This window comes from Eleginops maclovinus, chromosome 15 (assembly GCF_036324505.1).
Source record: "Eleginops maclovinus isolate JMC-PN-2008 ecotype Puerto Natales chromosome 15, JC_Emac_rtc_rv5, whole genome shotgun sequence".
Lineage (NCBI taxonomy): Eukaryota > Metazoa > Chordata > Actinopteri > Perciformes > Eleginopidae > Eleginops > Eleginops maclovinus.
The window spans coordinates 20,097,051-20,241,229 of NC_086363.1; the positions used below are offsets into that span (position 1 = coordinate 20,097,051).

The following is a 144,179-nucleotide window of genomic DNA, read 5'->3' on the forward strand; positions in this document are numbered from 1 at the left end:
GTAGACATGCGTGGTACAAATTGGGCAGGAAAACGTTGAGTTTCCGCGTACGTCATTACGCGCATGTGCAGCCCAGGGGGAAAGGATCGGGCACTGACAACAACGTCCCTTTCGCTTGTCTGCCAGAAAAACATGGCCGCTGACCTTTCAACTCAATCATGTGACAATGTAATCTTACCTCTACTGGCCAATGAAAACACATACAGCTAAAATAGACTGAATATGCTGCAATCAAGCCAATTGCTTCTTGGATGTGCTATCACGACACATGTAAACTAACATGTAACATAACAGTTATTGTGCGGTCCTACATATTTAAATATCTTCATAAATGTAATCAGCCGATATCTGACAGCAAAGCATCAGGATTAAAGTTTGAGAATATATTCCTTCCATGATCTGTTGAACATTGAATGAAAACATGTTTTGTATTTATACACACCACACACAATTATAAACTGAACTTTAGGTCTTGTCAGGTGCTCACAAATTCAAAACCCTGCAGGTACACCGAGGTATCCCCCCCTCTCCATTAGTAGGAGTCCGTCCCAGTGTGCAGACCTCCTTAGAGCCCCAGCAGGATAATGAGCGCGCTCCTCAGAGGAGCAGGTTAATGTGTTTTTATTGCTGGGTGAAGCTAATAGAGTTGTGATGACTCCACACCTGCCACAGGCAGACGTGAGGGAAGGAGCATAAAAGCCACCATGAAGTCTCCCACAAGGCCCAAGGCTGTCTGTGGGCCGGAGTGCAGCTGACAGATAAAGCATTTGACAGTGACAGATAGCTGTGGGATGGCAACAAATATGACTAGAATTTTAAAACACACATTGTCTCTTCCAACTAGCCTCTCTCCCTCTCCCCTCCATGTTAGCCTTTTCTAGCTGTTTGCGCCCCTTCTTGCAACAAAATCAAGATGAGAAGAGAGGAAGACATGCTCTGTCTGTGTGAACTTTCCTTATTTCCTCTTACAGACATAATTTGGCTGATTTTCTTTCACGGAGGACTGCTTTTCACTCATCCACCCTCCATAAATTCTCCAATTATTGATCATCACATTACCCTATAATGCTTCTCATCAAGGTAATATCCTATTGTTAAAAACAATTAAACAACCAACAAAGTAATACCACAAATTGAAGACTCGCATTAGCTGTATGGCATCATTCTGTCACAATGAGGTGAGGTACCTTCAGTGTCTTCTGCTACACAACACTGCACACCTGCTGCAAAATGATTCTTAGTAATGGGATGGATTTCGGGAATTACAACTTCATTGTAGTCTCATTACTTTCTGTTGGTTCACTTTTGTACCAAATACATGGACAGGGACATAAAGAAACATTTAAGTCTAATTTACAGGCCTTATTATTGAGCCTTTTAACAAACTCTACAACCACCAACTATAAGCCTATATTTCCAGATGGCGCACTGGCAAACATTTATTTTAATTACATTACTAACTGTGTTCATACTGCTAACAATGGACAGCAGGAAGTTACTCTTCAACCAAAAAAACACCACATGCCTCAGTTACAAGGAGATGTTAATTAATACTCAGTACTGCATTATACTGTACATCTTTTTAAACTTGCACCTACGGGACCGGCACAAAATACATTTTATTGTGCCTAAACAATGACAACAAAGTTCTTGAATCTTAAACTTTAATTAATAACCATTACTCTTTCTAAGTATAGTTACAACAAGTACAATTGAAAGAAACAAAACAGTACACATGCAGGCTTCCGTTCCGTAGCTGGTTAGCATGCTAGCTTAACAAGAACATCCCAGTGGTAGGCTTACATGCTAACAGTAGAATGGAACATCTGTTTGTTCACTGGCAGTTGATTTGCATGATGCTAATAAGATCAAAGTTGATTTAAGATGAACTGTTGTCCTCCTGTCTGTAAACCTGGCCTCTTTAGTGTTTACGTCTGTTTTGGTCTCTGTTTTTTAAGCTCATTTTACTATTCTGTAAGTGAGCGGTGAATAAAAGCAAAACTGAGTCAAAACATACTATACATATACATAACAGAAAAAATGATATAACCATTGGTGATTACATTTATGATACCAGAACGAGAAAGACAGAAACTCTTAATTCCTTTGTCATTTAACATCATAAAAAGATTATACACACGGAAACGTTGACTTTAATTAAATGTATTATGTCAACAGATTTCCCATAATTGTACTAGGATAGTTGAAAGCAATAATATTAAGTCTAAATAAAAAAATATTAGGTTTAACTTAACAGTATTGCTTTCAACTAACGTAATACGTAATAAAAGTGAAATCTGTTGACAAAATACATTTATGGGGTTCTCTCTTAACCCTCCATAAACATTGGCGTAGTCAAAAAATTGAAATTATGTATTTACAAGGTCAAAAAACATAAACCGGTTTGAAAAACAATGTTGACAAATAATAAATCTGAGTTGTCTAATAATGTCCATAACCTGGAGCTGTTGCCTTCTTTGCAACCAAAATCAGAGTCCCATTCAGTCCCAAGACAGTCCCTTATAAACACACATAGCCCCTCCCAGTAGGCTTGTCATTCAATTAGTCAATCATTTCTACACAACAGTGCATTATTGTTTGTTCTTGTTGACTTTCTTATAGAACATAAAATATAGGCCATATTTTCCTACTGTAACCTCCTAAATAAACAGGGTAGTTGTCACTGAGATTCAAATCAAACATCATTATTCAGCTTCAAAGAAAGGATGATTGCATGCATCGTTAAATCATATTTAAACAACGGAAGTGATGCGCCTCCGTCTTTTCAAAATACTCCCTCGTTGGGGAGACGGCGAAGACTGCCGCTCGCCACCTGTCCTTGTAAGTAGCGAATCATAGTGTGAATGTATGTTTATATAAGTGTAGACGAACAAGCGTGCACTCATGGTCGCGCTACAGAAACGGAAAAAAGGGATGTTTAGTGGAGTTGCAGCCATGATTTACTGACTAACGAAAGGGAGCAGGAAATGTGTGTGTGTGTGTGTGTGTGTGTGTGTGTGTGTGTGTGTGTGTGTGTGTGTGTGTGTGTGTGTGTGTGTGTGTGTGTGTGTGTGTGTGTGTGTGTGTGTGTGTGTGTGCAGCCCACTGTCATTATTACAGCTGTTCTTATCATCATAATTCACCATGTAAGTGTCAATGATAATGTTTGTCATCAGATGAAAGACAGTATTTTGGATTATTTGTCGGCGTGTATTTACTGACCTCTACCTGCATTGTGTTCTTTGATATCAGCTTCTGAAGTTGTACAATGTCCAGAATGACTTCTGACAGAACCAACAGGTGCAGTCTTTGATCTCCGGCAGACAAAGGTAAAGTAAAATGAATTAGTAAAATGAAATCCAGGAAGGACGGAACAATACCTGGACGTCTTCTTGAACCTTTCATGCAGCATAAGCTTTTAATACAGGTATCACAAAGTTTTTGGTGGCAATTCACTCTTTAACTCCAGCATTGTGTGTGTGCCTGTGTAAAACAGAAGTTGGATGTCAGATTAGTTGTAATTCCATTTTTAACCCCGCCTAATAAGCACTGTATGACAAATCACTCAACAGTTGCATGACAGGGTTTTAGTTTGACATGGCACCAAAGCAAAAAAGCAAAAAAAGCTCGTCTTTCCAAAATGTAATCAGTTTGGAATTTATTTAATCCCCAATGCATAGGGCGAATAGTAATATGTCTTTTTCTTAATCATTGTGTCTCCTGGAGAGTTCAATAGCATGCTACATTCCTCCTCCCGACATCTCCGCCTGTGTGCACAGAAAAGCCTTTCATTCCCCCTCACATCACTCTGACAACAGTGTAAAATGCATGGAACATCTAAGCACAGCCCAGCAGTCCCACAGTGTTGGTTCAGCCCCAGCAATAATCCACCTCAGATCCTCCTAATTCCGTTAAAACAACAGAACAGGGCAGCCACGTCTGACGAGAAGATCTCAACAGCTTATCTTCCACCTTTCCACTCATAGATGAAATATATTAATCTTATGTTGCATCTTTTCATCATGTGCTTTATGTGTGTGTGTGTGTGTATATACTGATGTATGGAGTGGTGATACCTGTTTTCTCGTTTTTCTAGGCAATGTCTTTCAGCAGTCACAGCATTACTTTCTTTAAGGGGCACTCTTCTTTCTTAGTTTAGTCATAATGGCAATTGCTGCTTACTTTTGCTTTTTGCAAACGTCTAGTCCTGCATTTTTAGGAACAAATCATGTTTGGTGTTGTTATATCAGCTGATGAAGTGCTTAAACTGCAATGGTGGATTTTTTTAGGTTTTTGTTAACGGTTTACCCCTGTGATTGGATTGGGACCTTCATACATCCAGGATGTATGGCATAAACCACCCACACCAGCATATCAGGACAACAGAAAATCGCCACATCTTCCATCACAGACAGAAAACTCACCCTTTTCCACTCCACCTTGGCCAACAAAAAGACGTCTCGCATTCAGAAAGATTTGGTTCATGAAAGCTAACGAACAGGATTCTTCATGGTCAAATAAAGTCATTATATGTCCCTTTGGATAGAAGTGTCAGCTAAATGAAATGTTAAATTGAAACGTCACTACTGCCTGCTTGTTCTTTAATGACAGCCACTTAAACGCACACTTAAACGTACTGCCAGAACCTCATTGTTAGTATTATTGGATCTTAGAGTTGCATTTGACACTGTTGAGCACATCATATTACTAGACCGACTTGTGGGGTTCCTCAAAGCTCCATCCTGGGGCCTCTCCTCTTTAACATTTACATGCTATCACTGGCTCAGAAAAGGAAAAACAACAAAAAGTGAAAAAGTTTTGTAAAGCACTTTGAATTGCATGTGGTCTGTAAAGCTAAAACATTAAATAAATGCTAGACGGTGCTAAAGGGAACTGTAGAGTGGTGAATAGGTCTTGGTTATTTGATCCATTGGTGATATAAAAACTATCAATTAGTGAAGGTTAATAATACAGCACTTTACATTATGTTGCTGTCTTATGCTATGCTACCCAATAAAACATATATTTTTATCTGTTTACAGGATCAGTAAATTGGTTTTAGTTGGATCTGTAGCTTTCTTTGACTTAGATCTACAGACAGTGAATCTGACATTGCAGCAGACCTCTTCATCTTCTGTGCCACTTCACTAAACACTGTTCACACCAACACTCACACCTGTCCATTTTACACACTATGAAATCAGCTCAGATTAACCTGCATGTGCCCTGTTGGTTTAACAGATTGCATTCATATTTTGATTCAACACTCCTGGCACACTGACTCACCTCCTCTGGTGGAAGCATTTTCATTGTCTGTATTCAGTCACAGAAGATTCTGGCTCTTCTCTCTACTTTTTCCATCATGCCACGCCTTCATAAGCCGGGCTGTGGTGCTAAATAGCATCCCGTCGAGGAATCCTGTGGTCAGACTGAAAAGCCAGCCATTTATCTGTGTTTGCCCTCAAATCCATCGCTGTTCAGAACCTCTGAAAGTAGGATTATTTCTCCTAAGGGGCCATTAAATCTCTAAACCCCAATTACTGTGCTTCCATTTGATTTATGGGTTTATTTTTAATGACACATTAAAATGCAATTAGCATCTGTATCTAGAACAAACTGTGTGCATCCAATGCAGGACTTTCAGAGAAAAGAAATGACACGGATTCCCTTTCACTACATCCACACTGGATTCTTTGGCATCCTTGCCTTGCAGTATTGTAGCACTTACTTTAGATGAACAGCTCTGCCGTGGCAGTCTATTAAAGCCACATATATTGACTTCTTTAACATTATAGCAGAGTGGAGTAGTTCTTCAGATGAAAGTAATTCCACACTACAAACTAATAAAGAAATCAAGTCTCATTTGCTTGGCCAACAGTTGTTTTTCTCTTGCTTTACTTTGCTCAGTAACACACCCACACCCAAAAGCCTATAATATAACATCCCCATCCCCTCACACAACCAAGATCCAACACTGTGTACACATTTAAGTTGGAAAACTGGAGCTACAGTATGTTAGCAAATAAATACAAAGTGATTCGTCAAATATATACAACCCAATCTGACAAGGAGGCAGAAGCTTCCCCCGGCCCTGACCTCAGGAACTATCAGTGGATTTAATATGCCTGGAAACACTCTCAGTCAATAGAGTGACTGACCTACACAGCACAGCAGAAGACAGTGTGCTTTATAAAGTCAGCTTTAGACACAGCCAAAGGCAGAAATAGCAGCGAGATCAGCAGTGAGATCAGCAGTTTGCGTTCCTGCATGGTGTGCTGCATGCTGATTGAGCTGCTAGTATTGTATTCGCATAAAAAATGTATTGGCGTTGTACAGGACCACAGACTATCTTTCATAATCTGCTCTCCAGTTCAAGAGCAGTGCCATGGGCCGATGGTACCGCTTTGATATTGGGGCTTGTTAACTAAGTTAGCCAAGTAAGCTAACTCTATATTAGCTGTTTAAATCAGCACTTAGTATTGTTAGTTTTTATTGTTGTTTTCAACCAACCTAATACAGTGATGTGAACTCTGTTGACATCACTGTATTAGTCAACTTTTCAGTTTTTTCAGTGAGACGAATCGTTTGCATTTCATTCAATTCTTCACTAATTCTCTGGTAGTTATTATCTTTCTGGTTTGGGATTTTAATTTAATATATATTGTAGCGACCCTGCAGTGCTGATAGGGGAGAGACTCACAAAGGGGGGAAGGATTGTTGGGGGGAAGACGTTGCCCTAGTTAGCCGGATAGGTGAGGTAGAAAAAGGGGGTGGGAGAAAGGAGACCGGAAAGAGTGTGGAGCGGCGGAGCGGGAGATAGCGGGAGAGGGAGAGAAAAAGACAATTGGACAAGCACGTTTTGCCGCCGACCTTATCTAGCCTTTGTTGTTTTGGGCAGTCTTCCAACCCCGGAATGTCTGTTGTAGGGTAATAAAACCCGGTTCACCGGTTCAACTAAAACCTTCGTGTCCTCCTCATTGAACTAGTTAGCCACCCGTGCGGCATAGCCGCGAATGCTACAATATGTTAGCATCAACAGTTTGTTTTATTGTTTGAATGTGTTGCATTTTTATTTGTATCTTTTCAAATGCATTTTGAGCTGGATATATTAAAGGTGCTTTTTTATATACACGTTTGTATTTGTAGCACAAATAAATTAAAATAGTTAGTCAGAATCTGAAACAAAAGAATGGAGCACTGAGAAAGATCAACTGATGTTTTAGAGGTGAAATTAATTCAGTATTGATGCAAATGATCCAAACATCCCTACTTACTAAATTCAAAGTTGGTAGCTACCAAGAGTAAAGGGTAAACTGCTCACGTTGTTTCACTTAAATTAAAAGGAGACAGATAGAAAACACAGAAGATTCAGCAGAGGCTACCTAAGCCTTTTTCCTTAATCCACACAGCAAATCCTGTCAAACCAAACTAAGGACTCGATGGTATTTATTAATGTAAAGGGGAAAATTGCAGTGTGTCGTGGTTAATCATCAAACATACAAAAAAAGGCAGCTTAGCCTACAATGTGATGTAGAATAATGACTGGCATTTAAAACGTTCAAATATGTCACGGGAAGGCGTCTGAGGGTATTTTAAACATGAGCCAACATTCAAAATCACCCTTGTTGGCTAAGTGGCCTTGGAACTTTGTATATTGGATAATTGGACTCTACTTAATTCAAAACGTTTTCAACTGCTTTGTAGACTTCCTGTCTGTCAAAATGATGAATTGCGCACTAGATCCTATTTTTCCATAAACAAACACAATTATACAAATACAGTATAGTTATAATTCATGATTATTCAATTCATTAAACTTAAATTCAAAGAATACACAGTGGTTATTTTAAAGAAATCCAGAGCAACAAGAGATACATTATGGACCTGGCTGAGTGAGTAGGAGATGCAGATGATCCTCTACAGGGCTGGGTGAGTGGGGTGACAGCTCCAGTGGTGGACTAACCTGCTACAGAACAGCAGCGTCAGCGGAAATGACATGAATAAAATTGATCTCAGCTCTGCCGCTGCAGTGACCTTGTGTATAAAGTGTGACAAAGGGTCAACAGCCCCTTCCAGACTGTGGTGTTTCTGCTCTGAGCTCCTCACGTTAAGAGAAAAAGGAAGTGTTAGATTGGGGACGACACAGGCATCACTGCAGGCATCTTTATAAAGAAGAGCTTCATGCAAGTTCCAAATCCCCCTGTGATACCGTTATGCAATTAACGCAGGTGGAACATATGGGTACAGCACACTAACGTAATCACTTATGCAAATGTTAAAAAACAAAATTCTGAGGATTAATTGCAGCAGGAACACACGCTGTGAGAAGTGTTATGATTACCTTATGTACAGATGGAGATCAAGACGATGTTTTAATCTAGCGTCTCACAGGTTGCCAGTGCAATGGCCCCTTAAAAGCTTGCTGGTTTTATAACCAGATGTATGTGAGTAAAAGTGAGATTAATCTGGTAATAGTAGTATCAATTATAACAATAATAATTCACTTATTGTGATAAAGTTGAAAAAAAGGACATAAAGCCACCACTCAAAATAGTGTTTGTATATGTTGGTTTTTTTTGTTTAGTTTATTTAGCATTCGAAGAAGACTTAGCAAGATGCAAGGTCCATTGCTTCCTTTGCTCGAAATGTTATTTACAAAAAAAATTCAAAACTGTCCTGTGAAAGCACCCCCCATTAATGTCCTTCAAAGGAAATTATCTTTTTTTTACAGACTTGCCCGACAGATCTATCACCCCGTTTCTACATATGGAGCTCAGCGCGAGTTCAAGCAGGAACACTGGCTGTACATTCATTCACTCCACAGCTGCATATCATAAGCTCATCATGCGAGTCCTCTTTTAACCAATTACATTCCATCTCAATCTCCGACAGCCAATCATCGTGCTGTCGTCAAATTTAAAATGGTTCTCCTCTCTCCTGCAGTCAGCTGTGATTTCAGGTGTTCATGATGCCACCCGGCAACCCAGGCTAACTAGTTGCACCTTTCTCAGTGAAATACAAACACAACAGCACAATTGGTTCTCCCAAATCATTCTATTTCCCCAATACAAACTCTTCCATTATATGTAGATAATATGAAAACAATACTACTTGCTTATGAGGTTTAAATGTTTGAGTTTACAAGCATATAGCGCAAGTAAAATGCTTGTAAATGACACTGCCTAGCAGTCGTGATTGAATTGGAAGCATATTGGTTCCATGTGAGGGATGGACAAATGAAAAGCCTAGCTGGAAGACCAACACCTCACATATGATTCTACAACTCCAAAAATTAAATCCATAAATATGGAAATGTATATTATGTCACTGAATAACGTCCCAAAGGGTACTTGTAAATTTAAAAAAATGTCGGACCACAAAGTGAACCTTGAGCCTCTCCACAGCACAGGCTGTAAGTGGCTGATCTGAAGTCAGACACACAAACACGTCCACAGATTAAAATAAGACATTTAAACCAGATTATTCCTACCTCATGTGTGTCTATTTGGAGTAACTAAGCAATGAATTAATGAGAAATGAATAAATGATATATCATGTAATTGTGCCTATTACAACCCCCCCCGCCCAGTCCTGAAAACCTCCTCCTCCCAGCCATATTAAGATGTCCTGCTAGTGGTGTAAACACAAACAGTCCATCCAGTCCTCCCAGCACATCTAGTTTAGCTAACAGCAAACTAGCCAGCAGCTAATGTTAGCACCAACAAATTGATTTCAAAGTTCTGCTGCTGGTTTATAAAGCATTGAATAGTTTGGGCACAAAATACATTAGTGATCTCCTTTTACATTATGAACCATCCAGAGCTCTCAGGTCTTTCTGTCCCCAGAGTCAGAACTAAACAAGGAGAAGCAGCCTTCAGTTATTGTGCTCCAAATATCTGGAACAAACTCCCAGAACCCTGCAGGTCCGCTGCTACTCTTACTACTTTCAAATCCAGGCTGAAAACATTTCTTTTTGCCGCTGCTTTTAATTGAACTGTTCTGATCTAACATTGCACTGTGACTTTTATTCTGCACTGTAACTTTTATTCATGTATGTTATACGTGTTGTGTTTATTTTATTATCTTTGCTTTTAAATTACTGTTTTTAAATGCCTTTCTATAATGTGTTTCTGCTGCACTACTTCAAAATGCTCTTAATGTTTTTCATTTTTGTAAAGCACTTTGAATTGCTTGTGTTGAAAGGTGCTATATAAATAAACGTGCCTTGCCTTACCACTGAGCAGTTAGTGCTACCTTAGTAAAATTAAAGCTTTCTGTCCTTTAGTAAACTTCTTTAATTACAGGTAGTCAACACATAATGAGGGAATCCAGAAAATATGGTCTCTATTATCACCAAAACCAGCTTAGCATGCACACTTTTCCTGGGAGAGTGCACTGAAATGTTCAGTTCAGATGTTACTGATAAATTAATGATTAGGGTTACATAAAAAAAAAAATTATTTGACAATAGATTATATAATCTTATTAGTTTGTTGTCTCCCATTGGCACTGAACTGCAAAGCATTGCGGGGAGGTATTATTTGAAATCCTTGGTCACAGACTCCTATCAATCATACAAATTACCCCTCACCTTGCAATATTTATGATAATGCTTCCAATGACACCGTGTTAATTGCATCCATTCCTCACCTTTTCTGATGGCCTGACACACAGATCAGGAAGAATCCAGTTCCCTCTCGCTGCTGCTCCCCCTCAATCCATCATGCTCCTTCCCTTGTGTGAGGAATGCTACATTTGTGGGGCATTATTTCAGTTTCATATGAAATTAAATTTTGGTTGGTAAACTGATACAAATAGCAACTGTTGTGTTCTGATGCTACTATTTAGCAAATTGATTTGGGGAGACGCAATGCTGCCTGGTTCCTTTGTAAGAATCTGTTGTGTTTCTGTACGCCTCTAAGTATTTATGTTACAACCAGTGAACAGCTGCATTAACATGGAATTGTGATAAAGACAAAAATTCTGCTGCTGCTGAGAGGTACATCAGAGATGATGAGATACACAGCTAAGACAAACGCAAAAGAAGTATAACATTTGATCCTGTCTGAAAATATCAGCTAATTAAAAAGCGGAGAGATGTCAAATGGCTACATTTACGAGCAAAATCGCTCAGGGAAATGTCCATCTTCGGCCCTTGACTTTCGGAAAATCTGGCCCCCTGAACAGCACAGTTGAATAGCCCTGATCCATGAAGTGGTACGAGCACATCCTGAACTATTGAGACTAGTTTCTGCATTTTTGCACGTCCTCTGAGTAAGCAATTGACCTGGTAAAATAATACATTTTAATAACTAAGGTGCAATTTGATATACAAATGAGCAGAACAACGTTTAGTCATTACAGCATATTTCCCATCAAGAGGTTTCCCCGTTTCAACTTGTGAAAGCCCAAGAATACATACTCATTAGGTATTTACGGGCATTAAAGGCTTTTCCAGGCTCACCAACATGTTTGGAGAAACAGCAGGTGGAAAAGAATAGCTGGTCCAACTGTGGTGGAACCTCCTGCCACTAATCCAGTCCAGTCAGACAACTCACGTTTCATTAATATTGTAGCATTCGCGGCTCCGCCGCACGGCTGGCTAGCTAGTTAAATGAGGAGGACACTGAGGATTCAGCTGAACCAGAGAACCAAGTTTTATTACCCTCACCACAGACTCAACCCCGGGGTTGGAAGACTGCCCAAAACAACAAAACAGGCTAGACTATCTAGGCGGCGCATGTTCTTCTCCCCAATTGTCTTTCTCTCTTCTTCTTCGCTTTTCTCAATCTCTGCAGCTCCACACTCTTCTTCTACTCTCTTAATTCCCACCCCCTCTTTCCACCCGCCCTGTCCAGCTAACTAGGGCAACATCTTCTCCCCATAAATCCACCCCCTCCTTTTGAGTATCTCCCCCATCAGCACTGTTGGTCGCCCGCCTGTTGAGACTGGTTTCTGGCGAAGCTGTGGGCCTTTTCTAGACGGTCCTATAGCCGCCTGGCATATTCCGGACCAGGCAAGGCATCAGCTGCATCGGGTGGCCGCCCATAGGCCAGCTCTGGTGGCGTTCTGAGCTCCCGGCCCAACACCAACAACACCGGAGTACAGCCGGTTGAGTTTTGGACTGCACTGCGGTAAGCCATGAGGATGAGGAGTATCTGCAGGTCCCAGTCACTTTGATCCGGGTGTAGAACAGTTGCAGTGGAACCTGAGTCGAGCAGGGCATGGGTCCCTTGACCATTAACCAGTACAGGTATTTTGCAGCAGTCTGTGGGGAAGGTGTCAAGGGAACAAAGGGTGTGAGCAGAGGGGAGGTGAAGTGTTGTAATCACCGGCTGAGTGTCACAGTCTCTGGGGAGCAAGGGTTGGCTCGGTTGACTCCCCTCTACACCGAGCCCCGCCCGTTTCCCGGTGCTGAAACCTCCGCAGCAGTGACAGGGGTTGGACAAAAGCACCATGTATGGCCTTTTTGGTGGCATCTATAGCAGGCTTGACTCTGTTGATCCTCTGGGGGCAACGTAGGGCTCTTTGGGCCCAGTTGAGGAGGGAGGCTTACAGTATATGCATGAGTCTTAGGGTGTGTCAATGTCTGTGTGGAGCCATTTTCAAAACCCTCCAGGAGGATGTCTTCCACCGCCAGTGCTTTCTCTAGAGCCGCTTCCAGGGTCTGTGGGTCTGCGAGCCGAACTTGCTGCCATAATGGGATGGGTTGAAGGCCACTAATGAATGCCTCCTTGGTCAGCACCAAGCGGGTTGCATCATCGAAATCGGGGTGTCCTCTTTGGGCCAGGTAGCGGAGCTCTGCTGCAAAAACTCCTAGCTTCTCTCCAGGGCCCCGCATCAGCTCATTAAACCTCTGCCGCATCACAACTGCGGGGGCAGTGTTTCTAAAACATCTCTCCAGTGCTCTGGAAATAGCTAGTTTTCAAGATCAGCTGCAGTCACATCAAGCAGTACTTTCCTAGCTTCACCGTCCAGGGCGGAGATTAACTGGACTGCTCTCCGTGCAGCGTGTGTATGATTGTCCAGAAGTAGACCTGGCTTCATGCGTCATCACAGTGACTGATCATGAGTTTCCTGCAGTTGATTGACTGTTGTTGTCTTATTTTAATTTTATGTACAGTAAAGTTGATTCATGGTGTCTGTTAGTGCGTGTATTCGACTGTTATAGTGTTGTTAGTATTTATTTGTTAGTATTTATTTTTGAACAGATGACACTTGTGTCATGTACCTTTTAATGTTAGGTTCATCCTGCTCTGTGAATGAGCAAAGACCACCTGTCACTATGGTAGTAGTTCCACATGCCTGCTGTTATCATTTTTTCCATTATTTCATGTGTTTGTACCTGCAGTCATGCCCTGTCATCACTGCAGGTACAAGATTCAAGTCTGCGGAATAAAGAAGTTGGTTGTAACAAATGGTGTGATTTGTCCTACTTCCCCTTCCACCTAACCTGATCTAAAATACCTAACAATCATTGTCCACCTATCAATGTAGACCTTTAACTCAGCAGGTTGATGTTTTTCTTTTATAATCTGTTCAAACATGTTATTCCAGGTGGTTAACTATGATTAATAGCAGTATTGCTTGGTTTGGCCAAGAGTTTTGCTTGTGCTCCCAACTTTATACAGTGGTGTGCCTAGATTTTTGTTAGTGCGCCCAATTTTTGGGGGTTTGGAGCACAGTGCTCCTAAGCCAAAAAGTTAGGCGGGAGCCCTGACTTGTTAGAGTCCATCGGCGGTGTAGGTATTTGCATTGGGGCCTTTACTTGGTTGGGGGTTAGTTTTTGGGACATGAGACATCAACAGTGATATTAGCATCCTGAACGTTGGCAGTCTTGGAGCTCACCCTGGCATTGTCAGTTGCTTGGTCAGAATTAACATTGTAATTGGACTAATGAAGTTTAGCCCCAACATCTTGTGCTTCACCTCCCATCATGGATTTAATGTCACTCCTTGAGTTATTGAGACCATTTCCCAAAGTACGCTCCATTGCAATGCTCATTCTCTGCATAAAGCCGTCCTCTATTCTGGCTGTAATGTCTTTCTCCAACTCTGGGATAGATTTTGGTTGGTCACTCAATTTACCTGTGGCATCCACCGGAGGGATGACGTCATCGCCAACTGACTGGCTGTGGCAAGGTCCACACGTGTCTTTGTTCACATCTACCCCGGGGTTGGAAGACTGCCCAAAACAACAACACAGGCTAGACTATCTAGGCGGCGCACGTTCTTCTCCCCAATTGTTTCTCTCTTCTTCTTCGCTTTTCTCAATCTCTGCACCCCCCCTTCCTTTTGAGTCTCTCCCCCATCAGCGCTGCAGGGTCGCTACAAGATGTTTTTTAGAAGCAGTATATAGCTTGAGTTCAGCATCCAGGCTTGACCTCATCACTCCACATATTAACATAGAACATTAAGTGATGATTAGACAACTACACTTGAGCCTACAGGTGAAAGCTGGGGTGGTGGTGGGGCAGGCGAGCATCAGCAACGTGAACACAGCAGCAGCGAGGTGAACACATTAGCAGCTTGGAAACAGCAGCAGAAGCAGCAGCAGCGAGGTGAACACATTAGCAGCGTAGAAACAGCAGCAGCAGCAGCAGCAGCATTAGCAGCAGCAGAGAGGTGAATACATTAGCAGCATGGAAACACCAGCAGCAGCAGCGAGGTGAACACATTAGCAGCGTGGAAACAGCAGCAGCAGCAGCCGCAGCAGCAGTAGCTGCAGTAGCAGCAGCAGAGTGGTGAACACATTAGCAGCGCGGAAACAGCAGCAGCAGCAGCAGCAGCAGCAGCAGCAGCAGCAGCAGCAGCAGCAGCAGCAGCAGCAGCAGCAGCAGCAGCAGCAGCAGTAGCAGCAGCAGAGAGGTGAATACATTAGCAGCATGGAAACACCAGCAGCAGCAGCGAGGTGAACACATTAGCAGCGTGGAAACAGCAGCAGCAGCAGCCGCAGCAGCAGTAGCAGCAGTAGCAGCAGCAGAGTGGTGAACACATTAGCAGCGTGGAAACAGCAGCAGCAACAGCAGCAGCAGCAGCAGCAACAGCAGCAGCAGCAGCAGCAGCAGCAGCAGCAGCAGTAGCAGCAGCAGAGAGGTGAACACATTAGCAGCGTGGAAACAGCAGTAGCAGCAGCAGAAGCGAGGTGAACACATTAGCAGCGTGGAAACAGCAGCAGCAGCAGCAGGAGAGAGGTGAATACATTAGCAGCATGGAAACAGTAGCAGCAGCGAGGTGAACACATTAGCAGCGTGGAAACAGCAGCAGCAGCAGCAGCAGGAGAGAGGTGAATACATTAGCAGCATGGAAACAGTAGCAGCAGCGAGGTGAACACATTAGCAGCGTGGAAACAGCAGCAGCAGCAGCAGCAGCAGCAACAGCAGCAGTAGCAGCATGGAAACAGCAGCAGCAGCAGCGAGGTGAACACATTAGCAGCGTGGAAACAGCAGCAGCAGCAGCAGCAGTAGCAGCAGCAGCAGCAGCAGTAGCAGCAGCATTAGCGAGGCAGAGGTAGGCAGATCCAACAGCTTAAATAGAGCGCCAGATTCAGGAGAGTATGTTTGGTTGGTTGCAAGAGTAACGAGGGGTGTTATGTGCGAATGTATTATTGGTGCTCGAGTTGACTGCCTGAACTAGCTCGCAGGCTTTGCCCCATTTAAAATCATCCCTCATGCATAGTCCAAGTGTAAAACTGAAGTGAGTTTGGCCTGTCTTGCAATAATGTTTTAATACAAAGACACATTGTGCCTCCTGAGCGGACTGCAGTTTTCCTTTGATTTACCTCCTACCCTAAGTCTGAGTGATCTTATCAAACTTGGCATGATGTGGAAAAAGTTTGCGGCACAATGCTGAGCGTCCTTTTTTGTGTTTGGAAGCTAGTATTGGCTGGCTTCTGTGTTCTTTACTCAGTTTCCCTGCAGATGTGCTCTGCAGCTGACAGCTGCGTCAGTGGCTGAAATAGAATCAGCAATTGCGGGCAAACATTTCTTGTGAACAATTATAGTTGAACAGTGATCGGAAGGTTAATTTGGTAATCAGTGCATCTGCATAATGGTAGGAGTAATAGATTATAACAGGAGACGTTCAGCATTGAATCAGGAGACGAGGATGTCCCCCCGCTGAAAGGTTGGAAAAGGGAAATCTTTGGAGCCAAGTACGATAAGTGTTAGAATATACAAACTTTATTTATTTATTTCTAAATCATGATCTATGTAATGGCTTTGATTTGTCTTTTAATGTGAGTCCTTGCCTCACTGATAATAGTTCAATGTATTAAGTTGAACATATTTAAACATAATATTATTGCTTTCAACTAACCTAATACCGTTCTCTGTTGACATAATACATTTAATTAAAGTCAGTTTGTTTCTTTCCGTTTTTTCAGTGCTTGATCCTCTCTCCAGTCTACCCAGACAAGGACAGAGGATTCCATCTTCACCCTTAGTGCATGCATGCTTAGTCAGCAGGTGCATGTTTAGTTTGTCTATCTTGTGAGTTTATTTGTGCAGTGGATAGGAAAATGTGCTTTAGTTCTTTACTTCCCTTAAATTGTTGAGAAATAAAGCAATAACAGGGTCTCTTGAATAAATGGTTTCAGTAGCTCCATCGGTCACACCCAATTTCAGGCTTATGAACTTACTTTATGATCTGACAGCATTTTAGGCCTGCTACACACATGATACAGCTTATTTTGAGCAAGGGAGAGTTATGGATATGGCCAACAGAATATTTTTAAGACATGTTGTGGTTGTGATTTGAAACAGCATTTGTAGCAGGATGCAAACTATAGTATATTCTACAATAACACACTTATTCTTTATTGGTGGTGGAGAGTTGCAGAATTGACCATGAATGTGATTCCCAGAGAAGCTGGACTGACAAAAACTGAAACATTGAATTTAATTAAATGTATTATGTCAACAGATTTCACGTATTAGGTTAGTTGAAAGCAATAATGTTAAGTTGCACCTAATATTATTATTTTAACTTAACATCAATGTTTTCAACTAACCTAACACAGTTATTTGGAATCTGCTAAGATAATACATTTAATTCATTTCAATGTTTTGTTTTTTTTCAGAGTAGCAGCAGAACCACATGACTAACCGCACCTTCACAAAACTGTCTGATCCAAGTCAAAGCAGGGGCCTGTTTATCCGAGACGATGATGGCCCTCCAACACCATCAGTGCCTCACTCTAACTGCAAACATACCCTGAACCCTAGTTTACATTCAATATACCACATCAAGGTCATTAGGGGATATGCAGGCTACTTATCATCTGTGAGCACTTGTTCAAAGGGGAAGCAGAGCTGTAAAGGGCAGCTGTTTCTCCAGCATCAGCATCCTTAGCTGCTCTTTTACTTTATGAGCTCATCTTGGAGTGACAACTCTGCTTTCAACTGCTCAATTGAACGGACCAGTTTTGTATTTCTGAAGGGCAAAGTGAACACTTCTGCCCCAGTGTGTGATCCAAACTCTGAGTGGAGAGCACATTTTCCCTTTTTTTTCTGCAGTCTTTTTCCATTAGACCCTTGGGGTGAGCACTATGCTAGGATCAATACAGGCCCCATTAGGGACCCCTATAGGGTCTGGCTTCTGAGCATCAACCTGCCCATCCTGCTCAGCAAAGAGACCCTACAGGACCCACCGTCTGCTGCGGCATTCTTCCCTCGAGCTACAGCTCCTGAAGGTGCACCACGTGCGTTACCAACCTCTCATGCATCCTAACTGAGCGCCGTTATTTTGACTGTCATTACTGATGCGTTTATCAGCTGTGTTTATCCCAATCAAGCTTCCTGTGAGAGGACAGTCAGGCAGCTGTTTGCCAGTACAACCGGACTATTATACCCAGTGTAAGAGTTTCAATGAATTGCGGCTGATTTTAGAGGCTTATGTTACACTTCCAAATGTTATCTGCAAATGTGTTTGTGCTAAATAAATCTGAGAAGGGACAGATGTTAACAATGGCTGTTTGTTTTATGAAAATGTGCAGATCTGCACAGTGTAATCATTCCTAAAGGGATGGCATATCACGCACGCTATATATCAGTTTGTAAGTAATCTCCTGGCAGTGCTCCACTACAGAGACGGCATAAATACTCATCTATTATTTTGTTTGCCCATCTCCACTCACCCAAGCCTTTGGGATCCTCAATCTATTCATTCGCCATGAATAATGTGTCACATCTCATGTCAGATGGAAAGATAATAGTGTCACAATGCTATCCCCTCATCTCCCCGCTCAGCACGATTTACCACAGGCCCTTCTGTGGTGTCCCTTACTCTGTACGCTTCACATTGCTGTCCAGCTACAGGGGGGGGGGGGCTCAGAGAATAGCACCATGACCTGACACAGGCACATGTTACGATTGACACAAGGCTCAGTACCCACACGCACCACACCAGAAACAGGTTCAAATTAATGAAGGCTTTGAATCAAAAGAGGAAAAGAAACTAACTATAAATAGATACAATAACACAAAACGCTCAGCTCGAGGATTAAATCTGAGAACTACAGAATAAATAAATGCAAAACAAAAAACGCTTGCTTGGAGAATTAGAGAGATGTCTGGCTGACTTGGTATGACGAGATGAGACGAACTGGCACAGGATAAACAAAGGGAGATGCAGACTACATAGACCAAGATAAGGTGGAACAGGTGAACACAATCAGGTTGGACGATCTCAGAGGCTGGAAACACACAAAGGGAAGAAGAAGAATTATCTGAAATGAAAGGGAGAATTACTACAAAATAAAACAGGAAGTCACAAGACAAGATAGGACGAAGACTTGAACTAAATAAATGAACATAAATGTGTGGACACCACAGCATACACATGCTGTGGTTGACCTCTGTTGGGGTGTTCCTGATCAGTCCTGATTGGCCTTGTTCTTTCATTGTAATCAGGATACAAATAAGATAATTGTGTTACTTACATGAAAATATTTATATTACTGTTAAATTACTTAAAAGTGTGGACTAGCAGGATTAGAGTGTTACTAAAACACTAAAAGAGCATCTGGTGTTTGTTGTAAAGGATCAGACTCTCTCCTTTGTTAGCTGCTCTTTTCTGGAGGCTAATACTTTAAGTATGAATCTATACGCGTACTGCCTCACTCTGCTTCATGGTTTCACTTTCTTTGGTTCATGTGTTCTGTGTTTAATTCAGCAGGTGAACCTATATGTTCATAAAATAGTGTGTGTGAGCTTAACTGTGTGTGTTAAACTAAAACGGAGCCAGCTCAGATTTTATTCCTGCTTCTTTTGACTGTGGTATGTGCTTGTGTGTTTCAGTGTTGGTATATAGGCTGCTGGCTGAATCTGAAAGGCTTGTGATCCTATAAATAATACCATTTGTGATGCTAATTATTTTACTTCTAAGGTTATCCCTTCTAAGGTTACATTGCTTAGTTGTCCTACATAATACACTGAAGGTAAAAGATCTTATTGATATTATTTTCTCTTGGATTATTTGGATTGCATCTGATATTGAGATAATCCAAAAGTAATGGAAGTAATCAGATTGAATTACTTATATATGTTGAGACTCAGATCAGGTTAATGATTACATTTGTTAAATGTTATTAGTTATTGTAATGAAATGCATTTTAAACTACTAAACCTTTCAGTTAATAATTTGAATTATTATGCTATGAAAATAAAAATACAGCCCTGGAAAAATTGAAGAGACCTCTCCAGCATTACCATTTTCTCTTCTTTTATTATTTATAGGTTTGTCTTTTTTATTGTATTCTATAAACTACTGACAACATTTCTCTCTGTTGAAATTCAACAGACACTGGAATGGCTGCCATACATATAGAGATAAAGATTTAAGAACAATTTGCAGTGTCTGTCAGTCCTGCATTTATAAATATGTAGAGCAACCAGTCGGCCACAGTTAGACTAGGGTCAAAGAGCCAAAGGTAGTCAGGCCCTCAAGTCCCCCGAGCCCTGAGTGCAGAAGTTCCTTCTTGACCTTCAGATGAATATGTGTGGCACTTTATCTTACATAAACGCCAAATTACAAGCATTTAAGAGCTGAACAGGAATGTGGGTATGTATCTTGTATTGCTTCAGTACATAAAATGAGGCACAAATCTGATACATACTGTGACGTCCTGTGATTGGTTTGTTAACATATTCAGACGTTAACCTGAAGTGTATTCTCTGATCCTCTCTTTGGGGTGGAAATGTTTTTCAGAGAGCAGACAGCGCTGTTGCACATGAAGAGGTTTTTTCTTTTCCAGAACTCATTCACTCCACTTTTAGTTTGAAACCAAACACACAGCATTTGTAATTAGAGTGAAAATCAACACAAAACTATTCAGCTTTTTCAAATGTCACCACATTATTGCCACCCAAGTGGATCTGTTGAACTTTTCCAAAAATCACTGCATGGTATTACAAAAGTCATTCAGTCTGATCAACAGAAGCTCCTCTGCAGGCTGTGAAGGTGTACAGATGGTAGCAGTCGCTGAAGATGGAAATGTGTTTGTACATATTGATGAAAAAGCAGCACTTAGGAATACATACATTAATTCTGTAATGTACTTCTGCTGATACTGTAGAGGTAAAATAATGCCGCATTTCCATTTTTTACTCCCCACTTGGTTTTGTTTTCCATTAGCTAAAGTTTTACACAAAACTGAATTAATGAAGGTCTTAAACCTCACTTTGTCACAGGGAGGTCAGGGCGTCAGGAATAGGTTTTGTGCATTTAGTGCTGCATATTCCTAAACAAATGTGTATTAAATAAACTAAAATGAGCATAAATCTGATGATATATTATAGGCATGACCAATAAAAATATACTCAGTGTATTAAACCACACACACACACACACACACACACACACACACACACACACACACACACACACACACACACACACACACACACACACACACACACACACACACACACACACACACACACACACACACACACACACACACACACACACACACACACACACACACACACACACACACAATGCTATGTAACAAAAGCTTAACCTAATGCAAACACACTTTTTTGTTCGTTGGTTCTGGTCATGATTGTGAGTAAATGTAATGATTTCCAAGAGTTCCAAAGTGCATGAGTGTATGTGTTGTATTTCTCCTGATGTGGGAACAGAGCTGGTGGCAACAGCCCCCATCACTCACTCTGCTCCACCGTGTCTTTGAAGAACCCGTTGTATCTGCCAGATCCATCAGCCTCTCCCACCGAGGCGTTCGCCAGCCTGTGAAACTGATCATCTTCCTGTGGGATTGCGGTCCAATGCGGGGGGGAGCTATATTTTACTGCCTACTTAAATACTTACTGCAGGAAGGTGCCACAGGCCCGGCTATAAAAAGGAGCCTATGAATCCAAGGCAGCCAGGCAACTCTTAATCAGCCCAAAGCAGTATGGGGCACTGACAACAGACATGTGATGAATCTGACTGTGGCTGCAACACTTCATCAACACGAGAGAAGAAAAGCAGAATGGTAAATGAATTGTTCTTCAAGGTGCACCGAAAGAACTGAAATTATGGCTTTAATTAAATGTATTGTGTCAACATAATTCACATAACTGTATCAGGTTAGTTGAAAGCAATAATAATATTAAGTTGAACCTATATAAACTCAATATTATTGCTTTCAACTAACCTGACACCCCTGTAGGAAGAAGTTATTTTTGGTTATATTATGATAGATGTGCATTTTATTCCCTTTTTGGTAACCTTATTAGTTTAATTTCTTCTTTTCACTTTGAAAATGTTTTTGGAAATGAGCCAGGTCCAGATATCTTGCATTAAAAGCTCATATTAACTTTCCACAACTATAACCATACCATTATGCGGCGTGCAGATATTGTAAAAAGGCAAAAACTTCTGAGTGGATATAATAAAACGTGACTGAATATAATCAAGGGTTTTAAAGAATTGTCCAATTTGATATACTGGTCTGGTGATGAGAATGTCTAACTATCCTGCAGCGCTGCTTCCTTTGACTTCTTTTTCTTTTAGTGCTTTCTGAACTGATTGTGTAAAATACAACCTTTGTTTTGGGGTTTTGCCTGCTTCGTTAAACTAAATGTTTAGAATATTCGTAAGCTTGTTTGTGATTTTAAAAAGAATGTTCTCAAAGATATGATGCCTGATCTCATTTTGACCAATGCAAGACAACAGAAGTAAATGGAAGACCATAATACCATAACAGAAGATATAATGTAATATTATGTAATGTTCTGAAGATAAAATATAACTATTGATTATTGAGGATCTTTTGGTTGTTTTCCATTCAATTTCATTAAATATAATATTAAATATTAAACTTTAGGGGACATCACCATTATCTGTTCCTCTCCATTATACTGAGAGCTACCTTTTATAACTCTTTCTCAATACTGTGAAAGCCATCGGACATTCTATTCAGCTCAGGTCGAGGAAATAATCTCAAGACAGATACATATCAGTCTTAAAGAATACATATATCTGCACAAATACCACCAAAGGTAAGGGACTATAATGTTTTGAAGGAACAGGAAATTGGAATTAATAAATCATGTAATGTAATCTGATCTAATCTAAACTCCAAATATAAATATATACCATCCCAAATATACTGACAGGCGATATATTGATATTTGAATCGGCTGAATTTATCATTTAAACTGCTACACATCCAAATGCCAGTCCATTAGGTGACCACTCCTGTAATGTCTGGTACAATAACATGTGTTAGCATTATTGCAGTTTGCTGTATTAGGTTATTTATTCATTTGCTAGTGCATGCATTGAGCAGCAACATTAAAAAGCTCCTTAATGATATAATTGGTATGAAAGAAATGTCCTCTGATTGAGCTTCCATGGAGAACACCACTAACTCTGTGGGGCTGCTTTGCCACTTTTTTAGAAAGAGATGACTTAATGTTGATTGATGATATAGATTTATTTTTTTTTCAAAAGGGATTTATAAAATATATGAGGTGGAACAGTAAGGGGATCTCCTCTCAGAAGATTTTCTCTGAGGATGGATCGCCCTTGATTATTATTAACACATCTTCCGGTTCAGATGTCCTTGTAATGATCACTCAGGGTTCTTAATGACTTCTGCCATAAGTGTCTATCCAGGAGCGGCTTCAGGGGAATATAAGTGTTTTGTGGTGAAAATATGATGTTTACCCTTCCAGCGATGAAACCAGAGACAAGATTAAGCTGAGAGGCGATGTTTGGTTTTCAGATTGATTTGTTGACATCTGGCACTTCACATTAGCTGAGCTTCACATTAAAACAGTAAAGGTGAATCAAGAGAGCGTTTGGTTGTTTACGGAATAGGAAAGTGTCTGATCACCTTCAGTACTGCACATGGACTTCTGATGGTGGATTCGAAGGCCCTTACTCTAATAACGACCGTGTGGTTAAAATGTGTTACAATAGTGATTGGTGTTGTTTTAGCTCTGTATTTGTATTTGAACCAGTCAGTATTAGATTGAAGTATATTACTGTAGCCGCTTATCAAATAAATAAAATAGAAAACTTAACCCAAACTCAAACTGCTGCTGGGGCACCAGTTATAAAATCTTACGCAAGAATAATGTTCACTGTCCTGGTGAGAATATCCTCTGTGCGTTTATTTCTTTGATTAGCCGCTACAGTAAAAAGCCGTTGAAGCGGATATTGTTTTTGAAACCTTCTTTGTGGATGTATGGACTATAAAACATTATTGGACTTTCATGTTGAGAGCTACGTCGCGCATTGGGTTCATGGAAAGTGCATGTGTTTCACGAATTTCACAAAAGCGGTATGAGAGCATTGGAGTTGTTTTGAGGGTGTTTTATTAAAATAAAATCCAACTAAATCAAAAATGTCTGCACACATAAATATTTTGACATTTGACTGGTTCTGAAGAGGTCCAACAATCCCAGAGTTGGACAGTAAGTGAAGGGCAGTGATTGACTGTGTGAAATTAACCCAACAGTAAACCATTAGATTCCAGATTCAACATATTTATTGTCATATGCACAGTAAAACAGACAGTTACACCGTACAATGAAAATCTTACTTTGATAGTCCACCCTACGCATAAAAAATGTGTAAAAATGTAAATATAAACAGCCAAAAGATAAAATTAGAAAGGAAACTAACAAAGTAACAAAGGCTGTAGATGGTTGCAGAAATTAGTCTTTAAACCTGGATATGAGTTCAAATATTACCATATCCCGTTCCACAGTCTTGAAGTCAACTGATTTTGAACATGTTTTTGGTTGGATGCCTGAAAGAAGGTCTGTGGTTAACACAAGCTGAAGAGATTATATTCTACCATGTCAATGTGTTAGTAAATATCCCACTGATGACTGTCATAATTGTGTTATTAAAAAAACAGTTTGACACCAAGTGACTAAATGAGAGCACTAAATGTGATCCCTCTGGATATCAGCTGCCTTTAGCTTAGCGGTGATGCATGGAGCTGTGTGACTGTGTGATGTAGTTTGTTTGTAGCTTAATGCTAGCTTTTTACTTCTTGACAAAAGTAGTGTTTTTATGTGATAGTTTACTGTTGAAAGGAACATGTTAAGTATTATGATCTATTTTTGTCACCTATTTTGATCCTATGTTCTGCAATCTTTCAAAACCTGATGAAAAATGTCACTTTTTGACACGGGAGCCCTGGCCATGCTAACTTCCAGGTTGGCCTACAAAAATACTTCATCACTGCACAACTATATACATTCAAGTGATGATTACTTGATTGACCACCTAATATAATATATAATGTTGACTGGTCATATATTGCAGTGCATTATATTTTATGAACTTGTTTAATTTTCTCTATTTAAACATTTTAATATGTAATGTCATGTGCTGGGTTTCATACATTTTGAAACACACACAAATTATAAAGAATTGTAAATGTACAAGTTGGTGTGATAAAAAAGAAAACTTTAGAATTAAAAACTTTTCAACAACATCCGCCACATAATGAGAATGGATTGATGCTCTCTTCCTACAGGCAAGTCAATGGCTGAACTTTTGATGAAGCACCAAATCCTTTTTAGGATAAAAGCCCTTTTCCCCACAAATCACCTCTATTTTTCTTCAAGACAACAGCAACAGATTAGGCGTGAACAGTCTACTTTGTTGCATCTGTAAATACCACATTATATTTCCCCAAAGCAAAGACCTGAGCTGTGGAAAAGCAAAGCCTTTGTTTTCTAAACTGCTCATCATCTGTTTCCCCTGTGGACTCCAACAGGTAACCATTAGTCAGGCCTGCACGTTATTCATAATCCATTTACACAGTTAAAAACCATTCATCTCCATATCCCCGTTTGACTTCTATATTAGATGCAAAATGTCAGATACTGTAATAATGGTGAAGGAGCGCTCAGGATTATTGCAGAATCGCCAAATACAAATGATTTCTTTCCCTGTTATCTTCCTCTGGCAGTCTGCCTGGATCCATTGTTTTGTGTACCAGAGAGATGGAGATGAAAACATTTAGTACTGCGATATCTAACGATCTAATATTTGATCCATTACAAGGAAGTGATAAGCAAACAGTTGTATTAGAAACAATGGAAATATTTCTCTGCAATAAACTAAAGCTTCATTTATAGTTCTGTACCAAGGGGTTGTAGTCTAGTTTATGTTAGAAATGTATAGTACGGGTCCCCAGCACATAGAAACTGCCGGATGCTAGCTTGCATATGTTGGGCAATTTGCACAATTAGCATAAGTAGCATTAATATGCGTGGCATTATAGCCTTTGTGGACAATAGTAAAAAAAAACAGTGTGGTTTTGGGGGTTATTTAGGATGCTGAATCCAATTATGAATCTATTTATTTCAGGATAAAAAATGGCAGTTTCAATCAGAACGTTGCCATATTTGTACTCATTGTAGTGATTTTGACTACGATGAGCAGTATTGTGAGGATTGGATAGCAAGAGGGGAAAATTATAACCACCACTGTGGACAAATGTTCAAATGAATAAGCAATCTGTCCAATCCAAATGACCAAGAGTCCACTAAATCTTCCAAATTGACCCATGATAAATCAAAATCAGCCTACTGGGAGTGCAAATATGGCCACATTCTGTTATTCATGAGCCTGAAAATCTCAGCAATGGACTCAACATACTCAATAACCTCCAAAATCACTCCAAAACTGTTCAAATAGGCCAAGCCATTTTTTAAAATTATTGTCCACATGCTGTAGGCTATTGTAGGTAATGAATGCTTAATAATGCAACTTATGCTAATTATGCAAATGTTCCAACATATGCAAGATAGCATCCATCAGTTTGTTCTGTATGTGCTGGGGACCCGTAATATACATTTTTAACATAAAACCTTGGGGTACTCAACATTTCCTGGTTCACAACTCGACTCTAGAGCTGGCCTCATCTCGTCTACGCCATAGTCGATCTGCAACTCTTCAAAACATTCAAAATCTCAACTGAGCAGTATTACAGACTTGGTTTGGCCCACTACATACAATCATACTGTTTTACTGGGTGAGATTTAAGAAAATATTGTGGTTTAAGGTTAAATGTTTGTTAATAACTATATGTATGTATCTTATGTGGGGCTTATGTAAGTTGAAATGAGTCAGTTTTACACAGAAAAAGTTAGTTCATGCCTGACACAAGGAGGGTAAAGCTCTTTGTCATTACCCATCTACTCCTTTACTTTACCTTCAAGACTTTGTCACACTTTATGTCACATGACATACCCCCATCAAAAACTGAATGACACGTTGGGCCACTGACCAAACTGCTGTCCTTTTGAATTGGGAGTGAGAAAGTCCTCACCCCTGTAAGACCGAGAGCTGTTATTGGTCTTCTTGGGCTGGTTGTGTTGCAAAATACTAATGGTTCATTTGCTCCAACTATCAATGGAAACGTATCTATACACACAGAGTTGAGTAAGCATGCTCCATTATATATTACTCAAGCTTTTCACCATTTGACATGATGTTTTCTAGCAAATGTTGAGTGCTCATTGATGCCATAAGACCTAATGTCCGACTTCAAAATGATCTTAATTGAAAAAAAGAAGATCAGTTTCATTTTGAGAAATTCATCTAAGGAAGACATCTCCACTGCAGCCCTTCTGCTGTGTCGCTCTAAATGAAACAGTATATGTACAGTGAGAAACTGTTTTAAATCCAGTAATGCTCAGTTACAGTTACTAGGAATAGAGTTCAAACATCATGCGGCATGTTCATGTATGATACATCTGTGTAGTTGTCGTGGTGATTCCAACATCCGCCAAAACATCTGTATGGCGGAGTATGGCTCAGTCTTTGTCCAGTACTCAAGCAATACTATCAGCTGATAAACAGATGGTAAACATTACAAAAATTGAAATTATAAATGTAGAAAATCCCTCTCCCACTCCAACCTTCCTCTACCTGTTCCCTCCTCCTGAGGGGCGGAGCTAAGCCATCTATAAATGCAGCCAGCTCAACTGTGGCAGATCCTTTCTCCTAAACCAAGAAGCCAGCTGGACTCATGTGGACTCCTCACAATCCAAATGTTAGTCTAAGTAAATGATCAGTGAGTTTTCCTTTCTTTATATTGTATTTTTATAGCAGTTTAAGTGGTTTATATCCTTATTAGCTGTACTGTTTAAATTGCATTGGTTAATTATGTTTAAAGATAAATGCCTTTGCTGTAATATTATTTGAACTCTAAATACGTGTAAATTAACTGTGATTTGTTATACCCTTTTCTACCAGATCAACCAGAAAAAAAATTGCAACAAACAATCATTTCCAATAAAATGATCTGGATGTGGAACTCCTGCCTCTTGTGCTCATCTCTAAATCTGTTGTGTTGACCTTTTAATCCCTGAACCAATCATCCTTACCAAGCTCTTCAGAATGGATTACTCAATCAATAGTGATGAATACTGATTGATTTGCACTGGTTGTACATGTATATATCGCCATATATAAGATTTCCCTTCACTTTTTCTCCAGTTCTTATCAGTATAAACTGAATGCCATTGGGTGAAGTGACTTTGAGTTATGACTCTCAATGCAGGTACAATAGGTTGCATGCTGTGACAAGTACAACCTCAAGCGAAAACGAAGGGGCCAATTTTTTCTAGGTAGAGCAGTTAAGACACTGAGAAAACAAAATGATATAATATTTATGATCAATAAAAGTTACGAGTGACTTTCTCACTGCAGCATGCCAAGATGTGCAGGTGTTCAAAGCTCATACCAGGTGTACTGCATGTGGCCTTGGAGGAATACAAATATTTTGTACGTGATTATGGGTTTGAACAAGTTCTCCTCAAAAAACAAAAACATAATTAAAACCTTCTCATGTGAAATGCATTTTATGTGATTGAAGAAAAGGAAAAACTTTCCCCTTAGGTTAACATCAAGTGTGTTCCAATTCAGCTGAAAACAAAAATCTAAGTAGAGTTTTTACACAATGAAAACCAAATGTTATAAGGTGCAGAAAGTGCTTAAACAAAGTAAGTTTATGAGTTAAAGCTCACTGGTGAGGTAAAGACTTCAGTGAATTAAATGCATTTCTAAACATTTAAATCAACTGCACATAAATGCCATATTTCCACACATCTGCAACATGTTCCTCCATAGGTTAAACTCTGTCTGAACTATGTTATTGTTCTAACGTTATCTTGTTATTCTGCCTTCATCTGCAATGGTTTAATGGCACCAACTGAAGAATAGGCACCACCCCAGTTTATCTTATAACCCAAGTAATGAAAACTCACATTCATTAGCACTAAATATGAATGGAAACTACAGACAAACTTAACTAGGCTTGTTCCATTACTTCTTCATCAAGCTTTTCCCCATATGACGTGTAGCTGATTAGCAAATGGAGGCTCCTCATTGAGTTTAAAATGTTCCTGTCTTTTCTGTGTTTGTTGCCTCGTAAGTATTAAACTTCTTAGTATATCTTCAAAAAAATGTTGAAAGTCTGTTCTGTTTCTGAAAAGAGATGTTACCTATTACTTTATACTGTATGTCATTGTAGTGAACCAACCCTTTATGTGTGTGGGCTCGGAAGCTGCTGTTTGACTTATTTCGATAATCCTGATATTCCTTTGATAGTAGTAACTAAAACGTAAGCACATGAGTTCTACAGTGAGCTGTATCTTCTCACAGATTAACAGTTCTTCTAACTTCAGACTTTTTAGATAAGTATTCAGCTTAACATTTTTGAACCAGGCCTGTGAGAGGAAGTAAAAGCACACTATTTCCTGCAATTTCACACACTGACTGCAACACTCCTGCAGATGATCCAACCATTAAAACAACTTTAGACTTTGTAGGTTATGTGATGTTTTTCTCTGCAAGGATCCGCAGAGAAAAACATGGAAGAAAGTCAGATGATTACAGAGACAGCATGCTGAGCCACTGGTGGACTTTATTATGAAAAAGAAGATTCCAACTACTTCAAATACATCCAATTTAGGGAGATTAAAGTACAAAACAGGAATGTTTCGAGGACTGTTTGGACAGTCATGAATGCATGTGCAAACAAGCTTTCCACATTTTCTTTTATACACACACGCACACACAAACACACACACACACACAAACCTGTGGCAGTGTATCTGGAGAAGATAAATGATAGGAAACACAATGTAACATGATTGGTTAACTTCAGTCAAATACATCTCTGAACTGTTGGGTGGAATAAACAAAACTTTGAGTGCATATCAACTTCATGAAATATAAACTGTGACCAAAACATTTATATATTTTAGCTGACAAATGTTACCTTATTGTTAACATCTAGTTCCAGTGTTCTGTGCTAATGCAGGAAGTAGTGCGGCTTGTATGTTGCGGTGGAGATGAACCTGGTGCCATTGTGTGAGTAGTGTGTCGGACTTTTCATCTGCCTAACCTCTGTCTTTTTATAAACGGAAACTGTATCTTCTCCTTACCTGACAGTCCCATGTACATTTATCTGTATAAAACATGTATTGAGCACATGCTTTGGATATTGTAATGCTGCATTGTGTACATGTCTGACAGGGATTAGGGTTAGGGTGTTTTTAGGGCTTCTTTGACACATTCTGCTTTAATGCACACAACAGTTGCTAACTGTCAATCAGTGGAATCATGGGAAACCAGCAGCAGGAACGTTAATTGCATTGTAACCCTGACACAGAATTGGAAAGGTTGACCAAATGCATTGTGCATAGTTTGATTAGGAGGGGATTTATACGCGTTCTGGAATAACAGAACACACACATAGAAAAAACACAGTTTGTGTCTGTTTTTTAGGTTTTAAAAAATATCTCCTACTTTGTGGTTTTCTTTGTCTTTAGATTGTGTTGCTCATCTGAGGACTTTAAGTATAGTACTGTTAGTTCAGGCGTGTTTTTCTGAATTAAGGGGGTAGTTTATTATTTTCCTAGTATTCCCGACACTGGTTCCACTTTCTAGTTCTGTAAAAAAAAAAAAAAGTGAGTTCTACTTTTAACCACAGACTGCTTTAATATGAAAATGGGAATTACTTGGCTGGGGATCAATAAAGGTGTGTTTGTGTTTATTAGATCATTTATAAAGCATAGGAACACACTTTCCTTTGGCTATATTGGGCTGTATGGACTTATCTTCCAGAGTAGTGCTATAGAGGACCTGGATCACCCTTTTCGATAAACATGGTTAACATTGTTCTACATAATCATTATCAGGCTAACACAATGAAGCAGGATCGAGCAGTTAATGTTGGAGGTGTAGGGAAGCCTCCCAACGTAAGGTCAATTTACATGTGTTTTACACTTTATGTGGTTTCTTGTATGTCACACTGCACTCCACGATGTTCCCACTGACGTTGGATCTGTAATGAGTAATGTTTCCCTTGTGTTCATTCAGTGAGTTTCTTTGGTCCATTTTAAGCTAGGTGCTAATAATCATGTTTGACATCACACAACCTTATTGGAAGCTCTTACAAGCCACAAGGCCTAATATTACAAAAACAAAAATAAAGTACTTTAAGTGAAGTAATACATTGTACCATTCAAATTGCAAGTCTCCCTGGTGATGTCATAGTTAAATTCCATGTGTGCTGCTTCAATTTGTCTAGTAACATCAGCTGATGCGGGCAGGTCACTCTAAAAAGTATTGATATGACAAATAAAGAGTATAAACTGCAGTTTTGAAGATTTGGGCTCAGAGAGGAGACAATTTAAGACACATGTTGGGAATAAAAGTTATCCATGTAGGGAAAACCATGTGATGGCACAAACATAACACTTTATGATGGCTGCCTAATTATAAAAGGCTACCCTTAATTATACAAACTGTTATGTTTGTTGACAACAGTCAGGTGGATTTTATGTCTGAATTTACTGCTCGATATCTAAACCTAGCAAGTGTTTTCTTCAGGAATAAAATATCATTTGTAGCCACTTCAATTTTACAAATAGGGAAGACATAGTGGACTAAATCTGACTAAAACTCTGAAAACATGGACGTCTGATCTCAATAAATCCCAAATATATCTGATATGTAAAGAAATTAGATAGATTAAAGATAAAAACACAACAACAGACACTGAGAACTTCTATAGAGATTGTATTATATTTCCAAAAATATATGTACAGTCTATTACAAAGGTAACAAAGCAAAAAGAATCGTCTATGTAACAAGAAATTGTCTAATTAAATGATCGTACAGTTCTGCTGTTGGGGAAAATACTTTTGACCAGTTAATATTCTCAATACTTTCATCACAGAAAAATAAATAATAAATTGACAATTTGCATTACTGTACAACAAACTAAAAGGCAAAATCAAAACAAAGTCAAAGTAAAGATGGAAATCCTATCAGCTGTCTTTGGTCCTAAATGAAAAGTTATGTACAACTGAAATCTTGTGGGTGACAATAATTCATCTGCGAGATAGAAAAATATAGTGCATTTTCAATGTATTCAGAGCTCTCTACTGAGTAATATGTGTAAAAAACAATATAAATAAATGTACAAGTTTTACAATTAGAACATATACAAAGATTCCCTCAGATCTCGTCTCTCTGACACAATCAACAGTGCTGCGCTCTTTGGAACCATCCACCAATCGCACAAGAGGTGAGACTAACTTCCAACTGCTGAAACACAATATTTGAAAAATAACCTTGTACTCTATTCCTGATTCCAACCAGCCCTCTACATTCTGCACGTGTCTGCTATTTTTTTGTTGCCTTTTTTTTACATTTTTCTATTCTTTTTGTGTTTTTGCTAATATAGAGCCACAACGGAACAGTTCCTGTTGAGAGTTGAGCAAAACCTGAAGTTTAAACAAGCTGCACTGAAAAACTAAAACGTGGACTTTAATTAAATGTATTAGGTTTCACACAACTGTATAAGGTTAGTTGAACGCAATAGTATTAAGTTTTGAATAGGTTCAACTTTAAATGATTGCTTTGAACTAACCTGAAACGCTACGTGAAAGCTGTTGACATAATACATTTAATTACACGTTTTAGTTTTTCAGTGTGACTTCTCTTAGTGAAGGTTACAGGTGATGTTGAATCGATTGTATCCTGGCCTTAATCTCAATTTGGCTCAAACCGCTGTTTCCCCAGCACAGGAAAAAAGGGACAGAGGCATTTGGCCCCGGGGGGAGTGAGGGGCCTCCAGGGAGCGTGGGGAGTGAGAGAGTGCTGCCTGTAAACTGGGGAGTTTTGTGCTGACTGAATGACTTTATGCCGGTATTCAATTCAAAGGTCTGGCCAAGGCCCAATGCTGAGCTCTGCTGTATGGATAAAGGGAGAGCGTTGGTGACACGGCTCAGAGCCGGTCAGGGCTAATTCCTGGTGTCTTCTCACAAAGGTGAGTCCCACAGTGAAAGTGGATCAAAGCAGACACCCACACAACGCCGGGTCATTGTGAAAACACAGTTCGGGTGTAATAACGACATGCATGCTAGCTTTTAAGGACATTTTCATAAAAAATCACTGTCCTCAGGAAGCAGTGGGACAACAGAGACACAGCAAATGTTGTCTTCTTTCAGTCGCTGCATAGCCTGGTCGCTGAAGTTAGTAAAACTGCTGCTTATTGTCATCATTCATCGTGTTTTAATGAAGCCAACTCAACAGTCCTCTTCATTCATTGTTCTGTTTCTGCTCTCAATGGAACATATTCATTTGATTGCACACAACTGTGCCAATGAAATGAATAGAAAATGTAAAGTTGACTCTTTAAATATTCTGTAGACAAAGATGCACAGGTTTCACCTTGAATGTGAGCATGTGCTAGACTTGGTTGTCCTCTAAAATAATACATTTCTCTGGATTAGGGACAGGAAGTTAAACATTAAGAGGGATTTGAATCATAAACTGGGATTGGAGAAATGTGCAGTTTTCACTTTTTTGCAGATAAGATCAGAGACCCTTTTTCTAAAGACGCTGCAGCAGATTATTCTGCACTAAAATGTGGGTTTTCATGCGTCTGGCTTAATGTGGATGCAGTTAAATGGGGTATAATGGAGACAATGAAGAACACCAAGAAGGGTTTACCCGTCAGTGATTGCTCATGTGGCATTTTCTATGCATTTGAGAAGAAAACAGTTGAAGCTTTTTAAAATATGGACTTATATCAGGTAACTGCTGCAGGAAGATATGTTTGTGATGGCTGTGCCTATTTCACCATCCTATGACAGCTGCATATTCCTATCAAAGAATGCTGCAGTAAAACACACTCAACATGGAAACTTTCTCCTTTTTTTTGCATTTGAAGTGGAGACAGATGGCACGGAATAGGTTGATTGGCTTTTAGCACATCTTCTGCAAAGCCCCCTCGTCTCTGTTCTCCATACAAAGCCGTATGGAAGAGAAGAGGAGCAATCTTAAGAGACACTTTAATGCATGTTCCATCACATCTACGCCTGTGAGGGATGAGCGGCGGAGACACATGAATAAATAAGGGAGCTGCGTGACTGCCTACGAAGCTGGGGGGGTGGGGGGTGGATATAACAGCACCATTTGACTCCAGCTCAAATCGTTTGGTCCTAATTTTCAGACCCAAAACCTGAAGGCGCTCTTTGAATTCTGGACAGCGCGTGGTGTCCAGAAATTATATCAGCATGGCTAATCGGCACCTTCCTAGTGTTGCAAATGGTGCCTCTTTCATTGCTTCGGCCATTCAGTTTAACATTTCCATGCCATGTTAGCTTTCCATCAAACGTGTAGCATATCATACAACATCATTATTTCATCTGGTGACTTGGCACGGCACTTTTTCCGAACACTTTCCGAAATCGTTTTTTTGGGGTCAAAGAGGTACATTCCTTTCCTTTCCTTTCCGAGGGTGACTAAATCTTTCCAGAGGGGTTCGTCTCAGCACAGCACAAACATTTGATAAGACCTAGCACCTTAAAAATGTCAGGTGAGGACCGTTTCTACCTGGTAATTATTGCTCTGTTTCAGTCCTACTCTTCCTCGCTGACCATGTAACACTTTCACCAGTTCAAGATTTAGTCAGCGGTAAAAAGACATCACACTAGAAGAAAAACTAAAATATAAGGGAGCTCGTCCATCCCTTTAAATGAATGCAGAAAGCATTGCCATTTAAGTGCCTAAAATAGTGGCAATACTTAAGCTAACACTTTTTAAGGCAGTATTATGTCTACAATGTTTTTGGAGCCACCTTTAAAACTGGATTTGCAGCTCAACAATGCACCGAAAACAAACACTGTGTGCAACATTTTTAGGTAAAATGATGGCAAAACTATTTGTGGAGGCTTCAATGTCAATAAAGTAATGCAACAGTGCTGCAACATTCTACTCAATAACCAAGTGACTGCGTTTCCTGTCGTGAACAATAAGACAAAGGATATTGCTACTCTGATATAAAAGTCTGCTGATTCCCCTCCTCAGTGTTGCACTCAGAAAATTCTATAATAAAAAACATTGAAAGGTTGAAACCATAAAACCCCCTCTCCTTTAGGCTACACACAAACATGTGAGGATACCATTTCACTTCCACAGCACATGAAGGAACACGAGTCACTGCAAACACTTCGAACAGTCCAGCATGTGTCAGCACAAAAAGTTCCTTTGATTCTGCATCTGTAAAGTTCCCCTCTGTGTTTGGATAAAAGAGAGTTTACCCTGTAGTCAAATCCAAATAGAAGAGAAAAAAAGAACTGCTGCAGGTGCCACAACATGTCATCGTAGCCGACAGAAAGAAAACTAACAAATAAAACATGTAAATGAAACCACTGCAAGTAGACAAGTTGTTTTTGTTGTTCTTTTCGAAGAGAATCCATAGCCTCGTGTGCATTTAAATCATTCATTAGCTTAAAAAAACAGAAGTCCTTTCCAATGCACCATCTGATATGTGGTTGGGTTCATAAGCGCTTCTAAAGAAAAAAGTAAAGAAAGTCATCTGGTTCAGGTAGTTTCTTTTTTGTTGCGGTTTTTTGTTCTTTTCCTCTCTTCAGTGCCCTGTGAAGAGGCGGAGCGAGGACCAAAGGAATGATTTCACTCCAGACTCAGCCGGGAGACTCAGGCACGACACATATCCATCTGCTATGACCATTTATCCTGGGTACTTCACAGGCACTGCTCCAGATAAGTTCTGTTTGAGTCCTTCGCCCTGCATGATGCAAACTGTCGCTGTGGATCACACCTGGACCCCCGTGCCGTGGAGATGCAACATCTGGGCTCTCATAGTCTGTATGCTGCTCATGATCTTCTTCTGATGGCCCACCAGCGTGATTCCCAAGCTCATCACGTCCCTGAAACACAGGACAATACATCAAGCACTGAACACAGGAAGGGGCGCTGTACACTGAAAAACTGAAACGTTGGCTTTTATTAAATGTATTATGTCAACATTTTTCACACAACTGTATTAGGTTAGTTGAAAGCAATAATACAAGTGGAACCTATATAAACTTAAAATGATTGCTTTCAACTAACCTATAAACATAATAAATGTAATTAAAGTCAACTTTTCAGTTTTTAGAGCATGATAAAGCAAGGAATTGCAAATCATTTGAAAAATAAAAAGAGTAGAACATAAAAACACAGAATATAGAAACATCTTGATCTGTCAAATAAACACTATGAAGGGCCAAATTACAGCTAACACAATTTAAAAGTAAGATATTATTTACATAAAGTGTGCAAAGAATGGCATATTTAATTCAATCTAAATTTTAAATATACACCGTGAAGAAAAGTCCAGTTAATAGAAGGGACTAGTGCAATGCACAGCCTGAGCTTCTTTCATTATAGTAAAATAGTTAAGGGTTATAAAAGGAAGCTCAACATAACATGTTCAATGTCCAGGATGATGAAGCAAACCAATAAAAGCCAAAGTTGTTTCTTGGAAGTATGTTTGGAAAGTTTATTTGAATGCCTTGAGCTTTTTACAGGATGTGGAGACGGATGTTGACATCTGATGGTCAGAGGAATCTGAGTCACTACTCAAGGGCAGGCCACATTCTGGGCTCATATTCAGCTGCTCTCAACTACAGCAATGCATCAACAGCAGAGAGTTCACACAGGTTCAAGACCCTCATGATGGGGACTCGCTAATATGGAAATATGAGACCCCAAGTGAAAGATAATGCAATTATTTATTTTTTGGGTGCGGCTCTTAAGGGTTTTTAAGTTTTATAGTCCCAAACATGATATGGAATGTGTGCTCCAAGTAACCAATGAACCATAAGACAATATTGGGGCAATAGAGCAGTGTTTATAAGAGGACAAATGGAATTAGTGTAATGTACGTTGCACTGATTTGATCATGACATGGATAACATGGAGGCAGTGTGTTAACAGCAAACAGGAACAAATCAATGAACAGAGAGCTGTCTTACTAAAATATGTAAAGTATATTCAGCATACTGATGCATCAAAGAAGAAATAATGGCCTAGTTATCTCTGCAGTTTACGTAATTGAAGGCCGAGGCCAGTTTTTAAAGTGTAGGGTAATTTACAAAAACCTCATCGGATGAGAGTCTGCCAAAACTCTGCCTGAAAACAAAAAGCAACTACTTGGATTTGCTTACTTAGTGTTGGCTGAAAGGAAGCGTAGGTGAGATAAGAGTTTAAATGTGCCTAGTATTTTTGTAATACTCTCCACTGAAGTTTAAGAACTCAAGGGCTTCCAATCTACTTACTCGATTGACATCCTGGCCACAGATTCCAGGGAGCTGTAGCCCGCCGCTGTGAAGTTGTCTCTGTATCGCTCCATCTTGATGGCTTCCAGCCACTCTCCTACTGAGCGGAAAGCGGTGAAGTCTGGTGTGCTCTGATCCAACAGCGGACTAATTGGTCTGCGGGATGAGCACAGAAAGATGTTTATGTCTTATGTGAAAAGGAAACGTTCCGCTGAAAACACAATCAAGCAAGGAGACGAGACAAAGTGACGACCAAAGGCATCCAGCGGTGCGGTAAATTGCGAGAAGGGGAAAAAGCAGCTGATTGGAGGCTTCAATCAATAACATATTCATAAACAGATGCAGCATTTCAGCTTTCTGCTTCTGAAAAACATGTTCTCAATATCTCTTCAATCTGAATGCGTTCCTCACATATAGGACTCACTATAATAAAGTGCTTTTTAACCAGCTGTAACCTCTCCATCTCACCTCAGGGAAGTCTCTTCTGACTGCAAATAGAATTCATCTGACAAACGTCAGAGTAAGGTCTGGAGTTCCCACTGCACTTTAAAGTAGCAGGAACTCATTACGAGGATTGATTTAAAAGCCCTGCGATTGACCATAAAGCCATGGAAGCTGCTTTGGGGTATCGATCCCCCAGGATTTATCTTTCATCTGTGAACTACGGAGGAGAAGTCATCTGCTGGATGCTCTGGATCATTCACTAATGCACTCAAATAAAAGTTCACATTCTTTATTGTATGAAGACACATTTAAAAATGGCTCATGGAGTTTAATCCCTCACCTTGTACATGTTCCCATTGGGGTTTTCAGTGTGTTAGGATTGCGGATCATCTTATCAAGGACACCGACTATCTGATCGAATTTCGGACGTTCGGCTCTGTCCTTCTGCCAGCAGTCCAGCATGAGCTGGTGCAGGCCGGGGGGACAGTCCATTGGCGCTGGGAGACGGTAGCCCTCCTCTATCGCCTTTATGACCTAGAGGATACAAAAACAGATGGACTCATGAGTATCCTTTTTAAAAAGCTTTAGTACAACAATACCCCGACAAGCAGTTCTGAGAGACGATACTGGCAGCTTAGAGATATAAAGCTGAATTGTGGACTCAATACTTGGCTGTGTCCCTACGTTTCTGCATTGGAGTTGATGAACAAAATGTTATAATAATAAGCTGATACTGACCAAAGCAAAAGATGGGATAGTCAGCGCGTGATAAATAAATACATTTTCATTTGATTTAAAAAGGTTGTGTGTTTATTCAGCTCAGGCAAAGTATCAGACCTTTTGTCATTTACTGATGCAGAAAAGGTTATGCATGTTTTATCGTTTCCTGGCTTGATTACTGGGGCTGTTCGCTCGCTGGGAAAACAATCTCCTGCTTTCAGTATTTGCTAAATGCTACAGCTAGGCTTTTATATTACACCTATCTTTTTCTGTCTTTACCGTAAATGTAAGAAAGATCTCAACATTTTGCTGATAACGCTAAAGGCACCACAGGACCAAGGTAACACTGTAGATATTTAGAATGTTAAATTTATGAATTTAATCTCCTACATAGTCCTGAAATATTGACTTTAATTACATGTATTATGTCAACGGATTTCACATAACTGTATTAGGTTGGTTGAAAGCAATAATATTTGGTTCAACTTAATATTATTGCTTTCAACCAACCTAATACAGTTATGTGAAATCTGTTGACATAATGCACTTAATTAACATTTCACTTGTTTGTGTATGCAAACAAAAGGCCATATTATTCAGCTCTAACATGGAACCTAAAAACCTAAAACATATCATGACTCTCCATCAGGCATGCCGATTTCATTAAAAGTCAACAGTGTGAGAACAGTAGGTGCACTTTGATGTGATCCCCCGACCACACTTCCTTTATTGTGTCAGATAAGGAGCTGTGTACGTTTCTGCATTTATTCATCAGCTATTTCTGTCAGGGCCGCTCAGACAGGAGTGAGTCATGGAAGTGAAAATATGTCAAAACTGAACTGAAACTGTTGGAAAAATGCAAATAACGTTCTTCCTACTTCCCTGCAGGATGTTTTGTTGTCATCTTGACAAAGTGCAAACATTTCTGACATTGATGTCTGTCAAGTAGCAGAGCATCAAAACACCACATACGCCACTATAACGCCCGGACATCTTGTTTAGCATTTCTGACATCTGAGTGGAGTGTTAGAGAATCCTGATAATGTTCAGACCGGATGCTGCGGTGGCTGCACATCAGGCATCTTATAGGAATAAGAAGGCCTGGAATAACTATCCATCCACCTTCAAAATGTGTTGAGAGTCTGACAATAGGAACAGCTTTAAGGGTCTGGCACGGTTTGACTTGCTCTGTGGGAGTCTCAAGGAACACCATGAGACTGTGGCTGAGTCGATCATTACAGCAATTTGTGACTTTTGTAGGAAGAAGAATGGGACAAAAAAAAAAAAGTGTTTTGTGTGAGAAAGAACATTCTGGGCGATGTCAGGAGTTGATGGTTAGGCGCCTTAAGATTCTCTGATTAAGTAACAGCACTTACAACACTGATTTAATTAGGGGTATTGTCATTGTTTCAGTTTTTTCAGTGAACGTAGAATTCTCAAAATTCTACCAGTTATTTATGAGATAACTGAAAAAGTACTCTATACATCTGTAATAACTCTTCATAAAGATGGGGCGTTTTTTATAAAAAAGTAGGGAGTAGGGACCAAATCAGAAGCTGAAATATCCTGACATTTACACACAAAGCATACTGTATGTCCAGCTCTAAAAACACTTGATCATACATTTCCCATAATGCAACTCATAAAATACTTTCATTAGACCCTGACTGGTTGATGACCATATCTTTTGAGCAAAGATTGCAATGCAGGCTTTGTCATAGATGTGTGGTCTCTCTGACAAAGCCCAGATAACCTTGATGACATCATCATCAGTTTTTTCTCAGGCAAAGCCACCCAAGACTTTTTCAACAGTTGACCCTGAAGAGTAAACTAATCTAGATGTGTAGAATTGTTGAAGTGCCACTTTAAAATGATCCTGGATTTTTTTTTCTCGAAACAATGCCATCAAACTGAGAACAATGCCGGTGCAATTGGTTCAACACTGCTACTCACTCTGGTTCACATTTCCATAAGTAATTATAAACTTTTAAAGACATTAGGGTCAAAAGCTTTCTGCATGACAAGTGTTTTCCATTCCCTGTTATTAATAATAATACCAGAATCAAATCCATGTTCACAGGACTTCATTTTTATGTGTGTCCCATTTCAGGACTGTTTCTCCTTCAAATGGATTCAAGCTGCATGAATGTAACAAGACTTCCTGAACTAATTAAGCCCAAGGTTAGCGCCTCGGAACTGTTCCCTGGAGGGACCTGCAAGAAATCCTCAAAGAAGAAGCACAAACTGGGATTTTTGTCTGGGATGTTCTACGTTTAAGTGGGATGACTTCATTACAGATAATTAAGGATGGATCTGGGGAATAACGCTCCCTCTTTCAGATGAACGTTAGTGAAATATTGTTTCCCAGATATGAAGTACGATTAACAATTATCAACAATTATCAACAACAATTATCAAGTGTGCTAAAGGTCTTTTTTAATAGCTTGTTATTTTTCAGCAATCCATGATCTACGGTTAAGAAACTCAAGAAAGGAAATAACAGAAAATAATAAAAATGTCCAATTTTAACAAAATCAAGGCATTATTTTAGACTTTTTCTGATATAACGTTGACTTTAATTAAATGTATTATGTCAACAGATTTGACATAATTGTAATTAGGTTATTGAAAGCGATAATATTCAGTTTAAATATAACATATTAGGTTCAACTTAATATGATTGCTTTCAATAACCTAATACAGTTATCTGACATTTGTTGGCATAATACATCTTTATTTAAGTTAACATTTCAGATTTTTCAGTATCTTACATCTTGATTGGACATGTCCCAGTAAGGCCGCTCCCCATAGGACATGACCTCCCACATGACGATGCCATAACTCCACACGTCGCTGGCGGAGGTGAATTTACGATACTGGATGGCTTCCGGCGCCGTCCACCTGACGGGGATTTTGCCACCCTGTTCAGTAAAACGCAGGTCAGTGGCTGGAGTAAACATCACATTCATTATATCCTGCATCTTCCCCTAAGATATCAATTAGAGAGAGTTTCAGAGTTACACACAGGGTCAAAACACAGAAACAACAACCTCTCCACAATCTTACAAAGAAAACTACTGCCACTACATGATAATAATGCATTCTTTGTAGGTTAAAAGAGGAAATCACTGCCTTAAGCAATTACAGATTGAAAAGAATATGCAGATAGAATGTAAGAAACTCATAACCAATAATATGTTGTATGTATTTTCAATAGAAGTACATTAAGTGTTCAACTATATTGTCACATCTATATTTAAGTGTATACCGTAAATGACTATTATTTAAAATAAAGAAAAGAAGCAAATTCTCAAATGTGAATATTCTGGACACGCACGTTATTATTCAGTGAAGAAAATAGTTGGTAAATCATTTTCTGATGCTAAAATAACCAGTATTACGTGTTTTATAATTAAATAAAATACTCTTTCTCGCGTATTTCCTGATTATTTCTGTCTCGTCTGTTATTCCTTTTTTTATTTGTTTCATTTTAATAATTCTCTCATCGTCTTGATTGTTTCAGCATGGCCTTCGTTTGAAGAGCATGTTTTATTTTCTCAATTGGAGGCTCAACAAAGCTCTATGACTCAAATTATGCATTTATAGAAAACTGAGTGTGCTGAACACATGAACACCAATCACACAATTTGTTCTTCTTCTATAAAGCATTAGCACATAATTATTCAACCCTAAATAAGGCAAAAGTAAACTAATTTGGGCTGTTTTAAAGAGCAATTGTGTGTATGAAACATCTTGCTTTGCATATTAAACATGCTACAAACTACTTGGGCGTGCACTGTTCTACTTGCATGCAGCGGCTGAGACTTGATTAGAGGATTCAGACAGGGCTCTGGGTAGACAGACTTTAATCGACTCACAGTTGTTGTGTAGACAGCCTCGGGATCGTCGTCTATCACCCTTGACAGGCCGAAGTCAGACACTTTACATACAAGATTGCTGTTGACAAGGATATTTCGAGCGGCCAGGTCTCGATGGACGTATCCCATATCGGAGAGGTATCTCATTCCTGCCGCTATGCCCCGCAGCATGCCCACCAACTGGATGACTGTGAACTGACCATCGTGCTTCTGCAAAAAGAGAAACACAGACAGGTCAGCCCTCTTCACTGACCATGAGGGAAATGTAGGTCACAGCACTGCAGCGGCTCCAGCACAAGATTTATGATATCTATGCAACGCTCAGATCCTTCTGCAGACTGCTGGAACACTCTCGAGCAAACGGAAGAAAAAGTTAGAAAGATGCTGCTCTGAAGGTGATACTCACCCTGAGGAAACCATCTAATGAGCCGTTCTCCATGTACTCGATGACAATCATCACCGGTTTTCCTGGAGAACAAAAGATGGATGACAGAGAAGATGATTAATTAATATCTGATTTGATTTGCTTGAAAGAAGCTTCCCAATAAACAACCGTGGCCAAATTGCTTCCAAGATATTTTTAGCTGTGTACTTCATTGGGTTTTAATTAAAAGTTACCAGCTGCTGCTTTTATTACAGGGTCTAAATGAGAAAATGTTAAACAAGGTTTGTTGTTAATTTAATCAGATATAATGTCACTCTTACTACGGCACCTTCACCTCCCAAGTCTAAATATACTGAAACTGATCCTGCTGTATTCTTAAACTCCTCATGACTTAAACATTAGGTCCAGTAATATTTCCAGGAGTGCTCACCTCTTGTCACGACTCCTTCCAGATGAACCACATTGGGATGGTCGAACTGTCCCATAATGCTGGCCTCACACAGGAACTCCCGCCTCTGCTTCTCCGTGTAGCCTACTTTTAACGTCTTGATGGCGACTGACACGTCCCGTTTTCCAGGCAGCTTAAGCCGGCCGCTGCACACCTCCCCAAACTCTCCTGAGCAGGAGCAAACAGTTTATGGATAAGGTTACAGAAAAATTAAGCACTTCACAATGACAAATGTATTAGAGTACTTTGAGACAAAGCAGCTAAAATACAAATTGTGTGAGAAATGTTTTAAGTTTGTGGGATTTTAGCCCACATCTAAATTAAAATTATTTCATTAAAAGTATGAAAGAAGGAATCCATTATACCACAAAGATCTCAGTCTTTACTGCTTTCCAGTCAAACCAACATCCACTGTGTCCCATTGTTCTACCATACATAAACATCCATGTCATATCCTGCTTCACAGCACATATTTATTGACATCAAAAAGTGACTTAAATGACGTTTATTCTAAAGATATTAGCGGAATTTCAAACATTAATAATCACATTAAAGTAAAATGGCAGTTACACAAGGTGTTTTACCTGGGGAGTGTAACCATGGATGTATAATAAGAACTGGATAGGCCTACAGCGTTGGAGGTGGGGCGCTGCTCATGGCGCATGAAGACAAAATGGCCTGAGATTCGCCAGAGCAAAACGTCACAAATTACCCATCATGCCTGGCTGTCGAGAGCATATAGCATGCGCAGTTGAGTTTCCTCTTAAGCCCCTTTCCCGATCTCCCGCTATCGGCTCAGCAGAATGAATAGAGAGAAAATAAATCTGGATTCTGCTTTATATCGCATTTTACAACTTTAAGGACCTAATGACTTTAATAAGGTCCATAAAAGGGTTCATACTGGGTAGTTTATGTTTTAAAAAAAAAAAGTATTCATCGATTTACAGACGTCTCTTTCCCATATAAGTCATTAGGGAAAAAGTCTTTCTGGGTCGGGTGACGTCACGGACTGATACGGAAGTTGTAATACCCGACGTCTTGTCCCTACGAATATTTTCCTCACAGTCCGGAGCACTCCCTGGGGGTTTGACTGTTACCCAGACCTACAGTAAGACAGCTGGACATGCTGGAGATCATAGTGTCATTGGCTGCGTCTGTTAAACTAGCAATTTTTCTGGGAGCCTCTGTGACCGACACCCAACCCCCCACCAGCCCATCCCACATTAACTGAACTGAACATTTCCCCATTAATGCAATCACACTATCAATATAGGCTACAATGCATTGCGCTGTGTCAATGTGCAAATATTTGGCTGTCAGCGTGATGTTTGAGCGCATGGAGTGACTAAACAGCAAGACCTGAATGAAAATGGGAGAGGAGGGAGGGGCTCACCTGCTCCAATAACCCGCTCGATTTTAATGCAGGAGGCGTCCAGCTCCTTGGCAAATTGATGGACAGCCCTGTTCGGGTCCTCATAGGTTTCAGGGTCAATGTAGGTTTTGGTACCTGGAAATTTAACTGTAGAAAGGTAAGAGGATTACTGTTATGATTAAATATGTACGCATGCAACGGCAGGCACTTGACAGGCGAACCATTACAAAGAGCAGTGATTCAGAAGGAATAGCTGAGCAGTCGGCGGCCGGCTTTTCTCTCGGGAGAATCCATCACAAAGCAAAAGGTTTGAGTAACCTGTGCTCGGTGATTTTATGAGGCTGCTGGTCACCTCTCGTCTCCCGCTCAGACTACCTCACCCCTGAATCACTTCTCACCATTCATCCACTTACCATGCTTGGTGGTTTACACATGATATCATTCATTTCCCAACATTTTAAAATTTAACAGCATAAGCAAGCAGGCATTTGTCTATGGAATAAAACCTTAAATACTTGACTTTATATTATATCCAAAAGGATTTCATTTTGAGAACCGTCTGAGTGAATAAGTGTGGGTCAATTTCCTATCTTTGATATTTTGAGGTAATAACTTGCAGTAGAAATTCAGATGAAATATTCTCGGGATGTTTCCAGTTGCTAATTTTCTCTCTGAGGTCATTAAACTGACATCCTGATAGGACAGAAATATGTGATCAGCTCGGTACTGGCTTGATTGTTTGTCCATCCCATTAATCTTTTTTTAAATTGATATGAATGTGGTCGATTTTGAATAAAGTTGCATTTTGAATTTACCAAAAGTAACAATGTATAATCTCAAAAATACATGTTTGTAACACCTGATACGGCTGTCTTGAAATAAAACATTTTTTTAAATCATACCTCATACATTAATATAGAAAGTACAGTATTTTCATTTACTAAATACATATACCCATTAAGAGTTCAGTAGTGATTTCAGCTCATGAGGATCAAATTTGGATTAATTTCCATCCAGATACACTTTATTGCAGACACTCATACATTTCAGAACAACTATTTTGATTTAGAAGTAACAAGGGGTCACTTATTGATTATGTATTCTTTATAGGATAACATTAAACAACAAACATGAAGTATAAAAGAACACTGCTCCAATAATCTTTCCAGAAGAGTTCAAGAATATCCATAAAGTGGGCAGTTAGCAAAAAATAAAGAAAAACCAAAAGGTTAAAGTGAGGCCAGAGATCGGTAGGGGGTTTACATTCTGCACAAATTAACAGCAAATTACACTATAATGCACTACTAAGTGAACACACCACTCATGGGGGCGATCACACTGTGCTATTTAAATTCCACTGATAACAATATAACCTGTCAGCTTTAATATTTAATGAGCTACTACAGCAAAAATACAGCGGGTGAACGCTGGACCATAACAACACAGTAGAAGCTCATAAGAGACACATATTCTCTGTATGGAGGGGAACGTAAATACAACAAATTCATTCACTGTGCTCCAGAGAGGGGACGCCGGTAGCTGAGATTTCCCCCCACATGCTCCCATAATTGCTTCGTCCATCCGAGATGTCAGTGGATCTGATAGAAAATGTCTTATCACAAATTCCTCGCCGCTACATGGCAGACAAATTGGGTCTACATGTTGAATTTGCGCTATCTAGCTTGTGTCCCGGCAGCCTCTAGTCATTTGATACCGCACAGCGGATTGCTTCACTGAGCCCAACACTGGCCTTGTTTTTTTTTTCCGTCAGCAGGTGGGACTATGAGCTGCTGAGGTGCATCTGTCACACACTTAGCAGAGCCGGTCCCGAGTCTGCTTCAACCCAACACTCTGTGGCACCCCTGACCCTTTGTTTCCAAATCAGCAGTTTGCCTACAGCGAGGATCATTACGGCCGCACTCGGGGAAGCTGTCTGCAGCTGTATCTCCAGGGACATCATTAGAGGGGTGTATCAGAAGGCGCCTACGAGCAGCCTCTCGGACAGAGTGTGCACACCTGAAACTCTGTCGCTCACTAAACCCATCAGGGGGATGGCTTTTTCACATAATTTTAAAAAAAGAACACTTCTTCATCACTGGTCAACCTGTACTCGCTCCCTAACAGCTGTCACATTCCTGCCTTTGTAGTTTCCTAACTTCTTCATCTGCACAGTCCGAGTGTAACCAATCAGCAGCAGCTGTTAGCTTGATTGTTCTCAGCATTGACCCAAATCAGATGAACTGGGATCAAACACCCACACTGAGAAGACTGAAACGTTGTCATTTATTAAATGTATTATATTTACAAATTCCACACAACTGTATTAGGTTAGTTGAAAGCAAAAATATTAAGTTGCACCTATTATTTTTGATCACAACTTATTATTATTGCTTTCATTTAAACTAATGCTGTGTTGACATAAAACATTTAATCAAAGTCAATGTTTCAGTTTCTTCTGTGTGGGGGTTCTAAGGGGATAAGGTACACTCAGGCTTGGGGAAGGATTCCATGTAAAGAGATTACATGATAAGGATACAAAAAAGAAGGCTGTATACGATGACAATTACATTAAAAAATAGGTAATCAGATTACTGTTACATCATTTTCTTTATGGTTTACATTTATAGTACTTTAAGTCTTCTTTATTTTTAATGCAGTAGCTGGACACACCTGAGTTATTGTAACAGATTATATATGTTTAAAGTAACCCCCCCTCACCCACTCTCTGTGCAGTATGCAGTGATTGAGATAAAAATTGTGTGTGTGTGTGTGTTTGTGTGTACTCACACTGGAAGTAAAGCTCCTCGTCTCCCTCCTGATCAGCTTTGCTGTACCCGCAGTGCCTGCACGGGTGGGGGGGGGGAGAGATAGAGTGGTAGAATCAACTGATTGTGCGCAGGAAATAAATGCCCTAAATTACAAGAATTTTAATGCGGCAACTAATGCTGTGCATGACAAATCTCCTGAGAGACTCAGCCAAGCAGCAGGAGCTGTGAACTCCATAGCTTCCAGCCTGGGAGCGTGGCTTGAGTATCTAATCATGTTACATATCAAATAAAACATGCACCGTAACGGACTGTTCAACAAGTCTTGTAATATTAATTTCTAATAATAACGTGTTGAAAGTTCCCTCAAGCAGCTGCACAGAGTTGCTCTTTGAGCACAACAGAAAGAGGATGACGTGCGAAGATGAAATAAGCCATGAGTGATGGACATGCACTCTGTGGAGGAAGTGACACATGTGTGCAGAGACTCTACAGCTCATACGACTATCTCAGAACACTGCCTTTATGTACAGGCAGAGATATTTGGAACTAATAACACATTTTCTCATAGATAAGCAGATTTGAAGTAATCCGTATTCCCAAAATAAAAACGCTATTCTTTCAGTCATAAACAATGTTGGGGGGCACTTTACATCAAAACTGAAGGAGAAGATCAGAAAAGCTTCCAAGGTGCATCCAAGCACAGCATTCTAACACAGAAAAATGTAACTACACGTTAAAAAAGTAATGGTATAAAGGTCATAATAATAAATAAGACATATTTTGAACTAATAAAACATTGTCATAGATGGTGCTTTTTGTATGGTTTTTTTTGTCTCATGGATAAGCACACTGGGAGACATCTATGTTCTCAAAATAAAAATGCTATTCATAAACAATGTTGGGGGCCACTTTACATTCAAACTTAATGAGAAGATCAACAACAGCTTCCTAGGTGCAAACAAGTAGAGCATTGTATAACTGAAACCTTTAAAAGTCATGGTTTACCGTTAAAATAATAAATAAACGATGGGCTTTGGGCTTTCGCATGGTGTGCTTCGCTGTCGGCAGTTTCAGTTTGTAAAAAAAAAGATGTTCCACGGAAGTCTGATCCTCATGAACCCACCGTTTAAACCACGTTCTGATGAAATGCCATTCATGCAGAAACACAGATGTGAGGTGAAGATGATAATGACAATGGGCTGGCTGCTTTGTGACAAAAAATAAAAGCGTGTGGCATACTTTATCCTGCCCTCCGGATCTCTATCACACACACACACACACACACACACACACACACACACACACACACACACACACACACACACACACACACACACACACACACACACACACATACACACACACACACACACACACACACACACACACACACACACACAAGCAGGAATGCAGAGCACTCTCGCTTTCTCGCACTTGTGTCATAATGGCTCTGTAGAAAATAGCTTAAAATTTGTGTTTGGGGCTAGGGGGAAAAAAAATGCATCACAACCCATTAGCACAGCATGCCACGAGATGATGGGTGCACGTGTGTGTGCGTGTGACGACTCCACAGGCGTGGAGGCCCGTGAGTGACAGAAAGGCTAATTGACAAGCGCAGACTCACAGGAGCGGAGAGTCAATGGGGCCCGCGAGAGCGTACCTTCTCCCGATGATGAAGCCGAACACCATGAACACCAGAATGATGGTCCCCGCTACGGCCACCACGGCGATGATGATGACGGGGTTCTGCTCGTTGTAGAGAGTCGTGGCTGATGAGACGAACACAGACGTAAACACACACGGACACAAATGAGAGAGAGAGAAATGCTCAGTGTTTAACCAGCACAACAAAGAACACACACTGAAAAAGATTGACTTTAATTAAATGTGTTATGTCAACAGATTAAACACAACTGTATTAGGTTAGTTGAAAGCAATAACATTAAGTTGAACTAATATTTTTGATTTAAACTTAATATTATTGCTTTCTACTAACCTTAGAGCATGTAGTCTGTATCTCATTGCGCTAGATCCAATGTGTACATACAGCAAGGTAGTCAACTTAAGATGCAAATGGGGAACATTTCTAAATAAAGCTTTATAGTTTTAAAGTTCTAAATTACATTAACATGATCTTTTTCTGCTGCTATTTCTTGTTATAGATCAGCCGATATATCAGCACACCTGATTTCAACGTTTCAGTTTTTCAGTGCAATCTGCAGGACATAATTGAGCCCAATGAAAGGGGAGGAGATTGATACCCCCCCCCCCCCCCCCCCCCCCCCCCCCCCCCCCATTTCCTCTGAGAGAATGGAGGAGGGACGCTTCTATTTTTGAGCCGTCCTTATACACACGGCTCTACTGTTTCAGAAAGTGGGCTTAATAGTCCCAGATGGCGACGGCAATGCCCTTCATCTCAAACAAAGACACATTCAGGTTGGATTGTTTCCCGTCCGGAGCCCCCACAGTGCGCGCTCTGTTTGTGTTGACAAACTGTCGATTGCGCCGAGGAATGGATTGCCGTAGCATCATAAAGTCAACGCCGATGGTGTATTAGACGAAAAAGTCATGCATTTTAAATCGAGTGGATCTAAGCTGTATAAATTCTTTTTTTGTGGCTTCTCTGAGGGGGAGGGGGGCTTTAATATGTGCCGACAGTAGATCAGCTGATCCTCCAACGAGCTTCAGTGTCTCACAGAATGTCGGTTTTGGGAGGAATTACAGCAATTAACAAATATTACACATTTGCAGGTTTCCCTTTTGAGGCTAGTGGATGACAGGTCAAGGACATTTTGAGTTTACTGTAAAGTTATAACCTTGTTACAGAACAAGCTCTGCATGTGGTATGAGTAATTAATATGTCCTTTAATGCAGACATGTTGCATGTAAAGGGGTCATTGGGTGGCCATGTTGTATGTGTCGATAATATTTTGATGGCTAACCACAGTGTTAAAAACTGAAACTTTGACTTTATTAAATATATAATGTATACAAATTTCACATAACTGTATTAGGTTAAATGAAAGCAATTATATTAAATTTAAATAGGTTCAACTTAATGGTATAACTTAACATCTGAGGTTTTACAGTGCATGTCCTGACAGTAAGGCTGATATAAATGTCCTTATTTCACTCTGGGAAAACAAAGATAATAAGAGTAATCTCCCAATTTGAATATTCCTTTAATGTAGCACAAAAAAAACAACTGGTGCTCCATTTTTAAGTAGGATCTACATAGTTTTCGCTCTGTTCTGAGGTGCAGATAATTATTGTTACATAACTTGAACATAATTAACAAAATAGTACCTCACTGTGTTTAGAATGCATGGAGAAATTAAATCTCAAATAATTAATAACCTGACCAAATAACCAAAAACTTTACTTTCAACACAAACCTATCAACCTACAGTATAAACAAAGTATCTCATAAAAATTAAACAAATGTTTTGTCCATGTAAGACTTAGAAATAAAACTGTAAGAAAGAAAAAAAAGATCTAATTTTCGTCTCAAGGCTGTAAAAACCCCATGAGTTTCTTCTGGAATTTGTTATAAGAAGTGTTTTTGCTTGATGTTTCAATTTCTTTGGGAACACATTTCAAAATAACCTCAGGTGTTTTACTGTTAACAATTTCTTGTAATGCTAACACACAGCTCACAGCCGCACCTGTAACCTAAACACACAATAACACACTGCACCTCTCAGGGCAGAGCTAATGTAACTTATTAGATTTAAATGAGTTTATCCTCCTGACACTACGGTAGCTTGTCCTTGTGCTTAGTTATTTCTCCCATGACGTGTTGTCAGCATAAAGTCAAAGCAATTTGTGTTTGTTTCTCTTAAACACAAAGCATTTTCCTGGGTTATTACTACAGTAGCTGGAAACATTAACAGGTTGTGCATACATTTGAAGTTAAAAGCCTTTGCTGTGATACACTGCTGCCATCAAACTGTCTTTGTCTTAGATGCTTGGCATTGGAGCATTTGCAGTCATACTAAACTTCTCTGTGGGCTTTTCACTCAGGCAGGTGCAAACTTGCAGGAAAAGTGGGAACAAATACTGAAGAGGTGAAATGGTATCCAATAAACAGCAGCAGGGACTTCAGGAAGGATATATCATTGGTCCCTTAATGTGAAAACAAAACACATTTTCCTCAACTGAAAGGACTGAAACGTTGAATTTAATGAAATGTATCACTAAATTTCACATAATTGTATTAGGTTAGTTGAAATCAATAATATTAAGTATAACCTACTGTTTTTGATTTTAACAAAATATTATTGCTTTCAACTAACCTAATACAATTACGTGAAATCTGTTGACATAATGCATTCAAGTAAAATAAATATTTCATTTTGTTCAGTATACTTTCTCTTGCAGTGTTTCCCTGTATACACACTACCCATAGTAAAAATGTGTAAAAATGAACCAAACAGTTAAATACCAAAAACAATTGTAGTATATGAAAGTAGCACTGAAAGAGAAAATAATAAGAAGGAAAATAAATATTCATTGAAATACCTACTATACATAAAATGTGTGTTGCATGAATACAGCAGCAGTATTAGGGTTGCTGCATTGGTGTGCTGTATTACCTTCTTCTTTGGTGGTGATTTCCAGGCGGGGGCAGAAGGTGCCGTAGCCCGCCTCAGTGAAGGCCCGGATCTGGAACACGTAGGAGGTGTTGGGCTTCAGGTTGTTCACAGTGGCTGACGTGGACTTGGACCTCACTGTGGAGTAGACCCGGTCCTTCTGGTCCTAAAAACAAGCAGAACACCAAGTTTGATTGAAAAATGTATCTCTTGAAATTTTCTCCAAGGGAGTTAACATCCAACCCCTCCAAGGCTCTGGAGTGATTACGTGCCAAAAAAACGTTTTTTGTGAAAGAAACTGTTGTTACCAATTCTTGACAACTTACTGGGGTTTTACTTTCTATAGGTCACCTGTTAGATTTATGTTAAAGGCTAAAAGTGGTGCATTTTCAGGGGTGTGGCCTTTTTAGTGACAGGAGGATGCTAATGTTGCTAGCTGCTAGCTGTCTGCTGAGGCTCCATCTGTTTGGAGTTTAAATATTGGCATCACTGCCAAAATAGCAAAGGAAACCTAAGGATGATTTCACAGGGACCACCTTTCTATTTCATACAGTTCAAACTAAGATTATTATCTTACCATAGGACAGCCTGCCACATAAACACATACAAATCATCGAGGAGTCTATTTGGATGCACAGGCTGCACGTAATGTTTGCTGTTGATCTGTACATTTTTTGCTAGGAAAGCTCAAATGGAATGTCAGGGTCTGTTAGGGCTGTAGTTGTTGTTTCCAATTTTCCACTTTTACAGCTGGGCAGACCACAGCCACAGTACGTGACGCAGCAGACTGATCGTCAGGGTGTGAGCTGTGGCCAGAAAAGCTACCCTGCCTTTCATTTGCCCCATTAAACCTTGCTGTAAAAAGCTGATGTGTTCAGACATGAAACACAGGGATGCAGTGCTATAATCTGTGTGGAAGGAGAAGGAGATAACAGATGACTTATTCTGCCAGTATGTGCACTAACATGTGCACGGGGGCGGCTGTGAAAGACTACAGCCTGATTAAAATCTTATAAGCATCTCATTCATTATTGCAATTACGAGACAAAGAAGGTACTTGCAGAATCTTGTGAATTCCACTCAGAGCAGCATGCAGATAGAATACGGAATGAAGATTTGGCTTAAGTGAATGTGAAGTGAAGAAATGGAGGGGAGAGCGTTTCAGAAAGAGACAAATTAACTGTTAAAATCACCTTTTGGTAGTATTTGATTTCATATTCTGTGATGACCCCGTTGGGCTGCTGGGGCTCCTGCCAGGACAGCTGGATGCTGTGCTGCTGCACCTTCTCCTTGATGATGTCGCTAACCTGGGATGGAGCTGATTAGAAGAGAACATGTCAGTTAGTGAGGGGGCACATGCAGAAAGCAAACAACAAATCATCAATTAAATGTAATATTTCTCCAAATTTGAAATAACCGTAATATGTTGGTTGAAAGCAATAATATTAAATTGAACCTATTCAAACACAATATTTTTATAGGAAAAGTGGGAACGAACACTGAAGAGGTGAAACGGTATCCAATGAAAAGCAGCAGATCCTACATGTATTATATATAATTTATCCCGTAATCAAAAACAAAATACTGAATTATGTTAGTTGAAAGCAATAATATTAAGTTGAACCTACTGTTTTTTATTTTAATTATATTATTGCTTTCAACTAACCTAATAGAGCTAGGGGAAATCTGTTGACCTCATATATTTAATTAAAGTCAATGTTTCCGTTCCTTCAGTGCATTCACAGAGACGCCTCCAAATGTTTACGCCTCCTGATCAACATTCTAAGCAGAAGATAGCGTGCCCCGTCCATCGAAGAAATGCAACTTCTTTATGATGAATGGTAAATTATTTGAAATCATTCCAGCATTTTTGCAGCTGAGGAAAGCAAGCCCTCACTTTCCCTGATGACAGTACTATTGAGAAATTGGAGGGCTATACCTGTAACCTCCTGATATCAATCTTATGCAGGACAATTATGTTCGACTCTTTGCCTGACTCATTTTAAGACTCTTGCTGCCTGGATTAACCACTGCTACTTAACCCTTACCCTAACCCAAAGTCCACATACAATCCTCTATTTTTTTATTTGTCAAAGCCTAAAGGTGAATGATTGTGACAGCCCTGTGAGATTGGAAGTCAAGCCGTCATTCCAGAACCTTTCAGTGCTTTAGTGAGTTCTTACAATAAGTCATTTTCATTAAAAACAGGATCAAATATTCCTTTAATATTGCCATCTTTCTCTGACAGGAGCCTCAGTCCCGCAGCTGTGTCCTGTGCTTCTGGTACCTTCGCCATCTTGATTGTAATCACTTTCATTTTTGCAGCACTTTACTTAAAGACCAGAGTGAGAAAAAAAAAAAGAGGGGAGAGCTTTTTGGGTTTCTAAACCTCCCCCCAAGGAGATTGTGCTATAAAAAAAATCTGTGTATCTGCACTCTGAAAAAGCCCAACACCCTGTCTGTAAACACACTATGAATCTTGATGACTCATGCTGCTTTTGCGGTAAAAGAAATATTAATGAATACGTCTTAGCAAGTTTGAAAAAAAGGCATCCTGGGAACATTGTGGAGTCCAACATAAAAGCTGTACTTTGATTTCTAAAGGATGAATTTACACCAAAGGAGATGACAGTTCTGAATTGAGTTGATCATATCAATTTGAGCAGTTTACCAATTATAATAAACCTTATTTATAAAGACCAGATTACAGATGATAATATAGAACAAGCTTGTATTTATATGGGATCTATGTTACCAAACCTGCATATTTCAACTCTCAAGAGCCCAGAGAAAAAGATATCCCATATTGTTTAAACAACAACCGAGCGTCCCTCCCCGGCCCGGCAGAAGCTGCTGGAGTGTCTGAGTAATGCTCAGTGACCCAATGTGAGCGGACCTCTGCAGCCTTAATGCAGCCTGACCCTGGATTGTTTTGAAATGACCTTCCACTAATGACTCCGGCTGGATTAAAACCTCATTAGGCCTCATTGGCATTCCTGACAGTAATGTGCACGACAGCAGACACCCTAGACCTTGTCAAAAACCTTCTGTTGTGACATGTTCCCCTCATAATCCACCCAAAACACAGGAACAATGTTTCCTTTCTCAGCGCAGTTGGCTGGTCAAAGGGGACGATTGAGTTTTCTCTCCTGAGTCACAACAAGCAGTTAGTGCAGCTCAACTTCATCCAATTTGGCTCTCTCTGCCCCGTCCAGTCGGCGTCGATGAGATATGGACCTTTCAGCTCCGGCTCCTAAATTTGGTTTGGGTTTATGGTCACCAAATGATGCTTCTTGCCTGTGTTTACCGCTTTAATGTGACATTTTCTGTCATCCCCTGCAGATATCTTACTCTACCCTGCTTGTGCAAACAGAGAGCCTACTGAAGGCACTGGTTTTTATCTTAAAATTCTTACTTCAGACTAAATTCATTGAATCATTATTTTAAAGCAACTTTTGTGTGTCACATTTGATGGAGGCGGAGACAGATAAGTCCTGTAATGTGGGGCAAGCTTCTTAGACACTGGATGCTGCATTTTCCATGATGCAACTCAAGTAGTGTCTAGACCAGGGGAACAAGGCTTCTCCAGCTACACACCCTGAGGTGAGATGTGGCTTTCAAATCTCCTGGGATACTTGATACCTGAGATTATTTTGACTCTCTTTTTGGCTCATTCTCAAAAAAGCAGCGTCTTGAACTTATCATGATGCAACTAGGTATTGTCTCTACCAACAACCCTTGTGCCAAATGTTGCTTTAGCTGAGATATACAAAATATATCCTGACAGTTCCTTATATTGCTAACCATCAACATGCTGGACATACAGCCCCCTTTAAATATACAAATAAACTGAAACGTAAGCCTCCTTTTCAAGCCTCAATAATCCTTCTTAGGACATTCTGCCACCGACGACATCACGTAATTTTTATGTATAGTACATTATTTATATTCAATAGAACTGATGTTTTAATGTGCCCAAGCCAGTGGAATAACAAAACACACATAATAAAACTGCCACTTTGAGATGCAATGTCCCTCTTCTGTGTGTGTGAATTGTATGTTGTACTGTCTGTGGTAAGTGTTATTTTATCCTATTTGCCAGTGCCAAAGACTTTTCTTTTTTATGTTACTAAGTGGCTTACTGTTGCGAAGTCGGTGTTAGGTGTGATATTTTCTGCCTCCAACTTTGTCCTTTCACTTCTTCAAATAAAGTTTGAAATGTGCTTAACCCTTTGTTCTAATATGAATGTCTCCCGCTGACAGATGGAGGTAATCTTCATTTCAAAGGAGCATAATTGTCAGAGATCCATGGTGTTCAAGCTGCAGCAGGTATGTTGTCGGAGCCACAGAGCCATCATGATGAGCTACTTTCCCACACTGCCTCTCCTCCCTCTGTGCGTCCCAGCAGCACATCTGCCCCATTTACCCCCCTTCGGCCCGCGGCTATAGTAGCAATGATTCAGCTCAGCCCCACCCTTTCCTTCACTGCCTTACCATGCCATGGGTGACAAATGTGTGTATCCACAGAGATCAGCCAGCATTAACACACGTGGTGTTCCACCAGCTGATCAATCCAGGAAGGTGATTTTCCGAATTCATTCTCAATCTCTCAAGGCTATGAATGAGGATTTGAGCATTCATTTCTCAGAAAAACCTGCACTAATTACTGACTTGAAATCAAGGAGAGCAGAAGCAGTGAGCCTCTCTCAGACCTCTATATACACTATGTAGACAAAAGTATTGGGACACCTACACATTACACCCAAATGCCAAATTCTGAGGCATTAATATGAAGTTGGTCCCCCCTTTGTAGCTGTAACAACTTCCACTCTTATGGGCTTTCTACAATATGTTGGAGTGTGTCTGTGGGAATTTTGCCCATTCATCCAGAAGATCATTTGTGAGGTCAGACCCCCAAACTGTTTCCAAAAAGTTGGAAGCAAAGAATTGTCCAGAATGACTAAGATGAAGCCTTAAGAATCCCCTTCACTGGAAGTAAGAGGCCTAAACCACAAAACCCTACAAAAACAACCCCCATATACCAGAGTGTCCCAATATTGTTTGTCTATATAGTGTACCTGTGGGGCTTAGCGCAGCGGAAAACTGTCTTAAAGACTGGGCATTCATTTTGCAATATTAGAAAATGTGTAAGTGACCTCCAACGCCTTTCTTGTAAAGCTAAGTGATCCAAGAGCCACCGTGTCTTGCATTTGAATACCTTATGAATACATTAGGCAGTGTGTTTTAATATCCTCTTCTTTCACTCACCGGCTGATTCCAACTGAGGAGAAAAAAAAGCCGAGCAGGGTTCTTCATTTCATCAGCGCCTTTCCCTGCCTGCGTGCCTGCCTCATGGACCGTACCCCCACTATAAGCTCATTTATTAATTACTGCTGTTTCCATGGAGCGATGTGCATCTTAACGCCAGAGGAACCATCGTCGTTGAGGTGCAAACGATAGCTGGCGTTTAATGGCGTTTTAAAGGTTTTGAAACAGGTTTTTAATTTGAACAGGAGATTACAACGTCTCCTTGAGATAATAATAGTAAAGAGAAAAATCCTTTGGGCCCAATATGGGAACATAAACGAACGTAAAGCACAGCGTTTAAACTGAAACAGGGGAATTGTGTTTGACAAACTGACTGTACTGTTCTGCGCAATGACTGACACATTTTATACATTCAATAAACTCACGTCGTCTTCTCATGGCTGCATGGTTTATTTAAAGACTCTATGTTAATGTACTTAAAGTACCGGTTTCTTTTCTCGGTGACATTGATTGATGCATTTAACACACTGTATAGGTATTATTCAAATGACTCTCCCCTCGCTGAATAGGGCTGAATACATACACTTCAGGAGAGTGTGCTTTTTTTATTCTGATGCCTTTTTAACACCTTATCTCCAGCCTGTGAAACAAAAGCCTGGACAGTTTATTATGGCTGGGTTGACATTAACAAGGTATGACATAATCAAGATTACTTGTACCTGATTCTGTGACTCCCATAACAAAGGAGAGAGCGATGATGGCGTTTTTTGAAATAAGTGGGCTGTTTAAAAATTGGTGATTATTATGGAGGATTGTCCTTAGAGGGATTAGGAGACATGAAGTGAAACGGCCACTCAAGTTATTTAACATTATGCTTCCATAAAGTTGGCAGACTCACAAGAGAAATAAAAACTGAAGCAGCAGAGACAATCAGGCCGGGGTGTTAGACAAGCTCCAAACAAGCGGGATCCTGCATTACCCATGATTCAAATTGGAAGTGTGTCAGACTACAGGTCAGTGGGCAGAATCCTGGATATTTGAGAATACCTAGCATCGGGCTAGCTCCGAAAAGAGGGGATTCTTCATTTTACCATGATGCAACTGTTTTTTGTTTGACTGGGCTGCCAGGCAAAGCTGTGTGTTTAAATCCAAGTATAGCCTGGGCAAAGATAATCCTGACGACATCATCACAGGTTATTTTCTCAGACTTGAAAAGACTTGATAAAGCTCCTCCAAAGTCACAGAAGACTAGTACATTGACTTTTATGATTATGATTTGGGGATTTCCCTTTAAAGTCTATGCTTAAAGTTTTAGCAAACAAAAGGGATAGTTCTTCATGATAAGCCCTCCTGGTGGTGAGACGAACTTTTCCCTGCATGGAAAAGCTTTTTGCATTAAACAACGAGAGCAATCATTCCATCAAACGTCAGCGACCACAGCTTCTTCTTACAGCTGGAATGCCTGTGTGTGTCTGTGCATCGATGTTTTCCTGTGTGAAGCCAGCAGAAAGTGTGTGTGGGTGGATGTTATCTGCCCCCAGCCACTCTCCACCTGAAACTAGCTTTCAGCTTAGCTCTGAAGACCATTCATCCAGAATTCCCTTCAGTAGCTGCGTGCCCTGTTCCAGTCAGAGTCGCACAGTAAAGGATGGAGGACAATAATAGAGCCGGGCTCTGATCAATGTGAGGGGAACTGTCGGAAATTGGTGTGACATGTTTGTGGCTGTGGGCAGTGAGGCTTTGCACGGCATTGCGTTTCACCAGCTGCTGCCGCTCGGGAACACGGCACCTCTGCTGGGATCCAAACATGGAGGACATGGAAACATAAAGAAGACGGATGCAGTCAGCAGCGCTTTTGTCAAATGATCCTGCTTTTAACTTTAAAGGGGCCCTATTATACTTTATGAGGTTCCCCCTCCCCTTTAGTGTGTTCTATAGGTTTTTGTGCATGTAAATGGTCTGCAAAGGTTAAAATCCCTGTGTTTCTCTCCCACATACTCCCCCCTGCCTGAATCGCCTCCATTGGAATCCTTGGTTTACTTCAGGTTCATAGTGACATCACTATGTAACACACACACTTTAATTGGCTGTTGCTCCAACACATTGTACGTTATAGGAAAAGAGGCAACAAATCTCAAAGTGGTTGACCAATCACAACAGAGCCGGCAGTTCCAACCAATCAGAGCAGAGTGGGCTCATGGTTTCAGACAAAGGGTGAACAGAGGGGCTGCAGCACAGGCAGTATGAGAAATATTAAAGAGCTTTCTGAACATTAAAGCATGGAGACATGTCCCAGTATAGACACTACATGCTGATATACACCTGAACATCAGCAGGAGAGGACTCTTTAAAGTAGAGACTCTACATACTGATATACACCTGAACATCAGCAGGAGAGGACTCTTTAAAGTAGAGACACTACATACTGATATACACCTGAACATCAGCAGGAGAGGACTCTTCAAAGCAGAGAAACTACATACTGATATACACCTGAACATCAGCAGGAGAGGACTCTTTAAATTAGAGACATTACATACTGATATACACCTGAACATCAGCAGGAGAGGACTCTTTAAAGTAGACACTACATAATGATATACACCTGAACATCAGCAGGAGAGGACTCTTTAAAGAAGAGACAATACATACTGATATACACCTGAACATCAGCAGGAGAGGACTCTTTAAAGCAGAGACACTACATACTGATATACACCTGAACATCAGCAGGAGAGGACTCTTTAAAGTAGACACTACATACTGATATACACCTGAACATCATCAGGAGAGGACTCTTTAAAGTAGACACTACATACTGATATACACCTGAATATCAGCAGGAGAGGACTCTTTAAAGTAGACACTACATACTGATATACACCTGAACATCATCAGGAGAGGACTCTTTAAAGTAGACACTACATACTGATATACACCTGAATATCAGCAGGAGAGGACTCGTTACCACATTAATGCTATAGGTTAAAAAATCATCTTCTACTATTTACCTTGTTTTTTGTTGTTGTTCCGGTTGTCTGAGGAAAAACTCTCGTTGAGTTCTTTCCATAATCAGCAGGCAGCTGTTAGAAAGTTTAAATGAACTCAGCGCTTGTCAGTGTCTCATCTCTTCTGAAACACCATCACCCCCTTGTTTGTATCTACAGTATGTTACCCAACCTGATGGATCTATTTCCTCTACAAGCTCTAGGTTGGGTTTTTCCAGACTCAGCCAGCTGCAGCATCCTCCCGTTAAAGGCTAACGATATCATCTCTGGATCATTTTGATGATTCCTATTCACCACCAACAGATCGAGTGGAGAAGCATGCTATACCCTTGAACCAAGTGTGTTTGAAAACAGAGTTTTAAAAGAGGCTGGCAGAGGACGGAGCGCTCGCTGCATAACAATGTCGGTCGAGGCAGGGACACCTTTAGTGACCATGCAGGGGGGGTCAAAGGCGGCTCTGTTTGAAAGCAATTAGCTAGACCTCATTTGAAGGAGACCTAGGCTGGGTCTTTCATGTTCTATAGGGCTGACAGCTCCAGAGGTGATGGGATGATTATTAATACTTTTTCTGATGCTTTCACTACTGACAGCTCAACAGAGACGTCACATCTTCCCTCATTATTTCCCAGTTCAAGGAACCTACTATCATATATTCACATCAACTCTCAACAGAAAGGTATCAAATCCAGTTGCCTCACAGCTCCTTTTCTTAAGTGTAATAGTCAAATGTTTGCCAAATGAAGGGGAGGATGTTTGGCTATAAAAGAAATGCATTAGATGTCGATGAGAGTTTCTTCTCTGGCTAATAGAATCCCTCCTTGAATTCCTCCTGCGCTCAAGCAAGTAAATGTTTTTTGGTGTGTGATTTGCTGAGTGCATCACCCACACCTAACAGCTTAAGTATAGCCCCGCATGCTACTGTGAAGCCAGGAATCAGAATCACAGTGGAAGGTCAGTGGGGAAAATTGCATTTATGCTACACTGACATGCACACACAGGGCGCACTGTGCATGATTGCTCCTCCAATGCTTCCTGACAGGGAGTTCATTTTAACCCGCAGTGGTGTTCCATGCCACACACTCTGGTATAATACCAAAATGCCATTCAGTAGTGTAACAGATGCAGAAATCATTGGTCAGCTTTGTTACATAATTGTGGAGCCAGCAGGGATCCCACTTATTGAAGAAGCACTCATCTTTCCTGTGTCAGTGTCCAAATTAGGGAGCCGGGCTGGCAGCCTATCATCAGGCTCTCAGCGCACTGCCTGATTTCTGCAGCTAGAATGGGGTCTGCAATCGCCATATTTATTTTCCCTCATGTAGGGCAAGAATAAAGTCATCTCGACTTTAGTGTACCGTAGCCAACATTTACATAATCATACACCGGTGCTGGAGAAATGATGGCCTTGTTCATACTGCGCACATACAGGAGTGAGGGAACACAAACACACTGACGCAAAAGGCAGCTATTTTCTGCCTTTTCTACTTAGATATTTAAAGAAAAAAGACAATTTAAAGGCCAGTTGGCATTCCACTATCCAACTGAGATGAATTGGGGAACAGCTAAAACTTCGGTACCACTTTACAATAAGACTACCCTTATAAAGGATTCATAAAGGGTTTATAGTTGGGTTATTAATTGGGTTGTAAACACTTTATTAATCATTAAGAACCACTTATAAACCAGTTCTAACATAGTTGTCATACATCAACACAGGCTCACTATTTGGCAAGATGGCTAAGCCTTATATTGGCTAACCAGCTTACTTTATCTTCTTCATCAGCCAACATCCTGTTATCTGTTGTTCACTGAGATACCACTGAGGTAACTTTGATTTTAATTAAAAGTATTATGTCAACAGATTTCACATGACTGTATTAGGTTAGTTGAAAGCAATAATATTAAGTTGAAACTATTTAAAGATAATATTACTGCTTTCAACTAACTTAAAGTCAACATTTGAGTTTTTTCAGTGCAGCTACTCTGGGTCTAAATGATATTACACTTATCTTTTCCCGCTGTTCTGTCTTGTTACTTATCAGCCTACATTGACACAGACAAACAGTATATATCTGTAAGCTGAAATTGGCCGATATATCAGCATACCTGATTTAGCGATCACACTCTAATCATAAAATATGAGCAGCGAGGAAAATATGATCACAAGCAATCAGCTGAGACGTATTTTGTAATAATGCCAGGTGTGAATTGTAATTTCCTTTTCTGTCTCACAGAAACCACGTCATGTTTCAGAGAATGGTAACGATGCAACAACACAGCAATATGACTCAAAGGCCAATGACACGGCACATAAATTTATGTGCGCTGCAGCTTGATGCTGCATTATTTACTACAGACATAAAATGAGCCTCTTGAATTGAAATATTGTTCATAGAAGAAACACAGGACCCACTGAGTTATAATCAATGAGCCAGGCTGCTAAAAATAAAATAAAAAGTAAAACAACTTTAAAAAAACAACAATTCTAGCAATCATAATTATTCTGATAATACACCGCGTGTGGGTACAGTATGACGTGACGTGGGATGGCATAGTGGGATGGAAGACTGAGAGCCAGGCTTGTTTCACAGAGGTTTCTTGAAACAATAGAGAGGGCTGAACAGAAGAAAAGCTCTGCCAGTTTGTAAATCAACCTTCATTTTGTGCATGGACATTTTGCAATCTGAACCCTCTTAATCAGTAAACCTCAGAGAACTGAGACCTTCCTAATTGCTTGTGTATCCTGAGACCTGCAGAGCTCATTGACCAGACGTTAGATGACGTCATAAAAATACTCCATGCTTGTCCATTTCTCTTTTGATGCTGAGCTGTGTTACGACGATCCTATCTCACTCTGCTCACACATGGACTGTCAGAGAAAACAGTGAAACAAGCAGGCGCAGGCCAGATGAGGAATGAGAGCACGGGTACTTGATATAATGTACACGCTTGGCTTTGTTTATCCGCTGCCTCGCTGACCTTTCTGCTACATGCAGCTGCAAGGCATGTCTTTTCAAATACATGCGCAAGCTAAACAGAGATACGCGTTTGCATACACAGTGGCTTTATCATTCATCTCAATAAAACAAAGACTGCAGAGCGAAAAGGCACACTGCCGATTACAACCAGAGCCTGGTGCGGTGACTGTGGAAATTTACCGGAGCTGCTAAGCAGCCAAACGGCCTTCCACCTCTTTGCTTCCCTTAAATGTCAAAGCACAGCCTGAGGGCCCGCGTTCCAATCTGAAACCCCTGATTGGACGTCTGAGCTCTGCAGGGATTGATAAGTGAGATAATTCACAGAATGCACTGATGGTGCACACCAGGTCAGGATCCTGAGGCAGCGCTATTATTCTGAGGTTTTAACCCCTGTAGTCACACTTATATGTGGCTTCACACAGAGCCAGCTGCTCCTATCAGCGCTCTCGTAACCCTTATTAAAGGTGAATAACTCTCACATTTGGCGTAGGGCACAGGAAATATCTAAATTTCAAATGAAAACCACAGCCAGATATGATTGTTAAGGGCTAGCATTGTAAACATCCATTTATTATAGAAATAGCTCTGTCATCAGTATGATGATCATATTAATCAGTGTCCATATGCTCTTTAATCACCGCTTTGGACAGGCTTCATCCCTGGGAAATCATATCCACGGCCCCTCCAGCCGCGTCTGGAATTTTGCACAGAGCCTTCCAGTCCAACACATCACTGATTGGCAAAAGATCTAGGCCAGGCCTGCAGCTCTCCAAGACACCATGCAGTTAAATCAGATAAGAGCCAGGGACGAGTCCGACAGGCACTGAGCGTGACCCCGCTCACACTGCGCCGGACAGCTGTGCCGACTGTACTCCCTTGACGCTGTGCTCGGGTTGCTGAGCACCTTGAATCTGTCAACAAGTAGCGCTCTCTGGGACAGACACACATTCCACGTTTGGTTATTTCAGCGCTGTGCCAGTGTTTTCATATTTTATTTTCCAAGAAGTCACAAAACAATTGACCGCACAGAAAGTGGGACAATCCGAAAGAGTGCAAACACTTCTCATTCTGAGGTAATCACTTTCATCTCCGAAGGGAAAATAAACCAGTCGGAGACAACAACAAATACAAAAACCTGTTTACCTCCTCACCCCCACTGACCGTCAGTGCAGACTCACACTGTGCAGTCAAGCTGTGTTCAGATACAAACTGTTATTTCACATTCAACAAAACATACAAAGTCTTCAAAAGAGAAATATTTCTTGTTGAATGTTGGGTAAATGTCATCAAATGATGAACAAGATTATAATAGAATATTGTCTTTGCCACGGACACACAGTGAACCTCATATGGGTTTTTACAGAACAATATCAACTGTTGAGGATAAGGACTTTCTAGAACGTATATATAAGTCTGACAAAAAAAAGGAAATAGAGTGTTAAAAACTGTAAATAATGCCAAATGAATTATTAAATAGATTGCAGCGAGTAGGGCACGCACCAGAATGAGTACAGTAGTTGGTTAATGGGCCTCTAGAAAAAATATACAGAGGATGCAATAACTGGACAGCTGTAAATCAATCCATTGGTTGATAAAAATAGTAAAAATGTATTATTAATTTGGAACACTTCATGAGTCATTGACTCTGGATGTCTGGGTGATTCTAAAGTCTATCTCAATGGTCTTAATGCTTTTTTCACACTCACACCCTTTATCGTTTCTTAACAATTCTCATACTGATCCACTAAATGCTCCAAAGCTCACGACTCCTAATTCTGCCTGAGACAATGATAACAAGAGTGTGATGATACGGAGGAAGTAAAGAACTCCTCCTTTGACTATGCACGCAGTTTGAGTGCATCTCCAGGAGACGGAGTGCTGCAGAGCAGGAGTAAAAGCACCTGGTGATGCGGGATAAGAGTGGAACGCAAAGCAGCAGCAGCAGGCCTGTAATCAAGGGGACGACTGGGTGCTGGCAGCCGCGCTTGTGATGAGTAACCCCCGCCCCCCCCCCCCACCCAGGCCAGACACTCCAGACACACACAGGCCTCCAGCCAGACAGCAAAAGAAAAGATTGCACAAAAGCGTACTTACTGACTGACTGTAGTTCTGGGGATGGGCCTTTTTTTGTGTCTGTCATCAGCAGTGAGCTTTTCTATCACTCATCTGTCTGCTATGAGCTCACTTGATGTCTTCTTTATGAGCAGACACAAAGCAAATGACGGACGTGAAGACAACCAGACGGCAGCACTCGCACTCTCATGACTGGGTGTGTCGCTTCACACTCGACTAAATCACACATCGAACATATTTGTCCCGGAGGAATCCTTCACAGTGACGGCGGCTGATGGGTGTCACGGCGAACAAAGTGTTGATCCCTTCACTGACTGACCTGAGCCACATCTTTTCTCCTATTCATGTTGATTCCAGTCATGGAAGCTGCTAACTGATTATGATTAATGACCGCTGAGTAGAGAGGGGGAAAAGTTTTAAAGGATTTGTGGATTATGGGTGATTTAAAGGTTCCCTATTATAATGTAGGTCAGCAATATATTACAGGTCTCAGATATATACAGAACCTGTCTCTGATTGGCTGAAATACATATTATTGTAGCATCCCATAAACACTTCTGCTTCAGCCCTGTGCTGATTCTGCATCTGTAGCTTTAAATGCTAATGAGCTGCTGCTGACCACGCCCCTCTGAGAGGTGATTGGTTTAAAACACATAATGGTGCTCTAGCAGGAGATCCAGGTGATAAGGTGGGCGGGTGCTACCTTGGTTAGTTATTGGCTAATGGTTGCACAACCCAAAAAAACAATGTGACATCACAAAGTTCCAATTCTGATCAGCTCATTTTCAACAATATTTTTTCCTGAAACTTTACGGGTCTCCACACACACTGGCTACACATATTTCTGTATAAAAGACATAAACAATTGGATTTTGCATAATAAGTGACCTTTAAAAAAGAATAAATCTCATTTCAGAAAATGGTTGCCACAACTCACTGCGTATAACAATCTGTTTAGAACAAATTCATAATTTAGATTTATTATCAAGTGTCACGTCAAAGCACTTTTCAGTGCTAAAAAGCATCCGAGTGTAACAGGAGCTTATTATTCCCAGACTCGGGACAACAGCCCGCCCTCTGCGCCTCGGAACAGTTCTCAACCGAAACCTCGCTGAGTGATCGGACGCTGGTGGAGACAAAGCCGGCTCTCAGGTTGCCCGTTTGAACTCAGCACGGATCGGCCCCTGGCTCCCTCTGCCCTTCAAAGGCCTGTCTACTGTCCTTTGTCTCCCCCCGCCCCTCCACCCCAGGCTTCCAGGGTAACAGTCTGTAATCGCCAGGCACAGAGACAGTCAGATTCACTCTGTGGAGAGACGCCTGGTAACACCTGCTGGATCAATAAGAGCATTCGGACAGAAGGAAGGGACAACATCCTCTTTCATTTTCATTCTGGGGGGAGAGGGCCAATAACGCCAGATGAAAGCCATAACATCTTTGACCAATGGTGGAGAGACAGGGGGGAAGCTGCTGTTTAAAGACCATATGGTTTTACTTTCACTTGTGCTGATTTGGAGCGGGTCAATAAGGATAAACTCTTCCAAGTTTATGTTACTAATATTATTATTTGGGGTATTTTTGTTAAATCTCATCAGGTCATTCTTGACTGCAAAATGTCTATAGTGGATCATCTTGATTTCTTAAAGCCAAAGACCACTTCTTCAGATTTATAATGATGTGGAAAAAAAGACTTAAATAAACACTCCGAAAACATTAAATTGATTAAATAAATGGCTTATTATTCTTATTTCTCAATGAAATGGTCAAATATATATAATCGAAGTTACATAAATGTCCACTGCCCCCCCTTGATAGGCTGGGAAAGTGTGAGGAATGTAGTGAATCACTTATTCATGAAGGTTTGAGGGAAAACTGTGAACATCCTAAAAATGAATTACATTAGTTCATCATTAAACATATTCAGTGATGAATAAGACATCACACCTTGACAACACAACAGAGAATCGGAACATGACATTTCCCACATAATAGCTTCTGTTTTAATTAATACATCTCAAATAAATGTATTTCCTGTGAAATTACAAGCTGTCTGTGAGAAACCTGTGAATTCACGGCACTGTGTTTGAGTGTCGTGCGAACAAAGCTTCATTCTTCTGCCGTCTGAGCCTGGCTCTCTATCATTATAATGATGTCATTATTGCAAGATAATTAGCCTTGAAAATGTATCTTGGGAAACAATCTCATAGCTTCCACTTTCTCCATCCAGTAAAACGTCTCTGTTTGGCTGCCAACTATATATTGGACTTGATAATGACTCTTTTTCTTCTTTTGGCTGGTTACAGAAATTTACTTCACAATATCCACCGTGATCATTCTGCCTGGTGCGGGTAATAGGAATAACAGACACTCTAATGAGATGTCAGAGATCATCAGTGAAGCTGGGCAGAGGAGAACGGTGATTTTGAAAAAGGGACTTCAAAACACTGCTATGAGCCGAGCGGCATAATACACAGAGCGCGCTCAAGGTTGCACCTCATGGCATTAAGCAATCCGGGGAGGTAGTTTTTGTAACAGCTCTATTAGCTGTATAATGTTTTCTCATTCTGGCTGTTTCATGGCTTTGTGGTGAGCTTACAGAGAGTGGCTTTAAACGACAGGAGTGGGGAACAGTCACATAAAAGTGCGAGCTGAACAGACGAACCGCACTCCTCACTGGGTAAGAAAAGTCCCCTCGAAGTCAGCAGACTGATTAAAGTTTGCAGACAAAAGCAATAATCTGTATTTAACTGTGTTTTCTGTAGCCGGAAAATCATATTTCTCTTTTCTTAAAGAGGGAAAAAGTAGCTCAAATGGAGGCTGTTAAAGTGTCTTCACAGAGAAGGAATAAAAAGAAAAAGTCTTTCTTGCACCATGCTCTGGTAAATATGTGATCAGCCTCCACATGGAAATAATGAGTCATCAATGCGTTGAACACATTATGTTGTCGGCTAAAAAATGCCCGGCCTAACACAACTGCCATTAGTCACAGGGACAATTAAAAAAAGCAGTCCCAGTCCGTCCTTTGTGGATCCGTCTGAATCGCCTTAATCCTCCATTATAAACTCCAGAAGAGTTTTGTGGGACCATTCATATCTCATAGAGCTGTGTGGATTCAGCCTCAGAAAGCAGCAGCAGGGGGTCGGGGGGGGGGGTCTGTTTGTGATGCAGATTCTCTACTACAGGACCACCAGCAGCGTGGAGCACACACACACACACACACACACACACACACACACACACACACACACACACACACACACACACACACACACACACACACACACACACACACACACACACACACGTACAGTATGTTGGTTTGTCGGTTTATCCGGTTGAGTTTCTTGTAGATGAGATGGTGAACCCCCCGGAGAAGGTTCAGGATTCCACTCAGCGCTCTGGGGAGGTGTCAATCTGTCTCAGTTGGCTCTAACTAGCTGATGAAAAGAAGAATTGTATTTATATTTGTGTTTCAGGGCTGGAGATCAAACCTACTTGTTTTGTAAAGACCGATGTACAGTAGCAACAAGGACTGCAGTTCAATGCTGACATAAGAGTGATTGGATATATATTTGTGATCACACTTTTTATTCGACTAGGTCATTATTTAGTTTAATATTAACGTGTGTCCCACAACCGCATTTTTCCTTTGTTTTTATTTACCTGTGTATTTTTTTATTTTATATTGATATGATCATTGTATTGTATAAGTTGTTGTTTTGTTATTTTGACTTGTTTAAACAATAAAAACCAAAGTGGAAAAAAAGACAATTTCAGATTAATCAGGTTTTTTATTCTGGACTTATTTCACTTTTGAGAATTTTGAGATATTTTTGTAAATGGAATTAAAGGATTTCTATAGAATATACAGTATGTTTCTCTAAATTATGACAACCAAATATTAGATTGGCATTAATAATTCAAAATAATTCCAATAATGCTGAGCCCTGATATTAAAGCCTGCAGTGAGTGAGGCACAGCAAAGTTCTGATATGCATCCTTCTGAAAAGAGGTGGTGTTGGGACGAAGTGATTATTTTGTAATAAGAGATTGTGAAAAACGTCAATAAAACACAATTGAATAATAGTTTTAATTGATCTGGAAGGTGCTAAATATTAATAAAAAGATACTGCTGGCATAGCACACACACACAGACTTTTGTATATGTTTTTTTTAAATAAACCAGGAGGATTCTTTTAGCTTTTTTTCACTCAGTCTAACTGACCCAGCCATACTTTGCTTTTCCCAAAGTAATTCAATGTTAAAATACATCCCTGCAGCTCCATTGGATAAAGTTACAATTTGAGGGAAAAAATGTTCTGGCAAAGAGAGATTTTTAAGGATAAGACACAGAAATGTGAAAGCTTCCACATGGAACTCAAGTTAATGGCTGAGCATACACATACGCTTTCCCTGCTAACAAACAGGATAACGGCACTGTGTGAAATTGGGCCAAAGCTGCTTAAAGTTGCATAGTGATGAAGGACTCACAAATTGAGAGATGAAGCCCGACATCCTGATTAAAGCCCGGCAAGGTGTCACATCAATGTCAGCTCTTGTGTATTGCCCTCAGGATTTGCCACTACTGTAATTGGTGATTTCAGTGTGATAGGCGGCGAGGGAGTCCAGGCTTAGTCTTAGTGGGAGGGCCGGGGGAAGAGTTTGCTTTACAGGGTGCTGAGGCTCTCCCAAAGCCTAATTACCCAGGGAACAATGACAGACAGTGGCTTTTGGCTCTTTGTGTCAGACGTCCAGTATGTTTACTTAGCGTATCACCAATCTACTTTGTCCCCAGTTAATTGGAGAGCGGCGAGTTATTCTAATGCAAATACCAGACATGTTCACACAATTTAAAGCAAGCTACCTTCAGTTATCTGGAGGTGAGAAAATAACAATGTTGGAACCCTGCCACAGCCCACCATGCATATGAGTTTACAATCTAAATCTCCAAAATGCTGCACAGTTTGGACTTCCAGACTGAATTCATCTCTGTGTTATCAACTGCGATTTCATTTCAGCCAGAGAGCTGAGGATGTTATCTGTAATGTGTCAGATTAACAAGTCCATACAGAGCTGAAATACATCCAGTCAAAGCATTAAGTCACTGAATCTTGCAAGCCAGATGTAATTAAATGTTGCATGCTAGACAAAATCCAATAAAGTCTCATCATTAATAAGTGATTGTCTTTCTTTCTGAGCACTACAGAAGTGTTTTTACAAAGCTCCAAAACACAGGGGTCTCCTGCAGGACTTTCCATCTCATCTAAACATCTGCTGCTGAAGCACACCAGCCTTAACACATTGTGACATACTTTTTGGTAGCATTCATCGGCCAGTTTCGAGTGTGATGGGGAGATGATTTGGAAAGGAATTTACAAATTTAATTAGCTCTGTCTCTAAGGATGCAAGCTCTTCCAACTTTCATTTAGATATAATCTGCCTTCGGAGAATACTTCCCAGTACACAGATCTCACAGCAGAATAGCCCCTCTCAACACTTCACGACATGCAGTAGACACTGGCACATTATCTCCAAGTGTACTGACAGCAAATCAGTAAAATAACACACACCGATCATCGGCATACAAAAAAGTGTGAAAAACAATGCAATACTCTGGAAATGAATCAAAAGGGATCTAAAGCAAAACTACAAATTTGTGATGAACTAATCATATTAGCCTTAATAGATCAGAATGAAATATAATAGTGCTGCGGGAGCTAGTAATGAAGCATTCTGGGAAATGTAGGAAGTCATTGAGTAAGGTAAAGGTAGACCAAGGAGGGTTAAAGACAAATGTGTACACCAAATAATCTACAACGAAACCGTGAACAATGAAAACAACCAAAGGGTTAACATTTAAACATAGCCTATTATTCCATAAAAATATATTTTTTTACAATTACCTGCCTATAACTGATCTGTTTCGAGCTAACTTGTATCGTATTCTTGCATTGTGTAAAAAGTCCCTGAAATCTCAAGGTCAAATGGGTATGATTTCTTCTCCCAGCAGGCCTTGCGGTGCTTCAGTCAGACCCAGACTCTTCCACTAACTCATGTCCCAGCTGTGTGAGAATGCAGCAGGATGAGCGGAGAGGAGGGACGGGTGAGACAGATCATCCGAAACAAAGGGACTTTGGCGGTGGCTATGTTAGCTTGTCACAGCATCCCTCGTACCCTCACTAACTCCCTCTCGCCCAGATGTGAGGTCCTTCTGCTCCAATCCGTTTGGATCCTCGGCTGCTATAATCTTTACTGTTGTTTTATGAAAAACAATTAAAAGCGGCCTAGCAGATGGCTGTCTAACACTCCCTCTGCTTTGATAACAGAAGAGTTTGGTTACGCGCTGATGTAAAGCGGTGGAGGAACAGCTGAGGAAGCTAGCAGGTGTGCAGGCCTGAACTCAGTCTTGGTCAGGCCCTGAAATAATTTTAGGAAACAGCTTCCCGGGGTCAAAAGGTTGTCTGTAATTGCCAGTGGCCTGTTTGAGTGGAAGCAAATGGACTTTCAGGGATTTGTTCCCTTCCTTTCTCTAAAGCCAAAGTGGTCTGGCATAAACTCATTATGATTTCCAAGTGTGATGATCTGAATAAAAGGGGAGGAGGGTAAGGCAGGGGGTTGAAGACATAATTAGTTTTCCTCACTGCAGGAGACATTATGCTGATGAGACAATGAAAGAAGGAAAAAAAGCCGAGCTGTCAATCTCCCCGGATTCTTTCATCTCACAAAGCACCAGTGAGTAATGCTCACAGACCCAAAAAATCCCCACACACCCCGCAACCGTGGTGCACGAGTGTGTTACGCAATGCAGACCTCTGCCAATTCTACAATGAGAACCATTTGGTAGACCTCAGGAAGGAAGAAAAACACACTTTGAAAGAGGATGCTTTCTAGCAAACTAAATCCAGGTCAGGTTTAGTCATAGATTCAAAATTAATAAAGTTGTTCAACACTATAAATAAATCACAAAGGTGCAATCACTTCATGAATTATGTTGAGATAAAGAACACAGAATAAGACAGATGAGTGCAGCAACGTACTCCTACCGAGAGCACTTAAAGGAGTGAATCTTCAGAGCAGCTTTTAAGTGCTCACATGCTTCATCACATGTACTGTGCTCAGGATAAAACCTTTAATTAACTTCTTGTTCATTCTGACGTACTATCTGTAATAATTAATTCTTCAAAAGCCAACACAAATTAAATATTTGAATGAAACACATCAGTGATATGTAACTGTTCTACATATTGCTTCAGATAACATTTTGGGACTTAAATTGTTAAATCTTACCTAATTGTATCTTAAACCATGCTTGATTATCAATGGGACACATCCAAAGCCTTAGCCTCAATGTGTGTCTATATCTATATCTTTCTATATATAAGGTATCAACAGAAAATATAAAGTCCCCAAAGTAGGAACTAAATACCTGCATTCAAATCTAGGGGCTGGTTGAAGAAGACAGACAGTTCTTTATTAATCCCCTGTGGGAAATGACTGGTTTCTGTCCCACAGCTATCAATGACCTAAGCCATCTAGTCTAAATCAAGTAAAGACATATCTAGCCCTTAAAGCTGTACACATTGTGTTTACACAATTAAAGGCAGCAGAAAAAATGTAAATAAACCAAATAAAAAGAACAATATTACATGGTATCACCTTTTGAGGTGTTATGGCTAAAACGTTAGCCAACACATTGGACATGATGCCATTAATAATTGTGCAATATATACCTGGCTGCTATATCTCTTACAGGTTGTGTATTTTGTGAATTCTTTTTTTTTTTCATTTTTTATCTTTAATGTTTTTTTTTGTCTTTGGCTTGTTGCTGTAGCAAATGTAAATGTCCCCTCTGTGGGACGAACGAAGGTATTCTGATTCTGAGTCTGATTAGTTGGACATGTAACAGCATATGTCTCCAGCTATTACGTTTCTGGCTATCTTACATATTTATTTTAGGTCATTTTTAGCTTTATTGTGTTGTCCGCCAACTCCTTAGAAACTGTTTTTCACTAGCTAGCTGCTAATCTTGTCTGAGTGCTGCTTGCTGCCTTTAATGTTACTATATATGTTGTTCATACAGCAACATCTTTTTCAATCTACATTTTTGTTGATAGATGAACTCTTGGGCAGTTATTGCTCTTTCCCTGTGTGCTTTGATGAACTGCTCTCTCAAACTGACATGCTAACATTCTCTGGGCTACAATAATCCCACCGACCCGGCCGACAAAATACCATTGCCTACGGGACACAGCGATCAAAGTTTAGCTATGGACTGGGGATTGCTTTTGTGTGTGTGTTTATGTGTGTGTTTTCTCCAGTAGGGGGGTTTCACTTCAATTGGGCATCTACGGCATGCAGCCCTGCTTTGCTTTTATTACCTTTGGAAGTCCTTTTAACTCCTTCGGCAGGAAATGAAACACTCGAATGGCTCTATTGCAAAGTGCCGGAGCCATTTGCAGCCAGGGCCGTGACATTCCTGAGCATGTGTTCCATATAAAGAGAGTCTCTGGGAGTCACAGGTGCATGCTGACAGGGTGTGTGTGGTATGCTAGAGTGTGTGTGTGTGTGTGTGTGTGTGTGTGTGTGTGTGTGTGTGTGTGTGTGTGTGTGTGTGTGTGTGTGTGTGTGTGTGTGTGTGTGTGTGTGTGTGTGTGTGTGTGTGTGTGTGTATGTGTGTGCACATGTGTATATGTGACTGTGTTTGAGTGGATGCATAGAGTTGGAAGGAGTGCAAGGGAGTGGGCAGATGAAAGAGGGAAGGAAATAAAGTATTTTGGTGTTTACTGGGGCCTTACAGTCACCCGTGGGCAGTAAACGAGAGCTGCTGCATTCCAGAGCCAAAGCCGGCTGCCTCCGCTGACCGGTGAATGCTCGAACACACACAGGGCCGCTGAAGTTCACTTTCAGTGAGAACTTTTCAGGGAGGAAAATCAAGATGTTGACTGCTTATTTTGGTGTCTTGTCTGGATGGATGGATGGATTATTATTATTGTTATTGTTATTGTTGTTATTATTATTATTATTATTATTATAAATATGAGGGTTTGGTAACAAAGCAAGCTTACAATGCTAACATTAGCCAACATGAGCTACAGGTCGTACCACTCAAAAGCCTAGCAACAGGTGTACTGAGTTAAACACATGACGTATATTGCTTATATACTGAACTTTTTATAAAAGAGAAATTAAGTTGCTTAATTAACAATCATTTTAAACCATTTATTGTTGTGTATTTCATTTTAAAACCAATGTTTTTTCATTTCATTTTTTCTGATCACATGGCGTAATGTATCTACCATTATTCAGTTTAGAAAATACATTATAATCATTATATCATCAAACATTAAAAGAAAGACGATTGTTTGTCTACAGCATGAACTTTGTTTGCTCAACTTAAGAAGTCAGGTCACACTTTTATTTGTCCCACGTTTTATCTGCCGCACCAGACTGACTACCTTAATTAGTGGCACTCACCGAGAGACATTAATAAGTGTCCAACAAACCTGAGACGGAATATATTAGAGTTCCATTTTTGTCGACAGTGACATTTCTCATCAACTACCCCTCAGGTCTTTCATTTCACTGAGAAATGTGTCAGCCCGTGGTGGAGACGACTCAGGCGCTCACACCTTCCAATCATGTACTCCATACACTCAGAATTACAACCTCATTCACACAGTACTGAATCATGGTTAGCTAACGTTTCTTTGTGTATTAAAACTAAGAGATGGACGGAATGAAATGTGTTGGTCTAAATGTATTATGTGAACAAATGAAGTCAGTTGAAAGCAATAATATAATGAACCTATTTAAATGTAATATTATTGCTTTCAACTAACCTAATACAGTTATGTGAAATCTGTTCACATGATACATTTCATTAGAGTCAACGTTTCAGTTTTTTTAGGGCAAAAAATGTATTAAGCTTGATGTTAAAAATCACTTGGTGGTAATATATGATAATGAGAGAATTATCTAGGGTGCAGACTTAGATTTTCTATCTTTTAGCTGATGTTTAGTTACAAAGCAAGGTTATGTTAATAAATTAAAGGGATCTTTTAATTAAATTAACCTCCTTTTTTTTATTGAACTGGAAGAAATCTTAAATCCAACCTAAACTCTACAGGGTCATGGAATACACTGTAGGTTGTGCTGCTTACAACTATTTAAAATAACATCTTAAAAATTCGACAGCAGCCAACAATGTGAAAATGTACCAGTTATACAGAAAACCCATAGATGTAAACCTTGAAAACTGGCTCAGCATTTCAGTGCCTACAGAGAAATCCTTTTGTTTACAGAAAGGTAAAAGACATCGTAAAACACACACACACACACACACATATTTATTCCCAAAACCTTGATAAGTGCAACAAGGATGGGAAAACTTGTTTAGTGGTAACTTCTGCGAATAAATGACTTGTCAAATGTCTCTGCTGATAAATGAGAGTGTCGGATGTCAGAGAGAGAAATAAGTGATTCCAGAAAGGTGAGGGCCTGACAGAGAGAGTTGCTCTGTGGCAGGTAAACAGCAGATTGACTGCAAATACAAAATAATAAAAACATTGCCTCAATCTCTTCCTGCCGCCTCGCAGAGGTCTGAATAATTAAAGCCGTGTCTGTGTCTGCTCTGGGGAAAACTGCCTATAGGATGAAGCTGAATGTGAATCAGTGCTGCTTTTAGAGTTCCATATTCCCACTGAGGCCAACACATCAGCATGCTGCGACTCTCCGACAGCTTTCACAATCAAATAATGCTGTGTTCTGCAAATGTACCAGATAAAAGACCCAGCATTCAAACACTAACACACTGGAACGGAGGGCTTGTCCTTAACAGATAAATAAAGAGACAGTGAGTTGCAATATTATACAAACAAACACTACTATTAGAAGTATATCCATCGAGGCACATATTAAACATAATGGCATATAGATTTATCTAATTATCTCTGCTATTAAATTATATTTTAAGTGGAATAACCTGCATTTCAACTGTAAAGTAAAAAATAATTACATACTGTAAACGTTTTTAGTTGTATATTTCGAATCTTAAGACCCCTCTTAACCTTAAAGTTGCATGCTGTAAACAGCAACATCTCTACTGAACATTCCCCAAGAAGCCTCTATGAGTTTTATAAGTTATATTGCTGATATGTGAAAAGAGATTTATATGGCTGGTTGTTTATTTGAATTTGACACTGCTATACTTAATGAGTTTGTTCTGGCAAAGACATCCAAAGACATCGGATGTAAATGTGGTTCTATTTATACTACATTAGAAACGTATGGGACACCAAATGTATAATTTGAGGGTTTTGACGCATCTTGTCGTAAAGAATTAACCCTGATCGAGGCTCGGAGCCTTAGTACACAGCAAGAGTTTCACCATACACTTAAAACTTGGCTTTTATTCCTTTTTTAAAATGGATGGCCAAAACACCAACCTTACAACAAGAGTTCCAAATAATGAAGTGTATCAATCTTTTCCTCAATAATTAGCATTACACTGGGAACTCCTTTTTCATTACACTTTTTTCTTATGTCAACAATTCCCATTATCCGTTTCTTAACTTTCTGATTTCCTTAACTCTTAGCACTTTTTATTTGTTTCAGTTTCACACATGTTGCTTTAACAGCAGCAGAATAATGTATACGGGTGTTAGTTTAAATAAACTACAATTTCTGGGTTCATGGTAGTGAAATCAGGCAGGGCAAATGATGTTTTGGACCACAATGGTACAGAATAACTAGATAAGCCAGACTGAGAAAACTGCTTTCCTGAACACACTGTTCTGGATTGAATCTTTTCCTACAATTCATTGACATGAACAACACTGAGGTTGATCTGAACACAAGCTCTCAACTATCTGCAGCCATCAACCCCCTAAACCCGCTCTAGTAGAGAAGCTTATTCCTGACTCCGGTCCTGCACGGATGTGTCTGCCCGCGTCCCTTTCCAAAGCCGAGAAACAGCCCGTTGCTCTGACAGGCTGCCTGCACACAGAGAAAGGACTGTCCAATGGCTGCCATAGGGACCAAGTGAAGGGGAAAGAGGCAACGCCAGCTTCTACTACGGGGGGGGGGGGCATTCAAGCACAGCAGATTCGGGGGGGATTTAGGGAGCTCGTCTGCCAGCAATAAAAGGCTGAAACAGGATACTTGGTGAGATTAATTACCTAGATAGGCCACGATAATGCCATTTAAATGGGAAAGTAATTAAAGTGCACCTTCCATGAAAATTATTCATTGCTGACGGATTGGGTGACAGACAAATCAGGAGGCATTTACAGAAAAGCTACAGGTTAAGTGCTCCGAGCTGCTGCTCTGAGACCACCACCGTTTTATTGCAGCTGTTGAATCGTACTGCTTTGCCCAGCTCTCATCAAATTACCGCGAGCATGTGGAGCAGTGGAGGGTGGGGGAGTGAAAAGAATGGGCTCCCAGGTAACGTAAAACCGGGGACAAATGCTACAAAGGAGGATCCGCTTAACTCGAAAATTACACTGGCTGGCAGTGGTCAGTGGGGACTGCTCCGAATCAATCAATCCTTCTGCTTAAGGCCACCATGGCAGATTAGAACACAAAGAGGGATCAATCAATGGCCCTATTGTTCCCCAAGTGTTACTTTCACAAATGCACTGAACAATATCCATTTAGTGATGATAAAGTGTCAATAAAGTGGTCGTATAGATTACCACTGAGGAACTGGGGTATCAATTTGCCCCCATGAGCATTTATTATTTTAATGATCATCACGCTAGGTAAATAATTATCGAATCATGGAAGAAAATCTGCTATGTCCTTCTCTGAATTCCAGATCTGCTGTAGGACAGTGGCAGACGTAGCCAAACAAAATGGAATATCTGCTTCTCACGCAACGCAAGGGCAAGGGGGCTTTTCAGATCAAAGTCGAATGCTTAGCTTACGTGTGTGCCTCAATGCTTCTTTTTTTTCCCTTAGCATTGAGGGATTGGAAGGGAAAATGTGCTTCGAATGTGCAATTTGAGGGAGATTACAACCTCATCTTAAATCGCACGGGTGTTGCACAACAAATGTAGCTAAAAATAGAAAAAAAGACAAAACGCTCAGAAAACTGTTCGCTGGTTCAAAAAAATACGCTATTTTTAAAAAGTGTGAACAAATCTGTCCAGAGAGCCCAGTTTAAAATGCTCTGCCTGATCATGTGTAGGTTATTCTTCTGCCGCATTAAGACTCTACATGGCCCAATCAGATTACAGGTGAGTGGCCTAGCCCCAGTAACCTTTACACAAAAGTCACAATATGATTTTGTGTAAAAGGGGAGAGTTGCTCTTTTTAGGCTTCAATGGAAAATGACACACCCTTCTTGTGCAGGTGTTGTGGCTCCCTCTTTTCAACTACCAAATGGAGTCATTTATCTAAACGACAAAAAGGCAACACACTGATGGAGTTTGAAATGCTACAGTAAGTGTTTTAAGACAGATGGGGCTTAATAAGAGGCCTACATTTTGAAATGAGTCTTGATGGACAACCACAGCGTTCTGTGGAACCTCTAGACTCACCATGGTCTAAATAATGCATTGCTAAGCCACTTCCACTGTTTTCTGCTCCAACTCACCCGTGTGTTAGCTTCAGAGTTCAGAACAACTATTGTTAAAGTTGCTATCGCAGTGTAGCAGGCTTGGTGCTGCTGGCTGTTGCAAGCATTCAAAACTAAAATCAATCTGCACTGGCTCTTCCTTTCTCTCATTGTATTGTTTTTAGCTCTTTCTGATCGCACCTAAACCCCATTTCACTGGTCCCGAGCTGAGCATGTACCCACAGTATGCACACACACACACACACACACACACACACACACACACACACACACACACACACACACACACACACACACACACACACACACACACACACACACACACACACACACACACACACACACACACACAGGACCTGTCGCCTTTCCCATAACCAATTTCAAATCCTATTTTTGCACCTTCTCCACAGTGATTTTTCTGGCACAGAGATGAGAACATCCGCTTGAATAAATATTAATGGTTATTCTACGAGCAGTGCCCACTCACAAATGTGCAGGAAAAACAAAAGGCCTTGTTTACAAGTGTGCTTGAGGAGCGCTAAGGCATGGAGGGCGTCTGAGGGCGGCTCTGTAGCGCTGTCGACTCACAATGGAGTGCTGATTGAAACAGACTCTTAACTTCCAGCATACATGGATGGCGAAAAACGGCAAAAAATCTCAACTAGATGTATTTCTATTCAAGCACTGCAAGGACTGAGCTGTAGAAACCAGGCTTATGAACTCGCAGCCTCTACTTAAACTCATTTAAGACGGAGCTGAGAGGTAATTAGGTTTCTGGGAACAATAAGCACTCAGCACCTCGTGCAGCTCCAGACCATTCCTTTGTTGTAATTAGGAGAGGTGTGAATTCCTCGTCAGATGGATCACCATGTGCATTCACACGCTACATGTTCACTCCCCCGGCCCCAGTCCCGAGCTTCATGCTGATTATCATGCGTGAAGAGGAGGTAAGGAGGGAAAGAGGAAAGGGGGCTTCTCTTTTTAAGGTTCTCTTGGTGCTATAGGGATCCAGCTCCTCGCCATCCAAAGGTTAATCAATTCTGAACAATATGCCATACAAGCTTTAATAATGCAGCCATTCTCTAATGAGTGGTCCTGCATGCTCATTCAGGGAGGACCGATTGTTTTTTAGGAAGCTCTTACTTTCCAATTACATAGGGCTCAAGCCCTCGATTCAGCGAGGGTAGCTAAAATCCAATAAAGGAATCAAGAGGAAGCCATCACATGACCATCAATAGCGATGCTGGTTATTGACCTGCACACCAGCATTAGAGAAAATGATTTAAATAAAGAATTTATCTTTCTGATTCACGCACGACATTTATTGCATGTCTGTCCATCCTGGAAAGGGACCCCTCCTCTGTTGCCCGGCTCTTTAATTTCCCCGCATTAACTTTGTCCGATATGAGGGTCAAAGGACAGAGGGGGCCGTATTCATATTATGTAGAAAATGTAAAGACCAGTGAGACAAATGTAAAAGTTGTGATATTGGGCTATATGAATACACTTTGATTGATTGATATTCTCTTTAGATTGTGTCTTTGTTCTGTATTTCCAGCCTTCATGTGAAGGTAATAATCTTTCCCTGAGCTCTCCTACCACTGAACAGATGGACTGGGCCTCCTTGCTTAAAAGAGCTGTTAATCCAGAAGGAATATAATTAGTCTGGTTTTTAAGTAGTAATTCGTTTTGCATCGCGGTCTAAATAGTGAGAATCTAGATGTCGATTGACTATAAAAATATAAGATTTGAAAACCTAAATCGATCAACAAAATAACCTGCAACCTGACCCGTGCTGACCAATCCCACTGATGAGAGTGTAATAGCACTCACAATGGTGGCACTGTCTCAAAATAATAAACATGACACCATCTTGGCCAAGCTCAGCTCTCTTTCAAAGTGTCTAATGGATAATATTCCGCCGGGTTAACTGAGTAATTGTCTGTTGTCAACATGCCACGTGTAATTAGGAGTGACTCTTCAAGAGCAGGATTTAATTGTTTGTTTTTTTTCTTCTGGCTTTTTTCCTGCAGGTTATCCACTTCCTGCCATCCGAGTGTCCTTGGCCAGACGACCCTCTGGCACATTCCAGCACATTTCTCTGTCACGGGTCGAGCGTGGAGAAATACATCATCCCCAACGCTACGTCCCACACACACCCACCAAAATCCAGTCAACACAGATATTTACTGCGCTTTAGCAATAAGTGGAAGATGAGCAGCTTTACACAGAGCAGGGAAGTAACTAAGTACATTTACTCAAGTACTGTACTTAAGTAACATTTTGAAAGACTTGCACTTAAGTTGTTAAATTGTAAGCTACTTCTACTCCACTACATTTCAGAGGTAAATGGTGTACTTTTACTCCACTGCATGTATTTAATACCTTTAGTGACTTTACAGATCTGGATTAATGATGGTAAATATCATCAGCCCTTAAATCAGACTTTAGTTCACCTGCAGTAAATTCAGCAGCTACCCTGCAGTATACAAAGCCATTCAAACTAGCTGCACCTTTACCAGCTCTGAGAACACTTTAATGATCAATCATTATAAAACATATCAGAGATATTATTCTGAAATGGACCAATCAAACAATGACTACTTTTACTGTCGCTACTTTAAGTACATTTAGATGAGAGTACTTTCTACTTTTACTTACTTTTTAAGTACAAGTTTTAAGTACTTCACCCACCTCTGGCTTTAAATGACATTAGGATGGTGACCTATGTGTAAAGAACTAAACTGATGATGTGGCAGGCCATGATTGGCCGTCATATGGCAGGTTATATATCCAGCTGGAGCTCCCCTGCTCTCTATGCAGCCCTTTTTTTAATCACCACAGTCAGAACACTCTTTTGGGCCAACTGTGTTTCATGGATGCTCAAGCATGAAAGAGGAATCTTGTTTGGTGGATCCATAGAAATAATGAATAAAAAATGGCTTTAGACTTTGTCACTGGAAAATACAGCATTTTAATTACCGTACATTCCCCAGAGACCTTGCTTGCAAATACAGCAGCAGCTCTTTACGTACCACTGGGGGTTCACTTCATTGCTACGCTAATAATGTTGGCCACTCTAGTGCTGATACACACATTAAATTAATCCGGGTAATGCATACTGGATAAACTTATTATGGATTTTATCAGACTATGGTCATCACAGCTAATGGGGAATCATTAGCGTAGTTTGCATATGAGAGGTTTTCAAAATTAAACAGTCAATCGCCTCATGCTCTCTCTCAGTTGGAGGAGGATAGTGTGCGTAAGGGGGGGTTATGTGCTCTTGACGGGCACCAGTTTAGCATCTTTGGCTTTAGCATTTATTCCCAGTATGGGTCAGCTTCACTGATCTAGATAATATTGTTGCATCAAGTAGCATTTTTCCTGTTGTAGACAAACAAAGTTCTGATTGACTTTTTGTAGAATATTTAACACATTTGACTGATTGAGACTTAAATTGTTTGTCCACTAGTTTACTCTTTAGAGATACATTTTGTTTACAGTAGCTAAAGCTGTTAAATAAATGTATTGGAGTAAAATTACATTATTTTTCTCTGTTAAATGTAGTGGAGTAGAAGTATACTAGTAGCATAAAATAGAAGTACCGTACTAACGTACCTCAACATCAAGTGCAGTACTTGAGTCAATGAATTTCCCACCTCTGTCAGTTTTTACTTTCCTGTGTGTACTTAGCAAACAAACAAGATCCCCTGTGCTAATAAGAAGGATGGAAGAGTTCTTACCTGCTTGACCGGTAGCGATGCTAACGGCGGCGAACAGCCTCTGTGTGCGGCTCAGCTCTGACACCCCGTTGACAGCCTCCACCTCAAAGGTGTAGTTGGCGTGGGCGAGAAGGTCCATGATGCTAACATAAGATTCGACTAATCCGGCCTGCGCAGGAGAGTATCCCACATTGGGCCCGCACGCAACACACTCCTCAGGTTCCCAGCTGCAGCGCCGGCATATGACCCGGTAGGTGACATCTATGCGGCCGCCTGTGTCGGCCGGCGGGCTCCACTCCAGGCTGACGGAGGTCTGGTTGATGTTGTAGACCAGGTTCTGTGGCGCCGAGGGAGGTCCTGTCAGAGGTGGACACAGAGGAAGCCAGAATTATATAACTGAGTGCCAGGAAAAGTGACAGCCAAGAGTGTGCATTGACCGAATCGCTGCTTTCACTGTTCACTGAGAGAGAGCAACACAATGCCAATTCCCGCCCCGCAGCCAAACACTGACACTCAATTATAATAAGACTCAGATCCAGAAAAGCAAAAAAAGTACAGGTGCAATGACAAAGTCAGCTCTGGCAGGCAGCAAGGTCAGCGTGAGAAGGCTGTGGAATCAGGGAGTGGAGCCCAGAGTTTTAATTACATTGATTATGAGATTTTACAGAGTAAGGACTTTTCCAGCTTCAAGTAAGGCCCAAATAATTGTCTTGTTGTCACAGACACAAACATTTACTTTCTTTTGTTGTGAAAAAAGACTTCATGTCCAACTGATTGTTTGCTTAACTACTAAACTTGGTTAGCTTATTGTTATCTCTCATTGAATTTCCTGTTTTAAAACACTTTAATCATGGATTTTAATTATGCATGGCACTGACACAACATGTTATAACAGGCAGTGTGACACATCGGTAGTCATACTTGAAGCTTCTTAACTTAGAAATAACAATTTACTTGCGAGTCCCGCTTATTTAACAGTTATTAACTGATCTTAAAGTTCAAATTCTTCCACGTAAAGATCAATCAAATTAAAGAAATTAGTCTGGTCCAATGAACTTAAAACACCCAATCTTCTGTTCCTGTATCAATTGAAGGCAAAGCTATTCCCCATTTACACACATTCAGTACACACGGAACACATATGGCAATAAATAAATACAAATTAAACTTGTAGGGATGTCCCACCTAATAAATATACGTATATTCACTCTGCTGCATGGTCTGTTTTGGCTCTTCTCAAAAAGTAACTTAAGCTGCTAACTGTATGTTAGCCAGCTATTTCTAACAGTGTCTGTCTGCTGTTTGGTGCCGGGCAGGGGGTGCTGCTGGGTATGAGGACGGTGGGAGCAGTGAAAGTTGCCGATCGTAAACCCAAAACAATTAAACTGACCCACAGAGCTGAGGGGAATGACCAGCCCTTCTTTTACAGTGTACTCATGCATGCAGATATAGCTGCTGATTCATCCAGATGGACTAAAGGCTGTGTTTACGTAACAATTGTTAACAGCCTCAAATCTGCAGCTGCTATGAAAATGCTCGAGACAAGGTTACAGGGGAAAACAGAGGCCCTTTCTAAGTCTTCCTGTTCCTAAAAAACATTCAACAATCCCTGCTGGAAATGGTGGCTTAACCAGGGGTTGCCTGTGAGAGGTATATCATCCAGACAGCAGGACACTTAAAGTTAATGTCCTCCAAAAAAAAAGACTCAAAGCCTGACTCGCCCACAGAATTTATGAAGGAGATTTAAACCTGGATTATCGCCTCGCTGTAACTGCCATATTCAGCTTTACTTGGCATACAATAACCAGCAGCTCCGTGGCATCAGGACCACAGAGCCTGTGAATGTCTACGCAGCGGCACAGTGATGAGCTCATCTCGTAAAACAATGAATTACTAATTGCTGCTTTCATCTTTCAAATTCCAGGCGGTTGCCTTTTATGGCCCAGATGTTGATATAAATAAACTCCCCCTCATGCAGTAAAGATTATATGACTTGTATTCTTTGTTTATGAATGTTTTGAGAACATCTTCATTTTGTTCACAGGCAGAAACGCTGACTTTAATTACTCTATTACTGTATGTTAGTTGAAAGCAATAATATTAAGTTGAACCTATTCAAACTTAATATTGTTGCTTTCAACAAACCTAGTACAGTGATGTGCAATCTGTTGACATAATAAATTTAATTAAAGTCAGTTTTGCGAGCAGTTAAGGATATATTCTTTGAGTGAATCTTGGGGAGGGCCCCTCAACTCATTAAATTTGTCACATTAACTCACAAAATAGGTCATGCATATGCATAGAGCCAAAACTGCTACCACAGTATTTGCGCTCATTAATACAGCACTTGTTTTTCCCTGTTCCACCCATTAGAACCGAGGGCTCAACAGAAACATCCATATTCATGATTATCGGGGCAGATAAGAGACAGGCTGTGGATGGGGAGATGAAAGAGCCACCTGTGGCAGGTGAAGTGGAGAGGAGTGACTGCTGATAGCAACACTCCACTTCAGCCTGGCACTGAGTCTCCACCCCGACTCTCAATCTTCCTCACAGACAAAGGCAAAGGTGTGCCCCCTCCCCTCAACAGATACACACTTGGACACCCACGCACAAACACACACACAGTTCCTGGTCTGATTCTGAGGGGGCTTTTAGTATAGCATTTCCACGGCATGATAACATCTCACTTTGCTCGTGCCACTCTCCTGTGGGTCGCAGGTGCAACAGATCAAAGTGGTGATACTTCAGCAACAAGAGGTGAAAGGAAATGAGATTATACTGACCCTGGATCTGTGTGACTTCAGTTGTTGTTGTTTATCTGATACACTGGAAGCTTTTCTATTCTTACACTAAAGGAGAACTTCAAACTGAAAGCTTGTCAGATCAGCTAAGAACTGTAGCTCTCTTTCAAGTGGCTGCTTTCCACAGTTGTGTGTTTTCGCATAGCAAGAACTACCTCTTCATCGCTGGCTAATCATTTCTGGTATAGGGGGAAATTACAATAAAGGTACAATCATACTTCATTGTCAGCTCAAGTCTGAAATTTTTCTTGCATCACAGCAGCTCTACTAGCATCATCACCAGGGACAACTACTAAGACACAAGGAAACGTTTGTCAAAACATCACGACCACTGAAGAGAAACATCAAAGACCCTCTAACGTAAGTCTGATCTGGCATTAAACTGGTGTTTAATTTGAAGATTCAATCGTGGGACCCTGTATCTCCGATAAAACCCTTTTGATTGGATGACAACCAATCAGAATCTTGTTGGGCGGTGCTAAGCCCAGGATGCCAGCCCAGGATCCCAGTGAAAAAGACAGCTGAAACAAACAGCCAGAGAGAGCCTTTAAAAGTCTGTATGATCGCACGTGGATGAAACAAAACCAGAGTTGTTAGAGAGAGGAAAAGGCAGAGGGAGGCGTCTACGGACATATTCCTTCTGCCTGTTCCACTTCTAACAGGGATCTTCACTACTTTCCAAAGACTATTCTTCGCAGTTCTTTTGAATCTTCTTATTTGTCCTTTGGCGCCACTCTGTTTCTCCATATATGTTCGTTTTGGACTCAGGAACATGAAGCTCTGCCCCCACTTCACCTACAGCACAGCTTTGCAACGCAGCCTAAGCCCTGCGCTGACTGTCTGTCTGCTCATCCCTATACTCAGGGGCTCGTCGCTCTCCTTCTTCTTTTTACTCTTTTTTTTTTCTGTCTCTCACTGCCCCCCTCTATCTTATCTTGTCGTGTTCTCTCCCCCTCACCCTTCCTCCAAGTCAAGTTTCATTTCACGGATTAGCCTGCCAGAGCCCCCACAGTCTGAAATGTCTCAATCACTTGCTAGCTTCCCTCCGATGCTATTGTGAACGAGCACAGCTGAGCGGGTGTTTGTGCTATAGGTATGCACAGTTTAGATTTTCAGCTAATTCAAATGTGTGTACACTGAAACCGAAATGTTGACTTTAAGGAAATGCATTATGTCAACAGATTTAAAATAACTGTTTTAAGTTAGTCGAAAGCAATAATATCAAGTTTAGATAGGTTCAACTTAATATTATTGCTTTCAGCTGACTTAATACAGTTAAGTGAAATTTGTTGAAGTATGACATTTAATTAAAGTCTACATTTCAGTGCAAAAAACACCAATGTACAATACAATAAACTGTAAACTAGCATTTTAAAGAAACATAGTTTATTAGCGGATCATTTTTTAGGTCATGCTTCAAAGCCCATCTCCACTATATGTGGAGTTGTGAGACCTGAGTAAATCCGAGCTTAGGAGAGAAGAATCCGGCGCTTATCGGCCTTCAGAGGTGCTCCGGGCCGCCTTAACCCTCCGCAGCCTATTAGCTGGCTGTGGGTCTAATTGGGGAGCTGTTGGGAGAGGGGCAGCAGGGGTGAGTGGTATTCAAATCGCCCATGAGGTAATCCTCACTCTACAAATGTGTGTTATGACCCCGTGACCCAGCCTCTAATGATGTGGCTGCAGTATAAGGGGAAGCCAATGCAGAAGGGAAGAAGAGGTGGAAGAATATTTTTTTGTTCTCTATCTGAAGGGCCCCTGGCTGCTGTTGTAATAAACACAATTTCAATACTACTTCATTCAGCACCCCACGGAATTCAATAATGGATTTGCTGCTAGCAAAAATTGTGTTCTGCAAGCTAAAATCCCATGTTAGCCTCTGGAGAGCACAATGGCATGTGGACATAAATTAGAATTACAGGAAAAACATTCCTTAGACTGTGTCAAATGTTTTAAAATGTGTGTACCTCAACTGCATTGATAAGTGCTCTGACATTTTATCATTTCCAATTATAACATCCAAGTAAACTAGTCTGGCATTCCAGATATGTTGAGTTCTTTCCAAGCACATATCTTTAAAATATGGTTTGTTTCAATCTGGTTCTTTGTTTCTGTAGTTCTAGTTATCATTTATATTGAATTTGAATACATACCCCCTCCCCCCTTAAGAAACTTGCATATAGATAATGAATGGATGGAATAATCAGGTCAGATAAATCTACTGTGCAGTAATAGCAGTGTTAATCCAATTTAGAAAATGCACAGCTATCTGCTAAGCCATCTATAAAGCTGTTTCCTATCTATTAGTACATATAATACATATTCAAACTCTATACATCATTTGATGTCTGAATGTATTTTTTTATGTGAGTAATCATTTAGGTGGGCTTACACAGAGACGTCCATCCTAATGGTTTGTTTGCGGCTTTCTTTTTGTTTTTCAGAGTCTAGATAGGCAAGCAGTTCCATGCTCGGACTCAGAATCGGTTAGATATGAAGACCGGAGGAGGGTTTGGCAGACTGACTGTGGCCTACAGCCCGAACACTTCTCTGTGTTCTGTTTTGTAATGACATTTACTGTTTTCCTTGGCCAAGCTTTTCAATAAGTGTTGTAAGACATTATTTTTTCCACTATTATTGCTCCAAAAAGAATTTCCAGTGGAATTTTGGAATGAAGACATTGTGGATTGAACTTTTATTCCAGTTGAGGTGAATCTGGGAGTTTAGGACTGGCCTGAAAAATCTGAAACGTTGACTTTAATTAAATGTATTATATCAACACATTTCATTTAACTGTATCAGGTTAGTAGAAAGCAATAATATTAAGTGGAACCTATTTAAACGTAATATTATTGCTTTCTACTAATTCAGTTAACGTTTCAGTTGTTGAAGAGTGGTTCTGATATCTGGTAGCTCCCCCTCCCCACCAGCAACTCCAGGCAAGGGGGGACCCTCTGACGGACATCAACTTGTTGAGCAGGCATATTTTTAAGGGGCACGGGAGGGGTCTTCTCATAACTACCCTTTTCAGCCCCCAGCTCTGCCCAGCACTGCTCACAGCTGTTGCATGATTTATGTCCCCCCCCCCCCCCAAACCTGTCAAACACTCCTGTCTGTGTATGCCTCCAGAAAATGCCTCCCCATGGCTGCACCCATATGTCTCATTTTCTCAACTTTGCATATGAATGGCATGAACAAACGTTTGAAACACAACAGCACTTCTTCCTCCTTCCCCAACACATAGCCTACTTTAAACTACATTATATATTTGCATGTTTTTGGGAACTTCTCTCCTCATCTTTATTCAGCGTGGATTTAGACTTCCGTGTCCTTACATCATATCTTCTTCTCATTTTCTCTCAAATCCTCATAGACACATTCTTAATCGCTATGTGCCAGAGATCCAGCTCTCTGTTTTGCTAAGGCCACCGATATGGTAGCTTTAGAAACCTATTTTAAAAAATCTGTCAATCAAGGTATTTGTTCAGGCAGTGCAAATTCATTTTCAATTACTATTCACTCCTGGTCTGGATAAGGCTTGAAAAAGGAAATCACAGTGTCTATTGGTCACACCGACTTAATCCGCCGATGAATGAGGAAATGCACGTACGGAAAGCCGTGCAAAAATTGCGCCGGGTGGATGAGGAGGAGGGCGAAGTTATTCATACAAGAAGTTAAAAATACATATTTACATATAATGGTATGGGGTCATCAAGTGTAGACCCGAAGTTAATGAAAATGAATAATGGAAAGTGTGCATTAGGCAACTTCAGTAATTACTACGCTACTTGGCCAAGGTGATTACCCAGAGGGGAACAGCCAGAGGACACGGCGAACAAGTGGACACTTTCTCCTGTTCTTCTTAGCGGTGCACGCGAGTCCTGCCCTTGATAATCAGGAGATGTTGGAGTGAAGCGTTAACATCCGATGAGGGTGGTTGGAGCAGTGAGTAATGGACCTGTCTCTCAGAGCTGATCTGTGTGGTTGCCTCTCCTCTACACAGAGACTCGGCGGTTTGTGGTTGTTGGCCAGCTTCAAATTAGCTTAGCCTGAGTTATGTCCTTGTTTGTGTCAAACGCTGATGGGAAACAGTTCAGCAGACAAATCCAAAGCTCTTTAAAGAACTTCAACATGTTTGAAATGGGCTCACTGGGACATTTTAAATTCCTGCAGATCAGATCATTTTTACCTGAACAATTAGACTTTAAAATAGCTGCATAACCTCTTTATGTGAAGCAAGACTCTATAACTCATTCTCCTCAGCAGCGGCTGCAGCCACTAGTGAGAGTCCTTTGATAATGACACTACATTTCCTTTAAACACACCATCATTACAGACTCAGAGCAAGAGGAATCTCACTACAAGCATCCATCAGACATGTTCTCCTGCTGAGGAGCACAAAGTTTACCTCTATTGATATAAAGTGTCAGCACAGAATCTGTCTGAAGCAGTCCCTATTCTTTGGTTCTCTAACAAATTTTAGCTGCCAGAGTAAAGGTACTAAAGGTAATTCAGATCACCTGTTGGAGCTGAGAGCAGTTTAATGTGTTTCCACTCCAACCAATCAGAGTGAGACAACGCCCTTTCCTACGGGCTAAAGAGAAGAAGAGAACTGCACCTTCCACTTCATACAATGTTTGAGCTGATCATTATGATTTGTCATTATCCATATTAAGAAGCGTTTTTATAGTGTTTCATATTTAAATGCTGTAGCTGAAGAAAGAAGAATAAGGCAAAATACAAAATAGAAGTTTGATATTTGAATGATGGATCATTTTTTGTGAAATCAAAGCTCGTTATGAGTGTAAAACTTTTAATGTTTTTATCATTTTTTTTGTTATGCTCTAACTAACCAAATGTTTTAATTAAAATATGTTGTTAGTGGCTTTATATGCTCATTTATTTAATTTCCATCCGCCCATCATAACGATTATTTTCAAGTGCAATTAAAGAATTTTGATAAATGAGGATACATATTTCCCAGGCAGAGACAGAGATACTACTCAAAAAGCTTTAAAGACACAACTAAATGACGTAGAATATATATAAATATATATATATATATATATTATTTAAAACATTAAATCCATACTTCAATCCATAACATCATCTCTTTGAATCTCTGATTTAAGGCAAAGCAGCGCTAATAACATTCTACTTTTTGCACAATATATAAGCAGCACAAACACACACACACACACACACACACACACACACACACACACACACACACACACACACACACACACACACACACACACACACACACACACACACATGATTCTAGCTTGGCCTACTTTGAGTGTTCAGGGAAAAAGTGCCACTGCTCAGGATGTATATCAGGCATACTCAAATATGCATATCTCTTTTTGTTGTTTTTAATCAGCAGAAAATGGTACAAAATAAATGAGCACAATCTTAAATGTTATTTATCTTAATAGATATGTTAAAAAAAGCAAGGTCGAGGGTGCGCATTGAGCAGCCCGGAGCCTGTGGGCCTATCATCAGTCCTGTGATACATTATCAGCAGAACGAAAGCACACAGATAAGGTGCACAGATTATGTTTAGGGTGCTGTTTACCTCCACAGATAAAGCACAGTGCTAACATTTCCCTGCTGGGCTCCTGCTGCACAGTAGCAGGAGGAAGCAGGAACAAAAACAAAGCATGCAGGGAGCACCTTGAAATAAACTTGTTTCAGAAGGGATTTGGAGCAAATCAGCCCCACCCTGCAGAGTTCCCCGGCCTGTGTAAATAAGCCATCAATGGCTGTCACAGAGCTGTTACACTGGCCAGGACGGATGAAGACGCAGGCTGCTGCTGCCGCCGCTGACTGTAATTGCAATCTTTCAGACGGGAAATGGCAAATTGCTCCTCTCATCATTAGCAACCAGCTAAGACAGAAAACAGACATGCAAGCCTGCAAACATAATTATAATGACACACTGGGACTGCCTTGAGACCTCTGCAGACCGACTGAGCAGGTCTGGGCTCTGGACTGATTTTCCTTTTGCATGTGTGGCTTTTTAAATTCACATCCTATCCAGGGATCTGCGCTGTGTTTCCCTAGCAACGGCTGAGGCTGACTTACTTGTGCAGGCCACAGACGGGGGGTCGGAGAGGGCCCGGTAGTAACCGTCCTCACAGTCGCAGCGCCAGGAGCCCTCGCGGTCGTTGAAGCTGTGCGCCGGACAGCGAGAGCACTGCAGGTCCTGGGAGGAAGACTTGTAGAAACCACGGCCGCACGCTGGAGAGGGACAGAAAATAGGATGAGGGCAAGACAGGACAAATAAATACAAGCACTTTCTACATGGACAGTATTACTGTACCGTATATTTTTTAATCCTTTTTAAATGCGAATAGTTATTTATTTTTGAATAAGTGTAAAAGGTAAAATCATACAACTTTTCATCAGAAAATCTAAGTAAAAAACTTATATTCGTAACTGAACTTGTTTTTCTTCTCTAAAATACTCCTGTACCCTTATTCATCTTGCAATCTCAAAGACTTGATCCTATAAAAAAATATTAACCGCAATTAAAACAAAACATATATTTTTTTGTTGAAATATCTGAATAATTTCAAAATAAACTACTAATACCAATATTCCTACATTTTTGATGAGGATGTCTTACAGGAAGTTAACAAATCATTTTGATAACTATAAAATAATCAGTATAAGAAATCAATTCAAAAAGAAACTCCACAGATGCTTTTATTTTCAGTTCACACAAATCAAATTCATTACAAATCCTTGAATGTCTCCAGGTGATATTAATCATCTGCAAACACTGTCAGTTCGACCCTTAGTTCCCATCAGGAGGAGGGCATGACAGAACAAATGACTGCGTTCACATGAATCAGCAGGTATTCCTCTGAACCTGCCCCCCCTTCGGCAAGCAGAAGAGCCATGAAAAAGCGTCACAAATCTCAGGATGAGACATTCGCCTGGGATAAATTACAACTACTTCAAGATGTAAAAAAACAAGTTTATTTTTATTCTGATGAATCCCTAGGGGGGACAGAATAGGGGTCCCTCGTTTACAACGAGTGCTATGTGTGAGAGGAAGCATTCTTCAGCATAGATAAGAGTTAATATCCAGCCCAGCTCATGGATCACTTCAACATTCTAACTTTGACCAAGACGATAAACAAACGTCAGAGACGGACTGACTCATCACTTCTCAGGAGAAATCGCCATTTAACGATTACACCCAAATTATTTACCCACCTGACGATGAGTAACAACTCCCCTGACAGCAAGTAATGACAAACACAGAACGTAAATGCAGTAAAATACTGATTCATACAACCCTCAGTGTGAATGATAAGTGTTTGTTGTTTTAATGCTTGAATTCCAGTAAAAAATATAATGTCTGAACCTGCTTCTGGGTATTTTGGCTTGGAGCACTAAAAAACTGAAACATTGACTTTAATTAAATGTACTATGTCAACAGATTTCACATTAGGTTAGTTGAAAGCAATATGAAGTTGAACCTATTTAACCCTTGTGTTGTGTTCAAAAGCTGTTTCCATTCATGGTGTTCGCAGGTGAATTTTGACCCATGAATTAAAAAACCAAGTCGACAACACTAAAAAATATGTTGTTTTTACTACATCATAAATAACTTGTTATGCATTCATAACCGTACAATCCAATATTGTATGGCCCGAAAACACATCACACCACATTTCTAAGTAAGAAATGTGTTTAAATTCATTCATTCAATTCCCTAAAGTGAAGACAGTGGATCATTTTATTATTGGACTATAATAGAGTAATATTAGAATGCAATTGTCTATAAGTGTCTAAAGTCAAAGAAAAATCTTAATTGGGCCAAATTTGACCCAGAGTCACCCCATGCAGACCCGAAAATCAAATTATACACTTTCTTTTTGGGAGACCCTCAGACTTGACTAAAATTGTCACCATTAAATGGAGTGTTTATATAGCTGTTGTGGAGGATATCATGAAGCCTTGTTCCGATAAAAGGGTATTTATTATATCATTTTAACTTGAAACGGGTCACGGGATACCTGAACACAACATCAGGGTAAAACGTATTATTACTGCTTTCATCCAACCTAATACAGTAATGTGAAATCTGTTGACATAATACATTTACTTAAAGTCAGCGTTTCAGTTTCTTCATTGAGGTGGACCTATGTGACGGGCTGTGTGCAGAACAGAGCTCAGCCTGGTAAAGCTGCAAATCCAGGCCACATGATTCTTTAACTAATCTGTGAGAATTCTATACTTCTGTGAATAGCTTCGCATACAAGCTATCAAATTATACAAAGAAATGCATTTTTCATGCCACAGGAGGAAAAGAGCAATGATTGTCATACTGACTCTCCCCCCAAAACAGATCTTGGTTCTGCGATTTCTTTAGTTCTCTTTCCAGGGGAAAATACATTTGGCCACCACCTCCTGTGACAGGTCCGGAATGAGAAGGATGGAGGAATCTGAGTTTTCTTGTTTTACCACTTCCACAGCGGCACAAATGAAGAGGCCGGGGCTTGGGGTATCCCTATTTCAGCGACATGAAAGCCCTGTCACTCTCCATTTATCGCTCTGCCACAGCCTCGTGAAACAAGAACTTTTTTTTTTCCAAGAGAAAAAAAAAGACATGATTGTATCTCTAATCTCTCTTTACCTTTCAGAGCCGGTAATTGAAAACAGAGCCACGAGGAGATTGAGCGCGGTGGGTCTTGAATGCTGACCGGGCAGAAGGCGTAAACACAGTCCACAGTGCATGCTCATCATATCGAGCTGCTTTTTACTGCGTGTTCACTGCGGATGAGTGATAGCATTGTATAAATAGCAAAAGAAAACATGTAGGTGGAGGGTAAACACCCTCTATGTTGATAATGAAGGGCTTTCTGCAGCAGGTTAGAGAGTGGCTGGATCCCATTTAAGAGCATACTTTCTTCCACTCTGCTGGGCTGTTTAAACATTCTGATAAGCCAACGTGTCTGTTTGTCTTTGGGTTTTTCTGAGAGCTCATCTGCTGGGTGGCCGGCGTGCGGAGGCGGAGCACCCGGCTGGGACCGCCGCTGTCTCCCATTGAGACCCCCTCTCCAGCATACAAGAGCATCCACAGCCCAGATTAAGATGAGCACCAGGCGGGGAAGGGGAGGGTTTGAGAGTAGACTCAACTTCGCCAAATAACTCAAATATATTACCACTTATCTCTTATGCTGTATCCAAACTCAGGGTACCGGCCGATACCGTGCAAATAAATATCATTCATCACCTGCTAAACAGCATTCAAATCACTAAGGAAGGCTACATCATTTTTAAACTCCAAGACAACATACACAACTGAAAACCTTGACTTTAATAAATGTATTATGTCAACAAATTGCACGTAACATTAGATTATTTCAAAAACAAAAATTTCAATAAGTTCAAATAAGAAATATTAGGTTCAATTTAATATTATTGCTTTCAACTAACCTAATACAGTGATGTGCAGTTTGCTGATAGAATACATTGAATTAAAGTCAACGTTTCAGTTTTTTAGTGTACAGATCTTTGTTCCCCCCTGTTTTTATTCAGTTTTGTTGGACATTTAAAACAACTATTGTTTCTACTCAATGTTTTAAAACTATTTGCTGGGAAAGTCTGCAGATATAAAATATACTTCATGCATTAAATCTTTGGAAATATTTAATCATGTGGATTTACATGTACTTGTCAGGGACTGTGTACAAAATCACACTCAGGGAAGTTTTTTTCCACATTCAATTCCAAGCTAGTAATGTAGGACGTCTTTTTCCAGAGTTTAACCACAAAGGCATACCATCATATAAAAATGCAATTAGTTGAATCACTGTGCCATGGTATCAGCAGTACATTTTAGCATTATATACATCTCATGGCATCAAACTGAAAGCAAAGACCCGCAAAGTGTTAATTGTGACGGATACCTAATCTGTTTAACATAGCCAGTGTCAGAACTCGTGCTAATGTACCCGTCAGCTGTTTACCAGCTGTCTGGTCGTCTGACTGATAGCGTTTCTTCTCCTTTGAGAATTTTCTGTTGCCATGATCCCCAAGCTAGGAAAATACTTTGGTAAATTAGAAACTTGGAAAATAAAAGCCCTGTTTAAATAAAGTGGACTTGCCCTTTAACTCAAGCACAACACTGTTCATTTTCTATGTTTCTTTTCCCGCTGCCGATGGGGTGTTTACCAGTGTGTCCCACTGTGTTTGGCACCCGGAAATGTTTACAGAAGCAACAAGGCGGCAAATGAGGCCTCAAAAATCCAATGCCTGTATGACACAGGGAACTAAGTGCTTCTGCAGCTCTCCCCACCAACGGTAGAGCATTGAGTGACAAGTACAAACACGGCCGTCCCAGCCCTGCATTCCAGCAGCCGCAGCGGCAGCACACTGCACGCCAACTCGCTGCTGGGGACTTCCTGTTTCCTGGCAGCAGATGCTGAGGAGACACCCTCATTCTGTGACATGGAGATGAGATGATAGTGAGTGAGGGGTGCTTTGTCGGATCTTCCCTCAGCAACACTTTCCAATTGTATATTATATTTTTCAAATTCAGTATTTTCTTTATACTGTGTATTATTTAGATCAGATTTATTAAAAAAGAAGCCTCAGATCGCTTATAATAAGGGGAAACAGGAAGGGTATATTTCAAGCTGGTTATGCAAATAGATTAGTTAAAAAATGTTTTCAACTTTAATTGACTGAATTTATTAGGCTTCAGTTTATTTGAAGACATGAATCCTGCAGTGTAATATATAGTTACATGTATATTTAAGAAGTACAATATAAGAAAAGCAGGAGATTCATGTGTGGGCCATGTTCATAAGACTTTTGGAATAGGCTGAGGGCCAATTCAAAATGGACAACGGGCTGCAGTTGGCCCCCAGGCCGTAGTTTGGATATCCCTGATGTAGATACTCTGGTGATCCAGTCTTTTCTATTGTATATATTTGTATAGCTGTTTTTATTAATATATGTGTATCTTACTTCTTATGAATAGTTTTAACTTGTGTAATACTGATAACCCTGCTGCTGAGACAAAATCATTCCCCAAATTGGAATGAATAAAGTATCTATTTATCTTTCCTTCTGAGTAGAAACATCTGTGAGTGCTGAATAGAGGAGAGGCTGACACCTCACTGACAAACACTGACACACAGAAGTGTTGAAACATTGTATAAAGCCCAGACTCTCTGCTGTTTCCACTGACTTAAAGTCCAAAGTGTAATTACATTTGTAAGGATACGAGTGTGAGAGTCACTTTGTAAAAAAAAAAAAAAAGGGCCCATTTGAGTGGGGCTGGTCCTCTTCTGGCACAGACCGGGGGAGACTAATAGTTTGTACTTGTTGACACGGCCTGATAAAAAAGCTCGGCAGCAGACACAACAGTCGTCTTATTTAGGACACTGAGAAATTAGTCAGCCCTAAGAGGAGCGGGCTGAGGTTAAGCAGAGAGGGGAAAAAATACAAGTCTTACATTCCAGCCAGCTCCTCGGCAGGATAAAGAGCCAGCATCTGTAATTTCCTTCCAGCGGTCAGGCACTTTCATTCAGTGATGTGTGTGTGTGTGGGGGGGGGGGGGGGGGTGCAAGCTGAAGTCAGCAATTTTTGTAAGAGAGAGGAAGAGGAGCCCGACTAAGAAGTGTTCCTCGGAGTAGTGGGATGGAGATAATCAAATGCTCCTGTGACTTTAGTGTCTAAATCTCAGCCCGCAGAATAAAACAACGTCTCCGTATCTTATTCAGACACACAGAGTTTTGTATTTTTAAGAATCTTAGTTTGTTTCTATTCCCTGGGAGCTGTGCATATCCACATTCTTGGATCTAAATTCTGACGCGTTGGCAATGTCATGACACTCGGGTTGAGGGGCAGAGGGAGGTGTGGGGGAGGAGCGGCAATGACTCCTTATGCCACAGTCTGACACATCCCTTCCCGGCCAAAATAGAAGATAATTATTTCCCTTGTCTGGGGGGTGACACCATGGCACTTAGTGTTTTCCCCCTCAGTTAATCTTGTGGCTCTGCTGGCAGATCGGCTTTCAAATTTGCCCTTTCTGTTTCTAAGTTGAACAAGAATGCTGTGTCTGATTCTGACCATTGTTCTGGTTGGTTTTGCACTCCATTGGGTGTTTGTGTTTACAGGATTGCAGCTAAGGTTTGTTATCCATGTGTTTATGAAGACAAATTGTAGACTTTGAGACCCTTGTGGAAAAAGTAAAATATCATAAAAGTATGGGATCGGTGCCAACGTCCTGTCTTGAAGAGAAACTGGAAACTGAACTTCCTTGCATGCTTTAAAACCCACAAATCCAATCAAGGTTTTTTTGCTTATTACTCCTGAGCTCGGAGAACTCTAGCTGGTCAAAAACCAAGGACTGCTGGGAGATTGAGTTTCTCCCCCAATCTGTTTCGATATCACTGCAGACAGAGCTCAAACTGAGCCACAGTGTGGGAATGTGGGAAAGTCCCAGAGTGTTCAGCAGACTCCCAAAGAGAAGTCAAAATGAGAAGGAAAACTGAGGGCCTTTCTGTCTCCGCAGTCCCAGCATGATTACTCCTGTCAGGGCCAGGCCTCCCTCTCCTCCAGCTGCCCCCCCGTCCAGCCTGATTATGTGTTAAATCCGCCCGTGTGTCGGGATGGATGTGGAAAGAATGCGTGTGGAAGGGCTGCGGAGACCCGGAGAGAGCAGCCTGGAGATAGCACCCCATTAGAGTGATAAAAGAGGCAGAGGGAGGAGAGCAGCCGACAGGACCAACATGCGGGCCCCGCCGCTGATGAATGCCAGGTGGAACGGGTCAAGCGTGATAAAGGAAACAGTTTATTTTCTTATTTCAAAAGAGCAGCCTTGCTTTACGTAGAGCGCTTGCCATGGCCGCTGCCGATCCAATATGGAAATGTCTTCTCGACTCTAAACACAGCCTGGTACGACAGGGGGGCTGTCGCTGGGCTTTACAGAGTGTGTGTCCTCCCCTTGTCTAGTCTTTTGATTGCATGATGCTAACATCCAACGCTGTGCTGACCTCTAAGCATTCCCCTGAAAAGGACTGCTTTATTTGAAATGTTCCGGTATCTAAACCATCTCGGTGTTCTGGAACTAAGAGCAGAGGGATTGAGCTCTGATAGCTACATGGTTACACAAATATTTTTTGCAGCTAAGCAATTTCCTCCGGAACAAAAAGCTGATTGTTGAGCCTTTACTTTAGAATATTTCTTTCTTTCTTTCTTTTTATTTTTTTAAAGAAGCTACTACGCTCCAGATTTAGGAGTTTGTGCCACTTAAGCACATCAGTGATAGGGGCCTGGACTAAAAATAGGTCTACTATATTGATAAAGTAATATGAGATTAAGTATCATCCTTTGGTTATCATAATATCACACAATTATTTTCATTGTTTTAAATTAAAATAAAATAAGGGATGTCATTTTCCAAATGTAAACTGTTGTATTTTTTGCCAACACACTTTAAACCATACAACAGATGGGTTTTTTTTCATTGTGTAACCCTTCAAAATCATCACAATATTGGTATTTTTTCATAAATAGTGTAATATATTATTTTCTTCATATTGCCATCCCTTAATGGTTCTTATGTCAACATCTAGTTGTACGCCCTTCACTTTGGGATGATTGCCTAAAGAGTATATGATGTATATTCCTTCATGCAAACTTTTCATATATTAAATCTGTGGCCAGGCAGAGCTTTCTAACACAGAAAGAAGGGGGCAGGGCGTTAATAGGAACCATGGAACTCCATTTTTTTGCTTGTTGGTAGGTTGGCACTTGTTGATTTAAAATGAGGAACTCTGTTAAAGTTAGAGCCAAAAGAAAGGATTCTGATCTTAGCGAGACCTGTGAAAAACAGAAGCTTTTTCTCCCTGAATCACGTCTGATTGTTTCTATTACACTGCAAGCCATTGTTAATACTGTCATATACATTCTCTGTCAGCTATTTCAAAACGCCCTGTGTCTAGCTGGATGTTCAGACAACCATGAAATGTTATTTAAAAACCCAAATACTGCTTCGGTTTTACTTTCAGGGCATACAATTAGGACCATGACCATGCGTTCCGACTGTGGAGAAGGATGTCAATATCTCTCACTGAACTTATTCCGGAAGCATTAATGCAGCTGTCTGTGTGTGCTGCTTTGATTAGATGTGACTTATGTTCGTTGCCTCAATAAACAGTAGGCCTTGGTGTGGACATTCATCAGGCTCTGTTTACTGGCATTGTATGCATGCTGAACTATGGCTGCATCTTTTTTTATGGACTCGAGCCTGTGGTGTTTTCCCCTACAATGTAAGAGGCCGTACATCTTGTGAGTAATTTCACAGCCACGCAGGCAGGCAGGCAGAGCTGGGAAAAAGCCCAGCTGAGAGTATTTCTTCTTCTTGAAAGGACAGCTCAATTGATCTCGTCTTGCGGCTGATGTGTGGACTTTTGTAGCTGCAAAGGTTTTTGGAGAAATCAAGTGCACCTTGAAGGAAGACATGAGTTATTTATTAAGCTTACTGCAGTGCTTGCTGACGTTTGGTTTATAGCATCTTCTTTATTTCATCATCTTAACATTATTCTAATATTGTATTCAAGAAATGTTGTGTTTTTTCTCTCATTCAAACACAGTTTTCAGTCCTGAGTCTTCTCTCCTCTTTGAATCAAGTAAGAGATGCTTTTGGATATCATAATCACAATTATGTTCATGGTTTTAGATGCTGTATTACAGTAAAGTGATGTCATGCCCATCCACTTAATTTAATCCATATCACTTTTTAAGCATTAATGGCCAACGCTTCATAATCATCACAATATTGATACAGAGGTATCTGCAAATGTTAAATTATATTAAATAAAAAATAAACTGGTGAAACGTTGATTTTAAATGAGAAACTATGTCAAGAGTAAGAAGCAGCATGTGTTTGTGGATCTGTATTTCCATCCTGAGTCTTTGAATAAAGTGAGAGATGCTGAGCAGCTGGGTTAATGTCTGCAGACATGATAATCTCCCACCTATGAGAGGCGAGGCGCCTATGCAGCTCGGGGAAACAGTGGCAGATCCCATAAAGAAAAGGAAAAGAACTGAGGCCGTGCAGAGATTCTCTGTCATGCCATCCAAACAACTTCATTTTGAACCGCATGGGGCTTTGAAAGTAGAAGGTAGCATAGACCACCTCCACATAAAGCCACAATCAGATTAAAGGAGCGTAGGTTTAAGGGTTAAAGAATGTGATGTCATATTGTGCAGGTTCCTCCCTTCACCACACACATACTTGGAATGGCTGTCTGGCTGCTGCTACACTCCACACATTTAGACAACCGACCCATTCATCCGAGGTACCTGTGCTTAGCGGGAGATAAGTAGCTTTCCATGAGAAACAAAGAGAAGATTAGCATTCCCTTACACGGTGTTGGAGGGCACGCAGCTTTGCCCTCTGAGCAGGGAACAGTGAAGGAAGTGCCTCCCGGTTGTTCGCAGCAAAGATCAAAGCCAGACACTGATAAGTTTTACTGAACTGTAAGCTAACGCTCATGCTAGCTGCTGAGCATAGCAAAGCTACTCAACAAAGTGTAAGGTAAAAATGGGACAAGTTGGATAAAACGAATGAATGAACACTTAATCAGCTTATCAAGATGTTTAAATTGTAAATTAAAATGTTTTAATGCTTTGAATACTACGAATGACTTCCATTCATGGTAAAGGAGGCAGACATGTCAAATAGTCATGTAAAATTAAATCTGCCGGTGAAAAGATTTATTTGTGGAAACATTTCATGAAAAAAACAAAACTATACCAGTTTCATTTGGAGTCAATCCCTAATACATCCCCTTGCCCCTGTAAATATTGCCTTGAGAAACAAATGCATATTAATTTGCAGCTGGAAATAGTCCCTAACAACTGAAAAGCTAAAGCTAACATGAGCAGCTGTTTTAGGAAAATACTCAGACATTTCAACTATAACTCGTTTTTTTTTTTTTACATTTAGTAGCAAAGACTCAGTAGAAGTCACAGACATGAACATCAGAGAGAATTGAGTGACAGAATAATTTCAAGCTGCTTATAGTTTCATTCTGAGGATAAATATAAGACCTTCAAACAAAGGCAAACGTTTCGAGAGAAGGAAATAAAATGATCTCACAAAGACAACCGCTTCAGCTCCGTTAGAGTCGCTGCTGATGGCAATTAAAAAAGCAAAAAACCTCGGAAATAAAACTTATTTTCTCTTTCTGCTAAACTGCATGAATTTGAAGGTAAAAATGATGGGTATTTTAGGATTTAACCCATCACGAGACAGCTTTTAAAGCCTCTCACTGGGCCTGGAGCCAAATCATGATCTTCTGAAAGCACTCGGCTCGTTTAGGCGATCATGTGGAGTGGGCTTTTTGAAATGGATTCCCAGTGACATGGAAAATGTCCTTTCCTAATCGCCTTTTGTTTAGTTCATTTAACTCACATGGAAACAGGAGAGCGGGCCTTCTGGCCCGGCCAGACTACTACTTTTTACTGGATGAGGTGGTCAGCTATAAAAAGGGAGCTTTGCTAAAGACCATTCTGCTGGGGGGGGTCTCTGCATTCAGGGGATGAAAGCAGGGTCCAAAGGTCTGACTGACCCAAAGCCCCCTGCAGCCCAAGCGAAATCGGCACTGAAAATGTCCCCAGTCAGCAGCTGAGTATTATCTCTCAATTGTGCCAATGCCTGCCAACCCTACTGACCCAGCCCCCGCCAATCCAAATCCCCCGCCACAGCCCCCTGGTCCCAGTGCTGTGACAGAAAGGACTGAAACAATGTCAAACTAGCTGCTCATCCCCCCCCACACACACACACACACACACACACACACACACACACACACACACACACACACACACACCCCAATTAGTATAACACCTCACAGATATTTTAGATAAATAGAAATAAAACAAGTCATTTTCTGGGAACTTGTTGTTCATTTTTGCCTTTTTCTGACATTTTTAAATCCATGGCAGGCGATTACATCATTAAAACAATAATTAGATAAGTTGTTTATCATCCCACTGTGGTAATGCTAAAATTGGATTCCACCTGTTTTGCCATCAGACTGCATTCAAATACAGAAATCTCCGGCAGCAACTGAGAATTTCCTGCAACAGAGCCATCGTCGGCACATTTTAAATCCTCAGTCTTCTGCTCTGGGTGTAGGTGGGACAAATGTGAAGTTGTGTAATAAGTTATTGATTTTCCTCTTAAGGAAGATTGAAGTACAGAGCTGGAGGTCTGAAGCCTCCCAGAGGAGCAGCTCCACTACAGGGCCCTCAGACCCGGGGCCCCAGTCACATATCACTTTCACCCTCATGCCAAAGGGACACAACATAGAACATCAAAGACTTTGTCTCCTGACATGGAGTTCGGCTGTCTGATCACATCCCTCTCACGCAGTCAGCAGCTGAGCAGAGACATCTGTGCCACAGTTTGGATAGCTAAAAAGGGCAAGAGCTTAGAATTGCAAAAAGGTATGGATGCAAGGATCGATGGAGATGTCTGAACCTGTTAGTACAAGTGGAGATGAGGACACTGCACTACGGGGGGGGGGGGGCACTTTTGTCATGCAGAGAGAGGGGGCCGGAGAGGTGACTCTTCAGACGATCAGGGGTCAACTGCTGCGATCATCCATCTTCCGTCTTGACAGTGTCCTGTCAGCCGGGGTGCTCATGTTACTAAATAGGCAGGCCTCCATTGTGGCGCTGGGCCGGTCTGCAGCCATGTGTAAATGAAGTTAATATTCACCGACCTTATGCATGGCCACATACGGACCCCTGCGTCACCTTGGAAATAACTCTATCTGACTCAAAGTGGCAGGGGTCTCCCTGACAGAATCTCTAAGCTGACCGTGTGTCTTTGTGTGTGTGAGAAGGACTGTTTACTTGGATTCTGTCTATTCACATGAGGCAGCGCATTTTGACGGGCAGGTCAGATTCCAAGACCTGGATACTGCTGAGTCATCACTCCCCTGTTCTTTGAAACAGCCCTAAATAATGGTCGGTGGGAATCTGTGTACAATCTCACCATTTCTTTTAAGAGAAATAACTTCACTGACACAAACACAATTTAGACACACTGAAAAACTGAAACGTTGACTTAAATTAAATGTATTCTGTCAACAAATTTCACATAACTGTAGGTTAGGTTAGTTGAAAGCAATACAAATAATTTGAACCTGATATTTCTTATTTCAACTTATTTACCTAATACAGTTAGCAAATCTGTTGACATAATGCATTTAATTAAAGTCAATGTTTCAGTGCATACTCCTCGAATCAGTCCAATTTACTCTACCCAGCAGTATTGGTATCTCTGATTTACATCCAGGGTAAACATTTGAATATACCATTGTCACTGTCATTGTTTCCTGGCCTTTGTTCCAGCATATGGCTTGCTGCAGTTCATATGAATGCAGCTCAGGGACAAATATTTACCAAGCTAAATGACATTGTAAACAAGCCTCCCACTGAAAGTCTTTTTCTCAAATGATCCATTTGTATTTCATTTGACATGTTGACAGGGAAGCCTGGTCCCAGCACAAGCATCTGTATCCCGGGAAACATCTCGTCCTTGCTTTTACTTCACATTTATCTTTAAAAAAAAAGGGCAGTGGATGTGGAAGTAAAATAAATACAACTTGCCAAATCACGATTTCAAACATTTCCCCTTCTCTGCATACTCTGAAGAAGCAACTGCTGTTTAGTTTCTACTAATGAGAAGGAATGATATCAGAGAAAAGTTAGTGCTCAGGGATGCTCAGGCAAGAAAATGAATGAACAGAGACATGCAATCCATATTGAAAATTAACGTTTCTTATAAAACTCATTATCCAACTCAGATAAACATCATTTTTTAAATGGGAATATTTTAGATGGTTGTTGGTGCATTAACAGATGGTTATGGACTTTGTAATGGGCTTCTTAACTATTTGCAAACTAAAGAAGTCATTGATGTATGGAGACTATAGGAAGTACAAATAATTATGTAAAAGAAAACGTTGCTTATTCCTTAAAATACTTATCATAGACTTTTTAAAATGTTTGTTTGGTCTGAGCAACAGTCCAAAAAGCTAAAACATATTCCATTAACAATCAAACAAAACAGAAAAAGCCGTAAATTCTTAAATCTAAGATAATGGATCCAGTTATTGATATTTTACTTGATTTATGACTGAATGTCATGTCTTAATATCCTCCCCTTAGTGATGAATTTAAGAACACTGCTTACTGTATTGGCATTAACATTCTGAGCAGAACAGCATATACTGTATATGTGTGTTACTGCTACCTGCCATGCCGGGACAGAGGGGGGGCAGCCCTGAGCACTGGGAGGATGCTTCTCTTCCAAGACAGCACACTGAGGGGATGAGCTCCCATCCATCATCAATTTATTTCAATCTTGAGTGATTGAAGTCCATTTGGGTCTCTTGTGGATTCGGAGCACACCTGTCATTTGCATAATTAAGCTCTGGAGCAGTAGTAAAAGACAGCCATTTGGTGTATTAAATTCACACCGTATCAATCAGGGGAGCATCAAGATGTAGGAGGATCTCCTGTCTCCTGGCTTCCTTGGTTCATTTGAAATGCTAAGTGCAGTTTGTTTTCTCCCGGCTTGGAGCTGGGCCGGACTGCCTGGTGGCTTTCATACATGTTAGCTGCCGTGGTCAGACCCCAACAGCTCAGCTCTGCCCCCCCCCCCCCCCCCCCCCCGGAGGCTAAATCATCAATCAGTCCCCGGCTAACTTCTGTCCGACTCACTGACAGTCAAGATGGATGGTCGCAGCGTCTACAGGATGCTGTATCCTCTCATTAATTCCATTGTTAGCATGCACAGATAGCGGCGCGATAGAGTTTTCCACCACACGGACGCCTCTCCCTTTTTTGGTCCAGGGTCAACAGTTAATCATTTCTCAGCCACTCGTTATTTAGTACCACAATGATGTGATGTGTCAAAATCGGACAACATACATTCCCCTGGACAGAGCGAAACAAAGGCGCCAATGTCCTCCCACAAGGGCCCTCTCTCTGTCTAACGACTCCGTGGCTCCATCGCAACCAGTAGCCAGCGCTGAACAAGACCAGCGGATGAATGGGGGCTATTTTCACAACATGCACTTCTTCCCAAAATGAAGCCAACGCAGGCTGCGCCGACACTTCAACTGGCCTTTTTCAGCACCCATTACACTGGAACCAGTGACGGCAGCAGGCGGAGAAGGAGAGTGACATTTACAGCCAGAGATCGCCACACAAAGAGTTAAAGAGAGACAGAGGGAGGGGGGTATCGGAGTGAAAGACAAGGGGTCCCTCTTCGCTGACGGTGATGAATGAGTGGATCACAACACGTTTCAGAGGAGGCCTATGCATCCACAGAGGGGGCTCCTCAGATGACATGACTGACAGCTCAACTTGCGGGCTCCACCTGCACCCGCCCTCCGGTTGAATAACTTACACGGCAGCCATGTTGTAATCGTAGTCTGCTGCAGACACTGTATTACGCATCAGCATGTTAGTGAGCGAGTCACAGCATTCAAGAGTTTTAAAGGCTCTGCCGCCACACCTATCCAATGCACGTGCAAATCTACGGAAAATGTTTCAACAGAAAATAATGAGTTTTCTTGGTGGCTAGTTTTGATTTCCTAGCTACACTGAAAAAACTGAAACTTTGACTTTAATTAAATGTAGTATTTCAACAGATTTCACATAACTGTATTAGGTTAGTTGAAAGCAATAATATTAAGTTTAACAAAAAAAATATTAGGTTCAACTTAACATTATTGCTTTCAACTAACCTAATACAGTTATGTGAAATCTGTTGAAATAACACATTTAATTAAAGTCAAAGTTTCAGTTTTTTCAGTGTAACAGCATCTCAAAGATGGACTCACGAGTTTGCGAATTTGTTTCAATCCTGAGACCCACAGTCTGAAATGTATTCCAATGTATGCATCAAATGTCCAATGGGTGCCGTTCATTCTATATTGTTCATATAATGATTGTCATCTTATCTTATCAATACCAACAAAACACCAAGAATGTAGCTCTGTTATCCCGATTTAAACATTTAATTTCCCTGGTCCAGTTTGCCCATTTGAAACTTGGCTTTTAATGTGAGATTATTGTTGTGTCCTCGTGCTGAATGTTGTTTTATAAGCTTAATTTTCATTTTATCTTATTCATTTATTATCTTTAACAGCATCTTTGAGCACCTGATGTAACGCTTGATAAATCAAATATATTATAACTATTGATATATGTTCAGACAACACTTTGTACGAACTAATGAGTTAGAATCGTACTGAACCCTTATTACTATACACACAGCGTCCCCTTTAGGCACCATTATGTACTTTTACACCACTAAGACAAGCTATCCCGAGGTCCAAATGCCAGTATTTCACATCTGTAATGGTCACAGCCACTTGGACTCACCGCTCTGCTCTTCAGCTGATAGAAATACTTAGGTGGTGCTCGGGGAAAACTACTGAACGGACAAGTTAATGTCAGTGGAGCTGCTGGAAGAAGTGCTGATGGTGCACCGTGATTCTCATTTTATTTAGATTAACCACCCCTTAATACAAAGGCTTCTCATGCCTCAGTGGAGATAAAGCGTTTAAAGGTGCAGTGTGAAGGCTGGAGTTTGATCCATATACACATTAAGGATCCTTTTTCCTCACGTTTTAACCTGAGGGTAGATTTATGCTGTCTATTTCTAGGTATGTGTAGTTGTCACATGAAAAGAGTCATTAATAGAGACTTGTAACAGTCTGTTCTTAGGGCTTTGCACCAAGACATGATATGGAAAGGAAGCTAAAAAGGACTTTGAAAAGCTGGAGCTATTGGTTGTTATGCCACATCATTCTCCCTGTGGAAATAAAACGCGGGCTTACTTTCCAAAGGGCACAACTGGATCTCACATCTATGCATATTAAAACAAGAACAATAAAAAGGAGCTTCGATAGACTGCTAACATTAGAGACACAACTTGAGGCGATGCTGCTCTGAATTACATGGCCTAATATATTTCATTAACACCCCACCCTCAGAAGGTTCCTAATGGATGACAGAATGGCATAAAACCGTGTCTGCCAGAGACACTAATTTGTCTTAGACACATTCCATTCAATTATTACTGGCTGCTACTCCTCCTAAACTGCTTAGATTGAGGTTGCCCCCAAAAAAGGCTTGTCTGACATGGCAGGTCACTTAAGTTGTGTGACCTAAATCACCCCTTCTAATCCATAGTGATTTTTATCTTTCAAGTCAGGTGCCCAACGAAAATAAACCTCTGATCATTCGCTGTGACAGAACGCACTTTATTGTTAATTGTAGCAGCGCGACCCGGCAGCACAACAAGGAGCCGCAGCCGGGCTGTGCTTGCCCTTCCTGTTAGGCTCCTTCATAAATACCCTGAGGCCTAAATGCCACAGTACCACGGCTGTTTGTTTTCCCTCTCTGTCAGGGTCATTTGGCCAGATTAGAAAGATATTGAAAAACTGGCTGGACTTCCCCTAGACCGGTGTATCTGCTCGAGATTGTCTTGGCTTGTTGCCAGCAGAAGGGAAAGTATTGAAGCTGAGGAGCTAAACTTAAGTTATAATTTAACAGTCTAAACAGAATCATAGCTATAAAGACAGTGGTAATCAATTAATACAGACTTTAATTATTTGTGTATCCGGCCTCAACAATTTATTGATATATTGCTGCTGTTAAATCAACTGCTTTTATCCCATTTGCCAACACAGCTTATCAGCCGGTAATGCGTAAATTGTCATTTACTGCCTTTGCATAATCAAATCACAAATATTTCCTTTTTTTTCTTCTTGGTACACCTTTTGTTGTGTAATCCAGGATGCCCCTGACTGATTTCAAAAGAATAATTTGGAAAAGGAGCAACTCTGTGAATGCTAATGAGTAAACACAGTTATTACTGAGAATATGTTCTAAGGTACTCACGTTCACATGCGTCTCCTTTCTGATGAAATCCAGCTTTGCATATACATTTCCCAATTGGAACCAGCCATTCTCCCTCAGCGCTGCAGTGCATCTTGGGAGAATTGTCGGCCTCTTCCTCGGCGTCATTTACACACACGCCCTCCACTTCGACCAGCGAGGAAAACTCTGATCCTGTCACGGTGTCCGGGAACGTGGCCAGGTTCTCGATGATAGACCAACACTTCTTGTAATAAACTTTGACAGAGACCAGGGCGATGCACGCCCCTACATCCTGGAAGGCCAGGTAAAACCCCCGCCTGGAGAGGGGGCCAATTATGCGCACTTCTGTATTCAGCTTCATCTTCCTCTCTCCCAGGTCACCCTGAGTGAAGCTTTCATCTGCGGCGATCGTGTCAATTTTCACATACTGGTTTTCCCGCAGGCTCCTGCCCACCTCCGAATCAGTTTCCTGGTAGTACAAATTGAATGTCTCCTTGCACGTGCCCACCACCCCGGGTAGGCTGTTACAATCCCTCAAGGTGAACTTCAGTTCCACAAAAATTCTCTGGGCAGTGCCCTTCTCTATCCAGTTAGTCCGAAGCCAGTTATTCTGATTGGGCTCCATGACTTTGCAAACCTGGTATGTGCGAATGGGAGTGTAGTTCTCATCCAGGCCGCTGATCTCTTCCCACTGAAACAAGAACACACACATGTGGAAGTGAGCACCTCCAATACAGACCAACACCATGTTGAGTTTAGATGCCTAAAAACTGAGATCAAATCGGCAACGGTGGTGCTACCTCTGTAATGAATATGACAAAGGTACAAAATACACATTTCAGAGATAAGCATTTTTATCCCACATCTTTAAAAACACATTATGCTCAGCTTATGTTCTTCTGCTCACATTATTTATTTAAAGTTTCTCACAGCCTGCTTTTCATCAGACTGCAGCTTGAAAGCGGGTTGCTTAAGGTCTTTGTGCTCAGAATGTAAAAACCCTGTAGAGTAACAGAAAGAGCCTCCTGAATTCTGCAAAGACTTCAGCCAGCACGGAAATATGGGCTACTGAGCCATATGTATGTTTCATGGCTGGTTCTAAATATTATTATTCCTATCACAGATGTGGGACATCAGAGAGAGCTGGAACATAGATATGGAGAACATCCGCGTGATGGAGAATTTGAACAGACTTACCCCATTGGGAGGATAGGAGATCCACTCCAGTTCGGTCTGCTGTGCCTTGGAGTCCAGCAGAATCACTAGTGACAGGAAACCAGAGGCAGGTGGTTAAATCTCACCGAGACAGGTATTACTGACCGGCCACACATCCATATCTATACCGCAGTTACCCGTGACCTGATTCAGGCTACTAGAGCTAAACATTCATATGCATATCCACACTGCAGGGACAGGTCTGCGGGGAACTTTCTAGAGAGACAAAGACACTGACGTTGTGCATTTACAGAGAAACAGAGACTAAAAACAGAGGGGCATCTTTTAACATAGGATATTGACGAATTACGCGAATGATAAAAGCGCGTTTATTCTAATAAATATGCATTTATTTCACACATGCGTTTATTACAACCCAGTGTTTATTGGAAGTTCCATTAATGCCAAAGCGGCTGCTGCTGTCATTCCGATAGAGAGCTTAAACTGTTTCAGCTGAAAGCGGCCCTAAAACAGTGAACCACATAACATGCGGCTTGTTTTCAGTTTAAATCTGGGGCGGAGATTTTTTTCAAATCAGCCTGTTTGTGTTCCAGGCGCGTGAGAGAGAGCGCAGAGCGGCACTATACGGAGGATATGATAAACATGAAGTTGTTTTAAATGAGTACAAATCTCCACGGTGAGAGCAGCCAGGACACATCGCGCTGAAAAATATTGTTCTGGGTCTGTCTGACAGGAGTGTGTATGTGAGGAGCTCCGCAAAACCCCGCATACAAAAGCGGAGTATTTACAATTCATATTAGATATTAAACCAGGACCATGCACGGTTATTACACTGTAGTTTTGGTGCCGTTAATGGTAATATTTGCCCTGTAATTTTACGCAAAATATAATTTAACCATACATAATGAAAAGTGCGTAATTTCAGCTCTTTTTATATATTTGAATCCTCTTTTATGTCGGTGTTTTACAGCTGCACTCAGATCAATTTAAGGCTCGTAACAGCTCCGCGTCAATGCGCCGTATTTTCCTGTAAGACTAGACTGTTAGAGGCCACTTTGGAAGAAATAATCCTCCGAAACTGCATCCACACAGACAGCTTTCACATCCCGGGAGCTGCTGGACCATCGATCCGCTGATATTACCTGGTTTGTCTTGAAAGATTGTTAATCTATAACGAGCAGGCTAGTTATGGTGATAACTCAGTGGCGCTGAAGTAAAGTAGAAACAGAAGCTCATGCATCTAATCCGAGCACCACGGTGTTTCAGTTCCGTGCGTTAAACCCCCGAGAGGTCGCTGCCAAACAACCGGGAGAGGAGCGCTGTCACCATGCACACCAGCCTCATCTCACTGCTCTGGCTCTATTACGCACCCGGCTGTTGAGTTACTAATTTGTGATTTAAAGACAAATCTAAAAACACAAGGAGGCTTTCTGCTGAACCCTCTCCTAATTCCGCAGGATGTCTTACAAATGTGAGTCCAAACTTTAAGAACTTACCTTCCTTCGCATTCTGTGCTTGTCCGCCATCTACACAGCAGCATAAATGTAGGCAAAATGTAATCCACAGATACGGGATGGAGCTGGAAAGCATGGTGCAGCCGCGGATATCAGTGTAGACCGTAACTCTCTCTGCCACCGTCTCGCGTGCTTCCCATTGACGACACTAAACCGGCTCTATGTACAACAATCCGCTGGTCCCACTCAAATAGCGTCTGCTGCCGCGGGGCGGGGCCTGTGGCTCCGCTGCTGTCAGTCAGGGGGACAGGCGGAGGCCTTGGCCAATCACAGCACACAAAAGGAGACGTCATGAATCCTCCAGGCCAATAGGTGCGCAGAGGGAGATGGGTTTTTGGGAACGCGCGCCGGAGGAAATGTTGTCACAACTCGGTTCAGATATTTTTGGTTTTCTGCAGGAAGCGCGCGTGTGTGTGTGGTTTTCCCCACAAAGACACACACACACACACACACACACACACACACACACACACACACACACACACACACACACACACACACACACACACCACAAAAGCTTATGCCAAGTGGATTCTTGACTCTGGGTGGTTGAAATAGCTCCTCTGAAAAACAGCAGTTTCAATGTTAATGTTTCAGAGTGTTTCTTTTTCCTACTGTGTCACCTTTCTCTGAGACTGTTACGGACAAAACACTCCCACACTCACCACACACATTATTAACCTGTTCTGGTTTACTCTTGTTTTTTTGTTTTTTTTACTATTTTAAATATAGAATCAGAATCAGAAACCGGTTTATTGCCAAGTAGGTTAGCACATGTGTCTTGTGTACATGGTACAAGACAAAACTACAAAACTATTATACGTTAAGATATAGAAAAGAATTTAAATGAAGATAGGTACATATAAAAACATTAACTTAAATACTGTAGGCCTACTCATAAAAGTGAGTACAAATAATACAAATAATAACACAAACATTTAATTTTAGATCTGATATATGCCATACTGGAATACGAGTACTTTTAATTGTTGTACTTTTCTTCACTCCAATACTTGTACTTTTGCTGAGGTACAATCGTGAATGCTTGACTTATACTGTATTGTAGTACTGCTACTTTTACTGAAGTAATTAATCTGATTACTTCTTACACATCTGTATAGATTGAAGACTAACTTTGGTGCTGGCAGATGATGGTGCAGAGGAGCCAGACTTTGTTGGTGGCCTGAAAGGGGAAGAGGGGGAAGAGTAGACACACTGGCACTGAGGGCCTCACCAGGAACATAGCTTTTAGATAGAGATAGTTAAACTATACACTACAGTTAAATATACTCACATATACTGTATAAATCATCTGACAGTTTAGAGGCAACAACTCAAAACGGAACCCATTCATTTGACATACACAATGTATTTCCTTGTAACTGGATACACATTAATACAAATGTTTGTATTCATTTTGTGGGACTTTCCTCTCGTTTTAACTTCAGAAATATTAGATTAATTTACCATTACAAAGAGTTCTGAACATGACCCAAGAACACTTTTCATGTTTGTTTTTTTGTATGTGTTGTACTTTATAAATGTATAATGTATCATGAATCATAGACAGTAATTGAAAGTAAAAAGTAAAATATGTTTCAGGAATAATTTACAGTATTTGGTTGCATGCATAGGATGTTTGTAACCAGGACTAAACAGGTGACTTAAACTAGCACTGAACACTTGAGTAGAATATATCCATTTCATAACATGTGTGTCTGTGTTTAGTCAGCCCTGGAATGGTAGCACAGGATGGTATAGAAAAATGTATAAGTTAATCTCATTTACAGTATAGATAAAATGAAAATAATAAGAAAGTTAAACACAATCTCTAATCGTTACTAGCAGTACATTTTTGAAGTACGTTATTATTTCCATTTGATGCCACTTTAAACTTTAACTCCACAACATTTAAAAGGGAAATGTTGCTATTTTATTCCCTTACATTTATTAAATGGCTTTGACTAATTTGAACAAAATGCATCTCTAAAAATTAAACTAGTGGACTGACTCTTTACGTCACAAAAGAGTCAAATTTTAAAATCATTTTACAAAAAGTCAATCAGAACCTTGTTTGTCTACAACAGCAAAATGCCTCTCAATTCAAAAATATTATCTAGAAATGTCACATATGTAAATATAATTATAAACACACAAAAAGGCAGTTTTTCTGCCCAGTGATTAATTTTACTTTTTATACTTTAGTATATTATGATGCTCATACTTTTGTACTTTTACTTAAGTAAGAATATGAATGGAGGACTTTTACTTGTAATGAAGTATTTTGACAATAAAGTATTGGTACTTTTACTCAAGTGAAGCATCTGAATACGTCTCCAGCTGTCTGTCTGTAAAGTTACGTGTTGATGTGGTTGGTGTTTTTTTGTGGTAGGTCATCAGGTTGAAAGTAGACCTGATTCATTATCGCTCGGCTGCTTCAGAGATTTCCCCCTGAAGAACCCATCAGGGGTCTCCAATAACAAACAAAAGTAAACACTTTTAAAAATCACAAAGTTAATTTCCCACTTTCGTGGATGACTTGAATTAGCACTTAAAAATTAAAGCATAGAGCGGAGCTCATTATCTCTCTCTACATACAGCGTTTGTTGCAGGTCACTAATTAATCTCCATTACCTCCAAACAAGGAAACAGCTGTAATTATGGCCACAAATATTGATAAATAAACTGTGTACATAGAAATGGACAGGCACAGACGAGGACTCTCTTGAAGGTTTATTTACCTCTGCTTCCTGTTTGTGTTTGTTCGACAGGCCTGTTTATTATGCAAATTGAGTTAATCCTTTTCGCCCTTCATATTCAGCCGACTCCAGCTTGAAAGTGTATATCTAATGATTGTTGAACTAATCTGGATTAATGTTACCTTTATTATAAACTGTCTGTATGACACCATCAACATCTGTCCGTGTGTCAGGCAGGACTTCAGATGGTACACAAGCATTATTCATCACCAATATTTGAATATTAGAGTTTTCTTCCCTCTCAGTGAACGGCACAGAAAGATGCTCTCCTCTGTGGAGTGTGTTTTTTAAAGTTATGGACAGGTTGAATTCCTTTCTTGAAAAGGTTGGATTTGCCATATTTGCAAATATCCATAACCTGATGCTATCCAAGTCTTTGATAATGTGTGATTGGGGGTTTCTTCATCCAACAAGAAATCTGGGCATCTCCACCCCAGCCTTCAAACAATTGGCTCCTTGCTTTGTGTAACAACAGAGGTTGTGCTTAGCAAATCTGAAGTTAACACAAAATCAGAAGCATAATTTTATGATATGCTGTAGAGAAATGCTCATTACCTCGAAAAAGACAAGATACAAGGAAACAGACATTTAACATAACCTCATGACCACTGAATTTCCTTATAGAGTACATGTTATTACCTGTATAGAACATTGCCAAGGCCAGACCCAAGTTTGAAGTATTGGGATTATCCTTCAAACTGTGTCCCGCAGTGCTACAGATCATACCTTGTACACAGCTATTTAGGTTTTCAATCAGCCACACCTGTTTATTTATTTCCGTGTTTGTGCTTTGCTTACGCTAGGATATGTAATTCCACCTTGTGATATATATCCTTCTATTAAGCACAAAACACAATTTCTACTTCATCATTCTCTTTACATTTGGATAATAACAGGTCACTAATGCGGGGTATCTCACTACATTGGAAGCTGTCTGTTTCTTGTCATCGTACCAAACCTAAACACGTTCACTGTTGCCATGGCATCCTCTAATTAAAGCTTTGCTGTAATCCTCATAAGGAAGTGACACTTAACATTAGAGGTATTATGTTCGGCACTGACAGTAATGAAGCTGCAGTCGTCTTGCCTTGTTGCTGCCAAGTTGATTGGCTAACAGAGAAAGTGTAAGTGTGTGACAGGTCAAAGGTCACTGGGAGGGGGTCAGAGCTGTGAAACTTAGCGTACAGCTCTGTGTCTGCGGAGCCTTCTCACAGGCAATAGGAGCTCTATCACACCGGCAACAATGACGAGGGAGCGGCTGTAAGAAGACGCAGCTGTCGCAACAGGCAGCGCTAAGCTACGGGTAGCTGCAGACTGCGGACGGACACTAATGGACCCCCCGCTGGGTAAATATCACTGACAATGGACAGGACTTCACTTGTGGCCACCACAGCACCAGTTCATTCTATCACCTGTTTGGGATGACACTAGTAGTACACTGAAAAGTAGCTGACTTTAATTAAATGTATTATGTCCACAGATTCCCCCTAACAGTATTAGTTATGTATGTTTATATGTATATACAGCCCCGGAAAAAATTAAGAGACCACTTCAGCATTATCATTTTCTCTTGTTTTATTATTTATAGATACGTCTTTGAGTTATTTAATTTATTTTATTGTATTCTATATAAACCACTGACAACATTTCTCTGTGTTGGAATTCAACAGACACTGGAATGGTTGCCATACATGTAGAGATAAAGATTTAAGAACATTTTTGAGTGGTCTCTTATTTTTTTCCGGAGCTGTATGTATGTATGTACTCAGGGTGCGATTTGTAGGGGGGGATGGTGAGGATTTCCCCCCCTCTGGTTTTCCTATCCCTACCTCTGCTAAATTATTTTTATCTCTGGTGGGGACAAGGATTTCCCCCCCTTGATAGCGATGAATGCAACTTAACTGCTAGCCTACTTAAACTCTTGAAATCTAACGATCTTCAGTGTCTTTACATCAGAGTAGGCTATTCAGCAGCCTTCTGGCAGACGGTGCATATTTCTGAACGTCATCGAACACAAAAACATTGTAACATTTTTGTGCGGGAACTTCGCAGGAAAAACAGCGCTGAACCAAACATGAAACGCGTTCAGAGCAGCATATCATCTTACTTTACAGGACCCATTTGCAGAATTGTGGATAGAAGATGGGCCGAAATGCTGCAGACAATGCCCCGATAGGAAAAACGAAAAAGCCACCACAAATTTGTCACCAGAGCCGACTGTTTACTTTGTCTAGTTTTCCAGACCTGTCCCTGAGTGTTGACAGCACGTTGTGCTATTTAGTGAATTATTTTGAGTGTTTGATTTAAGTTAATTGGAGGGTCTTTTCATGGAGAGCATTGATGCTGTTCTATGGTGCTTTCTGCCTGTTAGTGCGTACGCATGTTTTTGTGACGTTGAATAGAAACATGTATGGGTTATTAAAAGTTTTGCCATGTTGTGATGGGGACTAATCCACGGACCCGAAAAAAGGGCCTGTCTACTTTTTGCGTTTTTTTCTCCCTAGTTATGCAAGTTAAAAGTCCAATGTTCTTGTCTATGAATAAATTAAAAAAAACATCCCCCCCTCTGTTTTTTTGTCAAATCGCACCCTGTATGTACTGTATGTATGTCAGATTTTGTAGCTTTTCACCAGGACATACAGTGATTAAGTACAAACACAACTAAAATGGTATAAGAGACAGAATAATCTTAGTGTACACTAGAAACATTAAAATCAACAATAAAAGCAAAGAGAGAAAAACATATTAAACAATAATGTGTCAGTCTTTGCTGGCATCAGATATCATTGGAGATTCGTTTGGATCAAATCTGCCCGGCGGCTCGGCAGGTGGAATGAAAAGAGAGCAGCTTGACAAAGAACACAAAGCCTTCTGTATCGTTGTGTTTATTCAGCTCTTGTCAAGACCTTCTTTTTTTGTTACTTCTAGCAATGTCATTTTTTAAATGTAAATGTTTGCTCAACACGAGTCAACATAAAATTAAAATAGAAAAAAAGAAAAAATAACACATCATTTGACATGACATCAAAAACCATATAGCTATTTTCCCGCCAAAACTGAAAATACATAATAAAAGGTTTATCTATTGCATGCATTACCAACTTGTATTTAAAGTAGCATTACTCACCATCCAATGGAGCGCTGAGGTCATGACCTTGACGTTGTCAGGATAGCTCTGCCAGCTGTTCCCATAACCAGGCTAAAAACAAAGGGTGACCGCTTTCTCAGTCAGAGCTCCATAGCTCAGGGACTCCCTGCCCGAGAATCTGAGGCTGGCATCTTTTAAATCACTAAAATAAATAAAGTTATTAAAGGTCTCCTATTATGCAAAATGCACTTTTTGCTGTCTTTTATACATGAATGTGTGTGTAAGGAGACTCACTAAGTGTCAGAAAATACAACCCTCTCTCTTTTCCTCCTTACCCACATCTCTAAAAACAGGGGTACAAACGAGCTGATCCAGATTTGCTTCGGTTGTGATGTTGCACTCCTCGCAACGTCCCGCCCATGTGACACGTCCCAATCTTTGTCCGCAATATACAGTCAAACTGAATCCCCTCCGCAGCACCTCTGTGTGTGTGTGTGTGTGTTCAGCAGGATGTCTGCAGGAGGGACTTAGAGTTGTTGTTTATATAATACATATAATGTCTCTGTTCTAGTGGTAAACTCTGAGAAGTGTTTCAGAAATAATGCTGGATGTGGTTTGGAACATCATATGGCGTTTAATCACGGCAGTGTTTAGCTGAGTTTCTCCCGGTAGAAAAGTCTCTTTAGAGGAGAGATAGAAAGGGGCGTGGCCAGCAGCAGATCCAAAGGGGCGTGGCCAGCAGCAGCTAGTTCATTTAAAGCTACAGTCACAGAATCAGCACTTCAGGAACAGGGCTGAAATAGAGGGGGATGAGGCATGCTACAATGGGGGATCTGTTTGGTATTTTGAGCAAAACACTTCAGACATGTTTTGTATAGATATGGCCCTACAATATATTGTTCAATTATAGCATAATAGGAGAGCTTCAAAGTCTGAACTGTAAGCTGGTTTTCATCAGTGGATTTTTAAGGATGCATTCTTTCATTGTTTATACCCCATTATTTGAGAGGAAAAAAGTAATACTGATAAATAAATAATAGTAAAAATAATACTAAAATGGTCAGAAAAAATCTTTGAATCAGCATTTTACTTTTCAAAAATATTAAAAAGTTAGACCGTAAAATGCTTATATTAAAGTGGTAATGCGTTTTTATAGAGGAAATGATTCTCAGGATCTTTCTGGTGCTCAAGGTGTCACATGAGGGTCAAAATGTTTCAACGGTCTTTAAAATCATTTCAATACAGTATATGCAGGACAAGCTCATACAGGGAAAAACACACAAACATTTACAGCGTGTTTTCCTTTCCAGACAAATCTGTTCAGCGTTCATCATGAGCCCTCATCAGCAGGCAGCACTTAACTCCAGAGCTTCCTCCTCCAGGCTCCAGTTACACACACACACACACACACACACACACACACACACACACACACACACACACACACACACACACACACACACACACACACACACACACACACACACACACACACCCCAACAGACTGTGAGGTGTGTAAAGACAGTGGAAACACTTCTGTACACAGTGGTATCTTGTTCGAATGCACCTCTCAGGCTGAGTCCGTTAGTACCAAACAAGTGTTCCTCAGCCGCTGGGGCAGGCTGATCCAGCGTGTGTGTGTGTGTGTGTGGGGGGGGGGGGGGGGGGGGCATTCTTGCCCGTCAGGCTCTGGAGGAAAACACCACCCAGAGCTTTAATAGCAACGGCCCAGAGGCCCCGTCAAATGGCGGTGCAGTAGCGCAAACAGGCAATTTGCTTCTTTTTATAGATGGGTAATATGGAAAGGCCGTCCCAGAGGAAATCTCAAGTGTTGAAAACTCCACTGGTATTGTTGTGGGGCAGCTCAAAGCCATTTGCACCTGACACCGCTCTGTTGATATAATCTCATTCCTGCCGGAGTCTGTCGGCGGCTACGTGAAGTTTGAAATGCAAAGCACCGAAGACAGTCTAATCATTCCACACACTCTTCCCCCTGTGTTTAAACCCACATGTGCCCAGAGTCACAATTATGAAAATTGGTTCATCAGGAGAGCAGGAAGTACAACAGGAAACCACATTTCTTTGTGATCCAATTAGGAGATTCAAAGAGATAAGTGTGCACTTGTACTTGTTAAGCACATTCCTGTCTGGGAAGTTGCTCTAGTTTTTAAATATGAGAGTGCAGAAGAAGTTTACTGTGGTGCGTCTTAATTATTGGGTCATATGATGTGTGATAATACACCAAGTGAACAGAGTATTATAACTACTTATTTCTGCTGCAGTCTGGAAAAAAAATGGATATTTCTTTTTGCTTTAATTACCAGAAGAACAGAAAATAAAATAAAAAATATGCACAAACAGGAGAATTGTATCCACATTCAAGACAACCACATATGAAGGCAACCCTTTTAATTCTACTCTGACATTTCCACACAAAATAAATGTAATTAAAGGGGTAATTAATCGGCCCTGCTCACATCACACACTGCTTTAAACATGTCCAGTTATGGCAGGATCACAGCTCTCACTTTAAATCAATGCAATGCTTCACACAGAAATCACTTTCAGATGTGAAATGTCCCAGAGCTGATCTGATGTCAGTGCTCCTGTCAGTGCCACCGTGGGTTGTGGAAATCATTGTTGACAAATGAAGAGAGACAGACGGCTGCACCTACAGGAAACACGGGTCGCTTCCACTCCGTCAGTCAGGGGGAGACGAGCGCCATCATCAGCGGGTTGTTTTGGTGTTTAAGGGTCATTAAAATGGCTAAAAAGACCCTTTTAAAACTCTGAAATATTACCATAAATACATGTATTGTTGTCCCACTCTTGTTGAAAAATGTTTATAGCTTTTTTAAACCTTTTTTATGTTTATTCCCAATAAATATATTATAACGAAGCACTTTGAATTGCTTTGTGTTGAAAAGTGCTATATATATACATACTATCCTAATAATTACGCTTTTAACAACATTATTCAAGATAATTCTGGAAATGTATTACAGATTTTAGGAACAAATTTCAATCGTCACGGATTTAGACAATAACTTGTGATGTGATTAATTTGCAAAATTGCATAAAAAGCATATTATAAAGTATTTCCTTCAGAAAAAAAATTTGATCAACCAATGTAACATCTCACAATGATTTAATGTTATCTTAATAGTTATTAGTAGATCAAAAAGTATTTAATTGGATTTCACTTACAATATTAATATTTAATGTTATTATATATTTACATGTACATATAATCCTGCATATACTTGATCACTTTCAACATCCCATGCATAATTTAGCTTATTGTGTTTATTTATTTTTCTGCCATGTATATACTTCATCTGCTCTACTGACTGGTCTAACATAACCTGTACTATTTTACTCTTTTTTAGAATAAAAACCCTTATATACTATCATAAAAATCTACAATTTTGATTATGTCCATATATTGTTTGCCCTTTTGTCTTTGAGCTGTGCTGACCGTGTTTCCTCAAAGTTTCCTCATGCACACACTTCTAACTGAATACAGCAGGTTGTCCAACCAAGGCCAGCTCTATTATGTTTATATCACGAGTGGTGGAGCATTGCTCCCTCAAGCACAGTCATCATAATGATATCTTGTCGTGTGTGAAGTTTCTCCTGATGTGCAAGATGAAACCTGGTTTTAAAATAGGACAGGATTTTAAAACCCCTGTAGTCTGATCCCATCTCCAACCTGTTCGACTTGTCTCAGTATTCAAGAGGTGCACTCAATAAACGCCTGGAGATTAAGTTGAATAACTCTTTACTCACACTTGCACGGTTAAATTATATGATTGCTATTTATTCCTATGGTTACTCGTTATATATTCTTTAGTGATTCAGTATTGGCCTTCATTCAGGTCCATGACACCTGAGATGACAAGGCACAACTGGAGCACAGTTGGGTGACGGGATGGTACAGCTGCTCCTTCAGCTGTAAATCTGTCTTTATGAAGTGATATGGTATTAACAAGGCTCCACGGGGCTTGTGTTGCTGCTCAGGTACTGAACACTTCAGACTGTTAGATATACTGTATATCACCCTGATCCAAATGTAGCAACAGTGTCCACTTACTCAAGTGTCTCCTATAAATGAACTCTTTCAGTGAGAACTCAGTGTTGGGGGTGAAGCTGTCAGTTAGGGTTTCCATGGCCTGTAAGAGAAGAAGGTAGCCCCTTGAATGTGAAGGATGCTCTGCAGAAAGGTGTTTTATTTCACTGTTTCTCCAGCTGCCTGTGCTGAAATGCTGACAGCATTCAGTACAGACCTGTTTTGGCCTGGGTCTCCCCCGGGCGGTCTGTCCAGCGGCTGTCTGACGGCAGCCTTCAGCCATGCTGCTTGTCTGGCACTCCAGACCCCTGAGAAATACAAGTCCTCCCTTTTTTTTTTACAAATGCTCTTTAATCAGCTGCACGCACAAAAGAACGCTCTCACATGCAGCTGGAACTGTCGTAGGGAAATATTACATTAGAGTCCAACTGTGCTCTCCAACATTTGATTGTTAATGCATGAAGTCCGCTGAGAAAATGTTAATTCAGTCCTTATCTCTGTTTTAATAACATCCAACAGGCAAATTAAATAAAATGACCTCATTGTACGCACACATATTAGCTTACTTATACATGCAAGTATATTAATGTCATTTAAAAAATCCAATAAGATGCAGTGAAGTTCAGGCCCTGTTCTCTTAACGCAGACACATTACCACATGTTGCTTAAAGGCACACAAAAGTCAAAATACGACCTGGAACTCTAAAATATTCAGCTCTTATAATCTGGATATCATGTTGAGCAGGATTTTTGTCTTTGGAGCAGTGGCAGACTGATGTAAGTTTACTATAAAACATGTGTTTGCAATCATTTGAACATGTTATCGGACGCCGTGTGCAATGCATTTAGATTTCCCTTACTATACATTGTCATTGGGCTATACTATGTCCTGCAGAAAATTGTAATCCTGTAATCCAGATAGTATAATTAGCAGCCTTCTGCTTCTTTGTGTGTTTGGGGAAAGTAATATGTAACAATCTGCCACTTTGGACATTTTGGATGTGAAATTTGGGGATGTAGCTGTTCTGATGATCTTCCTTCCAAACACAGTGCTCCCTGTGTGCCTGGTCTCAGTGTAGCGGCCAAAATCAAATAAAAATAAACAAATAATTAAATTAAAGTAAAACGGCAGCTGAGGCACCAGTTAGAGAATTATACGCAGAGCAAGGATGCAAGTCCAGACAAGAATCTCCATTTTGTCCATTTATTTCCATGATCAATATACAATGAAAACAATTTCCCATTAGTTCCCTTTCTATACCTTGTCTAAGCCTTTCCTGTGGCTTTCCTTTCTTGCCCGAATAACCCTGGTAAAAAAAACATGTGCCTACTGGTGCTCTATTCCCACCACCACCTGTCTCCAATATATGCAATAACACCAGGTGCCCAAACGTGCCTTCAAAATAAAAGCCTGGAGACGACTAAAATAAATGTTTGACTATAATATAAATCAAAATAAAGCTCCAACAGTCAGGTCATGCTACATGGTAAATGATAGCAACTGGCCTCACCTGGTTGTTCTTCAGTTTACTTTGTCTCACCTCTGGCAGGCCGGGCAGGACAGAGCAGATGGCTCGGTAAATGAGTGTGCCGAGCAAATATTGATTGTTTTCACCACTTTTAGTTAAGTGAGGAAGAAGTAATGGCTATGCACAATTTCAAAATCTGAATCCGAAAGAGGGTTTTATAAGTAGGTTTACACAAACAAGGAATTTGCTTTGGTGTACATAAACACACATGAGGAAATAAGTTGTAACAAGAGGAGCAAAATTACTATCATCAAAAAGAAATATTTTAAAAACTATTAAACATGAAAAATAAAGAGCAATATTTGCATCAGATATAAATATACGAAAAACATAGGTGGAAATATGACAAAATAAATGACATTAAACTTTAGGGAAGAGCTGTGCAGATTCTAAAGTGGAAACGTTTGCAGAAATGTGCAGAATATTCAGAGGGATATGCAGGGCTCACAGTGTTAAAACGAACAAGATTTCTTCATGACGAGCATATTTTATTAGTGAGTTTGCTTCTTTTGAATAGGACATTATAAACTATCCATTATTTCTGTTAATGAGGTAAACCAACCTCAAAACACTGATACAAGATAGAAGCACCCAAAGGTTACTGCCCAACTCTTTGTACACCTTATCACATGTTGTCATCAAATTAGAAAAAAAGGAATCTTAAATCTTGGAAAAGTCTAAATTATTATTGAGGCTGTCAACATTTACCTGTTAGCGTTCACTTATTTCGTACCCTAAATGTGTAAGTGAATAATATAAATAAAGTCAATAATAACATTACCAATTTGAACCCCAACAAGTTCTGGTAATTAAAGCCCAGATTTGTACCTGTGTGATAGCATACATTAAAAATGTGATTTTGAAAAGCTTCTGGAACTTTAGACAACATGACAGCTGATTTCATTTTACAGGAAAGCTGTTCAAATTCACTTTGTTGATGTTGTTTTTATCTGTTCATTTCAATGAAGAAATCATACAAAACCTTCCTATAACTTTGAATTAATCATGATTAATCACAGATTATTATTATTATTAATAACATGATAACATTGTTGAGCCCTTTGAAACCACTCATTTATATTAGAAGTCATATTTCTGTCCACTGAAAAAACTGAAATGTTGACTAAAAACAGTTAGAAAAGTGAAATCTGTTGACATAATCCATTTAATTATAGTCAACCTTTCAGTTTTTTTAATTTACCCTGTAAATCACTCTACAGAAAATGACTTGTAAAAATGTGTCTTTTAGACATGTCTTAAACGCTCGCAGCCAGCAGTGGTTAGTCCTACATTTAGCCTTAAAGGATTAAAGCCTTCATTCTCTGACACGGGAGGTAGAGAATCCTATAGAATCCTCCGCAGGTTTCCGGGGGCCCTCAGCTTTCCAGCAGGGTGGCAGAAGCACTGGGAGAAGCTGGCTATCATTATAACATCAATGGCCACCACTTCAGCTGTAGTCCAACAGCCCGGGCTGAGCAGGTATCATCCTCTAGCCCTAGCCTCTGTGTGTATATTAATGAGACGCCACTGGCTGTAGCTCCAAACTTTTCCACCGGTCTCCGTCATTAAAACACTCGATGTGCACTTTTGACTCCAGATTCTGCTCTGTTTGCCCTTTAGGGAACCAAAAGCGATTATGTAAGATTTATAGAGAGTGGCCAACTTCTAGCTCCAGACCCTTTTTATCTTCTGATTCAGATAATTATTGGTTGGAGCAGGGATCTGGGAGAAATTCTGAGTGGAGCATGGCTTTGAAGCAGGGGATGGACAGCACCAGTCAGGCTGAATTGGGAATGGAGAGCGTGTCTCCGCTGCAGTTGTTCTTCTGTTAACTTGGTTATCCTGTTTAGCCAAATTAACATTATATACTATATCTTCACATTAAATAGTTTTAGATTTTGGGAAATAGGCTCTCTGTCTGGGAGTGAGATGAGATGATTGGTATCACTGTTTACAGCATTGCAACTGGTAATATCAAATAAGTAATACTACAGTACAGTACATGTCACTTGTCAGCCACTTTTGTTTTTCAAACAATATGTTTATACATCTTTCATTTTTTAAACAATATAAGACACGACATACCTTACACAAAGTTACATCAAAAATGTGAAAAACAGATGCAAAGACAAGCCAGGACATAATTTGAAAAATTGAAATTGAAATATATAATAAAATAAATAAAAGACATTAAATGCAATAAAATTAAAAGAAAACAGCAGTTTAAGAAGTACTTTACTTTTTCTTTCAACCATTTCTTTCAAGAATGTTTGAAACATTATTACTCCATAACAGTTGAGTAAACGGGCCCCAAACCCTATCAAAGGTTTAATTTTTCCTTTTCATAAAATATGTTATCTTCTCCATAGAACAGCAATTACTCATTTCCCTCAGCCATTGGCCTACCTGTGGCCTCTGAGTGTTCTTCCATGACAAGACAATCAAGCGTTTTGATTCTTTTTATTCTTTGTTATGACCTGGGCGGAAGGGTAAAATCCCCAAAATAAACAATTTAGGATCAAGAGCTTTCTTAACATCTAGCATGTTGTGAATTATTTGTGAAATCTCGCACCAGAAAGTTGCAATCTCTTTGCACTCCGCTTTTACCCAAAGGGACTCAACCACACTCAGTGGACAATCCCCACAGGAGCAATTTGGGGGGAAAGTGCCCAGGGACACAGCAGCCTGCTGATTGCAGCAAGGATTGAACCTATGACTCAGTGATCAATAGATCAGCGCACAAATACACTGCACCACAGCCTCCAACATCAAATGTGTCATCCTATCTTTATCCTTATACTACATTTATCTGTGACTACATTTCAGGGGTACAAATCCAAAGGTGTTACCCCCTACATTTATCTGACAGTCATAAAATGGCAAAAAAGGTGCAAATATTTAAAACTTGGTATAGGTTTACAAAATGTTGTTTTAGATTATACCTAGCCATTTTTTATTCTAGTGCTGTTTGGTATGTGCTGCTGCTTCTCAGGTTTTCTAAATGAGTCGACTCAAGTGTGCATGGTAGAGATGAGTTCATGATTTTAAAAGTTGACATGAAAATGTTTAAAACATTAAAGGTCCCCGATTATCCGAAATGCACTTTTTTTCAATTTACACTGTGTGTTATATAAAGGTCCTGTCCTTGTGGTAAACCGAGAGAGAAACGTTTGAGCTCCATACTGTTTCAGAAATAATGCTGGATGTGGTTTGGAACATAATATGGCGTTTAATCACGGCAGCGTTTAGCTGAGTTTCTCTCGGTAGAAAACTCTCTTCAGAGGAGAGATCATGACGCTCCAAAGGGGCGTGGCCAGCAGCAGCTAGTCCTTTTAAAGCTACAGTCACAGAATCAGCACTTCAGGAACAGGGTTGAAATAGAGGGGGACGAGCCATGGGGGATCCGTTTGGCATTTTGAGCAAAATACATCACAGACATGTTTTCTATAGATATGAGACCTACAATATATTGTCAAATAGAGTATAATTGGGAACATGTAAGGCCCCGTTAAATGTGTATTCCCCAGATTAAAAATATTAGGAAGGAAGACAAGGTCTTGAAGAGGTTTATCAGCGATTGGAAGTAGTAGTCCTTATGATAGTTTTAACCTCTGGTAGGTCACTGTCATTTTAGTTGTTCTTTAATCAGCGTGTCTACATTCTTATTTCCTTCATCCCTACATGAGCAGGAACCCAAAGGTAGGACATTTCAAATACAATGTACATAGAAATGTAATCTGGGGAGCAAATGTCAAACACAATATCCCACATGCATGATGCAGAGAGAATAAAATGAGTCCTGCAGTGGCCACCGTGTTTAGCTCCAACCAAAGTCAGGTTAGGAAATAGATATACACAAAAACACACACCTATACACACAGGTCATAGTATGCGTTATAACGTTATCATTTTTGTATGTGTCTCCTTCGATGCTGAGGTCTCATTATCAATGGGAATGGCCTGATTAAATGAGATATACTATAATTTTATCTGAGAGCAAAAGTATAACTGGTATGAAAAGTTGTTAAGAGTGCTGATAACCTTCTGATACAGTGCCCATTGTGCATAAACTCCTGTTGGCAGATATGCAACATTTGCCTTCAGGCTTCTTTCATACTTCTAACTAGGATTGACCACAGTGACCTTTGAGAGGCTCATCTGAAAACAAATGTGAAATACTAACAGTACATCATTTCCATTCAGATGTAGAGGATGCAGCTGTAGCATTGTAATTTAGCCCCTGACTATGTTTACATTGGCGTTAATATGCCAGTGGCGTGCCGTGACTCAGAGAGAGGTCACTGTTGCGTGCCCACCCCCCACAGCGACTGCATTAGCTTGTGGAAATATGCCACCGGTTCACTGGTGTGACTTTGGGTTCTGCGTGGCTGTCAGAACCACAGAAGCAAGACTTTTGTTTGGTGTCATGTGATGTAGAAAGGGGGGAGAAAAGGGGGTAAGATAAAGTAAGGTAACACGTTCTAGGAATACCACGGTGCATCTTAAGGGCATTGGTAGGGAATGATAATGCATTTATAATGTTTCTAAGGGAGGCTGTTGCACAGTGGGTTAGTCCGCTGTTATTAGGGCGACACTGGTTCCATCCCCACTGTAGTCAGCAAGTCTCTGGGACACAACTGTTTTTTATGTCAATCTACTACTCCTACTACTACCAATCACTGACAAACCTCCAAAGGACTTTCTCACAAATATTTTTAATCTGGGGAATACACATTTTAAGGGGGGGCCTTAATGTTTGAAGCATTTTATGTTAACTTTTAAAATCATGAACTCATCTCTACCATGCACATGTGAGTCAACTCATTTAGAAAACACGAGAAGCAGCAGCACATAACAAACATGCACAGCACTAGAACAAAAAAACAGCTAGGTATAATATAAAACTTTCTTTTAATATCAAGTTTTAATTTTCAATTTTATGACTGTCAGATAAATGTAGCCTAATGAATGTGTTACCTCTAAAAATGTAGTCACAGATAATACACAGATGCATGTAGTAAAAGGATGAAGATAGGATGAGATTTTAGAAGGTGGAGGGTGTGGTTCAGTCAGAGGTTCAATCCCCACTGCAGTCAGCATGTCGTTGTGTCCCTGGGCAACACACTTCAGCCCCCATTGCTCCTGTGGGGACTGTCCACAGTGTTGAGTATAAGTCACGTCTCTAAAGTGACATGTAATGTAATGTTTCAGACCTACACTCATAATGCTTTCTGATGCATCATATTGAAAGTCATAAAACAAAAAAAGAGCTTTAGAATGCATACCATTATTCACCCGTTCACACCTCAACAATCTATTGTAGCAGGAGCTTGTACTTTTCATTCTGTAATGCAGTAAGGTAACTAATAAGTAATAATTAAGTAACTAATAAAGGGAAGTAGGTTACATATTTATAGATGATAATGTATTCTTCATCAAAATGCGTTGCACTGAATTACCACTAACTAGGAACTATTGTTATTGTTATTGTATTATTTTAGATTACTTTCTATGTTCTTAACTTATTAGGTGCATTGGTAACTTCTGATACTACCCTGAAAAAATGGAAATGTTGACTATAATTAAATGTATTATGTCAACAGATTCAACATAACTGTGTATACATAGTTGAAAGCAATAACATTAAGTTTAAATACAAAATATTATTGAGTATGACTTTAATCTCAGACCAAAAATAATGTTATGCTCATGTGGCCCTTATCTTCTTCCGTAACATTTAAATCATAGCACCAAGTAAATGTTAAATAAAAAAAATTTTGACCTAAAGGTAAAGGTGGGCAAAGCCCACAATGACATCAGAGGCGGTTGCGCAGGGTAGCCTACAGACATTTGAAAAAGCTGATGGTTGACTTTCAGTTGAATAGAGCATGGACCCTCGTCTAAAGTGAATACTTGTGGATTTGGAATCATGTAAGTATGATTATGTGCCTTGTTTACTCAGTACATCCCTGTTAGCCTGTGTAGGGTTTTTAAATCTTAAGTAGGAATAGGCAAAAAGAATCCAAGGAGCTTCTTGTCAAGATGTTTATTTATAGAACGATATGATATGATAAGTCTACAAAGGAAACACAGCTGTGGTCCTTCCTTATGTCACTGACCACAGTCCACATCGAAGTGGTTTTGTCTACAGCAGCATAGGAAAATACCTCGAGTTCCAGTATCCCAACACTTTTGAACGTCTTTGTTTTTTCCCGGTAGCTAAGCAGTGTGTCGTGAAACAGAGTGTGTGATGCACATTTGTCAAGTCACTGCCATGGACATGTCCACCACTTTACTTGATGCAGATTTTTTCTCTGCAGCCTAAAGATGTGTATGGTAACTGGCTTTACATTGTAATAAAATACTTGTGGGTTATCTGTCTCCACTTTTTATTTTATTTTCCAACTTTTTCACAACTATAGAATTGTGTTATCATGTCGCCATTTTCACAAAAATATACTATTTGTTTCTTAAATTATTTGTATTTCTCAAATAACAAACTTTAATCCAGCATCGATCTCAACCACTGTTCCTTCACCACCAACCTTGGTTTGCTCTAGGTTGGCTACGCTTTCCTCTCTCATGTTATTGTTCCCGTCGATCACACAATTTTTCCCAATTCCCAGTTTGTGCTCGCACCATTTCACGGAGGATGAAGCGAAGAACAGCGACCAAGTTAAGGCGTGAGTTTGACAGCCAGTCCAATTTGCAGCTTGCCACAAGTACCAACTACTTTTTCACGTCTATTGTTTAAATATTTTCAAAATATTCACATATGTTGGAGCCTCATTGGAATTATAAGTTTTACACACATACCTATTGCAGAGTGAAGACATGAGCACTGAGTGGGACGGAAACATGGTCTTCTGAAAATCACAATTCAGCTAGAAAGTGGAAAAGAACAAGAAAAAAAGACAAAATAAGTTTGAGAAAAGGTTCATTTGCAATCGAGCACAGATGAAGGCTTAAAGTGAGATTAAACAGATAGAGTTAATTAGGGACCAATATAAGAGAGGAAAAGAGATCAGGAAGAACAAACTAATATTGGAGTAAAGATGATCAAATTAACATGTAACAGTATTTAAATATTCACTCAGAAATCCTAACCAACTACGTAAAAGAAAAAAAAAGGTTTTGATAAATAATACATTTACAAAATGTAATTGTCAAACCTTTTTGGGAATGAAAACGCACATTTGTTATGACATGAAATCTGTCTATGTTCCTGCTTAACCCAAAGAAGACTGCTCATCTCCCGGGTCTGTAGCTGGGTTGCCCACCCAATGAAAAGCGCAGCAGCACGTTTTATTACTTTCTTTAGTAAATCCATATGGATTCACACCTTCCAATCCATTACAGCTGCTGTCACCAAACACATCCAGTGTAAAATAGTGTGAAAACCTTAACCTTCCATGTTTCTTGCATAAATCTGTCCATTTTACCACTGAGCATTTCCCTCAGGATGAAGTAATAGGTTTATTAAAGGCTGTTATGGGATGTCAGGGAAGTAAGAGACAGTTTGAGACACCAATGCAGCAAAGAATAATATTCTACCGGGTCTGTTTTTACAAAATGAGAAATATGCTTCACGAAATGTGTTTCTTTAACTTCATATCACTTTGATTAATCCGGCATTGACAGGCAAACCTTGTCCTTAAATGATCTGCCCAGCTGGCAGCAGAGCTAAGATTCCATGATGCAATGAAACGTGTTGCAACCAAACAATAAAACTGAACCTAATACTTCTTTTTATCTTGGATTAATACATTTCGTCTACTCTTATGGTCGGATACCTGAAATGAAGTCTGGCTCACTCTGTAGATAGGATGTGTGAGTACACATGCATGTAAGAGTCATTGACCTCCTATTTCAGACAGAATTCTCTTCTCCTTCTGCTATCACGGCTATCTGTTTTGCAAAAGGACATCATTGCATCCTGGGTAATCAGTGATTACAGTGTGAAAACAAAGGTCTTGCAATGCTGAAACGGAATCCTTATGAACCATGAACATTCAATCCAGTAGACCAAAAAACACCAGGTGTTTTGATATTGTATGGCCAGTTTTGCTTCTGTATACAACAGGGAAATGGAATTGGCAGAGTTTATGTTTAAAAGTCAGTGATCAGTAAACTTTATCAAGACAGCTCCTTAATGTAACCCCTGGATCCTTGGTTGAAATGCAGGTCAGTTCTTTGGGTGGGTTTCCAAAATGAGTAATTAACTATTAGCTTTGACCAGGGGTGTCTAAACTACGGCCCGGTGGGCAACTGTAGCCCGTTGGCGTACACGTGAAACGTGTGCTTTTCTTACTTTGTACTCCATAAATATATAGTATGTAAAAATATATTACACAGTATTCGTTCATGTGTTTATAAGTGTTGTTTTTCAAATATATTCAGTCAATCTTAGTTGAAAAAAAAGCCCAATAACTTACGTAACAAGCTTAAAATATACCCTTCCTGTTTCCCCTTATTATCAGTTATCTGAGGCTTCTGTTTTACGGGATGAGTTTAAAAACAAAATAAAGGAAACCCTGCGGAGAGCTGTGATGTAGGCTGATTTTTTTCTTAAAGCATATTCAAGTATTAAGCATAATTGAGCTACATTTGATTGAGGCAATATACCTCACCTCTATTTAGGGGACCAGCCCTTTGTATGTTTTTTTCTGTATGTGGCCCTAGCGAAAAAAGTTTGGACCCCGCTGGCATAGGCCTTCCCCAATTAGTTATTTATTTTTAATAATTAATTTGTGGCACTTCATGAAGCTAACTATCATGGCAGATTACCATTCCAAATAATATTGATTTTTGAAACAATGGGTCCTTGACTTCAGGCAGGGATTCTAGCAGCTGTCAAATGAAAGTTAGTTAGCAAGGCATGCTAATATTTGCAGTTTGTTTTGGAGAAGACAGAAACACCAGGGCTCACTCTCGCAATCAACACATATCTCACGCACTCATGCCAGACATGCCTTTTTTCATGCTAAGTTTTCGTCCCAAATAAATACATATATATAAATATAACAATAAAGTGAAGGAACAGCAGAAATGACACGTTCTGACACGTTCACTTCTTGTTTGTGTCACCTGACACCCGCTGGTCCGTAGCACTGTCACCGCAACCTGGACAGCTACAGTTAACTAATCCACGGAAAATGAGTGCAATGGCCATTTATCTCGAAAACAGATTTTCAGGTATTTATAAAATCTTTATGAATACCTAAAAACCTTTTTTGGTTATAGTTGATAAATATATTTAAGCTGTCTCTTATATGATGTTTTCTACAGTCAGGGACAGCTGCAGGGAAGAAAAGGACCATTATTTATTCAATACCTTTAAGGGAACACATGAAAGTCGTCGTCCCCCCCCCCCCCCCCCCCCCCCCCCCTCACTCCAAGCTGAACTCAAAAGTTGGCAGCCCCGGAAACACAGATTCATGTACTCAATTATTTGACTCTTTTGTTTTTACTTTTGGATGCTACTAAGATGTGATTGATTGTTGTGTGATGGTGGGTGGCAGGATCAGAGCCCTAAATGGCCTCAGATCATAACAAACCTTTTGGAAAAAGATTGCAAGCGCTGTAGCTTCTAGTTACAACAGGTCTGTTTGACTGATGTCAGAGAGACATAGTTCTGTCTTATTCCAAGAAAGACCTGAGGGGAACAGTACATGTGGAATCAAAAGATAAAAGCAATAAAAAAGTGACAGTATGATTTGTTGCTAACAGGATAAAAACGAGGATGTAGACAAGACACAGGAAGAGACAAAGATAGATCGGCTTGTGATCCAAAGCATGCTCAGAAAGGCAGAGAAACCTTGACCACAGTCAGGATCCACCAGACAGGGCACCACACAAGAATTTACAATAATTGGAAAAGTCATACTTCATACAATGCTATCAGATAATTAAATCTCTAAACAATTTTGCTTCACATCTTCCCGCATGTGGGATTCAACATGTGAAATTGAAACTGCCACTCTGACCGCGGGACGAGACGGAGACGCTTTATTTCCTGACGTAGCCTATCGCGGCATCAGGGGATTCTAAATAACAAGAGCAGCACTTATTCCTCATCTGCAGCGCTCCGTTTAATGATAGCCTCCATATAACAAAGGGAGTGTGAGAAATGCACTTCATAGGTTAGAGCTGCTGTAAAGTTATATTTGCCGTTAAATTGAAATCCTGTTCCCTTGACACAATAGATAAAGCATCTGAAATCATAATAAGTCATTTAAACAGCTCATCAACTTTACAGTAGCTGCTGCTGCTCGACATTTCCCTGGCTGGAGGCAAAATGTCGGACCTGTCAGAGCTGCTGAAACGTGACTGACGTCCTGTGACACATCGGCTCCGAAGCCTCTCTCTGCGTGCAGGTTTATGAAGATGAGGCAGAAAAGCGTTATTTTTTAAACTGCTCCCTCTTTTCCCCTTGGTGCTTTTGCACAATAATTGTTTTTTGCACACCCTTGGGCTAGTCATCAGTGTAGCTGCCACATCGCCACATGACATTCACGATAATCCCATTAGTCTCCGTGCCGCAGTGTCTCACAGTCCAAACTTTAGTGCACCATGTGATACAGCGGGTACAGAGATGTAAATGTGTTGATTGCTTCTTCAATTCCTTGTCAGGGTTTGGTGGTATTTCTAGATTTTCATCTGCGTTCTTTTTTCAGATTAGCACCCCCCCCCCCCCCCCCCCCCTCCGCGGTGAAGACATGTTTTCAAAATATATGTATGCAGGTCACATCCGCCCAACATGCTCTCCCTGGACAGACAGCCCGCTGTGCCTCATATATACAGTGCAGAGAGTGTTTCCTTCAGAAAATGTGTCTCCACAAATATGCAGTTTACAGCTATTGGAGATGGAAGCCCCGCTGCTGTTAATTCATTTTGCAGTCAAGTTTCACATTTTACTTTGTCATAAAAGAATGATGTATTTTCTGAGAATTATGTTCATAACATTCATCTTTGCTTTCACTTCAACTCGACAAGATAGCCTAAAGCCTGACCTCCTTTGAACTGCAATAAATGTCTTATGGCGCATTGATAAAACATAATAATCAATATGTTATCATTCATTACATAGATTATATTATCATATAACATGACGTATCATTTGTTTTTGATCAGCATAAATAAAATGCATTGTTTTGTGTTAGGGAACATTGTGGAAATGTATCGGAAAATTGTATTAAAGGTCTCCTGTTATGCAAAATGCACTTTTTGCTGTCTTCTATACATAAATGTGTCCCCAGTGTGTAGACTCACAAAGTGTCAGAAAATACAACCCTCTCTCTTTTCCTCCTTACCCACATCTGTAAAAACAGGGGTACAAGCGAGCTGATCCAGATTTGCTTCTGTTATGACTTCATAACCGAAATGTGGGCTGGCTTTACATTGAACTCCTGGCAATGTCGCCGACTTGACACATCCCAACCTATCGTCCCCCATATTCACCCTATTCTCCATGGTTACAAGGGCGGAGCCATCTTGTTTATTTTGTGCTAGTACTTCCGGTGGAACAGCTGAGGCGTTCGCTAACATTAAAAGCAAGGGCAAAAAGAAGTCAGGTAAAATGACGAGTATAATTTGTGCAGTCCGTGGTTGCCATAACAATTGGAGAAAAAGAAGATTGTCTCTTCAGCAAGAGTGTTTTACTCACGGGAAGAAGCGAATTGATTGCTGTGGGCCATCGTTTCATCTATATCCGCCTCCTAGCGTTGAGGAAGACCGGCGTCTTTGGCTGAGGGCACTTCACTTAAAAAAACCTCCAAAAAGACCCTATGTCTGTTCGTTTCATTTTGTGGATGGTAGACCTACTACCCAACACCCGTATCCCGAGAAATGGCTTGGGTATGAAGCTCCGGTGCGACGTCCGCGACGACAGCTTGTTAGGCAATCAGGTAAGTTCTCAGAACATACTTTGCCATAACGCGAGTTAGTAGCTGTGGTAACATTCTGTTATCGACTGCTTGTCAACACAGTTTTAAACGATTGTAGTTTAGGAGTAAATGTTTTCAAAATAGTGTTAACCTTAGTTAAGCCATGACAACACGGATACATCTTAGTTTTAACTGAGTCATTATTTTCATAGAGGCATCAACCAGCAATGCTGCTGAGGCTGAGCCTGAGCTCGAGCCGGAGGGTGATGGACATCGCGACATCGGAACGCAGTGGGAGGATCAATGCATGACCGATCACAACTATGCTGCAAGACCTTTACTTCACCAACCTCTGCTGTGTGACCAGGCAACCCAGTGCTCAGCGAGCACTGCAAAATATCAAGAGCTTGTGCGAAATGACAACCTGAGCCTACTTTACACTGGGTTGCATCTGGATGCTTTCACCTCTTTGGCTGATGACCTAACCCGTGATCTCTCTAACAGCTCTCATATTCATCCGTGGGATCAGGTCTTAATGACTCTCATGAAAGCTTCGTCTGAACCTACTTCAACAAGTACACTACGTTAAGTGTGTTTAGTGTAAGTGTGAACTAAGTTCACACTTACACTAGCTAACCGGAACTAGCTGACCGGAAGATCATACACAAAGCGGAAGAAAAAAGCCGTTAAAAATGGGCGGGGCGTAATAGGGTGAATACAGTTATGAGCTGAATCCCATCCCCATCACCTGTGTGTGTGTGTGTGTTCAGCAGGATGTCTGCAGGAGGGACTTAGAGTTGTTGTTTATATAATACATATAATGTCTCTGTTCTAGTGGTAAACCCTGAGAAGTGTTTCAGAAATAATGCTGGATGTGGTTTGGAACATAATATGGCGTTTAATCACGGCAGCGTTTAGCTGAGTTTCTCCCCGGTAGAAAACTCTCTTCAGAGGAGAGATCATGACGCTGCAAAGGGGCGCGGCCAGCAGCAGCTCCAAAGGGGCGTGGTCAGCAGCAGCTCCAAAGGGGCGTGGCCAGCAGCAGCTCCAAAGGGGCGTGGCCAGCAGCAGCTTGTTCATTTAAAGCTACAGTCACAGAATCAGCACTTCAGGAACAGGGCTGAAATAGAGGGGGATGAGGCATGCTACAATGGGGGATCTGTTTGGTATTTTGAGCAAAACACTTCAGACATGTTTTGTATAGATATGGCCCTACAATATATTGTTCAAATATAGCATAATAGGAGACCTTTAAGTTATTTATATAAAGTCTTGTGTGGGAATATTTCAGTGTGAACAGCTTGTTTTTCTGGAATGGAGAGCTAGGTAGAAACACGCGTGTGAAAGAGTTTAAATGTACAATATTTCAGTTTTGTCATGAAAATGTATTCATCGTTTCATAATGACATGATATTGTAACTCCAGAGGAAGATTGCAGTCATGGCCTATGAAGGTCATCATTCCATAGTCTTCATGGAGCTGCTCCGGGACAGGCAGACAAACCAGACTGTGTGGGGGGTGTTGACGGCAATGTGTTATCAGGGCAAAAGGTGGCCTGTCTCTCTGTGACACTTCCCTGAATACATACAGGTTCTTGGGGTCCAAAAAGGTAAAAAACATGTTGACTGCACGTGCTGGGATCAAACCCACAATCCTCTGGTGGAAAGATGGCCGCCCTCTTGCAGCCACAGTCACCCTTGTTATGTTTTTAAGTCCTGCAGGATGTTTGCTTCCTAAAACACCTGATTGAGTTGTATGTGCTGGCTTGATGAGCTATACAATAACCATAAAGGATATAAGCCATGTTTAATTTGAACATCGCAGCCTGTATATTGCTTTGTCTTCATGTGTCTGTTATCAATAGCATTTCTCTTCCAAAACAACAACAATGGATGGTTAATAAATCATCACAAGTCTTCTTAAACCCGACCTGTTACCCTGTTGTTTTTATCAGTTTCTCAGTGTTGTTGTCCTTCTTTCACATGCAGATAAATATCTCTCAGCATTCTTTCCTTTCATGACCTGTCACTGACACTCCAGCAGGTGTGTGAGCTGTGCAGGTGTGCATTGTGTGCCACACACATAATTTACACACAGAGATGAGATTGTATTGTCTCTCTTATCTTTCATTGCACATCATAATCAACTGTTTAGAATCCCAAATATCCCATACCGACAAGTGTCGCATACAGTTATTCATCTCTTTGATGTCTCCCAATACTAAGCAGTTCAGACAACCCATCAGATTCCTGTCAACTTTATTTCTACCTGCTGAGGACCTGGCATGGACTCATCACACAAACACCATCACCAAAACAAGCCTACAGTGGCTGCTCTTCCTCCTCAGGCTGCTGAGGTTCAACATGGACACCGGGATACTCTGCAACTTCTACAGGTGCACCATAGACAGCACCCTAACCTTCTACAGGTGCTCCATAGGGAGCATCCTGACCTTCTACAGGTGCACCATAGAGAGCATTCTGACCTTCTACAGGGTCACCATAGAGAGCATCCTGACCCTCTACAGGTGCACCATAGAGAGCATCCTGACCCTCTACAGGTGCACCATAGAGAGCATCCTGACCCTCTACAGGTTCACCATAGAGAGCATCCTGACCCTCTACAAGTGCACCATAGAGAGCATCCTGACCCTCTACAGGTGCACCATAGAGAGCATCCTGACCCTCTACAGGTGCACCATAGAAAGCATCCTGACCGGCTGCATCACGGCCTGGTACAGCAGTTGCACCGCCCTCAACCTTAAGACTCTACAGAGTGGGGTGAAACTGCACAGCACATCACCAGGATGGAGCTGCCATCCATGGAGGACCTCTACTCCCAGCATCTCAGGAAGAAAGCCCACAGGATTATCAAAGACCCCCATCACCCCAGCAACAAATTGTTCTATCTGCTGCCGTCTGGCAGGCGGTACCGCAGCATCAGGACCAAAACCAACAGACTCAGAGACAGTTTCATTCCACAGGCCATAAGACTGTTAAACACCTGAGTTTGCACGATTTTCATTTTTTATTTTCATTTTTTATGTTAACAATTGCATTGTTAAGGACCCTGTGACCAAAGTTTTTCATTAATTGCGTAATTACACCTTGCGCTTATTATTTGTTAAACTTTTGAGCATATCATATTACATAGCAAGTAACTCATTTTTGACAACATGTGACTATATATGATTAGCTCTAGTGATACTAACCGTGTCTCTACATGGACAAGAAAGCCTCCCAGGATGATTACACATTGATGTTATAAGTTAGTTAAAGGTTAATTATGTCTTTTTATGCTTTTATTTTTATATTTACATAGCTTTCCTCGTTTTCTTTCTCTGTAATCAATTCTATTACAACTTACTGATTAAAGAATATTAAATGCACAGTAAGGAACAGTGGGATAGAGGGGTCAGGGGTCATATTAAGGCCCACTAACAGCATTGCCCTGCCAAAATGTCTTATTTCAAAATAATCTAGTGTCTACCATTCATTACAATAACGCATAATTATAAAAAGACAGTAAAAAAATCATCGGTAATTAAGGCCGATAACCACATTTTTTATTACAGACTGTTAAAACCAATCATAATTTCAGTCACAGTTGGATCCTTCTGCAGATGTGTTTGGAATTATTAAGTGCACCGGAATATGTAAAATCACATTATTCACCGGGGAATTCCCTGTTCTTCCTGTGAATACATTACTCGTACTAACATTACCCCCTACTTTGTAAAGGATGATGGAATCTGGTAGAGATATTAAAGCTCTCAGAATGTGTTCATGTTGCTGCGAGGCGTTCAGATTCTCAGAGAATGAGCCGCTGCTCCTCCCTAAGCACTGTGTTTGGTTGTGCTGCACCTATGGAAGCTGTTTATGGAACATTTGCTACAGGCTTCTGCAGGAAGGGAAGGAGTTCAACACTGCAGGCCTCCCTCCCCAGAACTCGCAGCAGGTAGAAATGGACACACTAACAGCTCTGTCCATCTGGGGCTTATCCATCACACTGCCTCCCTGTCAGAAGCTTTACATCTACTTGACTGAGTGTTTTAAAGAACCATGCTCAGCAGTGCATCACACAACCTGTCATCATGCTCTGCCCTGTTTATGTTAATAACAACCCAAATACATGGCAGTAGCTTTCCTAAGGTGTGAGTCTGACTCCTAACTCCAGTCTAGACCTGCGTTCTACATCTAGTGGATGATACCTGTGTGTGTCTGCAGTGTGTTCCCTCCTTACTCACCAGGCCGTGACTCAAATCCACCGCGGATTTAAGTGTGTGACTGACTGAACAGAATGTAACGGAAAATGCAAGGTGTGTCTCCGTGTGGCTTTAGTGTGTTACTCACTGGCTGTGGCTGTGATGACAGTACAGTAGATCCTGAGCAGCTGTGACGAGGCCAGACAACAAAACAAGTGTTTACACGTGTGCAGTGATATGAACACAGGACGTGGCTCACTTCCATGAGGTGTCTGCAGCAGGCAGGGTAGGGAGGGTTACTTTAAAAATGTAATCTGTTACAATAACTAACTAACAATAAGAAACTTAATCTGAGTATCACAACATAAAAGTAATGTTTCCTGATTACTTTCCATTACTTTTGGATTACCTCAAATGTAATGGAAAACAAGAGAAAGTAAATATCTATACTATTTTATTTTTACTACATTGTAACCTTAGAAAAGAGAAACCAAGATATATAATATGAAAAATGTAGTAACTGATCATTTAAAATGTGGATCAAGGTATTCATCAAAAGCAATGAATGTATTCTTGTTTATAAAATCAGTTGTCCATAAGAAATGTATTTAAAATAAAGAAAAATTAAAGTAGCCTAAATATAAACCTTAAAGAAAATTATTTCGGGATTGATCTTTAATTGAAAATGTATTGTAAAACTGTAATCCTTTTTATGTATTTTTATCATGTAATTGTAATCAAATGCAGTTACTTTTTTTTTTGTATCCTGATTTCGTAATCTTGTTACATGAAACCCTGTTTGTGATGATGTAACACACATACCTGTACTTATGAGACACACACTCACAGGTTGTGTCCTGTATAAATGCTCCCCATGCCTGTGTGACAGCCAAATCCCCACATGGTCACCACTGTTATCAAACTACACATTGACTTTTGTCACCAAAAACTGTGTTGTCTCCAGAAACGTTTTGGACATCTGAAGAAAGCAACTTACCATAGCATACAAACAAAAATTACAAAAATCAAACAGAGTAAAGAACATCTATACCTTTCCAGAAGAAAATCTATACTGCCCAACAGATACAATTTAACAAAACAAAACCATGGTGATACTTCCTGTTTCAACCCAGACCATCTCCTGTTGTAGAAAAGTGACCAAAAAGTATCCACTTAGTCAATAAATATCCTGTTCACAATAGAGTAAAAACATTGTCAGGGTTGGGGAAATAGGACCCAAGTACAGTAAATCAAGGCGAGGCAGGTAAGGGTCCAAACAAAAAGCAAACTTTATTCAAAAGCTGTTGACGAAAACACGAAGCAAGGGGAACACAGGACATGAAAAACACTTAGCTCCAGACATGAAGGGCGACAGGAACAGGCAGGTATCATGGACAAGATCAGGGAAGAAATTACTACGACCGAACAACAGACAAAAGGGAAACAGGGACTAAATACACATGGGTAATCACAAGACAAGAGACAGCTGGAAGGGGGAGGAGAAACACAGGGGCAACAGGTGAACACAATGACACAATCAGGCACAGGAGGGAAACGCAGACAGGAAGTGAAGCTTAACAAGTGACACAAGAGGGGAAACATTTCAAAATAAAACACAACATAAGGACATGACAGACACGAAACAAGGATCATGACAAACATGTTATTATTCATGTAATCATCTATTCATGTTCACCTGCTATTTGTTCATAAAGCGTGGAAATAGTTTCGTTATACCTCAATCAAACGTTTATATTATCATAGTGCCTTTCCCTGTATATATTTACAACTTTCAAAATGTTTAGTTGTGCAAAAACGTTGTACCGTCTTTACGCTTCTGGTGTGATTTTGGGTCCAAAATGTTCATATAGTATGTACAAATGAAACAATTAACTATCAGGTTGTACAGGTGAGGTTGTCCTAAAAAAAAAAAAAAAGATACCAAACATTGACTATTACTATGCTAATATTTCTTAATGGGGTTTAGTAAGACAAATAAAACAAAAAAAAGGAGCTCGAAAACGGCCAAATTAGCCTCAAGACTCTAAAGCAGGGGTGTCCAAACTGCGGTTTAGTGGAATATGGCCCACAAATTAAACTTGTGCTTGTCTTATATTGTGCTTCTCAAATATATATGTTAACATATATTAATGAGCCCAATTTCAAATAAATTCAGTCATTTAGAATTTAAAACATTCTCTAACAAATCTTAGTTGATGAAAAAAAGCCCAATAACTTATTTCTATAACAAGCTTCACATTTAACCTTCATATTTACTCTTATTATAAGCAGTCTGAGGCTTCTGTTTTAAGGAATGAGCTGCCAACAAAATAATGAAACCCTAAAGAGAAACGGGATGTAGGCTGTTTTTTCCTTAAACCATTTGAAAGTATTGCGCATTATTCAGATTCAGATTCAGATTCAACTTTTATTGTCATTGCACAGAGTACAAGTACTAGGACAACGAAATGCGGTCTCTGCATTTGACCCATCCTAGTGTTAGGAGCAGTGGGCTGCCATTATGTACGGCGCCCGGGGAGCAGTGTAGGTAACCAGTGTCTTGCTCAGGGACACCACGGTGGCACTTGGTCTTTCGGGGACTTGACCTGGTGACCTTCGAGTTCCCAGGCCAAGCCCCTATGGACTTCGCCACCACCGCCTATTATTCACCTACATTTGATTTGTTTTGCTAACTTATAACTTAACTTGTGAGGCAATATTCACCTCTATAAGTGGCCCAACTCTCTGTGTATTTTTCTGTATGTGGCCCTCGGTGAAAAAAGTTTGGACACCCCTGCTCTAAAGGGTTAAAGAGTGGTAGAGCTATTGAATAGTTATTTAAACTCTAATTTAGGCGCATTAATACAATTTGTCAGGCCAAATAGATGCATGAAGAAACTACTATACACCATTATTCTTTGCAAATACACAGCCTATTACCAGGTACATATTTAGATACGATTTTTTTTTTTACATTTAATTTAAATGTTATGTACATGATCAAGCTGGCAGAAATATCTGGCTGAAGAGAGAAAGTTGTCAGATTAGATTTTCAATAACCAAGAGATAATCCTCCATGGAATATGTATACTAATAAGAAGACACATTTTAATATTACTATCATAAAACTGAAGATCTTTTTTCTTTTTTTGAATGACTTGGGATATAAGGCTTAAATCTGACTGCTGCTACTGAATTATTTAAAATGAGTTTAAACTTAACCACAGTGTGAATATGTTTTTGGCTTTTTACAAACATTCGCCCTATTATCTTACAGATCTGACCTACTATAAATAAAAGTAACAGGCAGCCCATTCATATGTGATTCAATGTTAAATAGTTCCTTTAAATTGACTGAAGGGCGAATCTCTCTGAAGTCAATGATTATTTATTCATCCACACTGCTGTCAATAATGTTGGAATCAGCATAAAAGGACCACCTGACTATAACATTGGAGGCTGTGTCTCGTAATTCAGTAAATCCATACAGAGAAAATAATTACAATTTAATTGTCCATTATTTTACATTTTGCACAAAAATGCAAAACACCAGCACTTATCAGGTTGTAATACATGTGATCGAATAAGAGAAAGTCTATCGAGAAGAATACAATAATGAGCTTGACACTGGGGAGTTACAGTACATCAGCCAGGGGCCAGCCTTCTCCTCATTCCTGCACTTCAGGGGCCCCAGTGATGTCTGTTGGATCAGCCGCTCCGGTATGAACTCCCTTTGGTCACATGGCACTTATCTCAAAGAGGATTACCATTAACCTCTGCATTCTGGACAAATTCCCCACACGGCTTCATCGTTGTCTCCACCTAATTATACCCAAGTTTAATTGGCTAAATAAATCACTGCTTCAACATAACAACTATGGTGTGGGTGCATGTCTCAAACGAAATAAGCAAATAAGGATATTAACTCCTGAGGTCATTGGGACATATTGGAGGAACAGAGAGGTTAGCTTGGCTACGGTACTGTAGTTTGTCTATAGTTTCATCTAGCACTGAATCCTAAACTTCAAGCCAGCGTTCAGCTTGGAAGAACCCCAGCGAGGGCAGGCTGAGAATGTGGACCTGTGGGTTAATTTCACTGTGCGTCATCTTGTTAACACACATTTAGGCCAGCGTGTAGCTCAGTGGCTAGAGCAGGCGTCCATATACTGAGTCCCTTTGCCGTGCGTCTTCCCCTCTGTCTCCCCGTTTCTGAACTGCACTATATTAAAAGCTCTGGATGCCCAAAGAATAAAAAAAAAAAAGAGAGAAAAAAGACACATTTATTGCAGTACTAGTGGCAACTCTGCATAAAACCATGAAATTACACAATCTGACAAAATCAGCTACATTTCTCAGTTTAACATATTTGATCATCCAACAGGGCGATACTGATCTCCTCAGTTTGTTGTTAGTCTGGTCCATTCCTCTTTTGTTCACACCGGCAGCTGGAAACTCTTTTTGCCCATCTTTAAATAGTATCAAGTAGAGGTTCAAATCTGTCTCAGGACAATTTGCCGCGTGTTCTGTCTTCTGTCTTCCAGCTTTAATTCTGTCTCTAATAAATGCACTGGTTGCCTTTTCAGACGTTTGGTCTTAATGTGTGTTACATTGAGTTTTTTGTTCAAAAGCCAGATTTTTTTCATTTTAAGTAAATACTTAAACTGTCAATAACTAGCACATGACGACCACGGGACTTGACAAAAAGCCATTGTAATTGCAGCGGGGCAGCAGACAGTCAGCCCCACTCCGCTTTCATTGCAGGCATGCATGTTGTTATTTTCCATATTCCCTATTCTCCATATTGTTTTAAAAACTATTATATCAGTCTCTGGCCTTAAAATATATAACAGCTGTAACAGAAAATTCATAATTGTTTTTATTTATGACATTTTATCTCAGTATTCTACACATCTGCTGGTTCTATAAAGCTATACTTAGGCTCAGCGCAGCTTAAAGCTATTATGTGATGTCGCTAACACGCTAAAAAGACAATGTTAACTTTGTAATACTTACCATATTTATCCTTTACTTTTGCATGTATTATTTCTTTTGCAAGTTACTGATAACTACCTATAAACCCAAACACAGAGGGGGGTTGCGGGACTTTCTTTAGTCTTGCAGGTATTGTTTTAAACCAAAAAGTATTGGACTGAAATATTGACTACATTTGACACTTCAGCAGACATGTCAACCTGCTGATGGTAAGAGGAAAATTGATGAGATTAACCAAAGTCAGATTGATTAATCCTCTGGGAACCATAAATAGATAGATAGATAGAATCGGAGGATGAAACCCTCTTTATTAGTCACATACATGCACACAGCAGAGCACACACAGTGAAATTGGTCCTCTGCATTTAACCCATCCTAGTACTAGGAGCAGTGGGCAGCTATTGTGCAGCGCCCGGGGAGCAATGGGGAGGGGGGATTGGGGGTGTCCGGTGCCTTGCTCAAGGGCACCACAGCAGGGCCTAGGAGGTGAACTGGGACCTCTCCAAGTAGCAGTCCACTTTCCATATTTCAAGTCTGTTTGGGGACTTGAACCGGCGACAATTCCCAGTCCAAGCCCCTACTGACTGAGCCACTGCTGAATGTGTGAAACAGACAAATCCATCCAATAGATGAGATAGTTAAGTTTGTATCACCGACTGATTGACATTGCTAAAGACATGACATCAGTGCAGTTGGATGGAAAATAATAATCTTTATTATTTCTTGTTGAAAAACATACTGTATGTGCGTGTCTGTTGTTTTTTTCCAGTTGGTGGTGTTTTGCAATGGGAAAATGGACTGCATCTATCCAGCGTTTTCCTAGTTTTTGCTACTAGTCACAAACATTTTCA

At 40.4% G+C, this 144,179-nt stretch overlaps 1 protein-coding gene across 4 annotated transcripts; it reads right to left on the minus strand.

Moving 5' to 3' along the window:
- Positions 1–31,551: 31,551 nt before the first annotated feature.
- Positions 31,552–110,941, minus strand: epha7 (eph receptor A7). 4 transcript variants are annotated; one of them, XM_063902025.1, is made up of 17 exons: positions 110,785–110,941; positions 109,310–109,374; positions 108,134–108,803; positions 91,250–91,405; positions 82,380–82,715; positions 52,924–53,048; positions 51,734–51,896; positions 48,799–48,907; positions 47,158–47,213; positions 44,392–44,505; positions 42,981–43,166; positions 42,572–42,633; positions 42,166–42,375; positions 41,059–41,208; positions 37,908–38,101; positions 37,124–37,279; positions 31,552–35,731 (listed from the first exon to the last, which is right to left on the minus strand). In XM_063902025.1, exons 1-17 carry the CDS (start codon positions 110,876–110,878, stop codon positions 35,617–35,619), a joined length of 2,961 nt encoding a protein of 986 aa, XP_063758095.1. In that variant the 5' UTR covers positions 110,879–110,941; the 3' UTR covers positions 31,552–35,616. The 4 variants fall into 4 exon arrangements, with proteins under 4 accessions (XP_063758095.1, XP_063758093.1, XP_063758094.1 ...); XM_063902023.1 differs by having other exon boundaries at positions 41,059–41,274; XM_063902024.1 differs by having other exon boundaries at positions 44,392–44,517.
- Positions 110,942–144,179: the final 33,238 nt, after the last annotated feature.

What these genes read in the sequence shown, in the direction of transcription:
- epha7 (XM_063902022.1), bottom strand. Translation starts at nt 110,878, where the DNA reads ATGCTTTCCAGCTCCATCCCGTATCTGTGGATTACATTTTGCCTACAT. An exon ending in CATCGCTACCGGTCAAGCAG is followed by an intron (nt 53,049 to 82,379) that starts GTAAGAACTCTT and finishes TCTTCTAATCAG; the next exon opens with CTCCATCCCAGGTTAGCGAC. An exon ending in AATCACCACCAAAGAAGAAG is followed by an intron (nt 48,908 to 51,733) that starts GTAATACAGCAC and finishes TCGTCTCATCAG; the next exon opens with CCACGACTCTCTACAACGAG.